Source organism: Solanum verrucosum, unplaced genomic scaffold (genome assembly GCF_900185275.1).
Source record: "Solanum verrucosum unplaced genomic scaffold, falcon-dt-bn FXZP01000253.1, whole genome shotgun sequence".
Lineage (NCBI taxonomy): Eukaryota > Viridiplantae > Streptophyta > Magnoliopsida > Solanales > Solanaceae > Solanum > Solanum verrucosum.
In genome coordinates, this window is record NW_026019984.1 from 3,803,355 (window position 1) to 3,947,533 (window position 144,179).

The 144,179-nt window shown below is 34.3% G+C and overlaps 7 protein-coding genes and 2 pseudogenes across 9 annotated transcripts; 5 read left to right on the forward strand and 4 right to left on the reverse strand.

Annotated features, from left to right (window-relative positions):
• The first annotated feature begins 28,317 nt into the window (after window positions 1–28,317).
• On the forward strand, window positions 28,318–48,793 carry LOC125818182 (xanthine dehydrogenase 1-like). The gene is given in 15 exon segments (XM_049497722.1): window positions 28,318–28,463; window positions 38,298–38,397; window positions 39,235–39,343; window positions 39,629–41,137; window positions 41,719–41,961; window positions 42,092–42,406; window positions 43,187–43,426; window positions 43,948–44,232; window positions 44,363–44,561; window positions 44,564–44,583; window positions 44,848–45,009; window positions 45,502–45,636; window positions 47,149–47,385; window positions 47,898–48,071; window positions 48,300–48,793. Coding segments are annotated over 15 exon segments (4,065 nt in total). The 5' UTR covers window positions 28,318–28,369; the 3' UTR covers window positions 48,543–48,793.
• A 2,824-nt stretch (window positions 48,794–51,617) lies between these two features.
• Window positions 51,618–70,659, forward strand: LOC125818181 (xanthine dehydrogenase 1-like). Its single transcript, XM_049497721.1, has 14 exons — window positions 51,618–51,810; window positions 53,568–53,667; window positions 55,674–55,782; window positions 55,922–57,430; window positions 58,209–58,451; window positions 58,649–58,963; window positions 59,704–59,943; window positions 60,589–60,873; window positions 61,017–61,238; window positions 61,785–61,946; window positions 62,809–62,943; window positions 69,235–69,471; window positions 70,003–70,176; window positions 70,368–70,659. Exons 1-14 carry the CDS (start codon window positions 51,684–51,686, stop codon window positions 70,608–70,610), a joined length of 4,101 nt encoding a protein of 1,366 aa, XP_049353678.1. The 5' UTR covers window positions 51,618–51,683; the 3' UTR covers window positions 70,611–70,659.
• A 3,478-nt stretch (window positions 70,660–74,137) lies between these two features.
• LOC125818374 (uncharacterized) lies at window positions 74,138–74,951 on the forward strand. The gene is made up of 5 exons (XM_049497904.1): window positions 74,138–74,277; window positions 74,359–74,434; window positions 74,478–74,597; window positions 74,677–74,835; window positions 74,946–74,951. Exons 1-5 carry the CDS (start codon window positions 74,138–74,140, stop codon window positions 74,949–74,951), a joined length of 501 nt encoding a protein of 166 aa, XP_049353861.1.
• A 10,452-nt stretch (window positions 74,952–85,403) lies between these two features.
• Window positions 85,404–89,062, reverse strand: LOC125818375 (uncharacterized; annotated as a pseudogene).
• Window positions 89,063–96,995: 7,933 nt separating this feature from the next.
• LOC125818377 (uncharacterized) lies at window positions 96,996–99,223 on the reverse strand (annotated as a pseudogene).
• Window positions 99,224–110,647: 11,424 nt separating this feature from the next.
• On the forward strand, window positions 110,648–111,847 carry LOC125818378 (extensin-2-like). Its single transcript, XM_049497905.1, has one exon. It carries the CDS (start codon window positions 110,648–110,650, stop codon window positions 111,845–111,847), a length of 1,200 nt encoding a protein of 399 aa, XP_049353862.1.
• A 1,473-nt stretch (window positions 111,848–113,320) lies between these two features.
• On the reverse strand, window positions 113,321–117,696 carry LOC125818221 (uncharacterized). Of its 2 annotated transcripts, none has more exons than XM_049497769.1 (7): window positions 117,642–117,696; window positions 115,762–116,029; window positions 114,749–114,871; window positions 114,469–114,551; window positions 114,285–114,394; window positions 113,830–113,905; window positions 113,321–113,739 (listed from the first exon to the last, which is right to left on the reverse strand). In XM_049497769.1, exons 2-7 carry the CDS (start codon window positions 115,939–115,941, stop codon window positions 113,640–113,642), a joined length of 672 nt encoding a protein of 223 aa, XP_049353726.1. In that variant the 5' UTR covers window positions 115,942–116,029; window positions 117,642–117,696; the 3' UTR covers window positions 113,321–113,639. The 2 variants fall into 2 exon arrangements, with proteins under 2 accessions (XP_049353726.1, XP_049353725.1); XM_049497768.1 differs by lacking the exon at window positions 117,642–117,696 and adding an exon at window positions 116,934–117,285.
• A 2,643-nt stretch (window positions 117,697–120,339) lies between these two features.
• LOC125818379 (polyol transporter 5-like) lies at window positions 120,340–122,595 on the forward strand. The gene is made up of 3 exons (XM_049497906.1): window positions 120,340–120,490; window positions 121,068–121,430; window positions 121,520–122,595. The coding sequence occupies exons 1-3, from the start codon at window positions 120,340–120,342 to the stop codon at window positions 122,593–122,595; spliced, it is 1,590 nt and encodes a 529-aa protein (XP_049353863.1).
• A 2,860-nt stretch (window positions 122,596–125,455) lies between these two features.
• On the reverse strand, window positions 125,456–137,502 carry LOC125818206 (1-acyl-sn-glycerol-3-phosphate acyltransferase PLS1-like). Of its 2 annotated transcripts, XM_049497751.1 has the most exons (11): window positions 137,352–137,502; window positions 136,195–136,317; window positions 132,404–132,443; window positions 132,218–132,291; window positions 131,744–131,803; window positions 129,439–129,516; window positions 129,194–129,352; window positions 128,861–128,986; window positions 126,802–126,894; window positions 126,098–126,184; window positions 125,456–126,000 (listed from the first exon to the last, which is right to left on the reverse strand). In XM_049497751.1, the coding sequence occupies exons 1-11, from the start codon at window positions 137,427–137,429 to the stop codon at window positions 125,785–125,787; spliced, it is 1,134 nt and encodes a 377-aa protein (XP_049353708.1). In that variant the 5' UTR covers window positions 137,430–137,502; the 3' UTR covers window positions 125,456–125,784. The 2 variants fall into 2 exon arrangements, with proteins under 2 accessions (XP_049353708.1, XP_049353709.1); XM_049497752.1 differs by lacking the exon at window positions 126,802–126,894 and having other exon boundaries at window positions 137,352–137,498.
• Window positions 137,503–144,179: the final 6,677 nt, after the last annotated feature.

Sequence of the window (144,179 nt, forward strand, 5' to 3'; positions counted from 1 at the left end):
TATTTTGTTGGACAATTGTGCTAAACATGAGATTGCATCTTTTGTGGATTGCTATGCGGGTTATCATCAGATTATTATGGATGATGAAGACGCAGAAAAAACGTCTTTTATCACACCATGGGGTACATATTGTTATCGAGTCATGCCATTTGGGTTAAAAAATGCGGGAGCAACTTATATAAGGGCAATGACAACCATGTTTCATGATATGATGCATAAAGAAATCGAAGTTTATGTGGATGATGTGATCATTAAATCAAAAAAATAGTCAAATCATGTGCAAGACTTAAGAAGATTCTTCGAAAGGCTTCGTAGGTATAATCTCAAGCTTAATTCTGCAAAATATGTATTTAGAGTACCGTCAGGAAAGCTTTTGGGGTTTATAGTCAGTCGACGAGGTATCGAGTTAGATCCTTAAAAAATAAAAGTCATTCAGGAACTGCCACCTCCAAAGAATAAAACTGAGGTTATGAGCCTTCTAGGAAGGTTAAACTACATCAGTAGATTCATTGCTCAACTCACAACAACTTGCGAGCCCATTTTTAAGTTGTTAAAAAAGAATGCCACAGTCGAGTGGACTGAAGAATGTCGAGAGGCTTTTGAAAGGATTAAGAATTACTTATCGAATCCCCCTGTGTTCGTTCCTTCCGAGCTGGGCAGACCATTGATATTATATATGTCAGTACTGGATAATTCTTTTGGATGTGTATTGGGTCAGCATGATGGCACTGGGAAAGAAAGAGCAGGCCATTTATTACCTCAGCAAGAAATTTACCGTTTATGAATCGAAGTACACCCTTCTCGAAAGAACGTGTTGTGCCCTAACTTGGGTAGCACAGAAGTTGAAGCACTATCTTTCATCTTATACTACTTATCTCATTTCTCGTATGGATCCGTTAAAATATATTTTTCAAAAGCCCATGCCTACGGGCAGGCTTACGAAATGGCAAATATTACTCACAGAGTTTGACATTATCTATGTGACGCGGACCGCAATGAAGGCTCAAGCCTTGGCAGATCATTTGGCAGAGAACCCTATTGATGATGAATATGAACCACTTAAGACCTACTTTCCAGACGAAGAGGTATCATGTATCGATGAAGTTATTCATAGTAAGGATCAATGATGGAAGTTGTTCTTTGACGGTGCTGCTAACAAGAAGGGAGTTGGGATAAGAACAGTTCTTATGTCTAAATCGGGGGAATATTTCCCTATAACAGCCCAACTTAGATTCTATTGTACCAATAATATGTCAGAGTATGAGGCTTGCATCTTGGGTTTGAGGTTAGCTGCTGACATGGGCATCCAAGAGTTGCTAGTGCTAGGATAGTCAGACTTACTGGTCCATCAAATCCAAGGAGAATGGGAGACTCGTGACCTAAAGCTCATACCATATCAACATTGTTTACAAGATCTTGTCGACGGTTTGTGTCAATAAAGTTTAGACACATTCCTAGAGTTCATAATGAGATTGTTGATGTATTGGCAACTTTATCTTCGATGCTCCAACATCCTGACGAAACTCATATCGACCCTTTGTACATACAGATTCGTGATCAGCATGCTTATTGCAACATGGTGGAGGAAGAATTTGACGGTAAACCTTGGTTCCATGATATTAAAACATATCTTCAGTCCGGAGAATGTCCTACTAATGCCACTAGTAATCAAAAAAGGATTATTCGGCGACTAGCTAGCGGTTTTTTCTTAAGCGGAGGCATATTATACAAGAAAACACCTGATTTGGATATTCTAAGATGTGTAAATGCTAAAGAGGCTTCAACAATCATGATTGAAGTACACTCAGGAGTTTGTGGACCTCATATGAATGGATATGTTCTGGCAAAGAAGATACTTCGAGCAGGTTATTATTGGCTCACCATGGAGCGGGATTCTATACGATTTGTTCGTAAGTGTCATGAATGTCAAATACACGGTGATTTGATACATTCTCCTCCCTCCGAGTTGCATGCGATGTCTGCTCCATGGCCTTTCGTGGCATGGGGAATGGATGTGATTGGACCAATAGAACAAAAAGCATCGAATGGTCATAGGTTCATCCTGGTGGCCATTGATTACTTTACAAAATTGGTGGAAGCAGTAACTTTCAAGTCAGTGACCAAGAAGGTTGTGGTGAATTTCATTCATTTCAACATTATCTGTCGATTTGGTATTCCAAAGGCAATTGTTACCGATAATGCTGCAAATCTCAACAGTCACTTAATGCAAGAGGTATGCCGTCAATTTAAGATTGAACATCGAAATTCGACTCCTTATCGCCCAAAAGCAAATGGGGTTGTAGAAGCCGCCAACAAAAATATAAAAAGATACTTCGTAAAATGGTGCAAAGTTCTCGACAATGGCATGAAAAGTTGCCTTTTGCTTTGTTGGGTTATCGCACTACAGTTCGTACGTCAGTGGGTGCCACCCCTATTCGTTGGTATATGGGACTGAGGCAGTTATACCTGCAGAGGTTGAGATTCCATCCCTGCGAAATATTGTAGAGGCTGAAATTGATGATGATGAGTGGATCAGAACACGCTTGGAGCAATTAAGTTTGATTGATGAGAAACGATTGACATCAGTATGCCATGGAAAATTGTACCAGAAAAGAATGGCACGAGCATACAACAAAAAGGTGCGTCCCAGACGTTTCGAAGAGGGTCAATTAGTGCTGAGACGTATTCTGCCACACTAGGCTGAAGTCAAAGGCAAATTTTCTCCGAATTGGAAAGGACCATTCATTGTAAATAAGGTATTATCCAATGGTGCTCTTTACTTAGCAGATATAGAAGGCAAGATAACATAAATGGTCATCAATGCTGATGCTGTGAAGAGATATTATATATGATGTGATTTTTCGGTATTAGAAACCCTTATGTTTGGATTTGACATTTCAAAGGTTGATGTAATGGAAATTCTTGGTTCTGCGTCTAAGTATTAATTCATATGTTGTCACCCTTGTTGAGAGTTAATTTACTTCCTTGTTTCTTCTGCTTCATTGGCTCTTCCATAAATAAAAAAAAATTCAAAAAAAAAAAAAAAAAAAAAATGAAAAAAAAATTCAATCAATATGAACTACGTTTGACCTGATTCTTGTTTCGATAAGATACGTAGGCAACCTTAGTATGAGGTTCGGTCTAACCAAATAAAAAATCCAAAATTCCATATTTGTAAAAAACTGGAGCAAAAGTCATTTTTTTTTTCCTATCCCAAAGCTAAAGTCAATCCCATCATTTAAAGTCGTATTTGAGCCTTCATCTTGTCATTTCTTTCTAACCTTGTATAAAAGTTGTGTTTCAATCAAAGAAAGACCTTTGGATCAACCTTTGAAATGTCAAGAGTAAGTATGTTAAGGGTACAAATGATGAAACCATGAGAGAGTCTTATTGGTGAAAACCCTAACTCGGCATCATAAGGCGAAAGTGAGCTGTGAAAAAAAAAAAAAAAAAAAAAAAGAGTCTTATTGGTGAAAATCCTAGCTGGGCATCATAAGACGAATGTGAGTTGAGAGAAACAAAAATGAGAGAGTCTTATTGGTGAAAACCTCTAACTCGGCATCATAAGGCGAAAGTGAGCTGTGAAAAAAAAAAAAAAAGTCTTATTGGTGAAAATCCTAACTGGGCATCATAAGACGAATGTGAGTTGAGAGAAACAAAAATGAGAGAGTCTTATTGGTGAAAACCTCTAACTCGGCATCATAAGGCGAAAGTGAGCTGTAAAAAAAAAAAAAAAAAAAAAAAAAAGAGAGTCTTATTGGTGAAAACCCTAACTGGGCATCATAAGGCGAATGTGAGTTGAGAGAAATAAAATGAGAGAGTTTTATTAGTGAAAACCCTAACGGGCACCATGAGGCGAATGTGAGTTGAAGGATTCAAAGTGAAAGAGTTTTAGTGGCAAAAACCCTCGTGGACATCATAAGGCGAATAAGAGTTTGAAATTAGTTATGACTTCGTCAAATAATTGGAACTCCACATCAAGATTAGATGATCAATAATGGTTGATAAATAGATTGGATGGACAAATCGGGTAATCAATTCAAATTGCATGTCATGATCAGTAGAGTCGGCTACCACACTCAGATAAGTTTTTCTTTCTTTCTCTTTCTAAAAGAGAGTCTTCATTGAATCATTTTCTGTTATTCTCGTGTAGTATATATTTTTCTTTCACTTTTCATCGCTTTGTTTCATATGTCATTGAGTCGAGTTAATGTCAAGAAAGTAAGAAAGGATTCCAAGACTTGTTACCAACTCTAAAGTTGTTCAATGCAAAGCATCAGGCCAATGAGTTATCATCTGTCGGCAAGTTTTGGATTCAGAAGAAGTCCATGATTTGATGAAGGGTAAACAATGAGTGTTATGACATAAAGGCAAAAATTGGATTTAAGTCCCTCAAAATGAGCAAATTTGGGTGGAAATACAATCAATCAATAACGAGCACTGGGCATTTGGAAAAAGTAAACCACGATGAGTACTGGAGCAATCCTTGTCAAAGGGCAGAACCACAAACCAACCACCACGTTTTTAAACTCACAAATTTTCTTTGTTGAAGCAGGGGCACAAGTTATTTCGAGATCAAAGATCCAAAAACCTGGATGTTCAATTTAGTCTACGAAGAGCTAAATGGCAACATTGCACACGAATTATAGTCCATATTGGGTAAGTGTTTGTTTGTCTTATTAGTCTATGGAACATAGTGTAGCAAGGACCCTCCTGAATAATGGGACGTAGTGTAGCAAGGACCCTCCTGAATAATGGGACGTAGTATAGCAAGGACCCTCCTGAATAATGGGACGTAGTGTAGCAAGGACCCTCCTGAATAATGGGACGTAGTGTAGCAAGGACCCTCCTGAATAATGGGACGTAGTATAGCAAGGACCCTCCTGAATAATGGGACGTAGTGTAGCAAGGACCCTCCTGAATAATGGGATGTAGTATAGCACGGACCCTCCTGAATAATGGGACGTAGTGTAGCAAGGACCCTCCTGAATAATGGGACGTAGTGTAGCAAGGACCCTCCTGAATAATGGGACATAGTATAGCAAGGACCCTCCTGGATAATGGGGCTAGACTAACATAATTTTATCAACCGGTTCATCATGAAGAATGGAGTTGGTGTAAACACGCATAAGCCCTCTAAAGAGTACATCGCGACAAAGCTCGAATTGTTCAAAATCTCGATTCAAAGCTAAGCACCATCTTTTATTTCTCTCACAAAATTTTCTTATATTAAACTGGGGCAAAATTTTGTGTTATTATTTTTGTTTGTTTTTCAGGAATCTAGTGATAGAATGGGGTCAATCCATATTTCAAGTTCAGGATCTTATCTAGGAAGGAGTCGACTCTCAAGCTCATGGTCAATTGAAGTGGCTAGAGCTCATCTTAAGAACAAGGTCGATATCCAAGTCCAAGTAGAAGGAGCCTACCGGAAGAGAGGCATTTACCTTCGAACTCACTCAAAAGGAAAATCAATATCTCACAGCTTGAGAAACATGAAGACCTAAGTCGAGATTCAAGAGAAGTTGCAGAGCTAGAATCTGATACTTGCATTTTCATTTAATTCTTTGTTTCTCATGTTGGTGTAATAATAGGAGCCGCGAACTGAAGCCTCGATAGAACCTCACTCAACTTCTAACTCATTATTTCATCTCCTTGAACTACACGTGACCTGATTCTCTTATAACCCGGGATATGTAGGATGTCCAAAACTAGGACTCGGTCGCATATTTTTCTTTTCGAATAAGAGTCCGATCAAAACTTGTCACGTTGTCTACTTCTTTGTCTGAAAACTCTTTGTGTTTCCAGTCAAAGAGGGGCAAACTGTAGACACGTATTTTTGACCGAGCTTAAAATTTTATACCATTTTTAGAGCTAAAATATTTTTATAAATATAAATTAAATATTTTGACTGTTATCTTATTTTATTAAGCTTATTTTTAAAAGATTTGCAAACAACAAAATAGAATCACTTTTTAAGATAAGTTTTATTGTCAATTGTTTAAAAAGAAATGAAAGATTACAAAAAAAAAACTATATTTGAAATTAAGTTTTTATAAATAAGCTAGTATTATTTAATTGATCTTATCTTATAGCTAGTTGACTTTTTCTTAGATTTTTATTAATTTTAAATAATTAGTTGATATGCTATTCTTTTAAGATTAAAATAAAACTAAAACTAAAAAGTAAATAAAAAATAACCTAATTAATCTAACAAACCTACCCCACTCCTATACCTACCCAAAAACATACTACACGTAAGGAAAAGAAGAGCAAAAACAGTTTGCTGCTTTTTAAAATAAATAAATAAATAAACAACAACAATACCATACACCCCCACACTCCCACTTTCCCACAATTCTCTACACTCCCACTTCACATGACTAAAGGAAGAAAAAGTCAATAACAAAAGGAGACCCACACACACACGTACCAAGAAAATTGGCAAAAAAGCAAAAAACCTATCCTATATATATAAGAACACAAACGTACAAAAGAGGGAGATAGAGATCACCATCATCAGTTATATGGAATAGAGTGCACACAAAAAAAAAGCATATACACTTTAAGTCAGATAGATTTTTGTTCGTGGATTCAAGTTCGTGGCTCCTTAAAGTTAATTATAATTAACTTTGGAAATCAGTAGATTGTAGCGGTTTCTTTTGTTGGAATTAAGTTTTACGAAAAGGTAATTCTAATCCCTTATATAGTTCAATGAAATAATTGTTCTGAATTCGATTATGATGTTATGAAGTCCTTAAAATTACATGTATTGTTATATGCCACTATTTTATGACGCATATCATATTGTTGATTGCATGAATTGTTACTGTTTAAATTTGCTCATCGAATTATTTTTACACCTGACGTTAATTTAATCAACTAATTTGATCCAAAGATGGTTGTTGTTTACTCCTAGTTTTATTTCAACATGTTTATGTACATTTATTTGATGGTACAAATTGACAACTTCGTTTATGACTTTAATTTAATTACGTGTAAATTGGTTAGAGATTCTGTATTAGTTATCATTTAGAGTTTCTGGAGTTTAATAAATAAATAATATTTCCATACTTATGGAGACAATTAATTATTAGAATAATTTTTATCGTATCCGAAATATTAAAAATGGAGGAGATGAACATTAGTTCATTTAAGTGAGTCATTAATTCATCAACGTGAGATAGTTCTTTTATTAGTAATTTCACACTATCATCATTTGGTGAAGAAAAATTATTATATCACTGCGTGTATTATTTTTCTCTCAATTAGTTTAAAGGAAAAAATTAATTAAAAAATAATATACAAAAAATAAAAAAAGAAAACGTGAGCAGAGAAAAGTATAATAATAAAACAAAATAGTGCAGAATGGAAAGATGAAGATAATAAAAAAAGAAGAGGAATAGATCATTAAAAAGAAAGTAAGAATAAAATAAATAAACATTTAAAACAAAAACAGAAGAAACAAAAGATGAAAAGTTATAAAGAGCAAAAAATAAAGAAAAGGTAAAAAATAAAAAAGGGGAAAACAAAACTTAGCCAAAAAATTATTTAAATAAAAAAGAAGAAAAACATTTTTGTTAGATAAAAACAACAAATAAAAATAAAAGTAAGAAGAAGAAGAATGTAAAGAAAAAAAAAAGTAAAAACTACAAAAAAAATAATAACGTGCAAAAAATAAATAGAAGAAAATTAGAAAAAGAAATATTTTGTTAGACAAAAATCAAATAAAAATAAAATAAAAGTAAGAAGAAACAGAATGTTAAAAAAAAATAAAATGAATGAAAGTAAAAACTACAAAAAGTAACGTGCAAAAAAAATAGAAGAAAAATAAGAAAAAGAAAAATTTCAAGAAATTGGTTTCAACCTCTTTAACATTTTCTTTTTCTAAAATTAATCCTAAATCCCGTAGAAGTTTACCTTCTATTATAATTCAAATATCGACTCCCACTAAAACGACAATACTAAAATTCTCCGGACTCTAAAAAATCTAAACAAGATAGTTACAATAAATCAAAGAAGGTGGGACATAAGTAAATGTATAGCTGATAAGTATACTATATCCAAAAACTAAGTCAAGACAAGATATAAGTCAATGAAGCAACTGTGCTAGAAACACGGGACTCGAGGGGTGCCTTACACCTTCCCCTTGGTCAATAGAATTTCTTATCCATATTTCTAGTTCGCAGACCATTAAAAATTAGAGTCAACTTCTTTTTGATTAGGGGTAAAAATTAGGTGACTTGGAACACCAAAACTCGATTCCAAGTGGCGACTCTGAAATAAAAATAATCCCTTTTCAAAATGTCACTTTAATTGGAGAAACTCTATTTTTCAAACACTTCGTTTGGGGAAAAATAGGGGTGTGACAGTCACTCAAGAACATATTCAAATTGTCATTTTGAAGAGTGCCAAAAACTCACTCTAAGCAGCAAGTTAATCCTCAATCCAATTCAAGATCAAGATACTCACCCAAAAATCAAGGTGATATCTGAAGTAAAGACACAAGTGAAGACTCAAGAGAAGCAGTATAGATAGGAGCTTGTACTTTTATTTTCCATTTGACTATTAGCTTTCATTATTTTTATGTAAGGATAGGAACCACAACTTGGAGCCTCGATAAAACCTCACTTAACTTCAAACTCATCACCTCATCTCTTTGAACTACATGTGACCTGATTCCCCTATAACCCGGGATATGTAGGATGTCCAAAACTAGGACTCGGTCGCATATTTTTCTTTTCAAATAAGAGTCCATTCAAAACTTGTCACGTTGTCTACTTCTTTGTCTGAAAACTCTTCGTTTTTCCAGTCAAAGAGAGGCAAACTGTAGACACGTAATTTTTGACCGAATTTAAGGTATTACACCATTTTTAGTACATAAATATTGCTTTTATATATAAATTAAATATTTTATTTTTCATCGTATTTTAGTAAGTTTATTTTAAAAGATTGAAAAACTACAAAAAAATATATGTTTTCATTTAGATTAAATAAATAAGCTAGTGTTTCTTAATTATATTTTTAGACTAGCTATTTGACTTTTCTTATATTTTTTTAATTCAAAATAATTAATTAATATTTTTATTATTATGTTTTATAAATATATATGTAATTAAAATAAAAGAAATAACCTACCACTACCCTCACCCCACTTACTCCTCCACTACCCCCACTAAAACACTCCCCACACACGTACATCACCACTATATACCTACACACTACACCACTACAATAGACCCATATACACAGAGTCACAAAAAGGAAAAAGAGGAGGAAAGATCAGAAAAACAACACACAAAACACAACACACACACGAAGAAAGGGAAAAAACAACAACTCATATTTTATTTATATTTTTTCTTTCACTCACAAACAAAAGTTGAGGTCGAGGTTCACTTTTGTGGTTTCGAGTTCGTGGTTCCTTATTAGGATTGCTTCTTTTTCGTGAATTGAATTTTCGCAAGAGGTACTATTTAATTTTTATTGTATAGTTTGATTTCATGATTATATAATATTTGATTCTAATATGATATGAAGTTGCTCGAATTTTATGTGTGTTTAATTTTTATATTATAATGTTGAAATATCATTATTTAAATCTTACATATCGCTAACAATGAAGATCTTTAGAATGTTGAAATTATTTATTCTAATATTTAAGGAAATATTTTTAATCTAGTATATTGACAACTATTATAAGAATAACTCATTGTATGTTAATTTTTTATTTATTTGTTAGTTCATTGTGACGGCATACTATATCTTTGACGTATGCTTTAATTTTTGTTTTATTTTTGTGTTGAATTTGTTCATTAAAAAATATTACAAATCTAGTTAGGATATTATCATTTACTGATTTAGTGTGTATAGTATATGTACATTTTATTAAGAATATGCGGATGTCTCTTACCTAATAAATGTTCATAGTGTTAATGTTAGGCAAATTTAGACCATAAAAATAGTTTCAATTAAGAATGTGGTTACACATTTTTTTGAAATACTTTAAAGAAATTTAAGGATGTAGTGATACACCTTTACCAAATTATTCTAACAAATATTTTATTTAATTAAAATCAAGATGTGAGACAGAACTAATATTTTCTTATAACGTTATATGAGTTTTATGACTCGTTTCAACAGTCTATTTCGATTAAGAATGTGGTTACACATCTTTCTTGAGACATTAAAAAATAAACTCAAGGATGCGATGACGCACCTTGTCCACTAATGTAACTAACTTCATTAATTTAAAGTAGAGACTCAAAGACAACATTATTAAGTGTGATGGGAGGAAGGCAGCTATGCATCTAAATATCAAGACCAAGAATGCGGTTACGCATCTAGGTTGAGACCAAGTAAAAGTTCAACAGATAAAAAATGCGAGCAAATCATGGCCTATAAAAATATATCCGAAAGATAGTTAAAATAAGTATAAGTCAATAAAAGCAACCGTGCTAGAACCACGGGACTCGAGGGATGCCTAATACCTTCCCCTCGGTCAACATAATTCCTTACCCGAATTTCTAGTTCGCAAACCATATAAAGAGTCATTTCTTTTTAATTAGGGATTAAATAAAAAGGTGACTTGGAACACCATAACTCAATTTCAAGTGGCGACTCTGAAAAATAAAATAATCCCTTTTCGAAACGTCACTTTAATTGGAGAAACTCTATTTTTCAAACACTTCGTTTGGGGAAAAATAGGGGTGTGACACTCTTTATTTATTCAATACTAGTGAACTTGTCCGCGCTTCGTGCGATTATAAAAAATGATAAGCTATGAATAATTTTATTAAGTATCATATAGATGAAGATGTGTTTGCAATATAATCGTTAGACCTTAATTTTTTGAAACAAAGAATAAAATATAAATTCAATGCATAATTAATCTTTGGAGTTTTTATTGACATCCACTCCCATAAGTTGATCATAATTCAATAGTTTGCATCTTATTTTTTTGAGTTAAACTAAAATATCCAAATAATAAACATAAAGAATATAACAACAACAAAAAAATGGAAAAATTACAGAAATCTCACCTTTTAGTTTACTTATTATCATTATCCCCTATAAGTTTTACAAATCTCCAAAATCCCTCATTTTCGCACATCAGATTAGTGTATCAACGCTTATATTATTGTATCTCGCGCATCAGATTAATGTATCAGCAATTATATTATTGTATCTCACGCATCATATTAATGTATTAGCGCTTATATTAATGTATTAGCGCTTATATTATTGTATCTTGCGCATCAAATTAATGTATCAACGCTTCTATTATTGTATCTTGTGCATGTATCAACCCTTATATTATTATATCTCGCGCATCAGATTAATGTATCAACGCTTATATTATTGTATCCGTTTGAGGGATTTCTGTAATTATAAACTTTTAAGGGATATATTGTAATTTTGCCTTAAAAGTATGTGATTTTTGTATTTTGCAATCAATGTGATGATTTCTACAAAGTCTGACAATATCTCTCGAAAATATAACAATAAAAAAATTAATAAGATGATTTCTATAAAATCTGACAATATCTTTATTTATACGACTATAATATAAAATATCAATATGATTATTAATTACTTTAGAAATTAGAAAAATAAAAAGTTGTTAGTGTAATGAAAATAAATATCATTAAAGCTTATTAAAGAAATGACTTTTTAGTTTCTTAACATTGTATTTAATATAATTAATAGAATTAAAGAAGTGGGTTTTAAAGATTTTTAATATAACACATAAATGAGGAAAAAATAAAAACAAAATCCCAAAAAAAAAAAGATTAATTATTAATTAATGATCAGTTATACCTTCCCAAAAATAAGGAATTCAAAAGCTACCGTTTTGAAACATAAAAATATATTTCTTAAATATTTCTCTTCCTTATATTCATCTTTTTACCTTTTATTTTTGTAGTTATATATATATAAAACTAAAATTTGTTTTCACAAGAAAATCTAAGCTCCTGCAACTCAAAAAAAGATGAAGTGTAAAAACTAAAACGAATAAGTTATAAATAAATTTCTGACAAAAATGACAAACTACAAAAATATAAAAATCTTTGAAAATGATTGTGAAGAGATTTATCAGAATTTAAGAAGTGTTTTATTTTTTAATAAATGAAAGAAATTTAGGAGAAGCAAAGGAAAAGTTTTAGGAAAATTAACTAATAGTATTTTATTAATGATGAAAAATAAGATATTTTAGTTTTCTTCAACATTTTACAACAAATTAAATGAGATTGATTGAGAGAAAAATTAATGGGGAGAAACATAATTATGGTAATAAAAAGGAGATATAAATAAAATAATAAAAAAAATAATAATAATAAAAAATTATATATATATATTATTATTATTTTTTTTTAAAAAAATAATAGAAATAGAAGGTATAATATTAAATTATGGTAATAAGTATTAGAGTTAAATACATTTTTTCTTTTTAGAAAATTATAAAAATAGAAGGTAGAAAAAAGAATGTAAGGAAAAGTAATAAATTGTAGTAATAATAATAAAAAAAAGATGAAAAGTAATAAATTATAGTAATGACGAGAAGAGATAAATAAAGTATTTTAATTTTTTTTCAGATTTCATAGATTAGATAAAATAAAAAATTAAAATATGTAACAAAATAAATGAATCATTAATTACAAATTAAACTTAAATTTTAATTATATTACATGAAATCTTTTCTTTCCTTTTCCTTTTTCGTATCCCTCTTTATTATTTTTTTCATTTTCCATATTCTCCCATCACTCTAGTCTTTATATATTGCTTACTCCAATCTATCATTTATTTTTAATATATCTCCTTCTAATTTTATGAAAAATCTCTCAGGTTCAATTTTCTTTCTAAAATACTTCAACATTTTCTGCTACAATGAAAAATGATAAAGAACATAGAAAAAAGTTACAAAATATATCAAATTATTTTGTGACCTCAGTATACAATATTTACAAGTGTTTTGATTTTCGTGAGAACCCATTGATTACTTAGTCTTGCTCAACCGCATTTAACTCTTCCGATTGTCATCACAATAGAAAACCTCTCCGATCAACCTTCTTACCATGGTATAAATGTAACATTCAGCAAATGTTCGGTAATTTCATGCCCATATTGCTAGTGTTTTTACGTCTTGAATGATAAATGAGTGTGTTGATGATCTAATAGGATCAAATGAGTATCAAATAATAGCTATAATTGAAATTGTTCTTGGAAGTATATTTCAGAACTAGAGAAAGAAGGGGAGAAGACGAGAGAAGAAAGAACCACTTTATGTGTCTTATTAGTAAATGAACCCAATTGAAAAAACTTACATTCAATAACAACAAAGTCTCCCTTATATAAGGAGATTTGTGACTGTTATGATATAACTAACTAATAGTTAGTTATAACTAACTTTTATTAAGAAATACTAACAACCTTCTCTTTCCTTATCTCAACACTCCCCCTCAAGCTAGGAAGGGGAGAATATATCACATAGTCCTAGCTTGGAATTAAGATAGTTGTGCTGAACTCTAGTAGCCTCTTAGTCAGCATATCTGCTGGCTGTTCTTATGTTGAAATGTAGCTTGTAGTAATAATTCCTTGAAGTATTTTTTCTCTGATGAAATAACAATCAACATCAATGTGTTTTGTTCTTTCGTGATAAACAGGATTTGCTGCTATTTGCATTGCAGACTTGCTATCACTGAAGACACAAACTGGGAGTGTTACCTCACTTCCAATTTCCTTCATTAAACCTAGTATCCACACTAGTTCTGCTACAACAGCTGCAAGACTCTTGAACTCTGCTTCTGCAGAGCTTCTGGAAACTGTAGTCTGTTTCTTTGACTTCCAAGATACTATTAAATCTCCAGCTTCACAAAATAACCAGTTACAGACCTTCTAGTTTGTGGACAAGATGCCCAATCAGCATCACAATAAGCACTGACCTTCTCTTCTGAACTACTAGACAAAAGAACTCCTAACCGTGGCTGATTTTTGACATACCTTACCACTCTAACTACAGCTTTCATGTGTGATTTTTTAGGATCTTGTAGAAACTGACTTAAAGTTTGTACACTAAATGCTATATCAGGTCTGGTCATTATTAAATAAAGCAGTTTCCCAACCAACCTTTGATATGCCCTTTGATCAGCAGGAGGATCATTACTTGGTTTCATGTGCTTGACATGATCATCAAATTGTCTTGAGGTGAGTTTTAGATTATAGTCTATGGGAGCCCCAGCTGGCTTAGCTGCTCCTAACCCTAATTCAGCCAATAGTTCTAACGCATACCTTCTTTGATGCATTAGTATTCCTTTGTCAGACCTTGCAAATTCAATACCAAGGAAAATTTTTAACTCTCCCAAATCTTTCATCTTGAAAGTCTGTGACAAAGTAGTTTTGGTTTCCTCTATCAACTTCAGACTATCACCAGTAACCAACATATTGTTTTATTTAAAAGTATATTATTAAACTGATTTAGAGTCGCCACTTAATTTTTAAAGAAAAATCAAGAAAAAATATTTTTTCAATAGATTAAAACAGGGAATCAATTGAAAACATAAGGGGGTTCGGGGGTTCATATTAGTGTTCTAGGAAGGGTTTGAAAGCACCTAGCACACCCGCTAATGCGGTTATCCGATGATTAATTATTTGGCTAAAAGTAGATTAACTTGAGTTGAATCGAGCGAAAATTTTTATAATAAGAACCACTTTATAGGGGAAAGGAGAAAAATGGGAATACTTACATCTAAGTGAAGTATTTTTGTAAAATTATTTATTTATTTATTTAGTCGAATAAAAACGAATAACTTCGTTAAGTGATTAATTCAAAATAGATGTCTTTCGGGGATTTGAATTTTTTCTACCTTAAGATTAGTGACAAATATTGGTAAGTAAATAAACATGATAAAAGCAAATAGGAAAAGACTTGGGACCAAATCTGGTCTTTCTGTCCGCCTGTGCCAGTATTTGGGTCAAATTTCATTTGGGCCTTAGGCCCACCTTGCACCTGTCCTAGACTAACAATATTGGGCTTGTTGCCCGACTTCTCTTGGTACCTGTCCTAAAGTTCTAACAAAAATACAAATTTCTTTTATAAAGATTAGGCATTTGGCCCAATCTTTTCAATCTTCCGATCTGCAGCACTTCATGGTGTATACTTAGTGTGTACAATCTCTCGCAACCTGTACGCCCCTTTTCGGGACTTGTTCTTCAATTTTTTTAAAGGAGTGGATTGACTCGAAATAAAGAATTGGGCCTTCATGGCCCAGTAGGAGAATGCAAGAATGGGAGATGGAGTCCGTGAGGACTCGGGACATATTCACATGCAACAAAAGAAGGGAACATCAGTAAATAATTTGTTATAAGGAACAGTACAACATAGTATATCATAATAGACCACTGTTGACATCAATTTGTCATCACATAATCCATCTATTCTAATAAATCAAGCGAAACATCCCAATCATACATGATAAATAAACTTCGGAGCCAAGCCAATTTAATTATTTAACAGAACCTAATCTACACCCTTAGTTAAATACTACTACAACAATTCCTATGATAAATGGATAAGGATTAATTAATTCTATATGACAAAAAGAAAGAGCCAACATCCAAACACATAAAAGAAAATCACCATTTTTGAATCTTTAGTACTAAGTAGGCATGAATAAACAAAGGTTCACACATATAGTCTGGGACATAATGGTCGGGGGAAATACATTAATCTTCAATTGGACTCCCAGGTTAGGATATAAACATACTTAATCAAAGGGTGAAAATCATGGTAATAACAATAATCCACATACAAGAAAACATATAAAGTAAAGCACCAAATCAATATTACTTGCATACTAACATTATAATTGGGTTTTAGAAAAAAAAAAAAAAGAAGGAGAAAAGCAAGTGAACTTGAAGCTTTAAAATCCAAAACAGTGATGCTATGAATGAGTATGAATTAGACACGGGAATGAATAAATTTTATTCAAAACTATTACTTGTTAAAACCTACTAGGTGCAAGATTTTTTTTTTCTTTGAACAACACATAATGGGAAACATGTAAAAGAAAATTTCTTTCCAAAAAATGGACGTGAACAATTTTCAGACATGCTTTAAACATACACTCCCAATAATTCAAATAATAACCACAGGGAGTTAAATGGGCTACTTCATAATTCATTGATACTTTAGATCATAACACATCATACTCGCTCAATCGTTAAGACCAATAAATCACAATTTACAATATATGAAGGCATGCCATGGAGCAACAAATGGAAAATAACATCAAGAGAGCCGACAAGATTACGAGTTCGAATCCATTTCAAACCAAAATTTTGAACAGACACCTATGCGAATATCCAAGCGACGAATAATGAATCGAAATTAGTACCAGCAACTGGATTTGAAACTAAACAGCCTATCCTATATGCGATTTACACAATAAACAAGTAAAATAAATGTTGCTATCTAAATGGATAAGTTATGAACTGATTTCATACTCAAGCTATGAAGACATTACTTTGAAAATCAAGCTAAGACATAGGGGAAATACAAGCAGCGAACAAGAGAGGAATGATCGGCCCTCTGGCGTCCATACACATACATTCGAGTAATTTTAAAACACAAACAGAAGAAAAGAATGTATATCTATCGAAAACTCACACAACCATATTAAAACTAGAAACAGAAGCAACGAGCCAAATCAACAGCTAGACAACGAACTTGAGACCAAAGCACAAATTATTGTTCGAGAACGGAACAAGGAAATATACCTCTTTTGGAGCAGCGACTTGGGACAGATACGAATTTGATTCCGACCCTTCCACCACGCAAATTCGAGACTCGAAAAGTATACCAAGGGAGTCCCAATGAGACCCGAATAATGATCCTTTTCGAAACTTTTGAGCTAGAATGCTCTCTAAGGACTTTTCAAGTGTAAAACTGAATATTTTCAATCCTCTGTAAGCTGTATTTCGTGAGTAAACTCCAGTTAAACCTATATCTCTTCTAACTTTACTCTCAACTTTCTTCCAATATTTTCCTTCCTGTTTTTGCCAAATTTTCTCTAAGTAAAGAAATTTCAACTCCAAAAAAAAAATCCCCCTCCACCATGAATAAGAAGAGAGTATATATAGGCAAAGTTAGGGTTCGGATTTTTTTGGGGGAAAAATGGATGAAAATTCGGATAGAAAGGGCCCTAATCCGAAATTCAAACTCAAGAATCCTTTCACCAATATGGAGAGACACCTTTTTTTGCAATTTTCGCCCCATTCCGAAAGAGGAAAGGGCGAGATGGAGGGCTATGATCGACTCCCTCGTCCTTGGAAGCCGATGTGTCTTCATCTCGGGGTTGCAAGGACAGAGGACGCGGCTGCTTTTGCTGCTTCTTTCTGCTGCGACTGAGAAGTTGAGAGGGACGTGAGGAAGAAGACAACGGAATCGTACTGCTCCCGCGCAGGGGCGGCTGGCAAGGCTTGTAAAAAAGTCTTTGGCCTTAGGCCCTCAATTTTAGGGGGCCCCATTTTTTAGTTAATTAGGTAGGATTAAATTAAAAATATATATATTAGAACTAAGACAATAAATGCAAAGGCCCCATTTTTTAGTAAATTAGGGAAGATTAATTTTTTAAAAAAAAAAATTGTTAGAGCTAAGTCAATAAGTGTAAACGGCTAAATGAAGTGATAGTCATAGATATGACTATGACTTTTTAACTTTCCCATAAAAAGTTGGTACTTTTTTTTGACTTACAAGTTATCTTCTTTTTTTTACCTTATTTTCTTTTCTAATTTTATTTTTATATATTCTATCCTCCTCCCTTCTATTTCTTCTCACTTTCTCTTTTCTAATCTTACATCTCTCTCTTATTCAAAGCTAAAAAATTTACTTGTTCTATTGATAATTTATATTTTAAATTTGGAGAAAACTATATTGCAGCAGCCCGATTCATTTTCGGAAATCAAGTCTTCATAGCTTTTGAATTCGGTAATATCATTCTAATTTCTAATATTATTTTTGGTTTGTGTCTTATGTTTATTATATTTTTTATTTGATATTGTAAATAGTGTTTAAAATATTTGTTAGATTTTAATATGTCAACTAGAAAATATGAATCCGGTCATTCAAAACTTAAAAGAAAAAGAAAAGTCAATAACTTGATAAAATCTCAAAAAGGTGCTCTTGATAATTTTTTGGAAAACAATGATAAAATTAAATCAAAAAAGGTAGGGGAATGCTCTTTAGAAGAACAAGTTACAAACTTAGTTGAAGTTGAGTTAGATAATGATATAAACCAAAAATAAGAAGAAGGAGAGGAAATTAGTGAAAAGTCGGATGTAGATTCCCAAGAAAATCAAGAATTTATAAATGAATTAAATAATCATACTACTAAAAATATCTATGATCCTAGTCAATGGAATATTGTTGATACAAAGTTAAGAGACTTATTAGTAGAAAAGGGACCAATTAGAATTACCGACACATGTTTTCCAAAGGATAAATTTTTCAGGCACTTTTCTACTACATATTATTTTCAAAAGTTGGTAAATGGAAAAAGACATGAAAGAAGATGGTTAGTTTATTCCAAAGATTTGAATAAGGTATTTTGTTTTTGTTGTAAGTTATTTAATACGACCTTTAATGCAAAGAATAATAAGTTAGCTAATGAAGGTAGTGGAGATTGGAAAATCTTACTACTAAGCTTAGAACCCATGAAACAACTAGCCAACATATTATTAATATGAGTTCATGGATTGATTTAGAATTTAGATTGCGTAATAATAAAACAATCGATAAAAACATTCAAGACCAAATTAATAGAGATAGAGAACATTGGAAAAATGTATTGTCAAGAATTATTTCCGTCATAAAAACTCTTGGACGAAATAATTTGGCATTTAGGGGGAAAAATGAAAAAAATTATCAAGAAAATAACGAAAATTTCTTGAGTCTTATTGAAATGATTGCAGAATTTGATCCAATTGTGCAAGAACATATTTGACGAATCAAACATGATGAAATTCATAATCATTATCTTGGACATAATATACAAAATGAATTAATAAATTTATTGGCAAGTGAAATTAAGAACAAGATTTGACGGTTTAGACTTATTTTCTGACTTAAAAGTGTTAAGGGAAATCATAAAAGTAGAAGACAATACTCTAATTGAGATACTCAATCAAATAAAAAGACTTGATTCTTTTCCAAATGCTTACATTGCTTATAGAATAATGTTAACAATTCTCGTAACAGTAGCCTCAGCCGAAAGAAGTTTTTCAAAATTAAAAATAATAAAATTTTATTCAAGATCGACATGTCTCAAGAAAGATTAAGTGGTTTGGCTATATTATCGATTGAAAAGGAATTATTAGAAGAGATTGACTACACAAAAATTATTAACAACTTTGCATCTCAAAAAGCTAGAAAAGTAGATTTTAAAATAAAAACATTTATAAAATTTTTTTAAGGCCTCTAGTTTGATATTGGCCTTAGGCCACCAATGGGTTTGAGCTGCCCTTGATCCCGCGATTTCCCTGTATTGACTCCGTGATCTGCTGGAAATAGCGTCGTTTCTGAATTGAACATTGCTGGGAAACGTTGTGAACGTTGTTTACTGGGTCTTTAGGAGAAACAAAGTTGGGCCGGGTTGAGTAATCTGTTGGTGGGCTGCTGCTGATGTAATGTTAGGGATTGTATGTATAGAATGGGCTAGAAATTGGGAGTGGGTCGGTTAGACTTGGGAAATGGGTATTTGGAATTGGAAAAATACAATGGGTTATGGGAGTTAGCAAGTGGCTTGATTTGGTTTAACATGAAAAAGTTCTATCGGATTTAAAAATTAGCCAAATTTAATAAACTAGCGAATTCGACTGAAATTAAATAAGACGAAATAATATAATTAACTGATGAGCTTCTTAATCTTAACGAAATAAAATAATTAACTTAATTATAAACTAATTAATTTAATAATATAAACGACTAAATAACCAAACATTTAAATAAAGCTAAAACCTTTTTGAGACAATTTTCGAACATTCATAAAATATACTAATTAGACACATAATTATATAATTATTAACTTATTATAAACTAATTAACTCAAAATATAAGCTATTGCTTAATTTAAACTAAATAACCAAATATTTAAATAAACTAAAATCCTTTTGAGACAATTTTCGGACATTCATAAAATATACTAATTAGACACATAATTATATAAAATATATTCATCATTCAAAATACTATAAAAATCGATTGAAATTATTTAAACTAATCTTGAAACTATTTGAATTTTATAAATCTAATTATTCTAAATCGTTTGAAAATTAAGAAGCTCAGAAAATTAATTATGATCGGGGAGGGTCGAAATTGAGTGTCAACACATATCATCTACATATACTAACACAAGTGTAACTCCTTCAGGTGTCTTGTTAACATACAAAAAGGGATCATATTGACTCTGAACAAACCTGAACTTTACCAATGCCTCTGATAACTTTGTATTCCATTGTCTAGGAGCCTGTTTTAAACCATACAGGGATTTGACTAGCCTACATACCTTGTTCTCCCCATGGCTTGCAAACCCCTGAGGCAAGTCCATATATATCTCATCAGTTAGGTCTCCATTGAGAAAAACATTATAAACATCCATATGATGAACATACCATTTTTTCCTTGCTGCTGTTGCCAGTACAGTTCTTACTGTTTTCATTTTTACTACTGGAGAGAATGTCTCTTTAAAATCTATACCTTCTCTTTGATTATACCCTTTTGCAACCAGACTAGCTTTAAACCTTTCTACCTCACCTGAAGCTTTATACTTTACTTTATACACCCATCTACACCCAATAGATTTCTAGCCTTTAGGTAAATCAACCACATCCCAAGTATGGTTGTGATTTAAAGCTTCTACTTCATCTTTCATAGCCTGAACCCACCTAGAATCTCTACTTGCCTCTAAGTAGTTGGTTGGTTCAGAAACTGATGAAGAAGCTGCTACACAAGCCATGTACTCTTTTGACAACCTCTCATAAGACACATACTTTGATAGTGCATAAGGCACTTCTTTGTGAATGTTTAAAGAGACAAAATCAGTCATCCAAATTGGTGTCTTCCTGTCTCTAGTTGACTTCCTCTGACCCTGCACCTTATGAGACATGTCTGTATCAGTAGCCTCTTGTGTCACCTCATGTTGGTTACTCTGAGAGCCTAAGACTGTATCTTGTGAACCTGTAGAACCATGAACTTCATCACCTATTTCAGGAGCAACTTGAATTGTCTCAACACTTGTAGTTGTGTCAGTTGGCCTATACTGCTGATCACCCAGGGGAAACACATACTGAGGCTCTTGAAGGGCCTTATTCTTCTCCTTAAATGGAAATACATCTTCTCTAAAGGAGACATAAAGGAGATATCTCTGCTCACAAAAAAGGACTTAGTTACCATATCATACAAGACATACCCCTTTTGAGTATCAGAAAAACCCATAAGTACAGTGGTTTTTGTTCTAGTTAACAACTTATCATGCTCATTAAGTACCTTAGCATAACACAAACACCCCACTACTCTAAGATGATCACAGTTGGGCTTCTTCCCATACAACCTTTCATATGGAGTTTGATAATGTAACACTGAACTTGGTAGTCTATTTATAATGTATACAACTGCTAACACACAATACCCCCAGAACCTTATTGGAATCTCCCCTTGAAACCTTAGTGCTCTTGTTACTTCTAAAATGTGTCTGTGCTTTCTTTCTGCCACTCCATTTCGCTGAGTAGTGTAAGTACATGATGTCTGATGAACAATCCCAAGACTTTTAAACAGACTATTGCATAATGAATTCACAAATTCAGATCAATTATCTGTTCTTACTATTTTTACTACCTTATTAAACTGAGTCTGTACATACCTAAAATGATGTTTAATCTGAACAAACATATCAGTCTTAAATTTCAGCAAAAACACCCAAGTCACTCTGGAGAAATCATCAACAACTGTCAAGAAATACCTATTGCCATTCATAGTGGGAACTCTATAGGGCCCCCATAAGTCCATGTGTACAAGATCAAAGCAACAAATAGTTTTAATATTGCTAAAAGGAAACGACAACCTAGTTTGTTTCGCACTAGGACACACAATACATTGTTTCATTCTATCATCTATATCCAAAGACTTCTCTACAGATAAAATTCTTTTTAGTACATTAGTAGACACATGTCCAAACTTCTTGTGCAACAGGTCCACCTCTGCTTGCTGCTTCTTTTCTACAGAAGTTGCAACCAATGCTTTTCCCTTGACTGACTTTTTAGTACTCTGATCAGCTAAAAAATATAGTCCACCATTAATCCTTCCAATTGATCTCACCTTCCCAATGTAAAGATCCTGGAATACACAGAAATCAGGGAAAAAACTTACTGAACACTGCCATTCTTTGACTACCTTAGACACTGAGAGCAGATTATAACTAAATTGAGGTATATGGAGAACATTAGAGACAACATTTCCCTTGGTCAAACAACTCCTACCTACATTAGATACTACAACAGTATCACCATTAAGAAGACAAACCTTCTTTACTCCCTCAGGCTGTACTACAGAAGACTCATCAATCATACTTAACTCAGACACTATATGATGTGTAGCACATGTATCTATGATCCACTGTTTTGATTTAGGAGAATTGAAGAAAACACTGTTGCTGAACCAATTTCTTCAGGAGGCGTGTTTGAGTGGATCATCTGCAGAATCTGACTATACTGCTCCTGAGTAAATGCTGCTTTACTTATTTGATTCATCATAGACACCTGTACCTCAGACTTTTCCTGATCACCTGACCTTGACTTGGCATGAGAGTCTTGTTCATCCATCTGACTAGCTAACACATTGTAGGCAGCTCCTCCTTCTAACTTTTGTTTTCTCTTTGTTTTAAAATCAGGAGGATATCCATTCAACTTCCAATAATTCTCTCAACTGTGACCCTTTAGTCTACAAAAATCACATTGAACATTATAGTTTTTCTTGAGCCTTTGCCCCTGACTTCTTAAGTACATATCCATTTCAAAATCCCTTACCTGAGCAATTGGTCTTACTCCCAACACTCCAGCACTTGTAGCTCCAGCTCTATGACTTTCATCACTCACAATCATAGCATAGGCTTGATTTACTGAGGGCAAAGGACTCATGAGCAAGATTTGACTTCTTGCTTGAACGTATGACTTATTCAACCCCATCAAGAACTGAAACAACTTTAGTTTTTGAAGATGCACCACAAATTCTTTCGACTTATCACAATCACACCCTGGTGCTGGCACTAGTGCTTCAAACTCATCCTACAAATCTTTAAGTTTTGAAAAATACACACAAACAGATATATTTTCTTGACTCAAAGAAGCAATATTCTTATGCAGATTAAAAGTTCTCACACCATCCACTTTATGAAATCTTTCATATAGATCATCCCACACTGATTTAGCTACAGAGGCATACATTATACCTCTAAGTAATTCTTTAGCAACATAATTCATTATCCAAGAAAGTACTACTGTATTCACCCTTTCCCAATGATTTCCCAATTCATTTGGAAACTTATCTTTAGCACAAGTCCTATCTACCATATCTAACTCATTTCTTCCTAACAGGGCTACTCGCATGGATCTATACCAAACTGAGTAATTCTCGATACCTGTAAGTTGAAACGATATGATTTGGACACCACTGACATCTGATGGATTGAGAAACATGGAATGGTTATAATTGATCACACTAGGCTGAGACCCGCCATGGATAGTTGATTCTGCGACTTCAGTTTCTGTACTCACCATCGTGAAACTCTTCAGATCTCAGATCTTGATTCACACTTTACACCACAGTTGGAAGCTCTGACTGTAGGATCGAAAGAATTAGCAAGAAGCTCTTGCCTATTGCTCTGATACCATGAAATTGTTCTTGGAAGTATATTCCAGAACTAGAGAAAGAAGGGGAGAAGACGAGAGAAGAAATAACCAGTTTATGTGTCGTATTAGTAAATGAACTCAATTGAAAAAACTTACATTCAATAACAACAAAGTCTCCCTTATATAAGGAGATTTGTGACTGTTATGATATAACTAGTTAGTTAGTAACTAACTTTTATTAAGAAATACTAACAACCTTCTCTTTCCTTATCTCAACAATATTAACACTTGAAATTACAAAATTGGCTTCGATTCATATCTAGGCCTTGGTTGCCTGATTATTTTTACTCTATCTATTTTATGGAAAGAGAGAGATGTAGAACATATGTTATGTTGTATGTGTTTATATAGTATTTAAAAGGTTGTGTTAAAAAACTTTTTTCAAATTCTGTAAATAAGTGTAAGGAATAAATCTTATTAAATTTTACAATTAAGGAAAATGTTTTTAATGTAAAAAATTGATAACTGAAACTTTTATGTGTATGATTTAATGAGGGAAGCATTAAATACTACTCTCTCCATTCCATATTAAGTTAATTTTTGAAGTGTTTCACACCCTTTTAAAAAAAGTAGATTAAGAAATAAATTGAACCTAATTTTCCATTTTTACCCTTATTAATTATTGTCAAATTTATGATTAAAATAACTAAATATTAATTATTCACTAATTTCCAATACTAATTAATGAAGGGTAAAATTGGAAGAACACTCTAAAAATAGTCTTGAAAACTGAACAATTAAGTTAATTTAAAAAATAGAAAATGCTTCAAAAATTAACTTAATATGGAATGGAGGGAGTATGCTTTAATATTCTGCAAAAACATTAAATAATATTTTATGTCTTAAAATGAAACAAAAAACTAAAAAGAAACCCACAAAAAAGATAAATAGAAATCCAGCCCTTAGAGGCATGCCACATCAACAAGTCTAAAATTTTCCTTTATATATATGTGTGTGTGTTTAATATGATAGAAGTTGTTTTCAAAAAATGTTTTTTGAAAACCTATCTTATGGCTTGCACGTCGACATATATTGATTAGATTTGATAGGTATGATGATTATGTATTAGATGCTGCTAAATATGTTAATTGTCCACTCTACAATGGTATACACCGCCAATTTGAGTGTTTCCATGGACCTTTGGCTTCAACTCCAAAGAAGAGACGTCAAAAGCTTTTGTTTGGATATCTCTTTCGAGTTATTCGCTAAACCGTTAAGTAAACCAATTGTGATTAAACAAAAACTAATTTCCTTCTATTCACTTACTCTCTCTTCTTCCTTTGAACCATTTATTCTTCATCTCTGACAACTCAAGTATCAATTGTTAGAAAAATTAGGAAGTATAGTTGAAGAAGAAGATGAGTTTGAGACGTGAATGATCGCTTTCCTTAAAGAGATATTACTCGTATACATATTGGGGAAAATACAAGTCATTCTTTTTATGATACAACAAAACTCTTGTATATACCTGCAGATTTTCTTAGGCTATTTCTGGAGAACTCTTATATTTATAAGACTTAAGAGATGACTTTTCATAACTGTTAGACACCCAATTTTGGCCTAACATTTTCAAAAGCTATAACTTTTAAGTTTATTTATTCAATAGTTTGAAATACAATTTTATAATTTTAAATAAGTTTATCGATATTTATGTTTGTCAAAATTTCAGAATTTTTTATTAGTTAATTTTCATTACATTATTTTTTGTCACTGCTTGTTGACTACGTTCAAATATTGGTTCATTTTGATTAAATCACTATTCCTGTTAAATTGCATTTTTTACATGTCATTGGTTACGGTCATTACAATATTTAATATTAATTTTATTTATTACATTTGTTAATATTCATTTTGATATTTTGCCCAATCTAGAAATTCATTCAATATGGATAAGATTTCGTACACAGATAATTTATTAACCGATGATTTTGGCCCACAATTTTAAAATAATAGTATGACACTATTGGTGGTTTTCAATTTCCTATTTAAGAAATAACTTGGTCATTAAGTTAGAAGGATTTATTAACCGATGATTTTGGCCCACAATTTTAAAATAATAGTATGGCACTATTGGTGGTTTTCAATTTCCTATTTAAGAAATAACTTGGTCATTAAGTTAGAAGGGTGATGGATAATATTTTTGATATTGAGAGAAACAATTTCCAAATAGATAGAAACCTAATCTTTTTCTTCTAAAAAACTTTCCAAATGACAAATTCAAAGAAGACCTATTTAGATGGATTTATTGACCTTTTGTGTGTGTATTATTCAAAGGTCAGATTTCCAAGATGGCTATATAGTGGTTTTTGAATATAATATATATGGATTTGAAGTAACAAAAATGTGTACCTAAATTAAAACATTCAACATCATGGAAGGACATTATTAAATTTATTAGCACCTAATATTTATATTGTCTATATGTGTATCTTTTTATCATTCAATCATGATAAAATTGTTTCTTAATTTAATTATGTTAGGATTAAACATTTATCATCATGTCAAAATTTATAGTTGATAGGAAAGGCATTATTTTACATTTTGACTATATATGTCCATCAAACAAGCATCATGTTCGATCATGACTCTGACTCCTGCCGCCTTAACCCCCATATGGGCCTTAACCCCCTATAGTTGAGATATTGGCATATTACTCAAGTAATTGTTTTCGTTTTTCATTTAACGTCTTATATTAGTATTGAAATTTGATTAATTTAGATTCACATTTAGAATACGAATTGATTTTTCAAATGGTCACCCATCTAATAGTTATTATTTCAAAAAGTTACTTTATTATTGAAGAAAATTAGAATTAAGAAAAAAATGACTTTCTGAGACAATAATTATTAATTGAGTGACCGTGTGAGAAATTAATTTCATAAAATACTTCATGACAACCCTTAAGATGGTGTGAGGTTGGCATTTCAATAACATGTGGATCATGCACTTCTCCAAACTAAAATGTGTAATTTATATTGAAGGATTTGGTAAAATGTCCTATTCAATTAACACATAATAAAAAAAACCCAATTGTCAAAAGAGTAATTCACATAAACTCTACTTTCTGTAAAACATAAAACACCCTAAACTTTTTTTCAAAGTTTAAAATATTTTATAATGATTTGTATTTTTGTTGGATTTTTCCTCAATTTGTTTTGTGTGAATTATATATCAAAAGACATAAATATTGAGGATAGTTCATGTCTAAAATTTAGAACTGTTTAAATGAGATTTTGAGTTGGTCGAGATTGAAAGACTCTATTAGCAATTAAAGTTTTTTAAAGCTTAACTTACATCTTATCCTTTTTATTTTTAATGATTTGCACCCTAATTTTCTTAATTCTTTGCAAAGGCATAAATATCTCGTTTCTAATTATTTACAAGAAATAAAATAGAAAATTACATATAAAGAAAAACAAAAGGTGATTTAATTTTTTTTTATATATATATATATATATATTAAATAAAGGTCATTTGTAACTTCTTTTTCATTAAAATGCAAAACAATCATTTGTTTCTAGTACTTCCTTTATTTTTCTGTCTTTGTACATCTGTTAAAAGAAAGAAAAATTAGAACAATTAATTATCTTATTGGTAGAAAGTAATTTAATAATATAATTATTATGTTTTTAAATACTAACAAATATAATAACTATTTCTATATTATCCTTATAAATAATCGAAAATGCAACCTTTTATAATTTTGCAAAGAACTATGAAGATTAGGCTGGATATTATTAAAATGATAAAATAAGGGGTAGGTTACAACTTACAAAAGAGAGTATACATTAGAATTTAGAGGTGTAAATTGCGATTTACTCCTCAATTAACTAACTAGCCTTTCATCTTAATATGTATCATTTATAACCTCCTACCTAAATTATATCCTCGATCATAATTCTTTTTATAATGAAATAAAATTGCTTTTTCACCCTTAATTACAACTCTTCTATAGAATAGAAATATATATAGCATTATTAAGTGAACACGTTAAAAATATTGTTAAATTACAGTACTTTTTATTCTGCCTTTGTCAATATTATGGGCCCATGGCTGTCGTATATATACATTAATTAAGTAATAAAATAGAAATATAAGCAGCATTATTGAGTAAACAATGAATAACATTTGCTCTTTCCGTTTTAATTGACCTACATATATATTATATTTTTTTCATATACAAATTGTACTTTCTGATGAAGGATATTCAATTGATCACCCTTTATTCTACTAGCTTCGCCAGTAAAAAAATATAAATGATATTATTGCGTGAACAATTTAAATAATACTTTTATAATCGACAAAATTACTTCTTTTCCCTTGTACAATGATTATGGCTCCTCTATAAAATAATAAACCTAGATAGCACTATCCTTTGTCTCCTTCAATCATCATCAAAGCTAAACAAATTTTCATGGAGTCAAAGGAAGCAATTTTGTATGTTAATGGAGTTCGTCAAGTGTTGTTTGATGGATTAGCCCATTTGACACTTCTTGAGTATCTTAGAGGTTAGTTTATGGTATATAGTATGATCTACTCATTTTTATGAAATCATAATGGTTGTGATTGAACTAGTAGTGTCGTCTATTAAAGTCACTCGATTTTGTTTGATCGATCAGAAGTCATTTAATTTTGTTTAGTTAGCAATTAGCATTATGATCAATTTAGAAGGAAATAAATTTTTATATTTAGTTAATGTCGTGACAACTCTAAATTTTTAGAAAAATAAGTATTATTAAAAAATTAAAATCAATATGTGAATTTATTTAGGACTACTTTATGTATCCGATCGATCTAGTTCTTAACCCGCTTAAAATGAAGAGATAAGTTGCCAAAACATACTTAAACTATCCTTTTTTTTTGAGTATCATATCTTAATTATTACTTATTAGTTTGAGAAACATGTCTCTCTTTTTTATTACACTCTCCTCATGGTGTGTACTACACTATCTCTTTTATTTAAAAAGATGGCCACACTATTTCCTCTCACTGTACCTCGTTCAATAATAATTTAGATACTATTTTAATTTTTTTTAAACAAAATTCTATCCCACCTCACTTAACTCTTCGCTTTCATTTTTTTTTCTCGTTTGTGTTAGATATATACATACATTTGTAGAAAAGTATTTTTTACTTGCCGCAAGACTTTTTTAAAACAATTTTTATTTCTATTATATTTAGTACACAAGTAAAAAGAATATTTTCCTAAAAATATATGTACATATCTAACACAAAATGAGAAAAGTATAAAATAAAATAAATTAGAAGCAGAGAGTTAGATAGGGTGAGATAGTTTTTTTTTTTAAAAAAAAACAATTTAATTTTTTATTGATTAATTTGAACTAGATATCAACCTAAACTTTAATAAATTGAACCGAATAATTAAATGAGCGAAAAATAATTACCCCAGATTTAAATAAATTAGGCAAATTATAATTTCTTGCGCTACTTTTATGACATCTAATTCAGCCTTGCCAATTGAATTATATCTCTAGTACATAATTGAGTTATTTAATATTACTAGGCATAGCACTTCAAATATGCAAAATGAGTTATGCACTGCTATTCCTATATTATCATATTTATATGGGTGCATTTGTGAAATTAGTTAATTCATTAGTGTTTGGCTTATTTTTTAATTCACTTTTAAAAGAATAATTTGTTAAGAAAATTAGTTTTAATTTTTATATGACAAAATTTAAGATCACAAATGATTAAAGAATATTTTAGTACATTTGATATATCTGTAATTTAAAATTATAATATTCAAAAGTGTTTCATTATTTTCTTAAACTTTGAGTCAATTCAAAATAAGTCAAATAAATTTAAACGAAGGAAATATTACATATTTGTAAAACGGGACATATAAATAACGCATTTCGGTTACATATTTATCTTTCTACCAACAACTTCATTTTGAGAAGGTGTATCAACACATGAACATGGATGAAAAGTACAATATTGTCTCATCTAGGATTGAAACAACTCTGACAAATATTTTTTAGTATTGTCCCTTCTTATAATATACACACTGATGTATTGAGTTGAGTTTCGACTTCAACACAAAAATTATAAAAATAAGTAAACATTTCAAAGTAACTTTTCATAAAATATATTCAAGTCATTTGAGAGAACTCATCTATAAGTTTAACAAAAAACTTATGTTAAATTTTAAAAAAGACATAACATGATTTCCAAACATCAAAATAAACTAACTTAAAAGTCGATACACCTACTTAATCCTTGGACATATCGAGCTACAATGATATTTATAAATTGACAAGACTCTCAATTTAATAAAGAAACAATTCTAAAAAAAACCGGGACAAAATTTCTTCAACATGTGTAAAGAAAAGAATGTTCCAATTGACATGTACCTCAATAGAGATACAATACTAAAGTAGACAACCAATCGATGCTTCCAATATTAATCATGAATGTAAAAATCATTAGATATATGTCCTTTATCAATAACTATATTAATCTTTAAATTGCTAAATAGACAATAATTAAAAAAAAGAAGAGATATAATAGTCAACGTTTCTTATAAGCTCACTAACATACATCAAATTAAAAATCAATTTTGATAGACGTATTAGAGATGACAAGGTAGTTGATTTGATAATTTCAAAATTCATAATATTATAGATTGAATAATAAGTTATCGCTATAGGAAAATATACTCTATGTGATAAAAAATGTATTAGAATTATCCATCATGTGATATGTGATACTAGAATCAATAACTAATTTAATAAAAAAGGAGATAAAACATGTTTTTCTAAAAACACAAAAAAGAAGTAATTGAAATAGATTTTTTAATTTTTGAATTGTGAAAATTTAGCACACTTTTTTTTTTATCGAAATTAAAATTATTTTATTAGAAGACATAAGAACCACAATTTCAATCATTTTCTCAAATATATATATAATTTTAAACAACACAAAAACTCATCATCAACAAATATAATCAGAATAAAATATAAATTGACTTAAGCAATATGAGAACTAATCTTCAATTCAAAATAAAGAAAATTTAGTATCTAATTCTAATTAGTAAAAATGAGAGAAAGCACCGAACAATCATATATATAAATTAGTACTTTTTCTATTTTAATTTATTCATTTGATTTTAATTTTATATAACAATTTAAAAAATATAGCTTTTTTTTTGAATTTGTTTGTTTGATTTTATTTTATATAACAATTAAAAAGTAGCCTTTTTATTTTGAATATAAATAATTTATCACCTGAAAAGTTAAAAATAAAAAGTTAATACATTAATTTTCAAATAAAAAAAAAAATAATATATATGCGCCGGAATGACGAGCACACGCCGGGAATGAAGGCCTAAATAATTTAGTTGGAACACGTGCCGGCTTTTGATGGACACGTGAACTGGATGGGTGGCGCGCCTAAGAAAACTGGTTCTGCCGAAAAAGTTACTCCGTCTCCTCCTACGGTTGCGGTGACACAGAATGACCTCTTTCGTAACAGATCCAAAACAAGATGAAGCCATTTTCTGATACCATGTAATCAACCAATAAATTGGAAGATCTTAGGTGAGCAATTCATAAATACAATACATTATGTTACTATTCAGGCATTCAACTCTTGTGGAGCTGATGCATACCGATAAATTGGGAAAGAAATCGAACTAAGCCTAAAGAGCAAGTTAACTAATTGCTCTTGAACAACTGGTTCAGTAGAACAGAGGAATTGAGAAGAGAAAGAGAGAGAACTGATCTTTTACAATTGGATACCTTTACAATTGGGTTTGATCTCCTATTTATACACGTGAACTAAAAACAGACTCCCATAGTTAGTTATAACTAACTAGGCTACAGCGTTAACCGACTAACAACTAGCACGTGCAACTCACATGACCACTAACCGAACTAATGATTTATTTATTAATTGGCACATATCAATACTTCCCCCTTGAGACCATCATTGTCCTCAAGGATGAAAAGAAGGAAATTGTTGAATGAATGATTGGTAATCCTCCCAGGTACTGTCTTCTTCAGCCGTGTCAAACCCCTTGATCAACAATTTAGTAAGTAGTTTGCCATGTTGGTTGATCAGTCGCCTGTCAAGAATAGCTTCTGGTGCTAGCAACACATGTCCATCATCTGAGCAAACCAAAGGCAGAACAACAGAAGCAGTGTGGTCGCCCAACTTCCTCTTGAGCTGAGAGTTGTGGAAAGTAGGATGGACTTTAGCATTAGGGGGTAATTCGAGAGTATAAGCAATAGAACCCACTTTTGCTATGATTTGAAAAGGTCCAAAAAACTTTGCAGCCAACTTCTGGAAGGTGTGAGCTTTCAATGATACTTGTCTGTATGGTTGTAACTTCACATATACCTAATCTCCTACTGCATACTCCCTTTTAGTCCTTCTTTTATCAGCTTGTGTTTTCATTCTGTTCTGAGCTCTTACCAAATGAGACTTGAGACTCCTTAAAGTAGACTCCCTAGCTTGTAGACTTCTATCCACTAGATCCAACTTAGATTCAAATGCCATGTACGGGAGAAGGGGTGGTGGTTTCTGTCCATAAACCACCTCATAGGGGGTTAAGTTTATAGAGGTGTGAAATGTGGTGTTGTACCACCATTCAACCAGTGAGAACCATTGAGGCCACTTTTTAGGCTTATCAAAAGTCATACATCTCAGATACCCTTCTAAACACTTGTTAACCACTTCAGTTTGGCCATCAGTTTGTGGGTGGTAGGCAGTCGAAGTGAGAAGAGACACATTCTGCAGTCGAAACAACTCCTTCCAAAATTTGCTAGTGAACACAACATCTCTTGTCAGATACAATTGTTTTGGGCATGCCATGAAGTTTGAACACCCCATCCATAAACAACTGAGCTACCTCTAAAGCTATGTAAGGATGTTTTAGGGCCATGAAGTGGGCAGCTTTACTCAGTCTATCAACCACCACAAAAATAGCTTCCTTGCATGCAACATTAGAAAGACCCTGAATGAAGTCCATGGAAATATCTTGCCACACCTTATCAGGAATATGCAAAGGTTGTAGTAGGCCAGAGTATGCAACATTTTCACCTTTACACTGTTGACAAACCTCACAGTGCCTAACGAATGAATAAACATTAGGTTTCATTCCCTTCCAGTAGAAATCCTACTTTAATCTTTGTAGAGTCGCCCTCATGCCTGAATGACCACCTCTAGAACTGGTGTGATAGAAATCCATCATGTCTTTCTTCAGAGTAGGGACATAGTCTACTATTATCTTGCCATTCCTACTTAACAGCCCAACATGAAACTTAAAATAGGGCTTATGACCTCCTGCTCGCTGAATTTGATTGATCAACTTCTGTAAGGAAGGGTCCTGTGACCAATAAGCCTTGACTGCTTCTAATAGTTGAGACTCCACTCCAGAGATACTGTTGAGCTGAACTAGATCATCCTTCCTTGAAAGGGCATCGGCTACCACATTATCTTTCCCTTTCTTATAAGCAATTGAATAGTCATAGCCAAGAAGCTTAATCAACCACTTCTGCTGACTTGGTGTAGTAATTCTTTGTTCTAACAAGTACTTTAGGCTATGGTGATCAGTCTTAATCACAAATTGTCTGCCCAAGAAGTATGGTCTCCATTTCTGTACTGCAGATACCAATGCAAGTAACTCTCTCTCATAGACTGATAATGCTTGATTATTTGCACATAACCCTTGACTAAAAAAAGCAATTGGTCTATTGTCTTGAAGTAACACAACTCCAATCCCTCCTCCAGATGCATTCGTTTCTACCACAAAGCTCTTGGAAAATTTGGGAGGGCCAACACATGTGCTAAGGTGATGGCAACTTTCAGTTCTTCAAAGGTTGTAGAAGCTGTAGGATTCCAATGAAAAGTGCGCTTCTTAAGGAGATCATAAAGAGGTCTAGCAGTGATCCCAAAACCCTGTATAAATTTTCTATAGTAACCAGCAAGGCCAAGGAACCCCCTCAAGGCCTTAAGAGTAATTGGTTGAGGCCAATTCAACACTGCTTCCACCTTATGGATATCCGTAATTGCTCCTGATTCAAAAATAATATGGCCTAGGTAGTCAATCTGCTTAGCACCAAAGGCATATTTGCTCTTCTTCACAAACAACACATGGGATCTCAATATCCTGAAAGTTTCCCTTAAGTGAGACATGTGAGCATTCCAGCTTTGGCTATAGACTAGAATATCATCAAAAAATACAAGTATGAATTTTCTGAGATGTGGTTGAAAAATCTAGTTCATGAGGCTCTGAAATATGGAAGGGGCATTGGTTAAGCCAAAAGGCATGACCATAAATTCATAATGTCCTTGATGTGTTCTAAATGCAGTTTTTGGGATATCAGATTCAAACATCCTAATCTGATGGTAGCCAGATCTTGAATCCAATTTAGAAAAATACTTAGCACCATGAAGTTCATCCAATAACTCTTCAATCACTGGAATAGGGAATTTATCTTTCACAATATGGCTATTCAGTTCTCTATAGTCTACACACATTCTCCAAGTACTATTTTTTTTCTTCACCATGACAATAGGTAAGGAGTAAGGACTGGTACTATGCCTAATTACCTCCGAGTGAAGCATGTCCTCCACCATCTTCTCAATTTCATCATTTTGTACTGTAGAATATCTGTATGGTCTAATGTTTATAGGAGATGTCCTATCTTGCAATATAATCTTGTGATCATGGAGTCTAGATGGTGGTAGGTTTTTGGGAACCTCGAACAAATCACTATATTCCTCTAAGATGCACTCCAGATCATTAACCCATTCTATATCACTGTTTGGAACTGCCTCAATTGATAACATGCTGCCATTTTCCTCCTCTTTATAAACCCCAAACGAAATCATACAAAGCTCTGCTGGTTTTGCTAGCAACTTGTCCATGTTGTCCTGATGAACCATCTTTACTGCAGCAGGTTGTATTCCTCTTAAGGAAATTTTGCGGCCGATAATAATGAACTCCATTTTTAGCCTTCTGAAATTCCACATTATGTCTCCTAATGTTATCAACCACTGAATTCCCAAAACCATGTTGCATCTACCAATAGGCAAAACTAACATATTAGAATCAAATGAAACCCCTTGCATTTTCCAAGCTAGTTTCTTGCACACATAATTGCTCAGGATTTTCTTGCCATCAGCAACCGATACAAAAAAATGTGAGATAGCTGTCATCACACACCCCAACTTCTTTGTTGTATTCAAGTCAAGGAAATTGTGTGTGCTGCCCGTATCAATCAACATATGCACTGCCTTGCCCTTCACCGACACAGTAACTTGCATGGTTCTAAATCATGGGATCCATTCATAGCATGTACATATACATGAGGTAAAATGGCCCCTTCATTATCAGTCTCTAGGCCTTGACTAATCATGGTAAAAAATTCAGCAGGGTCTACCATTATATCATCCTCAATTTCTTTGGGTTGTCCTTCTCCTTCTTCTACTTCCATGTAGAATAGTTCTCTTTTTCTTACAAACATGACCATAACTGTATTTTTCATCACAGTTAAACCACAGACCCTTACTCCTTCTTTCCTCCATTTCAGCTGGTGACAACAATTTGACATGTTTAAGTTGAGGCTTTGGGTTGTTGGCCAAGGTGGGGTTTTGAAATTTAGAAGTAGTTGGGGTATGCTTCGTTGGTTGGTTGGATCCATAGGAAAAATAAGAGTTAGTAGCAGCAAATCTATGTATATTTCTGGGATTGGAAAGTATTAATGGTTCAGAAAACACTTGCTTTTGGACAACTGGTGTTTGTTCCTGTATTCTAGCTAGGTTAACTGCTTTAGCTAGTGACCTTGGTGCGAGCATCTTAACAAGTAAACCAATTTCTGGTTTCAATCCCCTAACAAAGCAACTAGCAATCTGGTCTTCTGATAATTCAACCCTAGTGAGCAGTTCATCAAAAAGATCAACATAGTCTTGAACAGAGGTTACCTGTCTCAAATCCTTGAAATCACCCATTGGATCGTCAAATAATTCAGCTCCTAACCTGGCAAAGAGGCTTCCGACATACTCAGTTCATCGTGGCCATTCCCTGGAAATTCTGTGCTTCATATAAGATTGGTGCCATTGGAGTGCCTTACCCTCGAAATTGCAAGATGCCAACTTAACCCTTGAGTCATCTGGAGTTTCGTCTACATCGAAGAACTGTTCACATCGGTAAATCCATTCCCTCAACCCATGTCCATCAAATTTAGGGAAATCCATCTGATAGTTACGAGTTGGCAACTGATAATTTCCCGATCTATTTCCATCTCTAGGAACTCCTTCAGCTGCTGGTCTGGTACCTCCATTGTTGTTCATAGACGTCGCGAACAACCTTCGAAATTCGTCCATGGCTTGAGCCACACTAGCATCCACTGATTGTCGAATCTCTGCAACAGAGCTGGTTACACCTTCCATGGAGTGTTTGAGACTGTCAACTTCCTTGTGCAACTCCTGCATCCGAGTATTGTGATCTCCCATTGTTACAGATCAGAGAATCACTTGCTCTGATACCAATGATGCGTACCGATAAATTGGGAAAGAAATCGAACTATGCCTAAAGAGCAAGTTAACTAATTGCTCTTGAACATCTGGTTCAGTAGAACAAAGGAATTGAGAAGAGAAAGAGAGAGAACTGTTATTGATCTTTTACAATTGGATACCTTTACAATTGAGTTTGATCTCCTATTTATACACGTGAATTAAAACAGACTCCCATAGTTAGTTATAACTAACTGGGCTACAGTGTTAACCGACTAACAACTAGCACGTGCAACTCACATGACCACTAACCGAACTAATGATTTATTTATTAATTGGCACATATCAGGAGCTGAGTAGCAGCGGAGCCAAACACTCTTTTTTAATAGTATAATTTTTTTTTGTCAAAGGATTTACCTGGCTTATGTCAAGTTCAAGTGGGTAGCTGTGAGTTCCTGTATTTATTTGACTCTAATGAACATGTTCATTTGGGAGATTTATGTTAAAGTGTAAATCTAACTCCTTAAAGGATTCATCTATCTTTAATCTGCAACTATTCATATAGTATATTTTCAGGTTTCTGGATATTCTGTAACTTCACTGGCCTAGAAGGGATTTTAAGTTTGCTTGACAGAACTAAAGACATAGTTTAATGCTGCAAAAAGAGAAATAATTTAATGAAAAAAAATCATTATAGATAGGAAATATTCATGAACTGAGTGGAAATCACTCTCTTCTGTACAATCTAACCTTTGGAGAGAATTCGTTTTGGAACTGCAATCCTCTGCATCACTGTAATGCAGCTTTTGTAATCTAGCTTTCTGCAGTTGGTTCTTAAAATATGCATGGTTAGGGCTGCAAAGTTCCACTCACGCATAGCTATGGAATATAAGGAAAAAAGAAGTTAAGTGGCAGGCCTATTCTGAGTTTCGAACTGTGTGCCGCAGACCCTCGGGGATTTCTCGGTTTAAAAAAACAAAGGAAACAAAAACATGCTGTTTTGTTTTCCAATTAAATCTTCATCTTTACCGAAAAGCATGAGGTTATGTTTCAGATCAATAGTGTACATATATTATCTGATCTGTGTTTAAATGTCCAAACCACTTTCTAACAAAGAAGTCCTTGTAGCTTCTTGATTTGAGCATAGTTGAATGTCCCATTACATGCATCTATAGATGTCAATAATATCTGATATGTGGATGCTGCTTTAGTAAATCTTCATGGTTCTAGTGTTTATAATTTCTTTTGATGCTCATTTCTTTGCCGCAGTGTCCTCTCTTGTCCAAATGTTCAGTCTTTTATTCTTCTCTCATCTCTCTCACTCTCTTTATAATTTCATAAAAATTGACGCATTCATCTCAGTGCATGTGTAAGTAATTAAATTTTCTGTAGTTTTACTTTTGACTACATAAATTGCTTATGCTCTAATCTTATGACCTTCTTTATCGTTTAATACATATATTTCAAAATTTGAATAACCAGTTTCTTCCTTTTCCTACTTTTCTATCTATTAGAATCAAATATTATCTATATAATTCTATCTCCATGTTCTTTAGTGTTTGTGGCTTGCTGGTTTAGTTATCAATGTATTTGTATTTTCCCTTTAGTAATAGTAAGTTAAACAACCCGCACTTATACACTGTGTGTCCATTTTCGAGTTGTTGGATCCATAATTTTGAATGGATATGTTTTTTCCTTGTCGTCGGAACTCACTACACCTCTTAGCCTATATTTTCTGCCAGCCTCTTCAGGAATTTGTAGTTTCTATTTCTGTTCAGATAATTGATCTGGATTTCTATGATCTCTCTCTGTTCCATTCTGGTGGTTTCTCTGAAGTTGCTCTTTCTTTGGCCGTACAGAGATAGGCCTGACAGGAACCAAGCTAGGCTGTGGTCAAGGTGGCTGTGGGGCATGCACTGTCATGGTTTCTTATTTTGATCCGAATTCGAAGAAATGCGTGTGAGTTTCTTTCTATCTATGTCTCTTTTAAGTCTCTGTTGTCCCTTTTGTGCTTGGGCGTGGGTGTATGCATGACTAAATGGGTAGCAATGATTTCTGCAACTGCTTTCTTGAAAAATGAATACACTTTCTTGTTTCTCATTAATACTATTGAAGGTTTGGGGCTGGTATATAAACCCCCTTCCCTTAAGAAAACACCCACCACCAATAAAAAGAGACCTACTACCAAAACTTGAAATGACAAATTATGTGCAAGATGTCTTCATTCTTGTATCCAGGAACACGAGCTTGTTGTAATATTGTTAGTACATTGGACTTTAATACCATTTTCGTATATCCTTGGTGTCATGGCCAATTTGCGTGTGCATCAACTAATTTAACGGGGTACCCGCTACCTTCCACCAACACAGGTATCGGGTAACTTTGTCTACCAAGACTTGAATAGATGAGAAGAAATCATCTAGCTTTTTTTTTGGTCAACATTGGGATTTCAAACTTTAGATCTCATGGTTTTTAACCCACTTTATTGACCACTAGGCCACATCCTTAGGTGCTAATTTTAATACCTTTGCTTACTTTGCAAGAAGTTCTCTTAGGACGTGGAATATGAGTCTGCGGCGGATGCAGTTAGACGTAGTAAGAGAAACTAATGGTGAACATGGATAGTGAAGAGATAAAAAGCATAATGTAATACTCATATTGGCAATAATTTGGTAAACATAAAGTCTACTTGATTTGGTTAGCCTGGGGTACATCTCTTCAATTGAGTTAGTATATGACCAACACTAAATTTTACATAAATCATATTTGGTTTCTCATGTTATAATTTCTCTATAGGCACCATGCAATAAATGCATGCTTGGCTCCTCTATATTCTGTGGAAGGGATGCATGTCATCACAGTGGAGGGAATCGGGAGCAACAAAGTTGGATTGCATCCAATTCAGGTAACATAGTTGGTTTCATATGTCCCCTGTTTTTCTTCACATGGTTTTTCTACATAATTTATTGATGGAAATAGGGTTGATTTCTCATATGGTCACTCAATTAATAGTTGTTATTATCTCATAAAACCACTTTTCTTCTTGATTACAATTTTTTCAACAAAGAAAGTGACTTTCTGAAATAATAACTATTACTTGAGTGACCATGTGAGAAATCTAACTCGATGGAAATATTTCCTTATGCAACATTTATTCTGACTCTCCTGCTATGTCCACTACATCCTAAAGGAATCATTTGCCCGCTTGCATGGCTCACAATGTGGATTCTGTACTCCTGGTTTCGTGATGTCCATGTATGCATTGCTACGATCATCTAAAGAACCGCCTACAGAAGAGCAAATTGAAGAAAACCTTGCAGGAAATTTATGTCGATGTACTGGTTATAGGCCAATTATTGATGCATTTCGAGTATTCGCAAAAACTAACAATGCATTGTACACCAAAACATCTTTACAAGGCATTAGCACTGGTGAGTTTATCTGTCCTTCAACGGGTAAGCCTTGTTCATGTGGGCCGCAGGCTGGAAGTAGTGAGGAAGAAAGGATCGAGAAAAATTTAAGCAATTGCTGTGGCTGGAAGCCATTTCACAATGAGACTGATGGAACCACATACACCAGCAAAGAACTTATTTTCCCTCCTGAACTTTTATTAAGGAAATTGACTTATTTAAGTTTGACTGGATCAGATGGACTAAAGTGGCACAGGCCTTTAAAACTTCAACATGTGTTGGATCTAAAAGCAAGATTTCCAGATGCCAAGTTAGTTGTTGGAAATACAGAGGTGGGAATTGAAGTCAGGCTTAAAAGAATTCACTGTCCTGTATTAATATCTGTTGCACATGTTCCTGAACTTAACCATATACGAGTTGAGGATTGCAGCTTAGAAATAGGTGCTGCAGTGAAATTGTCACTGCTCGTGGATGTATTAAAGAAGGTAAGAGACGAGCGTCCTGAGTATGAAACATCATCATGTCGAGCTCTCATTGACCAGATAAAGTGGTTTGGTGGAACACAAATACGGAACGTTGCATCGGTTGGCGGGAATATCTGCACTGCAAGCCCAATATCGGATTTGAACCCTCTTTGGATAGCAGCAGGAGCAAAGTTTTGTATAATGGACTGTGAAGGAAATGTCAGAACATGTTTGGCTAAAAATTTCTTCAAGGGCGATTCTAAAGTGGATCTCAGAAGTAGTGAAATTTTACTGTCAGTATCATTGCCTTGGAACAGGCCATTTGAATTTGTGAAAGAATTTAAGCAATCTCATAGGAGAGATGATGATTTTGCCATCGTGAATGCTGGGATGCGTGTCTGCCTTGAAGAAAAGCACCGGAAATGGGTAGTTTCAGATGCTTTGATTGTGTATGGTGGGGTCGCTCCATTTTCATTTGCTGCATCAAAAACTAGTCATTTTTTAGTGGGGAAAAATTGGAACAAGGAGCTGTTGCATGGTGCTTTGAAAATTTTAGGGGAGGAAATTGTGCTGAAGGAAGATGCACCGGGTGGGATGGTTGAATTCCGAAAATCATTAACGTTTAGTTTCTTCTTCAAATTTTTCTTGTGGGTTTGTCATCAAATGGATGGACAACCATCATTTATTGAGAAAGTTCCAGCTTCACATATTTCAGCTGTAGATTCATCTCTTCGACCATACGTTGGTTCAGTTCAGGATTTTGAGATTAAGAAGCAGGGTAATTCTGTGGGTTCCCCTGAGGCTCATCTTTCATCAAGGCTTCAGGTAACAATGTTCATAACTTGATAAAAGAACTTATAACCTATTTTTAACTCATTTTTCACTATTGAAGTTGAATTTAAGTACATCTAGCCTGAACATTAGACTAACTATTCTTTACAAAAAGTATAATCAAACACAACTCCATAAATTCCAAAAAAATGAAATATTTGGAATCTATGGCAAAATGCCTACTAAGACATTTAGCGTTTGGGGTAGTGGTTTCACGTTTTAGCTTTTTCCCATTTTATTTGTTTTCTGGCTTGTGTAGGAGCATATTTCTATCGATAAACACCATTGGTGCACTTTAATATTCGTGGATCCAATAAGTAAATGGATTTTTGTATTACTTTATTAATAATTACCAACAACTTTGGGTCCGTTTGTTGCTTCTAACTTTGCTTTGGTATAACTCTTCCTTCTGGGAAGGAAACTTTTACTATAATCGTGATGTCTATAGTGTACGAACTTTGAAATTGTTTGTCTATTCTGGAACTGACATTCTGATAAAATAGTTGTCCTTCATCTGCTATGTTTGTCCCAAATCACCACTTAATATTTTTGCTGGAAAACGTGACCATTTTCAGGTATCTGGAGAAGCAGAATATCTTGATGATGGGCCAACGCCACCCAATTGTTTGCATGCTTCTTTGGTATTGAGCGAAAAACCTCATGCTCGTATACTTTCAATAGACGATTCGGGTGCCAAGTCCTCTCCTGGATTTGCTGGAATATTTTTGGCTAAAGATGTACCTAGTAACAACAAAATTGGAGCAATTGTTGCTGATGAAGAAGTTTTTGCCACGGAGTTTGTCACTTGTGTGGGTCAGGTATGACACCATGCTTTGAGATGTTATTTCCATGATTAAATATATCTATACCCTAATATAGATTAATATTCATGTTAAAGAAATGGACCTTGGGCCTATTATTTTCTGGGTGAATACTAATATTTTGTAGGTTATCGGAGTTGTTGTAGCTGACACACATGAAAATGCAAAACTTGCTGCTAGAAAAGTTCAAGTTGAGTATGAAGAGCTACCTGCAGTTTTATCAATAGAGGATGCTATACAGGCTAACAGTTATCATCCTAACGCGGAAAGGCGTCTGAATATGGGTGATGTTGAACAGTGTTTTCAATCAGGTCAATGTGACCATATTATAGAAGGAGAAGTTAGGGTAGGTGGTCAGGAACATTTTTATTTGGAGCCTCAGGGCACTTTAATATGGACAGTGGATAGTGGGAATGAGGTGCACATGCTCTCATCTACCCAGGTACTTCAACAGAAATCTAGTTATTTTCTCATGGTTTGTCAAGTATATTTTGGTTTATAGGACATCAATTGTGGTGTTGGGTTCTTCGTTTATTTTTTTCCCCATAACATCTGTTGTTTGCTTGGTTACATGTAATTTTTAATAATCCCTTTAAAAAGGCGGTAATAAGTGTAATTGCTATCCATCGGCCATTGAATTGACAGCCATTTCTTCTCCATAAAGCTTCAATCCTGTCATGGAAGTCAATTTCAGTTAATAAATTGCTATTATTTCCAAAGAGCACTAGATGTTAATGTATGTTAGAAAACACAAGAATATACACTGCATATTTTTGTATTCTTGAAAGTCCCAAATGGCACACATTTTACCATGATATGCATCTTAAAATGCTTATTCTGTACTGCTAGTCTTTACCTTTTTACGCAAAGTAAAAAATCATGCAAAACCTATCTTTAACTATAAATAGCATAGCTCCTTGCTAAAGTTCATCATTTTGCTCTGCATAATTTTGCTTCTCACACTCGCATGATATATATGTGTGATCGATTATAATTATCTAAGTTTGGCATTGTCAGATTAGAAATAGTCATGAGTGTGCTCTTTGACTTCAATCTTAGTTAGTTCCTTAAGTTTGTTTAGAATTCTACAGATCATTATTATGCTGTAAGCCTGGTTTGGTTCGACATATGAATTAGGTTGAAACCAGCTTAAAATGCTACATCCCTGTAATTTAATATCTCTGCTGAAAATTTGGTGACAGATTCATTGTCTATTTTGCAGGCTCCTCAGAAGCACCAGGAGTATGTTTCTCACGTTCTTGGTCTTCCGATGTCAAAAGTGGTTTGCAAGACTAAAAGGATAGGTGGTGGATTTGGAGGCAAGGAGAGTAGATCTGCTTTCCTTGCTGCTGCAGTTGCTGTTCCATCATACCTGTTGGATCGTCCAGTGAAACTCATTCTGGATAGGGATATAGACATGAAGATAACTGGGCAGCGGCATAGCTTTTTCGGAAAGTACAAGGTAAGTAGATGAGTTTGTGATCATGTTATACACAGCTAGACCCATTCCATGCAACATTTGTATGGCATGGGAAAGCTTGTTCAACTCATTCACATCTGCGGTATTTATTCTCAAGAGTTTCTGGGAAACACATGATATTGTAGTTTAAATTTGAATTTGTGTACTAGTATCTGGTGAACAATTTTTTGTTATTTGAGTGTGTCATATATGTTGTGATGGACGAATATGTATTCCTTCCAATTTACCGAAAGACATTGAACTGCTGAGCAACATAAACAGATGAGAGTTCTTTAGGCATTTTTTGGAAATAATTTAACTTTAAACTTCTCATTTTACCCTCAATGACATGATTTTATAGCCATGCATATGTCATGGCGTGTTTCAGTCCACTAGTTTCAAAAGTTTGTCTTTCTTAAACTGCGTGCACAGTCAAACTGGCTCACATAAAATGAAATGGAGGAAGTAGCATTTTTTTTTTTTGGATTGGAGGAATAATTTGACTACTCTTTTCTTATTTTTAGGTTGGTTTTACAAATGAGGGGAAGGTGCTTGCCTTTGATCTTAGTATCTACAATAATGGTGGAAATTCTCTAGATCTATCACTTACTGTACTTGAAGGTGCTATGCTCCAAGGGAACAATGCGTATGACATACCAAATATGAGGGTTTATGGAAATGTCTGCCTCACTAATCTTCCTAGTAATACAGCTTTTAGAGGATTCGGGGCCCCACAGGTTATGTTAATGGTTGAGAATTGGATAGAGAGGATTGGCATGGAAGTTAACAAAATCCCTGAAGAAATAAGGGTATGCATGTGCTTCGGATGATTTTCTAACTAGTCTTTCTTCCTATGAGATGCATGTCAGCTGCTTCATTGTCCCTTGCTTTCTTTAGTCTCACAGGTCATATATATAAATTGTTTCTCTTTTTCACCAGGAAATGAATTTTGTCAGTAAAGGATCAATCTTATATTATGGTCAGAAAGTTGAAGACTGCACCTTGGGGAGAGTCTGGAATGAATTGAAATCTTCTTGTGACTTCATTAATGCTCAAAAAGAAGTTGAAAATTTCAATCGACATAATCGATGGAAAAAGCGAGGTATTGCCATGGTGCCAACCAACCTTGGGATATCTTTCACACGAAGTTTGTTAACCAGGTAAGTTGGTGTCTTTGCTGTACAACCTAGAATTCCCACATAGGTCCCTGTTCCTTTGTGTAAATGAGGATATCAATTATATTGCCTTTATTTTATCTGGACACTGCTTTCAGCAAAGGTTTGCTGACCAACCCAAGCTATTGTCTCCGGTTCTTCGTAAACACTACTTTGCTCGATGCTGAGTTTTTCATATATTTATTTTATGATAAAGTATAATCCCAAATATCTATGTTGGTTGGTTATTCACTGACTGATTCACTACAGGCAGGTGCTCTTGTTCAAGTTTACACAGATGGAACTGTGTTAGTCACTCATGGGGGTGTGGAGATGGGCCAAGGTTTGCATACAAAGCTTGCCCAGATTGCTGCATCTTCCTTTAATATCCCTCTAAATGCAGTGTTCATTTCAGAGACAAGTACTGACAAGGTATTGGGTGTGAGACAAATAACAGTATAGCATCGTTTGAAGCTTCTAATTTTCTATTGGTGAAGAAACTGGGAATCATGTGACTTAACACTTATTTTGATTCTAAAATTATGCTGTGATGAGAGAAAGAGCTAGGAATGTGCTAGATGGCGATGAGAGATAATGAACTAAACAAGAAGTTGAATAACCGATATTAAGAACTTGAACATATTCTAAATTTTATTCAGTTTCTGTAGATATTGAGCTTTGCCACTGCCTTTACTGGCAACCTGAAAATTTTAAAGTATATATATAATAACTATCTTCAGAGAAGGTAAAATTGATCTTCCTTGGATCAAAGATGATTTGTTCCTTGGATAGGGAGAGGGGCGGGAAATTCTTCATAGCACATCAAATTTTATTCAAAATCCTTGTGTTGCATCATGCATGCCATTTTTGTTATTCACTTTATGAAAATTATTGCTTGTCTCATCGGCTTTTTCGCCAATCCAGGTTCCAAATGCCTCGGCAACAGCTGCTTCTGTAAGTTCTGACCTGTATGGAGCTGCAGTACTGGATGCATGTGAGCAACTAAAAGCACGGATGGAACCTATTGCATCCAAGAATAACTTCAGCTCTTTTGCAGAGGTTCTCCTTTTGTCCTGGATTTTAAATGATCTTTTCAATTTTGAGTTTATGTTATTTCATTTCTATTCCGGTTTATTTCTCTGTCTGTCATTGAAAATATGTTGATGACTTATTCTTGGACAAGGATGAGAGGAAATTATAAATAAGAATTTCTTGCAAATCTCTTTAATTTAATGGCCTAATAGGTACAATAAATAATATTAAATTAAAGAGAAAACATGGAGGCTGTTGTCAAATCAGTTGTGGCTTGTGATCAACCTTATTGTATTGTCTGTTTAGTTTCTGTTTCCTAGTCTTCTTTTTCTCCATTTTGCTTGATCTTCCTATGTTTAAGACGTACTCTGACATCATCTTTCAGATAGAGAGCGATATATGCATATGCCCTAACACACCTTCCTTCCACCTTCAAATTATTTAATTGTCCCTACCCTACAATGTCTCCTCCTGGTTTCTTGACACAGATACAGTAACCTCCTTATCGGCAGTTCACAGCGTAACACTTCTTAAGCAGTGGATGCAAAGATGTGACATCCCCCTTCTGACTTGCAAAAACTCAAAAAGGTTAAGATGTGCCTTTGCCAACTGTTAAATAAATGGACCTTGGGCCTAGCTTATCTCAAGAGTTGAGGATTGCCCAAGACCATGCAAGAGTCTAAATTCCCTTCCCATTATCGATATGGGACTCTTCACACCTCCGCATGCCCAGGGCTAGACATCTGGAGCGCGAGCAATTTAATTAGCTTTAGTAATGCCAGCAGTCTTGTTGTTTAGTTGCTTAAAGTTTTAGTTTAGTAGGCAGTAAAGAATTAAAAAGATAGAGTATATCCCATTATTTTCTTGGGAACTGTTGAGTTCCACTTTGGTGGGATGAGGAAAAATTGGTCTCTTTGTATGGTCTTGGACAATCCTCATCTCATGAGCTAACTTTTGGGATTGAGTTAGGCCCAAAATCCATTGCTCTATACTACAACAACATACCCAGTGTAGTCCCATAGTGGGGTCTGGGGAGGGGTAGAGTGTACTACCTTGAGGTAGAGAGTCCGAAATCCGATAGACCCTCAGCTCAAGGATGAACAGTCCAAAGTAGTCCAGAAAAAGAAGTACAAAAATCCATTTCTCTATCAGGAACTCAAATTGAAATTTCTTGAAAAAGAGGACAAACTAGGAATTCACAATTCTATACCATGAAAGATTTTTGGTAATGGAGCATAAGGATTTTCTGGTATATTTCATTTTCCAATAAAGCTTCTGGCGCAAATAGTAAAATTTCTTTATATGCCATGTTCTTGTGTATTATTACCAAGCCCCGATGGATTATTATGCATGTTTTTTATATCTCCCCTTCATCATCAGAACATAATTCTTTATTTATCTGGACTTAAATTGTGTTTCTACCTCAAAAGTTGACTCTGAAATTCGCACTGCCTTCTTCTACAGCTCTGTCATGAATCATGATGATAAAAAAGGAACATTGACCACTAACCACATGTCTTGTCTTTGATTAACTATCAGCTTGTCAATGCGTGCTACATGGAGAGAGTAGACCTTTCTGCTCATGGGTTCTTCGTTACACCTGATATTGGCTTTGATTGGAAATCTGGAAAAGGCAATGTATTTAGGTACTACACCAGTGGTGCTTCATTTTCCGAAGTTGAAATCGACACATTGACAGGCAATTTCCATACTAGGCGAGCAGATCTTCTCGTAGATGTTGGGTTCTCCCTCAATCCAGCGATTGATGTTGGACAGGTCATTGTTCTTCTCTCTGTACAGTTTATGTATACATTTTGATTTTTGTCATTTGTTTAACTGGTCTGCTTGATGAAATAATTTAACTATATGAATTTAAAAGTATACCATCGATTAGTAAATGCTGAAGTGATTGATGATAGAAGCTGCAAGTTGTGGCTTTTTTCAGATCTATCAACGTGTGGGTAATGTAGGAGTAATCTCCATTTTGAATGGTAAACAAGAAAAAAGAACAGAGATCCGATTTCTAAAGCCTACCTCCCTTTCCTGGAATTAGAGAAGGTCTCCATTTGTTTGTACTGAGCTTGACAGGGATTATCAGATCTGCATTTTATTCTGATAGCTACAAAGATGACTTGGATACATTTTGTAGAACGCCATTACCTCCCTCTTTGCAGTTTTGTCTATATTTAGATAGAACTAGAACCACTATCTCACAGGATCTTTGCATCTTTCAATCTGAAATGGAGTTTTGCTAACATTCGTGCATACTCCTTATACACTTGATGCAGGTAGAAGGAGGTTTTCTACAGGGTCTGGGATGGTTTGCATTAGAAGAGCTGAAATGGGGCGATAAAGCACACAAGTGGATTTCACCTGGATACTTATTCACATCTGGACCTGGAAGTTACAAGATTCCAACTTTGAATGATGTGCCTTCCAAATTTAATGTCTCTCTTTTGAAAGTAAGTTTCACTGCTATCTCCAATCAATGAGCTGCTATGCACCATTTCTTTAACTGCTTATAATCCTAGTACAGTTGTACTTGAACTACTATATTGTTGTTTCTTTATTCTTGAATAAATTTTCGGCTTATCAATAATATAATTCCTATTTTTATTTGCAAGTCCATATGCATCTGCACACCATATCTTGACTTCGCCTTTAACAATCTGCTTGACATTTACCAACAGAATGCCCCAAACGCCAAGGCTATCCATTTTTCTAAAGCAGTAGGGGAACCACCCTTCTTTCTTGCATCATCTGTCTTTTTCGCCATCAAGAATGCCATAAAATCTGCAAGGATGGAATCTGGTTACAACGACTGGTTCCCTCTTGATAATCCAGCCACTCCAGAGCGTATTCGAATGGCTTGCACCGATGAATTTACAAGACTAGTTGTGGATTCTGATTTTTGCCCAAAGCTAAGTGTTTGATGGTTGAACTGTACTGAATAAGTGAAGTTCTTAGAGCTTCATATGATGTCTTCTTTACATTTTCCCGTGACATTATGCAACACTTTATAATAACGTGTAATAAAGATGCTTCATTACTGTTTCGAACACTTGTAATATATGAATGGAAGAAATGACCCTACAAAAATGTTGTACATTTCAAGAACTTTTACGTGAAAAACTTACTTTCGAAGAGTTAATTATCATTATCTTGGGTAGTGTGTTTTTATATATGCAAAATGACCTGGGAGAGCCATGTACTTGGCTACGTTTGTAAGTTGGACCTTCCTACTTATCAATTTGTCAACTAAATCCCTAAACTCATTAGAACACAATATTTTAAATCTCTCTGACCATTGACCGAACTTATGTGACATTTGATAATGTTGAGTTGGAAAAACACGCGTCGCAACGTATATATCGACTTGTATAATATAGTATGCATTAAATAATAATCATGAAAGAATAATATGCAAAATGGATATGAATTACTATAGAATGAGTTGTTTTTGCAGTAAAAATGCATGGATATCGTATTTATTATTAAGATAAAAAAATAGTAATTTTTTACTAGGAACATGCGGTTTTTTTTTAAAATGAGGTAAGAACATGTAATTAAATATATCTCACCTAATATATTATAGAGATGATATCATTGATACATGTTCTTAAGTCATTTCGATTGCTAGATTGAGTAATTCCTTTATTGTAATTGGAGACTGGCTATGTTAAGTAATTTCATTATCGTAAATATACATCACAAAATCAAATATTGATTACATTAATTCAAAATTTTACCTTTACACAATTCTTTACACAATTTTCAGCAGAATCTTCATATACAAAATTACATGTGTATGATTCATACCTATATTTTGAAATTATAAATTAATTATGGCTCCCATCCCATAACTATCTGTCTAAAAATATATTTAAAAAAAACAAAAGAAATAACATGGAAAATATATTTTAATTAGTTTCATATACTAAATGCTTATACAAAGTATATTAAGGAAATTTTTTTAAAAGGAATGAACTTACGGTCAACACCAGAAATTATGACGTTTTAAAATCCCTATTAGTAACCCATATATCTAATGTATTAAATTTCAATAATAAATAAATGTTTCCAAAACAATCAAAAACCTTCTATGGACCTTTTTTTATTTTTGTTAGAATTGAAAGAATCATTTTTTGTCTTCTATTTTGATTGACAAATGAATTATCTAAATATGATATAAGCAGAGGCGTATCCAGGATCTCGGCTAGATGGGTGCACGATTACGAAAAAATGTATCTCTAATATAAATTTGATCGATTTGACTTTTAGTTTGTAATATGAATCATTAAAGTATAAAAATTATAGATCCAAAATATATAATACTACTAGTTTTAAATTTTAATATACACATTTGATTTAATTATATAAAAATTTTACAATGCTAAATTTTTTAAGAATTCTCAATGTAATACACTTGAAATTTTTGAAAGAATAAAGGAAAAAACAAAAGAAAAATTAGTTGAAACGACAAAAGTGTAACTGATAACCACTTGGAAAAGTGTTACTCAAAGAAACAAGATAGATATAAGATTTAAATTTCTATCTCTCACTTAGAGAAGTCCACCCAATCATCATCGCATTTTTATATGATACTTTGAACATGGGTTCACACATCTATATTTAAATATTTTTTTAAAAATATAACACTACTATATATGATCTAGAGAGGAGAGCATGGGTTCACGTGAACCCACGGCACCCCCTCTAGATACGCCTCTGGATATAAGTACTATTTAATATTTCATTTCTTAGATATTTTATAATATTTTAATTTATAGTATGGATAAAATCGTAATTCAACTTTTGATTCGAAAGCTTTCCACTTTTCATATGAATTTCTAGTTGATTTTGGCTAAGTTTTCAAATTTGAAGATAGTATTTTAAAAATTGACTGTTATTTTAGTTGAAGTGTTTTATTTTTTTATGTACTTTCTTATAACTTTATGTGTCTTACCTTTTTTAATTTGTTTAAATTAATACTTATTTATATACTTATTAATAATTCTGAAAATTTAACATTTAAAATAATACGCTTAACATCACGAGGTAAAGAGTTATCCTATTTTTTTTTTAATAATAAGATCCAATCAAATTACTTTTTAATTCAGATAATCTCACCTAACATGTTCTCACAAGATTAAAAAATAAAATACCATACTTTTCTCCCTTATTTTTATTTGCCAACTATATTGAATAAAAATATGTTGTAAAATTTAAGAACAAAAGAATAATAAAGATTAGACAAAAAAATATAAGATAAGAGGAATAATATAAGATAACTTTCTTTCTTTCGAGTGTATTCAACATTATTCTTAACACCACTATTTATAGGATTACGTTGAGAAATACCAAAGGGTGTCATAAACATTACATTAAACCTTGAGAATTATTCTCCATAACGGAAAAAATAAACCTAGGAGTTATGGTCATCCATTTGACCATATTATTAACAACATTACTACCAATCAAGGAGAAAATTAACCTATATTATTTTTATCTGTTATTTTTAGAACAAGAGAACCTTTTCCTTGTATTTTATCTCTTAATATTAAATAATTATACTTGTCGTAATCATTGGTCCAACTCTATATATAGTATGTAGCTTGTGTCTATCATCTTACCCCTTGTTTTGGATGATTGTTATCAGACGTATTATATTGTATTATTAAATTAAATATAATATTTATTTTGATTGTTGTTATTTAAATTTTATTATATCGCATCGTTTAAATTCAATCAAATAATGATGAAAAAATCCAATTTATGTAACAATGTTTATGTCGTTATCTCAATATATTTTTTCTCATTATATCTTTTATTTATTATATTTAATAATCATATTTTATTTTATCTTACCTTTTCATAGTAGTTCCTCTATATCCTTCTTTTTTTGGCAGATCTACCATTCATATTACAAATGTGTAATATTATGTGATAATGAAAAACGATACGTAACCGCCATCCAAACAATCAAAGTTTTAGTAGAAACTTTGGATCTTTTTTTAGCCGAATCAAACCCCAACACTTTTTCATCGCTGATTTTTTTTCCTTTTCTGGAAAAAATGGGTTCTATGATGAAGGAGGAAAGGATAGACGAGGAATCAAAGGAAGCAATTTTGTATGTTAATGGAGTTCGTCGAGTGTTGCCTGATGGATTTGCCCATTTGACTCTACTTGAATATCTTAGAGGTTAGTTTTTAAGTTTAGTTTGTGGGTTTTTTCTTGTCAGAAACAGTTTTAGATGAACAATGAACTAAGTTGGCATTTGACTATAGATTTTGGATCAAGATATTGACCATAAAATTTGGTTAGATATTAATAATTTGATATTTAAGCCAGTTTTTGGGGAGAAATTTCACTTTTGTCCATAAAACTTTAATATGCATGTCCAGACAACATCAGGTTTTTGAAAATCATAACTTTAAAAACTCAAATTTTCAAGTTTGGGATTTGATTAAGCTTGGACATACTTGTGCTAAGCTGTGTTCCTGTTTTGTTTCTATGGTAAATGTTCAATTTGGGTAATTTTTATTAGTGTAAATCTAAATACTGAAAGGACTATGCTTTCTCTAGCTAGGTTTAATCTGTGGATTTCATATGTTTAGTATATTTTCGGGTTTCTTAACGTTCTCTCTGGTACTCTGTGCTTTATCCACTTCCGTGGCCCGGAAGAATTTCCAAGTTAAAATCTGACAAACAAATCAACATGGAGGTAGTATATAGAGATAAGTTGAAGGAATAGTAGCTTTTAAAAAAAGTAGAGCACTGACTTTTGATTGAGTGATAGTAGTTGTACACTATTAAAGACAACTTGATATGTCCGCAGTAGAAAATGACAAGGAAGATTGAAAACGTGTTTGGCTAAGTTCCAAGAATTAAAAGTGCTTATTGTAGAGAGTTTAGGTGATTTATCTAGCTTATAGGAGCAAAATAAGCGTTTTTGAATAGTAACAGAAGATATTTTCCAAAAGTTTAAAAATTCCCAGAAGCATTTTCGGAAACTTGATCAAGCATAAATTACTGTTTTAATATTGGTAAAAGTAAATTTGATTTGCCGAATACAAATTATTACTTTAAAAAAAATAGAAAATATTTTTCAAAGTTAACAGATTTTTACAAAATTGATCAAACATGCTGTAAGCAGGAGATTGAGGAGTTCGCGTGCTTTTGAAAAAGTTGACCATTACCAAGGATGATGGGTAAAGTAACTTTAAAAGATTGGATCAAGAGGAGGAAGAATTATTCGAAAACCTGAACGATAAATATATATATATATAAAGATGTAGATAGTAGATATGTGTTATTGAGAGTATGACAGAAGTTTGTGATAGTCCCTTATATTAAATAGTAATATTAGTGGGTTAGCTAATGTTGACGTACCGGGATGACTTCCAACTGTTCAGTGACATACAGTTAATTATATTTTCTGTATTCTTAACTTCTGCTGGTGTTTGATCTTGTAAATTGGTGCAGGTTGGATCTTAAGACCTTTATTGTTTAATACATATATTTCGTATATTTCAACATTGAATAACCAATTACTTCCTTCTGTCACTTTTCTATTAGTTAGACTTGGGCATCATCTGTTTAATTCAATCTCCATTTTCATACAGTTTGTGGCTTGCTGGCTGAGCAATTGATGTGTTTGTACTTACCCTTTAGTTATGCAGTTGTATACATATAGTGATAAAAGTTTGTTGAGTCCATTTTCGAGTTGCTGCCAGTCTGTAGCTTTTATGCAGTTGGTGGTACTTTTTAATGAATATGTTTTATACATTGTCTTGAGAACTCACTACACCTCTTACGAGTTTATGTTGCCCAATACTTCAGGAATTTGTAGTTTTTATTTCTGTTCAGATGATTGATCTGGATTTTATCCTCTCAGTCTCTCTCTGATTCTGTTTTGGTGGTTTATCTGAAGTTGCTCTTTCTCTGTGGCTATGCAGAAATAGGCCTGACAGGCACCAAGCTAGGCTGTGGTGAAGGTGGGTGTGGGGCATGCACTGTAATGGTTTCTTTTTTTGATCAGAATTTGAAGAAATGTGTGTGAGTCTCTTTCCATCTCTATCCATCTACGTCTCCAAGTCTCTCTTATATCTTCTTTTGGGGTGTGCAGGTTTATGCATGATTTAGTGGATAGCTATGAGTTCTGCACTTGTTTGCATTTGCATGGGTTATAATTTGTGCTGGATAGGTGTGATCCATGTCTTGATCTGTGGGATGTTTTCTTCTGATCAGTTGTGTGATTACTCTGAGAGCTGAGATCTTTCTCGTTAGTTTTTGAATCCCCAAATTGTTACTCATTTTCATTTTGGGTGGTAGGGAATGAGGTTATTGATTGTATCAGGCAGTAAAGCTTTCGCCTTTGTCATCCTTTTACTTCTGTCGCTCTTAGTACTATTTGTTTGTCTGTTATTCAGCCATACATGAGCGGAGGAAGTCAGTTAGGTGGGTCTTGGGTAATTGTAGGAGATACGTTTTCATTCCTGTAAACTGATGTCTGTTTAACATCTAAAGAAGTATGATAGCTGTCAAGATGGATAGCAGATAGCTCTCCGCATAGTTCTAGAAGATGGCGGCTGATTGGATAAATGTTCTTTATCCTCAATTGATTTTGTATCCTTCAACGAACGAAACAATCTTTCTTTAGAATCGGGGAGGTGGAAAGTTCAGAGACCTTATCACTCTGTATCTGTTCTAGCAGACTAGTTACAGGTTGTGAACCCTTTGGCGTTGGCCTGACCTAATACTAGGTTAACCTAGAAGTCAGTTGGGAAGGTTACTTAAAAAATGAATAAAGCATCCATGTTTCTTATGATTACTATGTGAATCCTTGACAAGTACGTAAACCCCATGCCCAAAAGAAAGCACCACCACGAGAAAAAATATGAGACCACTACTACTGAAACCTGAAATGAACAATTATCGTGCTAGATATATAGTCTTCATTCTAGTATCCATTGAGCATGAGCTTTCTGTAACACTGCTAATCCTGGCTTTGAGATGATATCTTATTCTGCTATAAGTTCTCTGGTTGGGGTGGTTGGAGTGGTGGTGATGCGAGTCTTTGGCGAATGTATTTGACTAAGAGAGTACAGAGAAACTAGTTGAAAAATGTTGAGAATATAATTAACTAATATAAAGTGTGTTCTCTCTAATAGCTTATGAGATCGAAACACACTTCAACATGGTATTAGAGCAGACAAAAGCTTTTAAATGAGATGGTCACACACTTCAACAAAAAATATGATTAGTTAAGAGTAGGACTGGCAAACGAGCTGGTCGAGTAGAATATGAGTTGATCGAAAACGAGTTAAATAAAAATGGGTAAAATACTCGACTTGACTCATATTTGAAATGGGTAAAAATGAGTTACCCAATGGATAATATGGGTATCCATATAGGGATCATGTTAAAAGCTTTAAAAGCAAAATCTCTTACCTCACTCTTTACTCCTCCCCCCCAAAACAAAAATACTCAAAACTTTTTAAATTTAACCTGCCCATCCCCACCCCCAACTCCAACGCCTCAAAAATGAATTTTTTGTTTCTACTCCGATCCCCCTCCCCCAACCCCTTCCAAAGAAAAATTTGTTTAAAAAAACGATTTTTTCCTTATCCCACCCATCCCTACCCCGACCACCTACACCTTAAAAAAATATTAATGTCACTTTTCTTTCTTTTATAAATGAGTCTCCTTTACCTGTTTAACTACCCACTTTTAAATGGGTAAAATGAGTTTGACTCGTTTTTTACTCATTTTAAATGAGTTGGGTACCCAACTCATTAAAGATGGGTAATTTGTATGGGCACCCAACTCATTTAAGATGGGTAATTTGAATGGGTGCCCATATAAATTGCCCATTTTTCCATCCCTAGTTAAGAGATAAAAGAACATAATCATAATAATTTATTAGCAAGCAATAAATTGGTAAACTTGAAGTCTGCTTGATTTGATTGGCCCCTGGTGCATCACTCCCATTCAGTTAGTATATGACTATTAAAAATTTCCATAAATCATATTCAGTTTATAAAGGTGTATTTTCTCTATAGGCACCGTGCAGTAAATGCATGCTTGGCTCCTCTATATTCTGTGGAAGGGATGCATGTCATCACAGTGGAGGGAATAGGGAACCGCAAAGCTGGATTGCACCCAATTCAGGTACATTAGTTGGTTTCACATGTCCCATGATTTTCACATGTTTTTTCAACGTCATTTGTTAATTCAAATAGTACCTTTTATGGATCATGATGTATGCAACATTCTTGTAACTCCTCTGCTTTTCAACGACATTCTAAAGGAATCGTTGGCTCGCTCGCATGGTTCACAATGTGGATTCTGTACCCCTGGTTTCGTCATGTCCATGTATGCATTACTACGATCATCTAAAGAACAGCCTACAGAAGAACAAATTGAAGAAAGCCTTGCCGGAAATTTATGTCGATGTACTGGTTATAGGCCAATTGTTGACGCATTTCGGGTATTTGCAAAAACAAATAATGCTTTATACACCAACACATCTTTACAAGACATTAATACTGGTGAATTTATCTGTCCTTCAACGGGTAAGCCTTGTTCATGTGGGCCGAAGGCCGAAAATAGTGAAGAAACCATCAAACAAAATTTAAGCAATGATTGTGGCTGGAAGCCGTTTTCTTACAATGAAACCGATGGAACCACATACACCAGCAAAGAACTTATTTTTCCTCCTGAACTTTTATTAAGGAAATTGACTTATTTAAGTTTGAGTGGATCAAATGGACGAAAGTGGTATAGGCCCATAAAACTTCAACATCTGTTGGATTTAAAAGCAAGATTTCCAGATGCCCGGTTAGTTGTTGGAAATACAGAGGTGGGAATTGAAGTCAGGCTTAAAGGTATTCACTATCCTATATTAATATCTGTTGCAGATGTTCCAGAACTTAACCATATAAGTGTTGAGGATGATGGCTTAGAAATAGGTGCTGGAGTTAAGTTGTCACAGCTTGTGGATGTATTAAAGAAGGTAAGAAATAACCGCCCCGAGTACGAAACATCATCATGTCGAGCTCTCATCGAACAGATAAAGTGGTTTGCTGGAACACAAATACGAAATGTTGCATCAGTTGGTGGGAATATCTGCACTGCGAGCCCAATATCAGATTTGAACCCTCTTTGGATGGCAACAGGAGCGAAGTTTCGAATAATTGACTGCAAAGGAAATGTCAGAACATGTCTGGCTAAAAATTTCTTCCGGGGCTATCGTAAAGTGGATCTGACAAGTAGTGAAATTTTACTGTCAGTATCATTGCCTTGGAATAAACCATTCGAGTTTGTGAAAGAATTTAAACAATCTCATAGGAGAGATGATGATATTGCCATCGTCAATGCTGGGATGCGTGTCTGCCTTGAAGAGAAGGACAAGAAATGGGTAGTTTCAGATGCTTTGATTGTATATGGTGGGGTTGCTCCACTTTCATTTGCTGCATCAAAAACTAGTGACTTCTTAATCGGGAAAAGTTGGAACAAAGAGCTGCTACAGGATTCTTTGAAAATTCTGGAGAAGGAAATTGTGCTGAAAGAAGATGCACCTGGTGGGATGGTTGAATTTCGAAAATCATTAACATTTAGCTTCTTCTTCAAATTTTTCTTGTGGGTTTGTCATCAAATGGATGGACAACCATTATTTCTTGAGAAAGTTCCAGCGTCGCATATTTCTGCTGTAGATTCATCTCTTCGACCATCCGTTAGTTCAGTTCAGGATTTTGAGATCAGGAGGCATGGTACTTCTGTGGGTTCCCCTGAAGTTCATATTTCATCAAGACTTCAGGTAACAACATTCATAGCTTGATAATTATGCAATATTTATTGATGTCTATTCCTGAACTGTTCAGATTGGAAGATGATAATTCCACAAAATCCTAGATTGCATGTGGACAGACAAGAAGCAACTGCTAAATGCTTAAAGACTTCTTGACCTCCTAGCATGGCACTAATTCTTACGCCATAATTGACGTAAGGGCTGGAATTGCCTTTGTGCTAATGGAGTTCATGAATGTAGCTAATCTTTGACTTCCGCAGTTCTGATGAAGAACAAGCACATAAAAGATACATTTGTTGTTGGTTCATGAAAAAGTGAATTTTGGGTTTTTAGTTCCTTGCTGCTCCTCCTTCTTGTTGTATGTATTAGGATTGAATCTGTACTAACAGCATAGGGGGACATGGTGTCACTTTCTACTTTCTCCAGTTTATATATTTTCTGGCTTGTGCAGGAGCGTATTTCTAGAGATGAACAACATTGGTTCCCTTTAAAATTCTTGGATCTAGTAACTAAATGGATTACTGTATTATTATTAATTTCCAATCAACAACATTGGGTCCCTTTAATGCTTCTATTTTGCTCTGGTACTCTCTCTTTTGAGAAGGGAGGTATTTCTATGATTGCAAAATCTATAGTGTACAGCTCTGTCTATGCATAGGAAATTGGAACTTTTGGAAAGTGTTTTATTATTTTGAGCTGGCATTCTGATGAAATAGCTGTCCTTTTATTGGCTCCGTTTGGCCAAATTGCCACTTATATCTTGGCTGATAAACTTGACCATTTTCAGGTTTCTGGAGAGGCCGAATATACAGATGATGCGCCAATGCCACCCAATAGTTTGCATGCTGCTCTGATATTGAGTAAAAAACCTCATGCTCGTATACTTTCAATAGATGATTTGGGAGCCAGGTCCTCTCCTGGATTTGCAGGTATCTTTTTGGCCAAAGATGTACCTGGTAACAATATGATTGGACCAGTTATTCATGATGAAGAACTTTTTGCCACAGAGTTTGTCACTTCTGTGGGTCAGGTAGGATGGTATACTCTGAGATGTTCTCTCCATGCACAAAATCTGTACACTATATTAGGTTAATATTCAGAATAAACTGGCTTCTCTTGTGATGTTAAGTGAGGTAGACTTGTAATAAGGTTTTGATTTGGGAATGACTTTATAATTTCAACTGTTTTTTCATAGCTACCTATTATTGTCTGGGTGAATATTTGTAGGTTATTGGAGTGGTTGTAGCTGACACACATGAAAATGCAAAACTTGCTGCTAGAAAGGTTCATGTTGAGTATGAGGAGTTACCTGCAGTTTTATCGATAGAGGATGCTATACAGGCCAACAGTTATCATCCTAATACGGAAAGGTGTATGACAAAGGGTGATGTTGAACTGTGTTTCCAGTCAGGTCAATGTGACAGTATTATAGAAGGAGAAGTTAGAGTAGGTGGTCAAGAACATTTCTATTTGGAGCCTCATGGCACTTTTATATGGACAGTGGATAGTGGGAATGAGGTGCACATGATCTCATCTACCCAGGTACTTCAAACATAAATCTAGCAATTCTCTCTTAGTTCCTCAAGTATATGTAGGTTTATAGGGCATTAATTCTGGTGTCGTATCTTTTTCTTCTTCTCGTGGTTTGCTTGTTTAGATGTAAGTGTTAATATAATCATTAAAAGAAGTGGTAATAAGGGGAAGTGCCATCTGCCATTGAGTTGCCAAAGCCTTGATCATATCATGGAACTCAATTTCTGTTTATAAGTTGCTCTTGCGCCCAAATTTATAATAGAGCTTGTTTAGAAAAAACATGTATCCTGCATGTGTTTTCAGTATTTGAAACTCTCAGATTACACATATTAGAACATCGATTGCTTTTTTATATGCTTATTTTGTGACTGCTGTTTTAAATTTTTGACACAAAATCGAAAAGGTTTGCAAAACTTAGTTTTAACTAGAAATAGCAAAGCTAACCTCCTAAAGTTAAGCTTTTCTCTACTTACTCTTTCTTCTCAGACTCACATGATATATATGTGATCAAACATAGTCATCTAAGTTTGGTGTCAGTTTGAAATAATCATGAGTTGTTTTTATGATTTCGGTTCTAGATAACTATTGGTATTTTAGAGATCAATATTATGCTGTTAGATGGGTTTAGTTCGACATGTGGATTAGGTCAATATCCAGTTTAAGATGCTACATCTCTGTAATTTACTTGTTTGGAAAGGAAGAATATCTGTGCTTCTAATTTGGTGTCCCAATCATTGTCTATCTTGCAGGCTCCTCAGAAGCACCAGAAGTATGTCGCTCACGTTCTTGGTCTTCCGATGTCAAAAGTGGTTTGCAAGACCAAAAGGATAGGTGGTGGATTTGGAGGCAAGGAGACTAGGTCTGCTATGCTTGCTTCTGCTGCGGCTGTTCCATCATACCTGTTGGATCGTCCAGTGAAAATTATTCTGGATAGGGATATAGACATGATGATAATGGGGCAGCGACATAGCTTTCTTGGGAAGTACAAGGTAAATAGATGAGTTTATGATCACGTTACACAGCTAAACTCATTCTATGCAACATTTGGATGGCATGGGAAAGCTTGTTTAACTCACTCACTTCTGCGGTGTTTATTGCTCAAGCATTTGTGGGAAACACATGATATTGTAGTTTAAATTTGAATTAGTGTAACTAGTATCTGTGAACAGATTTTTTTATTCGAGTGTGCCAAATGTTTTGGAATGTGTCGAAATGGTAGATGTTTCATATATATTGTGATGAACAGATATGTACACTTTCTGATTTACTGAACACATTGAATTGTTAGGCTGCATAGACAGATAAACTCTTTAGGAATTATTTGCATTGGATTTTGTAGTGTAGTAATAACAACTGGAGAAGAGTCAAGGCTATGAACTCGACAAGTTCTTTCCCAGCCTGTTGTGCTGTTATTTGTTACATGGACCAAATCAGTATAATACTTAGTAGATATAGATTATTGGACTATATAAGCCTCCTCAAGTGGAGGGATGATAGGAAGGGAAACATTTGGTTTTATTCGTTTTACTAATGTGTTTGGTAGGCATTGGTTTGCGTCATTTTCTGTTCTGATTTCTATTAGCATTTTCTTTTGAATATGGAGAAACAATGTTAACATTCTCTATTATTGTTAGGTTGGTTTTACAAATGCCGGGAAAGTGCTTGCCTTGGATCTTCATATCTACAATAATGCTGGAAATTCGTTAGACCTATCAGCCGCTGTACTTGAACGTTCTATGTTCCATTCACACAATGTCTATGAAATACCAAATGTGAGGGTTAATGGAAAAGCATGTTTCACTAATTTTCCTAGTAATACAGCTTTTAGAGGATTTGGAGGCCCACAGGGTATGCTAATTGCTGAGAATTGGATAGAGAGGATTGCAGTGGAAGTTAACAAAAGCCCAGAAGAAATAAAGGTATGCCTGGTGTTTCTGCTGATTGTCTGAATAGTCTATTTTCATATGTGATGCATATCAGCAGCTTCACCATTTTCACTTCCTTTAGCACTGTAGATGATGATGTATATGGATTGTTTTCTCATTTTTCATTTTTCCACCAGGAAATGAATTTCATCAGTGAAGGATCAGTCTTGCACTATGGTCAAAAAGTTGAAGACTGTACCTTGGGGCGTCTCTGGGATGAGTTGAAATCTTCTTGTGACTTCATTAATGCTCAAAATGAAGTTGAAACTTTCAATTGCCATAATCGATGGAAGAAGCGAGGTATTGCCATGGTGCCAACCAAATTTGGAATAGCTTTCACTTTTAAGTCTATGAACCAGGTACATTCTTGTCTTTGTTGTACACCCTAAAGTTCCTAGCTAGGTCCATGTTCCTTTGAGTAGTGAATAGTTTAAGTATTGCCTTCATTCTTCTCTGCTTTCAGCAATGATTTGCTAACCAGCCCAGGTGGCTGGATATATGTAATAAGCTATTTCTTTGGTACCTATGAGCATGATAACAGCCGTTGACTGACTTCTGTAATTGGTTAAGTTTTCCACTTCCTTTTGAGATAAGGTTAAAAAGCATTCCATTTACTGTGTAGGACCACAGACTATTGCCCCTTTTCAAGATGTGATTAAAAAAATAAAACTCCTATTGATCACACATTTCTCATTCTTTCAAGCAATTTACAAAATGCAAGTGGTAGAGGTGAAGAGCACCTGAATAAGTTAGGATGTAGATGTGAATAGTTCTACAGGAGATATAGGTTCATGTTCTTCAGAAACAACACCTTTTTCGATGCTGATTGTTTCATAATTTTAGCTCTATGAAAAGTTGTAATCCCAAAAGCTTAAGTTGGTTATTCACTGACTGATTGACTACAGGCAGGTGCTCTTGTTCAAGTTTACACAGATGGAACAGTGTTGGTCACTCATGGGGGTGTGGAGATGGGCCAAGGTTTACATACAAAAGTTGCTCAGATTGCTGCATCTTCCTTTAACATCCCTCTAAGTGCAGTATTCATTTCAGACACAAGTACTGACAAGGTATTGAGTGTGAGACGAATATCATTATATCATTGTTTGAAGCTTCTATTCTTCTATTGGTGAACAAACTGAAAGGATGCATCATTCTTGATTGATTGAGACAAAACGATTCCCTCAATACAGCTTCACTCCGTCAAGCCTGTACGAGTAGTGAAGAAGTATAGATTTCGTTGGTTGTTGACCGACGGAAAGCATGGGATCAAAAAAGGCAATCAATCATAATTGAGAAAATAATTAAAAAAAATCTTGGTAAACACTGGAATCTCGGAATCACATGGCATAATTCTTGTTTTATTCTAATATTAGCTGGGACGAGTTATCAAAAAATATCAGCTGCGACGACAGAAAGGGTTAGGCATGTACTAGATGGCGATGAGAGAAAATGAGCTAAACCAGAAACTTAATAGACAATAAAGGGAAGCCCGGTTCACTAAGCCCCTGCTATGTGCGGGTTCGGGGAAGGGCCGGAGCACAAAGGTCTATTGTACACAACCTTACCTTGCATTTCTGCAAGAGGCTGTTTCCACAGCTCGAACCCGTGACCTACTGGTCACATGGCAATAACTTTACCACTTGTGCCAAGGCTCCTCTTCCATAATAACCAATATAAAACTTGAATTTACTCGGTCTGTAAATGTTGAACTTAGATACTGCCTTCACTTGCTACCTAAAATAATTGAAACTGATCTTCCTCGGCCAAGCGGTGGTTTGCTTGGTTTGGGGTGTGTGTGTGTGTGTGTGTGGATATTTCTTCTAGCACATCTTATTGTTTTATTCAATTTCCTTGTGTTGCATGTCAATTTTGTTTGCAGATTATGAAAAATATTATTACCTGCCTCATCTAGTTTTCTTGCCAATCTAGGTACCTAATGCTTCACCAACAGCTGCTTCTGCAAGTTCTGACATGTATGGAGCTGCAGTATTGGATGCATGCGAGCAAATAAAAGCACGGATGGAGCCTATTGCATCCAAGTCTAACTTCAGCTCTTTTGAGGAGGTCTTTCTTTTTGTGCTGGCTTTTAAGTAATTTTTTGATTTGATATCTGTTTTATTTTATTTTTATGCCTGACTTGCTTGTCTATCATTTGAAATATGTTTATGACTTATGTTTTGAGGAGGAAATGATAAAATACTCTACTCGTGAATTTCTCTAATTCAATGGGCTAATAGGTACAGTAAGTGATAATTAAATTAAAGAGCAAACATGGTGGGCTGTTCAAATCAGTTGTGGCTTGTGATCATCCCTATCATATTGTCTGTTTCGTTTTCCTTTACTTGTCTTTCCTTTCTCCATTTTGCTTGATCCGTATCATACTCTCTTTTTCTCCTTATGGAATACTACCTCTAATCTGACCTCATTTTTCAGATAAAAAGGGATATATGCATATTCCCTGATACACCTTCTTTTCCCACCTTCAAATTATTTTGATTGTAACCACCAAATGATGGTTTCTTCCTACAGTAACTCCTTGTGTGAAATTCACACTTCTTCAGGGTTAGGCACCAATTGTGAAGAAGATGATACGGCGTATATCATTTGGAAGAAGATAATTTATCTTTGAAGTTCATTAGAGTATTGGAGATCTTATGTTTCTGTTATCTTTTTTCTTTTACCTGACTAAGTTGAGTTTGAGAAGTTCAAGGAACAGAAACTAGCGATTAGTAGATATGCACTTTAATGAAAAGAAGGGATGCAAATGTCACATGCTCTGTGAGGAGGTACTAAGCTCTAGGCATTATTAGTCTACAGTGCATGCATCTGGCATCTCTTCAAGCATAGCCTTGCATGGGCTAGTGTTTGACCAGGCTTATTGCCTATTTCCATATAATTAAAGGAATTAAAGGACAAGGAAAAAGAGTCTAAGGCCCAGCAATACATTTTACCAGTATGGTGTGAAGCCCCGGCGAGGTTCAGGCGCAGCAGTGACAAAGTCCTCGAACACCGAGAAGCAAGGAAACAACTCCTTCGAGGTGAATCAAGCTTGATGGGGACCTCTCAGTCTAATTATCCATTGGATAATGGAAAGTACAATGCGGACAAAGGCTTGCAGGAAACTTTTATTTCAAAAAGAAAAGAGGACCACACGGCTTTGACTGAAGGGCACGTGGTTGCCCTAATTCAAAAGATGGGGCCTGATTTAATTAAAGAGCAGTTGGGCCTTTTGGGCCATTTAAAAAATAATAAAGAGTCTGGAATGAAGGAAGTATAATGTCTCCACACTTCAAAAATTCCTGAAGCAGAGCCTTTCATCGATAATATTCTCGGACAAGAGGCTACGTCTTCACCGAGACCCTGTCTCTCTAAGGAAGAACTTGGAATGCTGGAAAGCCTCTGCCTCTCTCTTGGAACCATGGAATGTGTTAAAGAGAGAGTGGATTGTTCAGTGGAGGGGGAGAACAGACCTGTGGCTATTATTGAGGAATATGGGGGAGGGGAAAGTTTTATTTATTCTGATAGGGAAGCGGGACCTCGAGGTGATGAAAGAGCTGGGCAATTGATGAACTTCGAAGAACCATTACCTCTCCAAATTAATGATTCCCTCTCGGAGCAAGAAATTGAAGATAAAGCTTCTCTTTGGGTCCAGTCAAATGTCCTAAAGCTTAGTCAATTGTTTGAGGCTGCCTTCGAAGGCTGCGATAAGGTGGCCTTTGATCTTTTTTTAAGAATTGATCAAAAAGGGGTGAACTAACACAAAAGACAGCATCTATTGCATCCACCAGTGGTAAGAAACTCATTCCAAAAGAGATTAAGAACCTGGAATTCCATGTTAAATTTAAAGAAGGTGAGCCAAGGAGTAGAGGGAGGATAACATCAGCCAATTATCAATGAAGCTGAAAATTTTCAGCTGGAATGTGAGGGGGGTAAATTGTGAATATAAGAGGAGGTTAGTGAGGAAAGTTATACAACAATGGGGGGCAAATATATATGTGTTAGTAGAGACCAAACTGACAGTAAAGGAAACTCATGTTTTTAGGCAACTGTGGCAGAATAGGTGGATGGGGGAGTGTCATCTGAATGCAACGGGTAGAAGTGGGGGGATAGTTGTAATGTGGGATAAGAGATACTGGAGAGGGGAAGTCGTGGCAACTGCCAACCAGAGTCTAACAATAAAATTTGATGGCATCAACCAAGTTCTTACTTGGTTCCTTAGTGCAGTGTATGCTTCCTGTGATACTGTGACTAGAAGAGAGTTGTGGCAAGAGTTGAGCAACATCAAGGAGGTATGCAGTGGCCCGTGGGTATCTTGTGGTGACTACAATATCACAAAGTACCCAAATGAAAGATCAGAAGGGCACAGAATAACAGGTGACATGCAGGAGTTCACGGAATGGATAAATGCGATGGAATTCGTGGATCCCCCTCTTTTGGGGGATTCTTTCACTTGGAGAAGAGGAGATGGCCATAGCTCAGCTTCCAGAATTGATAGGTTTTTGTATTCATCTCAATGGGATGAGTCCTTCACTCAGATCAAACAGAATTTGCTGCCCAGAATAGGTTCTGATCATAACCCCATCATGCTTGATTGCGGGGAACTGAATTCGAATAAGTCCTATTTCAAATTTGAACAATGGTGGCTGGGGGTGGATGGTTTTGCTGACAAGATTAAGGAATGGTGGTTGTCTTTCAATATAAATGGCACAGGTTCTTACATCTTAGCTACTAAACTAAAGATGCTGAAGCAAAAATTGAAAGAATGGAGACTGACACATAGAAATGATTGGAAACATAAGAAGGAGGAAATCCTTCACCAGTTAGCAGAGATGGAAAAGACTCAGGAGCTGAGATTACTCTCAGAGGATGAACTACTCCAAAAGGTTCATCTAGCCATGGAATTTGAGGAGGTTGCCAAACAAGAGGAAATAGCTTGGAGACAAAGATCTAGAATACAATGGCTTAAAAAAGGTGATAAAAACACAATTTTTCCAGAGGGTTGCAACATCTCACAAAAGGTTTAATTCTATTGACACTTTGGTGGTGGAAGGAAACTCTATCTCAGATCCAGAAGATACTAAAGGAGAAATCATCAACTTTTATCAAAAGTTGTACACAGAGACTGAACAGTGGAGACCGAAGTTTAAGTTGCTAGGCTTGGAAACTATTAGTGAGGAAGAAAGAGATTGGTTGCAAACTCACTTTGAGGAGGCTGAAGTTTTGAAGTGCATCAAGTCATGTGCTAGTGACAAGGCACTTGGCCCTGATGGCTTCCCCATGTGTTTTTTTCAGAATTTCTGGGAGGTGCTTAAGTTTGATTTTATGAATGCAGTAAACCAATTTCATGAAAGACACGAGTTTGAGAGGAGCTTCAATGCCACCTATGTGGCCCTTATTCCAAAGAAGCCAGGGGTGACTGAACTTAGAGACTTTAGACCAATAAGTCTAATTGGTGGAGTTTATAAAATTTTTGCCAAGCTTCTGGCAGAAAGGGTGAAAAAAGTAATCAACAATCTAGTCAACAAACATCAAATGGCCTTCATACAGGGCAGACAGATCCTAGATGCAGCTCTAATAGCTAGTGAATGTGTAGATTCAAGGATTAAAAGTGAAACCCCAGGAATCACGTGTAAGCTTGATATTGAGAAAGCCTATGATCATGTGAACTGGGATTTCCTTATTAACATTTTGAGACAAATGGGATTTGGAGAGAAATGGCTTAAGTGGATAGGATTTTGCATTAAAACTGTCAAGTTCTCTATATTGATTAATGGAGAACCTGCTGGTTTTTTTCCCTCACAAAGGGGGTTGAGGCAGGGTGATCCTCTTTCTCCTTTCCTCTTTATTCTAGCTATGGAAGGACTTAATAGTATGATAAGGGTGGCCACTCAGAAGAAATGGTTAAAAGGGTTCAAAGTGGGCAACCAAGCTGGGGAAGATCTACAAATTTGCCAATTACTGTATGCAGATGATACTGTGATCTTTTGTGAGGCCAAGGTTGAGCAGGTGTGTTTCATCAGAACAATATTAGTAATCTTTGAGGCAGTGTCAGGGCTTTCTGTGAACTGGAGAAAAAGCAGCATGTTTCAAGTCAAGGAAGTAGCTAACATCCAGTGTTTAGGAAATATTTTGAGTTGTAAGATAGAAAATCTCTCAACTAAATATCTAGGGATGCCATTGGGTAACAACCACAAAGAATTAGAAATATGGGATGGAATTGTGGAGAAGACTGAGAAAAAGTTAGCCACCTGGAAGACACAATACCTATCTTTGGGAGGAAGAATAACAATGATCAGTTCTGTCTTAGATGCTCTCCCTACTTATGTTATGTCTCTCTTCCCCTTACCTGCTAAAGTGGAAGACAAGTGGAAGACAGATTAGATAAACTAAGGAGAGATTTTCTTTGGTTGGGCAACAAGGAAGGAAAGGGCATTCACTTGGTCAAATGGCAAACTGCCCAACTAAGCAAGAAATCAGGAGGTCTTGGCATTAAGAATCTAGGTCTGCAAAATAGGTGTTTGCTGTCAAAATGGCTATGGAGGTTTGGTAAAGAGGGGCAGGCTCTGTGGAAGGATGCTATCGTTAGCAAGTATGGACAAATTGATTCATGGGCCTCCAACACTGTGACCAGCACCTATGGGGTCTCAGTTTGGAGGTCTATCAGAAATTTGTGGCCAAAACTTGCGAGGAACATATGCTACAAGGTGGGTGAGGGGACTAGGATCCTTTTTTGGAAAGACAAGTGGATAGGACAGAACTCCCTCATGGAGGACTTTGCAGATTTGTACTCTTTTTGTGACGACCTTGGAGCATCTATTGCTGAGATGTGGTCTCAACAAGGGTGGAATATAACCCTTAGGAGGCTCTTAAATGACTGGGAGGTGGATAGAGTGGCCAACTTATTGCAAAGGTTGGAAGATTTTCCGGGACTCAACACTAATCCTGATGCAATCAGATGGAAACATGATAGGGATGGGGAGTTTTCTGCTGGAAGAATGTACAAAAGAGACCTGGCAACACATCCGGGGGGCATTTTTGGACCTTGGAAACAAATCTGGAAGTCCAACACTCCAACCAAAAGTGTTTCACATGGTCAGTGTGCAGAAGAGCATGTCTGACTCAGGAGAGACTGAAAAAAAGAGGATTTCAGATTGTTTCTAGGTGCTTCTTCTGCCATGAGAAGGAGGAAACAAACAATCATTTGTTCCTTCACTGTAGAGTGACTGCCCAGATATGGTATATGTTTCAAAGCATTATCCAAGACCCTTGGGTGGTGCCTGAGCATACTGCTGGCCTACTAAACTGTTGAATGAGAAGAGAGGGAGGAGGGGGGGGGGGGGAGCAAAACACAGAAAAAATGGTGGAGTCTAGTTCCATCTTGCATATGGTGGTCAATTTGGAAGGAAAGAAACAATAGGTGTTTTAAGAATATTACTAACCCAATGCAGAAAGTAAAAGAAAACTGCATTAATACTCTATATTTTTGGTGTAAAGAAGAGGGTATATATGAAGTAGATCAGTTAGTAGATTTCCTAGGCTCTTTGTAATCTTGACTACTTTGCCTTGGAATTTTTTGTTTGGTTGCCAGCATACCCTCATTGCTGATGAATACAACTTTACCTTTCTCAAAAAAAAAAAACCCATGAAAATGGAGGTACTTAGTAACATACGAAGAAGGGACTTGTCCATCTCGGAGGATACAGAGTGTTTTGCATAAGATGCAGCAATTATGGCAGCAGATGAAACACTTAGCAACATGGGCATGTAGCAAGAGAGTGGGACATGAATCATGACATTCCTAGTTACAAGATTATTGGAAGGCTGGATCAATGAGTGACTTTCTCAAAGCTCAATTTTTAAAGAAAAAAGTATTTTCACCTCACCCATCTGCTTTATTCCTTCGATTATGTATACACCACTGCCTGTAGCAAGACCACATGTTCAGTATATTCATAATTCATCGTAATCTTGGGAATTGAAACATTAAATTAGAAAAAACTCAGAAAAGACTTGAGTATCTGCAAAAGAGAATTTGTGAAAGATTTTTTGCAATGGAGCAGTAAGGTTTTCTTCATGGTTTATTTCATTTCCCGAGCAAGCTCATTACCTTTCTGTGGCATATTGTTCCATAATTGCATTGTATATAATACCTTGTTCAGATTGATAACGCCGCAAGCATTTTGTATCTTCCCTCATGGTCCAATGTAAACCTTTATTATATGTCTTATATTTTACTTGTACCTCAAAACTGACTCTGAAATATTGCACTTTGTCTTTTTCTATAGCACTTTCATGATGATAATAGAAAAACAATTAACTGCTGACTTGATGTCTTGTTTTTTGATTAAATATCAGCTTGTCAGTGCGTGCTTCTTCGAGAGAATAGACCTTTCTGCTCATGGGTTCTACATTACACCTGATATTGGCTTTGACTGGAAATCTGGAAAAGGCAGTCCATTTAGGTACTTCACCTATGGTGCTGCATTTTCCGAAGTTGAAATTGACACATTGACAGGCGATTTCCATACTAGGAGAGCAGACGTTATCCTAGACCTTGGATTCTCCCTCAACCCAGCGATTGATATTGGACAGGTCATTGCTACCCTCTCTGTACTATTTACGTATAGATTTTGAATTTTTCAATTGTTTAGCTGGCATGCTTAATGGCATATTTTGAATAAATGAAATTTACAAGTAGACTATCAATTAGTAAATACTGAAGTAATTGATGATTGAAGGTCTGGTAAGTTGTCTTTTGACAGATCTTTCTACATGTAGATAATGTTTGCATTTCATTGTTTTGAATGGGGAGCAAGAAGGACGAATAGAATTCAGATTTATAAACTCCATCTCCATTTCCTTGAATTGAAGTTAGCTAATTGTTTTGTATTGAACTCAATAGGGCACACTCCAAATGTTCTTCTTTTTGTTTATTTTTCTTATTCTAAATATTCACATATTTACAAGGATGACCTGCATGCATATATTATGTCTATTGCCATTACTTCTAATTGTCTAAATTCTGGAAGAGATAGAAACACTACCACATTTGGAGATGGGCTGGATCTCGCATCTTTCGATCTGAAATGAACCTTTGCTAACATTCATGCATACTCTATGCAGATAGAAGGAGCATTTCTACAGGGTCTTGGATGGGTAGCATTGGAAGAGCTGAAGTGGGGCGATAAAGCACACAAGTGGATTCCACCTGGGTGCTTACTCACATGTGGACCTGGAAATTACAAGCTTCCGTCTTTGAATGATATGCCGTTCAAATTTAATGTCTCTCTTCTGAAAGTAAGTCTCACCACTATCTCCTCCTTGATATTTAGGTGTCTCTAGATATTCATTGTTTGCTGAGTACTTGTAAGCCATTTTCTTATTTGTTAGTAAATTGTATTCCATAAAATTTGGTTCAGCATACAGCTGATAGGTACCATGTCTTGAACTGCTTATATCTTGACAATCTGCTTGACATTTGACAACAGAATGCTCCAAACACCAAGGCTATCCATTCATCTAAAGCAGTTGGGGAACCACCCTTCTTTCTTGCCTCAGCTGTCTTTTTCGCCATCAAGAACGCCATAAAATCTGCAAGGATGGAAGCTGGTTACAACGACTGGTTCCCTCTTGATAATCCAGCCACTCCAGAGCGTATTCGAATGGCTTGCACTGATGAATTTACAAAATTACTTGTGAATTCTGATTTTCGGCCAAAGCTAAGTGTTTGATGGTTGTACTATATACTGAATAGGTTAAGCGTTAGAGCTTCATATGATACCTTCTCTACATTTTTCATGTAACATGTTAAATGAGAATGTATTCTTGAAATATAATACCTATTTAAACTCTATTAATTCAAATAAATAAAACTTGTTTTTTCTTTTAATACTTGTTTGTTTTTCCTTATTTAAAACCTTTACAAAACTGATAGGGAAAATACATAAAAATCCCCCTGAATTTGGCACAAAAACTTACTTTAGTACTTAAACTACACGGGTGTTTATATACCCCCCTTAACATCTTTTATGTGAATTATTTTCAACCCTCCGAACATCAGCCCAGTTGAAGGCTGGGCATTGTTACACACACGCGTTTTCATTGGTCCACGTCGCAAAGGGTTTTAAAAATATCTTACCCGTTTTTATAACCCACCCGTTTCCAAAATACAACCCGACCCATTTTTAAACAAATATCCCTAAATCTCTCTCAAGTCTAAAGACCTAATATGAGAATAACAAGTCATTAGCGTGAAGGATTTGCTGAGTTTAGGATTTTCGTGAAGAAACAAAGGATTTGCGTGAAGAAACAAAGTTACCAGGTTAGTAATCTTCGTTTAGATGATTGTAACATTTGACCGAGTTTAGGATTTTCATAAAGCTTAGTTTTTTTTTATCTTTTCAGTTTGACGATGGATGTGTACATTACCTTAAGGTTTCACCATGGTGGAAAACTACAACAAAAACCTCATATTAAGTATGAAGGAGGTATTGTCATTGATTGTTTTGATGTAGATGTTGATAAATTGTCCTAATTTGAATTTGTTGATATAGTTAAAGATATTGGCTATAATTGTTCTGCTTGTGTTGTTTATATTAAACCACATAAATGTCGATGTGTTGTTGAAGTTAAAAGTGATAGGGATATTATGGGTATTGTACATGAATTAAAAAATGGAGATATTGTTGAACTTTATGTGACTCATTTAGTTGAAGAAGTTGTTGTCCCCCCCCCGAAATCGGATATCTAAATGATGTGGGTGGGGAATCTAATACTACTTTTGATAAGGAATCTAGTCAAACTTTTGAGGGTAGTGAAGGTTTAGGATTTGAAGAGACTGCACAACCTGCATAACCTGAAGAACCTATTGTGGGTGAAAAGTTGGGTGAAGTGTTGGGTAGGACTTTTACTAGTGTTGGAGAGGACTTGGGTAGGGCTTCTGCTGGTGTTGGAGAGGACTTGGGTAGGGCTTCTATTAGTGTTGTAGAAGACTTGGGTGGTACTTCTTCTGCTGCTGCTGTATCTGATATTCCAGAAGTTGGGTCTGATTGAGAAAGTGAAACGAAGCAAGTGATGATTCAGACAATGCAGATTTGTCTGATGAAGGAGAAGATGAGTATGGTAGTGATGTTCATGAGGAGGTTATAAATCTTAGGAAAGAGAAAAGGGCTGCTACAATAAAAAAAAGAGAAAAGAAAAGGGCCCTAGATCTGAAGGAGTTGATTAAGGAAAAAAAGGAGTTGATTTGGGATATGATGAATATTTATCCAAGAAACAAACTACTTTTGAGGATAAGATAGCTGGAGATGAGCCTTACTTTGATTCAGATGAAGCTGTTAGTTTTGAAATAGATACTGATGAAGATGTTAATGAGGAAGATGAGGTTGAACAACCTATAAGAAGACAAAGAAAAGCAAGAAGAGCAAAACAAAATAAAAAGACCGTCAGTTAATAGTTTGGGAGACTGGTCTTACTTTTGAAAGTGTTAAGCAGTTTAGAGAAGCTATTACTAGATATGCAGTTCAAGAACATGTTGAATTAGATAAATATGTTAATGATGCAACTAGGGTAAGGGTAAAGTGTACAACTGGTTGTCCATGGTTGTTGTTTGGAAGTATTGATTCAATAACATGAGATTTTGTGGTGAAGAATTATAATCCAGTACATAAATGCAATGGCACAACCAAAAATAAATTGGTGAATTCAAAGTACTTATCAGAAAGGTACAAGGACATAATTATTTCTGAGCCTGGCATTAGAGTTTTTCAGTTTCAAATTTTAGTGAAGAAAGAGTTGAATGTGTATGTAGGGAGGACTGTAGCAAGGAAAGCTAGAAACATTGTCTTGAAACAAATTATGGATGATCATGTGGAGGAGTTTAAAATTTAGATTATAGAGATGAGCTCTTAAAGACTAATCCAGGCAGCACATGTATGGTGAGACTTAGTGAAGAAACTTTTGAAGGTGGCAGAAAAATGTTTCAATCATTTTACATATGCTTTGATGCTTTAAATAAGGCATTCAAAGCTGGAGCTAGAAGATATATAGGATTTGATGGTTGCTTCTTGAAAGGTGTTTCTAGAGGTCAATTACTTGTGGTTGTTTGTAAGGATGAGAACAACCAAATGCTACCACTAGCATGGGCAGTTGTTGAGGTTGAAAACACATTCACTTGGAAATGGTTTATCAAGCTTGTAAGACATCATCTTGAGCTAGGAGATGGAACATAATTGACAACCATTACTGATATGCAGAAGGTATTTTTGTTTTCTTTTTCATTTATTCATTTATTTTCTTTTTAATTTATTCATTAAGTTAGATCTCATGTTATTCTAAATGTTGTTGTTTAAAGGGTCTTGACAAAGCTATTCAAGATCTTCTGCCAAATGCAGAACAAAAAATGTGTGCAAGACATGTTCCAGCCAACTGGTCTAAGAATTGAAAAGGCATTGAAAGAAGAAATTGTTTTTGGAGATGTGCCAAATCTACATATGAACAAGAATTGAAAAGAAATTTGGATCATATGGAGAAGTTAGGCACTGGAATATGTGATGACTTATTGTGGTACAATATAGAGAGGTGGTCTAAATTATACTTTAAGTTTTTCAGCTGTTGTGATAGTGTTGACAACAACATGGCTGAAAGCTTTAATTCATGGATTTTGGTGCCAAGACACAAAACTATCATCACAATGCTTGAAGAAATAAGGATCAAAGTGATGAGAAGAATAGGACAATTGAGGGAGTTCTGTGATACTTGAATAACAAACATATCTCCAATGACCCTAAAGGTATTGACAGAGAACACAACAAAGTCAATGAAGTGTAACCTTGAATGGAATGGCGAATATGATTTTGAGGTTAAAGACAGCTGGGATAACACATTTGTTGTGAATCTAGGCAATTAAACATGTACTTGTAGATCTTGGATGCTAAGAGGTATTATAGCTGCACTTTATTTTAGAAAATTGGAGCCTATTAACTATGTTGCACATTGGTATAGCAAGGAGACTTATCTCAAGGTCTATAGTCATTACATTTAACCAGTTACTAACATGAAAATGTGGCCACAGTCGGCCAACTCTTCTGTTATACCACATGTTATAAAAACACTACCAGGAAGGCCTAGAAATGTAGGAGAAAGGAGCAGAATGAAAACAAAACAGGAAAATTATCCAAGAGAGGTGTTTAGATGACCTGCAGTCTTTGTCATGCAAATGGTCATAATAAGAGGGGTTGTCATTTGAATAATCAAGCTAATGCAAGCAAAGGAAGAGGAATGGAGAGAGGATGTGAGCCTAGTTCAACAAGGTCAAGTGTTGGTTCTTCTAGAGCACCAACTGAATCACAATCAAGCACAAAGAGAGGAAGAGGTCGACCAAGAGGTTCTACAAAACAGGTAATGTTTATAGTAATTCATTTAGTTGTTAATTTACATCTTAATCAGTCTAATATTTTTGTTGATCAACTTATGTTATAGGCTAGTGCTACTGGAAGGGGAAGAGGAACTGCAACTGGTAATGGAACAGGGATTGGTGTTGCTGCTGATAGTTCTGGTGCCACTGGAAGGGGAAAAAGAACTGGAACTGGTTTAGCTAGAAGGGAACTGGTGTAGCTGTTATTGCTACTGATGTTCCTGGTGCTACTGGAGGAGGGAAGAGGCCAAGAATGGTTGGAATGGGGATACTACATACACAGAGTGGTTTTACAATCCACAATGTAAGTTGTCTTAATTATTTACACAGTTTTTAATTTTAACTTATGAAGCATCTAAGATAACATATTTTTATGAATCTAGCCTGGAATGCCTATGAACTCTTCAATAGTGACTGGAAATCTTGGGCATCATAAACCAAGATCAGGCTTAAAATGGAAAGGAAAGGCTGCTGTAACTCAACAAGGTCTTCAAGAGATGAGAGAAAACAAAAGAATGAGAACAAGGTCCAATGCTGCTGAAGTTTGATATGAAGACTACTTTAGTTTGATATTTTAGTTGTTTTTGGAATAATTATGCAGCTGTGACTGCATTAGTTTGATCTGTTTGTTTTTGAAACAATTATGTTGCAGCTGTGACTACATTAGTTTGATCTATGTTTGTTTTTGAAACAATTATGCAGTTGTGACTGCATTAGTTTGATATTTTAGTTGTCTCTTTTTGAAACAATTATGCAGCCAGTTTTGCATTACTTTTATGTGTACAATTATGCAATTGTGACTGCAATTTAGCGAATGCAGTTATAAATAAAACACAAACAAATACACAAACCACCAAATTACATTAAGAGAATAAGAAGAACTCATTACAAAAGAGTCTTGCACCTAATTGGTTACAACATAAACAATGCTACACTACACCAACATTGATCTCACTACATCAACAACTTAAGGTAACTTCATTGAACCTTTCTTCATATATATCACCCAGAACCAATAGCTTATAGCTATAACCACAACATAACAACAAGCTACAACAAAAAAGAGCACATTCTGCCATGTACTTCTCCATTTATTCTGCATCACTTTCATCTTCTCAACCTCTTCTTGCAACATTTTCAATTCCATACCTAGACAATCATCTTGTTTGAAATCTCCCGGCTTGTCAACTTCTTCAGTAACCTCAACCAATTCAAATGCAGTGGCTGAGGTTTGAGAGGATTCTACTATATTCTCAAGCTCACCCAATTTCTGTATTAGTTTAGGAATCACAAATTTCGACCTTGGATCAATATTTTCTTTATCCTTCCAACACCAAAAGTTGCAAGATCTAGGGCCCTTCAATACTGAAAATGGATGAAGGAATTAATGGTTAATCAAATTCTTAATCGGCTAAAAAAATTTAAACAAAAATGATCTTTACCCCATAATAAGGACATGACCAATATCTTCTTCCGGGGTTATTTGAAGTCCAAGATGTTTTCAAACGCACCACAAGTCCATGATTACAATAAACTTTTTTCTTCGTAGTATAATCATCTTCTTCCATACAAAGATTTGTCAAATTAATTGATCGCATTGTGTGCTACAATTTTGTGCAAGAATTAACGAGAATTTGAAAAAAACAGAAAATAAGAAAAAGGGAGGAAAGAAAAATCAAAATAATAGATGAAGAAGAATAGGTTTGAATCTTACATTTTGAGGAACAGTTCCTTCAAAGATTCAACTTTTAGGTTTGAATCTTACATTTTGAAGAACAATTCCTTTAAACATTCAACTTTTAGGTTTGAAGAGCTAACATTTGAGAAAAATAATGAATTAGGTCACTATTTTTTGGATGATTGGGTTGGTGAGGGAGAAGAGGTATTTAGGGTTCTTCAAAAGTGAAGATTGTTCTTCAAATGGGTAATGGGTCGGATATTACCGTTGGAGAGGCAAATTTAATTTTAAAAAAATGTTAAAAGATGACTAATGCGCCGTTCTAAGTTGTAACAACATGCGCACAAGGTTGGTGTTCGGAGGGTTGAAAATAATTCACATAAAAGATGTTAAGGGGAGTATATAAACACCCGTGTAGTTTAAGTACTAAAGTAAATTTCCGTACCAAGTTCAGGGATTATTTTTTTTTAATGGTAATTGTGGTAGTCATTGAAAAAGGACAGGAAATATAATACCTATTTAAACTCTATTAATTCAAATAAATAAAACTTGTTTTTTCTTTTAATACTTATTTGTTTTTCCTTATTTAAAACCTTTACAAAACTGATATGGTAATTGTGGCAGTCATTGAAAAAGGACAGGAAAAGTCAAATTACTTTTAAATACCGAATTATTAATTTAAATTTCATGGGATTGTTAACCGACTCAATATAATTCCTATAAATAGGGATTTGGGGTTTTATTTTTCTTAGAGAAAGGCCAAACACAATTCATCAATTTTCATCATGGATGCAAAACGTCAAAAGTGTATGTTCTCACCTTTTTTTTTTAGGAAAAATTACAGAAATCCCACCTTTTAGTTTACTTATTACTATTATCACCTATAAGTTTTACAAATATTCAAAATCCCTCATTTTCGCGCATCAGATTAGTGTATCTCGCGCATCAATTAGTGTATCCCGCGCATCAGATTAATGTATCATATATAAAATGTACATCAGATTAGTGTATCATGTATAAAATGTTATGTATCTTACTTAACGATTAATGTATCTCGTGCATCAGATTAATGTATTAGCGCTTATATTATTGTATCCGTTTGAGGGATTTCTGTAATTATAAACTTTTAAGGGATAAACTATAATTTTACCTTAAAAATATGTGATTTCTGTAATTTGCCCTTTTTTTTACTAACAGATTAAAACGTCTATTTTTTATTTTTTTTGGATACACATGTTTATTTAGTGTTTGGTTTTGATAAATCTATGGGCATCGAATCGAACAAAGCAAATTATTATTCAAGATGAGACTTGACGTTTATTAGTGAAATTCTTTTTTTCCAGATCGTATTATCCTAATGGTTAATTGGAACGATACAATTGGTACGATTAAAACATACATTCAGGAGGAAAGGGGAATTGCTTTTAAGAAACAGAGAATTTTGAGCCAGGATGGTGAAGAAACATAGTGATTCTTTGTTAATTCTTCGATATGCACCGGTAATATCAGTGTTAAAGATCCATGGTTACTGATCAGTCGAACAATGTAAATTGTTATTCATGATGACACTTACAAAGATGTGATTGAATTTCTTTCAGTATCAAAATCGAAATTAATTACCAGTATTAAGGATGAATGTATACAAAGTACCTTTCATTCGTAAGCGTACATGTTGTATGAGGATCAAGCCTGGTGATACAGTTGGAGAAAAAAGGCTGGTATTTCTTTGAGGTTAACTTGCCGTGGACGAAGATTAGCACATCATGAACTCATGTTTGATATTTAGTATCTGTTTTTATTTCATTTAATTTAATATTTTGTTTTTATTTCATTTAATATAGTATTTTGGTATTCATATATATATATATATATATATATATATGACCTATTATTATGATTTAAGATTAATCTGTACATGGTTAGCTAATTGGTTGTATTCATATTCATATGTTCGATTGAATTAATAAGAGACGAGATGATCATCACCATATGTTTGACAATTGACAAGCACTGCATATATGTGTCCTCTTCAGTTTCTTAGTATGAAATGGAAAGTTGTTATGAACTGGTCTTTTTGTTCTTTTTAAGTGTGGAGTTTTGAAGATATTCACTATGAATTATAAAAACAATAGAATTGGAAAAGACGAAAGTATTTGTTATTTTATTCTTGAAGAAGTAGGTATACAATGACTAAATCCTATGTATTTATATTCTCCTTGACTAACTAACTTACCTAACTTTTGGGGTAACTACCTTCTAACTAACTTCTTGAAGTAGTCCTAACTAACTCTAAACACTCTCCTTCTTTTTAACTATCTCAGTACTCCCCTCAAGCTAGGTGGTGTAAAAATATTTAATACCCCTAGCTTGGACAGTAGATAGTCATGTTGTGGCCTGTTGAGACCCTTGGTTAGCAAATCAGCTTCTTGAAATAATGGTTTGCTTCTTAGCTTTCCAAGACACCACAGACTCTCCAAGTTTAATCACATAGCCAATCACAGACTTCCTTGTAAGAGGGCATGCTGCCCAGTCTGCATCACAATAAGCTGTAATTTCATTACTACACTTGCTAGATAGTAGTATACCTTGACCTAACTGTCTTTTAATGTATTTGACAACTCTAAGTGTTGCATCCATATGAGACTTCTTTGGTTGATGTAGGAACTGACTTAAAGTTTGAACACTAAAAGAAATGTCTGGTCTGGTCATGTTTAAATACAGCAGCTTCCCAATCAGTTTTTGATAGGCACTTTGATCTGTTAAAGGCTCATCTTGATTCTGTCCAGTTTTGATCATCATATTGCTTTGATATCAACTTTACATTTACATCTATAGGTGTTCCTGTAGTCTTTTCTCCTGATAAACCAACTTCAGAAATAAGTTGAAGTGCATACTTCCTTTGATGCATGACAACTCCACTGTTTGACCTTACAAACTCTATCCCAAGAAAGTATTTCAACTCTCCTAGATCTTTCATTTTAAAACTTTGTTGTAAGGACCTTTTTGTTTCCTTCACCAGCTTTAAACTACTTCCTGTTATTAAAATATCATCCACATAAACCAAGATTATCGTAGTTCCTTCAGTTGTCCTCCTTGTAAACAAATAGTGATCATACTGACTTTGCTTGAAATGCAGCTTCTGTAGACTTTCTGCAAACTTATGGTTCCATTGTCTTGGTGCTTGTTTAAGCCCATACAATGACTTTTCCAATCTGCATACCTTATTCATATTCTCCCCCTGATTGGAAAACCCTTGTGGCATAGATATATATATCTCATCCTCTAAATCACCTTTTAGAAATGCATTATATACATCGATTTGATGTTTATGCCAACTCTTGGACACAGCTAAGGCTAGAATGGTTCTTACTGTGACCATTTTTATTATAGGGGAAGAAGTTTCTTTACAATATATGCCCTCTTGCTGACTATATCCCTTAGCTACCAGCCTTGCTTTATACCTTTCTACTTCTCCAGTTGACTTGTACTTAATCTTATAGATCCATCTACATCCAATAGCAACCTTCCCTTTAGGCAACTCAACTAGTTTTCAAGTGTTGTTATCTTGTAATGCTTGTATTTCAGCTTGCATTGCTTCAATCCACTTAGGATCTTTACTAGCATCAGCAAAGGAAGTAAGTTCAGTTAGCACAGAAGTTGCAGCAACAAACTCTTGGTAAGACTTAGATAAGTGACTATATGAAACACACTCATCTATAGGATACTTCACCTGTTTTCCCATATTTAAGGACACAAAATTTTCATCCAAACTGGTGGATGAACTCCTCTAGTAGACCTTCTATTCACCACCGTCTAAGGATCATTAGACATACAATCCTGTCCTTGAACTGTTTCCTCCACTGTATCTTGTTCAATATTATCAGTCAAGTTTCTGTCTAATTCTGTATCACATTGAGTTTCTTGTACATACCTATGATTAACTCTGTTCTTGTCACTCATGTTATCATAACCTAACTTCTATTCTACATTCAACATATCATTATCCAAATGATTTACAAAAGGACCTTTTTCACTTTTATCTAAAAAAGTTAAGAAAGGAAAGACTGACTCTCTGAATATCACATCTCTACTCACAAAGAAGCTGTTGGAAGTCAAATCTAACAAAATATAACCCTTTTGAGTTTAAGTTTCCTGTTTGTATGGACTCTATACATCCAAATGAATCAAATAAAAAATTTGACTACTTTTAATACTACTAACAGGAAACATATTTCTGGTTTGTTTTGCATAAGGACATACAATACACTCATTTGGCACTTTATTCACTACTTCTGAATTAACAGGAAAAACTTTACTCAACATTTGTGCAGATCCATGTCCTAGCCTCTTGTGCCATACATTCAATTCCTTTTCTGATAACTGTTGTATCTCTAGCTTCTTTTCAGGTACAACAAATGACTGGTGCTTTAATTGATCTTTTGACAAATTCCTTAGCAGTAGATACAAACCATCCTCCTCTTTACCAACTTTCCTCACCTTGCCAGTGTAAAGCTCCTGAAACACACAAAAATGAGGGAAGAAAGTGACTGAGCAATTTAACTCTTTAGTCACCTTACTCACTGATAGTAAGTTGTACTTGAACTCTAGTATGTGATAAACATTTGTAATCACACTTCTTGGAGATATGTTACGTAATCATGTATGAGACACTTATGACACTTCCCCAGTAGGTAAATATACATGTTTTGGCTCTTTAACCTTGATAACAGACTCACTAGTAAGCATATCCAAGTTTGACACCATATGATTAGATGCCCCAGTATCTACAATCCAGACCTGACTATTTTCATAAACAAACAAGACTTTACCTGCAGTATTAGCCTGAGTTTCATGCACATGTCTTGAATCTTCTGATTTTTGTCCACTTCTTTGATTCTGCTCCAGTATTTGAAGAATTTGACTATACTGATCTTTGGTGAAATTACATCCTTGTAACTGGTTTGAACATTCCTCTATATTACTCATATGATTTTTCACAGGTACATTAGTGTTACCTCCATAGTTGAAAGAAACTCTACCCGACACATCCTCATAATCATCCTTTCTTGTGATGTTAACATCATTTCCAACCATGTAAGCTCCAGTTCCTGTACTAGTATTCACTTTCCTTTTTGACTTGAAATTAGATAGATACCCAATTATCTTATAACAACTGATCCTTAGTGTGTCCCTTGCATCTGCAAAAATCACACACCACTGGAAAGTTCCTCTTGAACTTGTTAACCCCTTGGAAACTAGAGCCTCCACCAGTTCTTGAGTACATTGCAAGAGGATCCATTCCAGTACTACCCATAGAACTTAGGCCTATACTTGACCTACTAGAGGTCATTTTTTGACATTCATTATTTACTACCATATCATAGGCTTGATTTACTGTAAGAATAAGATTCATCAACAAGATCTGACTTCTTGCTTGTCCAAATGACTCATTCAATCCCATCAAGAACTGATACAATTTCTGGCGATTTAGATGATCCACAAAACCTCTTGCCTTTTCACAATTACATCCGGGAGGTGGTACCAAAGTCTCAAATTCAGCCCATAATATTTTGAGCTTTGTAAAGTATACAGACACAGAATCTGTACCCTGTTGCAAGGTTGCAATTTCTTTGTGTAGACTGAAGGTTCTTGATCCATTTAATTGATCAAACCTTTCTTTTAAGTCATTCCACACAGCTTGAGCTAATGATGCAAAAGCTACTCCTCCTAGCAAACTCTTTGACACAAAATTTAGAAGTCATGACAGAACAATGGCATTCACCCTTTCCCACTGACCTCTTAATTCTGCACTTACATCTTCTTGTTTACACGATCCATCTACCAAATCAATCTTGTTTCTTCGAAGTAATGCCAATCTAATCGACCTACTCCACAAAGCATAGTTCTCAATTCTAATAAGCTCGAATGAAATCAGATTAACCCCACTGATACCAGCAGGACTCAAGAATAGATGATGACTATAGTCAACCCCTTGACTCATCAACATAGCTGAAATGGAGCTTGGATTTCCAGAAACTCCACCAACACTACTGGTTCCAGTTGTCTGCTCACCATTTACCCCTTGAGTCATGTTTGTAATCTTTCTTCTTCTTCAAATTGATTTTCGGAAGCTAAACTGAATAATCAAGATGAACATAATTCTTTATACTCTGATCTTCAGACGTAATACACAGAGACGAACAGAATTCTCCAGATTCTGATCTTCAGATGTAATACACATATGACTTCTTTAAAGTTTTATCACCTACTCTGATACCATAAAGATATTCACTATGAATTATAAAAACAATAGAATTGGAAAAGACGAAAGTATTTGTTATTTTATTCTTGAAGAAGTAGGTATACAATGACTAAATCCTATGTATTTATATTCTCCTTGACTAACTAACTTACCTAACTTTTTGGTAACTACCTTCTAACTAACTTCTTGAAGTAGTCCTAACTAACTCTAAACACTCTCCTTCTTTTTAACTATCTCATTAAGCTTGCTGATCAATATCACTATGGTTCTTAATATATATCAAGAATAAGGCTGACATAAAATAATTAAATAAATTCAAGAACCCCCCAACTAAATGAGCACGGGGTCGTTTGGTACAAAGATTAATAATGCAAGGATTAGTAATGTTGGGATTAGTAATGCGGGGATTAATAGTGCAGGGTGTTTGGTTCATTATTTCCAACCTCATCTTGTGTTTGGATTAAAACTTTATAAAATCTTTCTTTCCAATTATACCCTTGAATTATTATGTAATTGGGTTATGGTAAATAATTGTTGGACAAATATTATTTTTTATGGCCTTCTAACTAGCTATGAGAAAAATAATTTTGTCGTCATGTTTACCTTTTTTTTCCACTTAAATTATTTGAGGATGAATAATTATATCTTACTAAATTGATCACTTACAAAATGTCAATTTTCAATTTATAAAGATAAACTATCAACTTTTAAAATTGAAAAGACGGTAAACAATAGTAAAATTGAATAAATCATCTACATTTACACATAAAAATTGCAAGTTGTAGTTTTAATATGTATGCAATTTTATAAATTGTTCAAAACACAAATAATTAGAATAAACAATTAGTTAATGTTTAACAACTCACATTTCAAATATTGTATTAATTTGTGTTGGATTTATCTAGTAACTAACAACTCTCTCTAAATATTTGTAAGCTAATTTATTTAAATAAAATTATTAGTACAAATATAAAACATAAATCAAGAAAATAAATAAAATAATTAAAATGATTAATTGAGGGATATTTTTGTCTTTACATAGACTTATCCCATGGTATTATATCCTATGTATTACTAATACCTCCAAATGGAATGTATTAGGAATACATCCTATAATACAATGTAGGAGGTATAACTAATCCATGGATTAGTTATACATATGCTCAAATTCTTACCAAACATAGTACTAAATAATACCATACATAGTACATGGACTATTTATTTTAATGTGGCCTATCAAACGACCCTTAGATTTATCTTATACTAATGTATGATCTTAACACAAGTTCACCATCAAAGAGATATCTTTCTTTATTTTACATTAGGGGTTGTTCGGTATGAAAGAAAATATTTTCTAATGTTTTTCAATTCTCCTATGTTCAGTTGGTCAAATATTTTCTCTAGGAAAACAAGTTCTATAAAAATAAGGTTTATGAGCTTCCAAATGAAAGTAGGGAAAACAAGCTCTACAAAGAATCATTAGTTAAGAATATAAAACTACATTTATTCATTTGTAAATGATAACTAGTTAAAGAATGTATTTTGAGAAAATTTCCAGTAAAGCTCTAAAGTTTTGTAGATGATCTCACGTGGGTTAAAATTAACAAATTAAGCATCTTTTTAGCTACCACAGATATTTCTTCTACTAAAAAAATCATTTAAAAATAAAATAGTTCGAAATAAACAAGAGAATATTGCTCATACCACAATAAGGAAAACCAATCTTGAGCAGTTAAAAGGATTGTAAAAGAGTTCTAGTCCTATGCTGCATGCATTTGTTACATGATATAATTTTCGATTTGTGGCATATCGTTGGTTTCCTATCAACATAAAACAAAGGGGCAATGTTTCCCAATGTTTTCCGAATTTTTCAAAAATGTTCAAGGGTGTGTCAGATCCTCCAAAAGTAGTGCATTTTTGGAGGATCAAATATGGGTACAACATCATACTTTAAGAGTCCATACAACATAGGACTGCTACGTTTCCTATACTCTCATACCAGATCAATCTGCCCACTCTCCACAAGTGGCTTTATAGACTTGTAAGGTGGATCATACAGATCATTGGCTTCAATGTTCACTGGTTCTTACCCACTATCATAAAAGAAAATTAATTGAAGTCAAGAATAGAAAATAACCAGGCAGGATTCCTAAGAAAAATGAAAATGAAGTAAACAAGATTGCCTGTCAAAAAATGTCTTGCTTCCGCAATGAACATATTGATCTAGCTACGGGTCAAGAACTAAAACGCATACAAGAAGAGAAACTGTTGTTTCGGTACAAACGTAAACCCTGAAAGTCTTTATATTTGAGATGTCTAAAATGCGAAGAGAGAAACAAACAACTACCATAAGTGCAAGAGACTGCAATATGCCTTAAAATCAACTCACAAACAGGTTGTAGGGTTGGCAATAGATTAGAATTTAAATTTCTACACTGTGTTTGAAGACAATTTAAATTACTTAATTAACAGTAAACCTTTATTAATTTAGGATGATTTTCAATTACAACATAACCATTAATCTCGGATTCCAGAAACTCTTTTTAGCTCTACAACGACAGATAAAGTGAAACACACACAAAAATGGATATACAAGCAGAAGGAGGAAGGGACTTGAACAAATTTCAACACAATCAACTTGTACAGAGTATAACAAGCTTACCCATGTCATCTGCCAAACTTAGTGAAGATTGCTTCAAGTGGGACTTGACGCCATGAGTCAACTCTGAGAGAACAGATTGAGCCAGATGTTCCTCCATGTCATCAATACACCTAATCATCCAGGTAATTAACATTATAAACTTGGTAACCATTGAACACTTAGAATTAAGACAAACAACTTTACCTTTCAACAAATTTCTGCTCTTGTTTAGATATTCCATAAGTCAGTATTTTTTTTATGTGAAATGCATAACTTTCGATCTACAGTAATGAAGATGGGATAAGCTGCTGGGACACACAAAGAGACGAAATCCTATGACACTCAAACAGATCATGCTTTAAAGACACTACCAGTAACTTAAAGAACGGTAACTCTTTTTCATATATGAATCACCTAAATAAAAGACATAATAAGATACTATAATTCTCAAACATCTATAATTTAATTCCCCATAGGATAAGGCATATATAGATTGTTATATTTCTTAAAACATTACAAACATATATTTTGAGAGTCCGCACAATATAGGACTGCTCCGTTTCCTATACTCTCATACTAGATCAATCTGCCCACTCTCCACAAGTGGCTTTATAGACTTGTAAGGTAGAGCATCCAGATTATTGACTTCAATGTTCACTGGTTCTTCCCCACTGTCATAAAAGAAAATTAATGGAAGTCAAGAATAAAAAATAACCAGGCAGGATTTCTAAGAAAAATGACAATAAAGTAAAGAAGATTACCTGTCATAAAGCTGAAAAGATTTAAAAATGTGCTTATGCAGAGAACATATTGATCTAGCTGCGGCTCAGGAACTAAAACACATACAAGAAGAGAAACTGTTGCATCGGTACAAACGTAAATCCTGAAAATCTTTATATTTGAGATGTCTAAAATGCGAAGAGAAAAACAAACAGATACTGAGTGCAAGAGACTGAAATATGTCTTAAACCAATTCACAAACAAGTTATAGAGTTGGCAATTGATTAGAATTTAAATTGCTACACTGTGTTTGAAGACAATTTAAATCACTTAATTTGAAGCAAACCATTATTATTTTAAAATGCTTTTCGATTACAGCATAACCATTAATCTCATATTTTAGCAACTCTTTTTAGCTTTACAATGGCATAAATAAAGCGAAACACACACATAAATGGATAAACAAGCAGAAGGAGGAAGGGAATTGAAGAAATTTCAACACAATCAACTTGTACAGAGTTTTACAAGCTTACCCATGTCATCTGCCAAACTTAGTGAAGATTGCTTCAAGTGGGACTTGACGCCATGAGTCTACTCTATGAGAACAGATTGAGCCAGATGTTACTCTGTGTCATCAGTACACCTAATCATCCAGGTATTTAACATTATAAACTTGGTCACCATTGAGCACTTACAATTAAGACAAACAACTTTACCTTTCAACAAATTTTTGTTCTTGTTTAGATAGACAATCCCATAAGTCGGAAATTTTTTGTATGTTGATGTGAGGCCAAAAATACATATTTTAAATCATTATTTGCCTCTCATTTAGTATTTATATTTGTCCTTTTTGAGCATGAATTTTATGGATTGTGCTAAATACTCCTTCCGTCCCATTTTATGTGAGGTACTTTGAGTCGACAAAAAATTTAAGAAAGAAAGAAAGACTTTTAAAACTTGTGGTCCAAAATGAATGATAGAAATTTGTGTGGCTGTAAATAATTTAATTAAGGATAAAATAGACATTTTATAGTTAAATTGTTACTTAATATATAAATGTGTCATTCTTTTTGGGACTAACTGAAAAGGAAAGTAAGTCACATAAATTGGGACAGAGGGAATACTATATTTTATTTGTAGGATTAAATTGATGTAAAGATGAAGAAATTTGGAGTTAAAACAAATTAAAGATGGAAGGCTGAAAAGGGAAACCAAGCAGACAACTTAATAAATTAACTATAATATAATAACATTATATTACTGGGCAAATTACAGAATCACATACTTTTAAGGTAAAATTACAATTTATCCCTTAAAAGTTTATAATTATAGAAATCCCTCAAATGGATACAATAATATAAGCGCTAATACATTAATCTGATGCGCGAGATACATTAATCGTTAAGTAAGACATTACATTTTATACATGATACACTAATCTGTATACATGATACACTAATCTGATACGCGAAAATAATGGATTTTGGACATTTATAAAACTTATAGGAGATAATGGTAATAAGTAAACTAAAAGGTGGAATTTCTGTAATTTTTCCTATATTATATATGCAGCAGAATATGAATTAGATAAAAATAAGTATATGCCATGTAGTAGAAGAGGCACAAATCGTAAGCTTAGGCGGTTACCAACTGGAATTCGCTTGGGTTTTGATTTTCTAGCTTGTTTTGGACTCAGTTATTTTATTTAGGGTTTTTGACATCTATAAATATTTCATAAGAATAATTATTAAGGGAGGAGGATACAATGTAGAAAATAACTTTTGATTTAGGGTTTCAACTTTTCTTCTCTTTTATTTTTTTTATATCTTTAATTTGAATGATTCGTTGTAATTGCTCTATGTCTATGTGGAGTTAAACTTCTTATTCTTAGATTATATTTACCTACAAAATGATTGTGTAGTGATTTTGATTCAGGATAATTGTTTATCATATTGGTTGTTCTTATATTCTTGTGATTACTATTTTAATGATTGGACACCATTAGAATAAATTTATTGTCTTCTTTTGAACTCAGAAGATGAATACAGTGATAAAACATGGAATATAAGGAGCATGATCTTTTCTTGCATATCACTTGAATTGATTTGTATCTTGAATATAGATATACATGGGTGTCTTGCTTGGCTCATATACGAAAAGACAACGTAATGCTTCATAGTTGGTTCAATTTATCTCCGCTCAACGATGTAGTTAGGATGTCAATTGTGGTAGACGGTTAGAGGTCGAGAGATCATGACTATATTATTAACCCCGTGAATCAACAACTAGATAATCAAATAAGTTGATGAAATTGATGCTAAACATGATTGTTAGTTAAATCATAATCCTATATCAATTCATTCATTGATTATGTGAAAAATCTATATTTTCTTAGTTAGTTGTTTTTTTGTTATTTATCTTTACTTTTAGTTTAGATAGCATTTATCTTTGAAATCCTTCCCTTAAATAAATAATCAGAATTAGTATAATTTAGTAAATAGTTAATTGACATGTCCTTTGGGTTCGATAATAAGGTTCTTTTAAGAGACACATATTACTAGCCTGACCGCGTACACTTGCGTGTGCAATTGGGAGCAACAAGTTTTTGGCGCCGCTGCTGGGGACTTAGAAATTAATTGTTTTTCAAGATTAAACTTTTTCTTTTTATTTATTTAAGTTTTTTATTAAAATTTTAAAAAAATAAATAAAAGACAAACAACTTTACCTTTGAACAAATTTCTACTCTTTTTTAGATCGACAATTTCATATGTCAGTATTTTTTTGTATGTGAAATACGTAATTTTCGATTTGCAGTAATGAAGATGGGATAAGCTGCTGGGACAAACAAAGAGATGAAATCCTATAACACTCAAACATATCATGTTTTAAAGACACTACCAGTAACTTAAAGAATTATAACTCTTTCCATAGATGAATCACCTAAATCAAATACATAATAAGATACTATAATTTCCCAACATCTATAATTTAATGCCCCATAGGATAAGACATAGATTGTTATATTTCTCAAAACATTACAAACACATATTTTGAGAGTCCGCACAAGATAGGACTGCTTTGTTTCTTATACTCTCATACCAAATCAATCTGCCCACTCTCCACAAGTGACTTTATAGACTTGTAAGGTAGAGCATCCAGATCATTGGCTTCAATGTTCATTGGTTTTTCCCCACTGTCATAAAAGAAAATTAATGGAAGTCAAGAACAGAAAATAAACAGACATGATTCCTAAGAAAAATGACAATGAAGTAAAGAAGATTACCTGTCATTAAGCTGAAAAGATTCAAAAAACGTCTTGCTTCTGCAGAGAACATATTGATTTAGCTGCGGCCCAGGAACTAAAACACATACAAGAAAAGAAACGGTTGCTTCAGTACAAACGTAAACCCTAAAAGTCTTTATATTTTAAATATCTAAAATACGAAGAGAGAAACAAGCAGATACCATGAGTGCAAGAGACTGCAATATGCCTTAAACCAACTCACAAACAAGTTGTAGGGTTGATAATTGATTAGAAATTAAATTTCTACATTATGTTTGAAGACAATTTAAATCACTTAATTAGAAGCAAACCTTTATTATATTATGATGCTTTTCGATTATAACATAACCATTAATCTCCGATTCCAGAAACTCTTTTTAGCTCTACAAAGACATAAATAAAGCGAGACACACACATAAATGGATAAACAAGCAGAAGTAGGAAGGGACTTGAACAAATTTCAACACAATCAACTTGCACAGACTAAATGGAAAATTACGTATGTCATCGGCCAAACATAGTGAAGATTGCTTTAAGTGGGACTTGATGCGATGAGTCAACAGATTGAGCCAGATGTTACTCCATGTCATTTATGTACCTAATCATCCAGGTAATTAACATAATAAACGTGATCACCTTTGAACACTTAGACTTTAGACAAACAATTTTACCTTTCAAAACATTTATGCTCTCGTATAGATAGAAAATTTCATAAGTCAGTATTTTTTAGTATGTTGATGTGAGGCCAAATATACATATTTTAAATTATTATTTTCCTTAAATATAATATATATATATATATATATATATATATATATATATATATATATATATATATATATATACTTGTCCTTTTTGAGCATGGATTTTATGGATTTTTCTAAATAGAATATTTTATTTGTAGGATTAAATTGGTGTAAAGACGAAGAAATTTAGAGCTAAAACAAATTAAAGATAAAAAGTTAAAGAAGAAAATCAAGTAGACAACTTAATAGATTAACTATAATATAATAATATTTTTTTATATATGTAGCGTAATGTGAATTAGAGGAAAATAAGTATGTGCCACGTGGCAGAAGAGGCACAAATTGTAAGCTTAGGTGGTTACCAACTGGAATCCGTTTGGATTTTGATTTTCTAGTTTGTATTGGACTCAGTTACTTTATTTAGGGTTTTCTACATCTATAAATAGTCCATAAGAATAATTATTAAGGGAGTAGGATACAATGTAGAAAATAACTTTTGATTTAGGGTTTCATCTTTTCTTCTCTTTAATTTATTTTACATCTTTTATTTGAATGATTCATTATAATTGCTCAATGTCTATGTAGAGTTAAACTTCTCGTTCTTGGATTTACTTACACAATGATTGTGTAGTGATTTTGATTGAACATAATTGTTTATCATATTGGTTGTTCTTATATTCTTGTGATTACTATTTTGATGATTGGCCACCATTAAAATAAATTTATTGTGTCTAGGATAGGGATATACCTAGGTGCCTTGCTTGACTCAAATATGTTGAGTTTGAGTTCTTGAATTCATATTTCTTTTAAAAGTTCTATTCCTAATTATCGAATAGATATATTGTTATTGAGATCCTTCATATCATGAATCATAACTCATGAATCATAACTCTTGAATTCATAATTCAAATTCAAGAGAGAGTTAAGAGTAGAGGTCAAGAAAGCCTTTGAGTTCAATTGTGAATCCTTTGAGATCAACTATCGATTTGAACTAAGTTTTGAGGAAGTAAGTCAGAGAATGAGAAGATTCACATACATGCGTTTCATAATGTTATGTAGACCTACGAGTCAAGTCGTTCATGCCCATAAATTCCTCATGAACTCCAGAAGTTAAGTATCTTTGAGAGGAGTAGTATCTTCAAGTTCTAAGTCTTGAGTATTGAGTTCCTAATCCCCTTTGAGATTATATTTCTAAGCATGGGACTATTACATGTTACCCACAAAGTCTTTGAGTTGAATTGTTCATGTCCATAATTCCGCATGAATCCTATAAGTCGAGCAGTCTTTAGAAGAGAAGTATCTTTGAGTCCTTAAGTTGAGTCGTTCATGTTCATAATTCCGCACGAACCCTCTGAGTTGAACATTCTTGAAATTAGTAGTATCATTGAAGTTCTTGAGTTCCAAGTATTTGAGTTCTATCTATGGTTATTGAAAACCTTGCATTGAGTAGTTCATGTCCATAATTCGGTATGAACCATATTTTAAGAAGTCTTTTACAAACGTTTTAACTTTGTTTTAAGACTTAAGTTTTGAGTTCAGTAAAGAGTAAAGAGTAAAGTTTGAAGTCCTTTTCTTCAAAAGTATATGGGGACTAAGTATTCCCAAAGAGTTTATAAATGTTTTCACATTTAAATAAGAACGGAAACTGAGATTTCCAAAGGGCCTTCGGGCTAGTTTTCAGAAAAGAGTAATAGCTTTCTAAATGAAGCAAGCAGGGAAACTGAGATTTCCAAGATAGCCTTTGAGCTAAGTTTTTGAGCAATTATCTCAAATCAGCAGAAAGAAGTATGCTTTTAAAACATAAGAGCTAGTATATTTTTGGGAGTAGTATTGAGCACCGATATGGGGGAGAGTTCAGACAACTCACAACCCCCATAAACCATGTAGCCATCATGGGTAGAAAAGGGTCATACTTTTTAGATGAACCCTTTTCACATAGACTAGTGGATCCATTAGTAGTTCAGGTCCTATACCTTTGGCCGGGTATAGGATGCGCTGGCAGCGTGAGGTAGATCGCTGTATTATCACTATAGCTCTTATGTGATGGTTGTCGGTTAGAGAAACTCCCACAGAAGTTATTGTATTTTTATATACATCAGTTTATTGTATTTTTATATACATTTCAGAGTTATGGTGTATCCTTGCATACACACAGATTTGACAGCATGTTTTTAAACAGTTTGTTTCTTTATATTGCACTTGTTTTAAATTGCTTTATATTGAAATGAGTTCAGTCATATTTAGTTGAGTATTCAAAGTTGAGTATCCAGAGTTGAGTATCCAGAGTCGAATATCATATCTTTGAGTCGAATATCATATCCTTGAGTTGAGTATCTAATCTCGGAGTTGAGTATCTTATCCTTGAGTACTTCTGAGTTAAGTAAGTTTGAGTAGTTTTGAGTACCCTTGAGTATTCCTTGAGTTGAGTAAGTTTGAGAAGAGGTAAGTATGTTTCATTTCTATCAAGTTTCAAGCTTATGTTTATGTTTTAGAATTCCTCTTACATGCTCGTACATTCCACGTACTGAGCCATTTGGCCTGCATCTTTTCATGATGCAGACACAGGTATTCAGGATCATCAACAGGAGCTTCGTTGATACATCTGAGAGTTCGAGTTAGCTATGGTGTGCCTCCTTGCTTTCGGAGGATTTCATTTACTTTTCAGTTATATCAATTGTTAGGATGTCGTGGGTCTTGTCCCGACTTCCATCTTTATCAGTTAGAGGCTTCATAGATAGTCAGTATAATTGAGAAGTCTGTATCATTTATTTTATTAAATGTTTTAAAGACTAAAGTTGCCTTTTTATGGCGAGTTGTATATATTTTATTATACAGAGTTTTCTTTGGACTTAAAGTTTGTATTTATGTTTTATGAACTTTTATTTCAGTTTTTAAGCTTTGTATGCTTGAATCAGTTTTTCGCTTGTAGTCAGCCAGGATGAGGGTTCGCTTGGGGACCAGCAATGGTCTTCGAGTGCCGGCCACGTCCAGGGTGTAGGCTCGGGTCGTGACAGTAATGCTCCATAGTTGGTTTAGTTTAACCTGCTAAACGATGTAGTTAGGCTGTTAATTATGGTAGACGGTTAGAGGTCGGGAAATCAAGACTATATTATCAACCCTGTTAATCATCAACTAGATAATCAAATAAGTTGATGAAATTGATACTAAACATGATTGTTAGTTAAATCATAATCCTAGATCGATTCATTCATTGATTATGTGAAAAATCTATATTTTCTTAGTTAATTGTTTTTTTTGTTATTTATCTTTAGTTTTAGTTTAGATAGTATATAATCATCTAAGACTGGGAGCCGGACCAGAACAGAACCACAGGACCAAAACGAGATTAGTTGATCGGTACCAGGATGAACCGGACCGAACATACCAGGACAGATACACGATTTCGTCTCGTCCCACTATATATCGGGATGGAACCAGAACGGACCAGAATGGAACGAGATGGGATAAACAGGACAACACGTGTAGATATTTCAAAAAATGATTAAAAAAATTCATTTATTTTAATTTTTTGAAATACGAAAATATGAATGGTTTTTTATTTTTCTAAGTTTAAATCAATAGTTTTCAAATTTATAATGTAATTGTACTTGAGTTTATTTTAAAGATATTTTTTTTAATTTTTACTTATTAAGTTTAATAAAGTTTTTTTTTAAAAAAATGTTTTTGACCTTAAGTTTTCAAGATTTGAATCTTTTGAAGTTTATTAAGTTTGCAAGTTACGTTTAATAAAAAAAAAAAAAATTAAAAAAATATTTTTGAGCTTAAGTTTTCAAGATTTGAATCTTTTGAAGTTTATAAGTTATTAGTTATTAATATGTTATAACTTATAAGTTATATTTACAACTTGTAATTTAAATAACTTAAGTTTGTAATTTTAAAAAATTAAATAAAAATAAGGATAAAACAATGACACAAAGTCACAAATTAAAAAATATCAATCCAATTTATTTAAATTTGTATTACAAATTACAATTTACAACTATTAGTAGAGTGCATAGTTTACGCAGCCACCTTCTAGGAAGGGTTCTGTTTCAACTAAGCCTCGAATGCAATACTAATAGTTGTATTGTCCCGTAAATCCCTTCTCTAACTCAGCTATAGATTGACCGTAATCAGCTACTGGTCTTGGTAAAGTTTATTGACGATCTTGAAGTTCCATGTCATCGTCACTACCACATCCAATGGCTGAATCTATGAAAAGTTCAAATTGACTATCTAACTTTGAAAGTCCTTGATTTCTCCGCTCAACATTTATCCAATCTCTAAACAACACCGATATCTCCAAACTGTCTTCTGCTAACGAATATCTGTGGTCTCCAATTTGAAATCTTGTCGCGCTGAAAGCTGCCTCCAAAGCTACTGATGATCCTTGAATTGCAAGCATGTCCTTCACCATCCTACTAAGTTTTGGAAATTGAGATCCACGAGCCCTCCACCAGTTCAATAGTTGTGGTATACCTTCATCGTTTGTAATATTATCTAAACCCTGTTCAAGATATTTAATAAATTCACATTTATTAGAAGAGTCAAGACCAAGTTTATGTTTCACTCTACCACTGGCACCTATTCGAGGCATAGACATTTGAGGATTTTCAACATTATCTAAGGAACAATATTTATAATACATTTCTTTAGCAAGTTATTTTATATTATTTTGACATGATACCAAATCAGGTTTTTCTTCTGATTTAATAGCTAAATTTTGATAAATGCATTCAACTAAAGCTTTTGCACCATATTCTTTATATTCGGGGTTGAAAAGAATTGCAGTTAAATACTAATGACTTTATCACAAAGACCAAAAAAATCTAAAATTTCCAACACAGTAGTAGCAATATACATTCCAATTTTTTTTCTTTTGACAAATTTTATAACCAATAATTCTTTTTTGTAAATTCCAATTATAATCAGTCCAATGTGCAGTAACAGTTAAATAATCAAAACCATTAGGACTACGACCCATATCAGTGGTAGTAGCAACTCTACAATCCATTATTTCAAAATAGGCACGCAAATATTGACAATATTTTTCTTGAAATTCAAAAATATCTCTTTTTACCATGCTTCTTGATAAACCTTTAAAACTAGGATTATATGTATCATGAATATATGCAATAAAACCCGGATGTTCTCCAAAACTAAAAGGTAAACCACAAACAACAATCATTTTAGCAAAATTTTTACGGTCACGATCCTTATTATAGGTTCGATGTGTAAGACGACCACTTGGGTTCAAATTAATTAATTCACCTTGAGCCATATTTGACTATCTAGCCAATGTCTCAACGTTAGAATCTTCACTCTTTACTATGTTTATTAATCAAATGTTTTTTTAATCCCCCCGTTGAACCTCCACTCCCACCAGATGTTTATTTAAAATGTTGTTTACAAATATTACATATATTAAAAGTTTTTTCTTCATTCAAATAACAAAATTTCCACACATTTGATTTTAAAGTACGTTGTACCTTGGTCTTACCTCTAGTTGGAACAATAGGGGGACGACTAGTTCCAACCAGAGGATTGTCCTCCTGAGGTGGAACTTCAGTACTATTGAGGTCGGGACTAGTCGGTGTATCATCTAAATCTTCTTCATCAATTTCAATTTCTTCATTTTCTTGATAATTACCATAATGTCTTTCATAAACCTCTTCGAGATTTATAGGAGTATCCGAATTAATTTCTCTAGGATCAGGATGAGAAAAACTAGTTTCATTCACATGATTAAATTCATCAATATTCATTCTAACAAGAGGAAAATTAGATTTAGAAGAACTAGAACAGTTCTTATTTTTTGTAAACATATTTTTTACTCCGTGTACAATACCTTTTTTACCTCCATTTTTTTTAGAAGATCCATGACATAAAATTATAAATTATGAAATACGAAATTTAACAAGAACAAATAAAATATAACAAGAACAACTTACAAATTATAAATACAAAAAATAAATACAAGATTAGAGAGTGGAACGAAGTTACCAAATGTTTGTGTAAAGAACAAATGATTATAACCGAAAATTGAAAAATTGATGTCGAAACTTGAAGTTTGAAGAAGATTCCTACTCCAAAATTCACCACATGATTATTGAAATCTTCACAATTACAAAATAATATGATTGAAATTTGAAACTTGAATATTGAAAGTATGAAACTTTGAGAAAGATTGAGAATTGAGAGAAATTGATGATTCTTAATTGTTAAATATTGTAAATACGTAAATTGTAATTAAAAATATAAAGAGAGCAAGTACATATAGTCTTTAGAATTTGTGATTATGTGTTGGAATTGGAAAATAGTCGTTGAAAATATTTTCGTTGGGAGAATGGGGGCTGGGGTAGTCAGCCTTGCCATTGGCTAGTGCGGATTTGGGATGGAACAGGTCGGCAGGGGAAAGGGGCAGGAGCAGGGGAAGGCGGGCTGCAGGCTTTTCAGCCTTTGTTGAAAAGCTGCCCTTGGTAAGACCTTTTTTTTTTAATATATAGATTATAATATAAAATATAAATTAATTAATAAAAAATAATTAATCAGAACCGGAATAAATCGGGATAAATCGATACCGGTACACCGGTATCAAATCGTGATACCGTTTCGTCCCATGTATTGATTCACGGTGTCCCGTTCCGTCCCGAAGACTACCGAATCGAAACGAACCAGAATGGTACCGGTACAACCCGGTCAGGTGCCCAGCCTTATATTCATCTTTGAAATCTTTTCTTTAAATAAATAATCAGAATTAGTGTAGTTTAAGTAAATAGTTAATTAATAAGTTTTTTGGGTTTAATAATCCGGTTCTATTAAGATCCACTATATTACTTGCGCGACTGTGTACACATGCGTGTGATATTTGGAGCAACAAGTTTTTAGCGACGCTGATGGGGACTTAGAAATTAATTATTTTTCTAGATTAAACTTCTTCTTTTTTTTTATTTAAGTTTTTATAAAAATTAAAAAAAATATATAAGACAAACAACTTTACCAGTCAACAAATTTCTGCTCTTATTTAGATAGACAATTTCATAAGTCAGTATTTTTTTGTATGTGAAATGCATAATTTTCGATCTACAGTAATGAAGATGGGATAAGTTGCTAGGACACACAAAAAAATAAAATCTTGTGACACTCAGACATATCATGCTTTAAAGACATTACCAGTAACTTAAAGAACTATAGCTCTTTCCATATATGAATCACCTAAATCAAAGACATAATAAGATATTATAATTTCCCAACATCTATAATTTTATGCACCATAGGATAAGACATATATAGATTGTTATATTTCTCAAAACAATACAAACACATATTTTGAGAGTCCACACAACATAGGATTGCTCTGTATCTTATACTCTCATACCAAATCAATCTATTCACTCTCCACAAGTGGCTTTATAGACTTGTAAAATAAAGTATCCAGATCATTGGCTTCAATGTTCACTTTTTCTTCCCCACTGTCATAAAAGAAAATTAATGGAAGTCAAGAATAGAAAATAACAAGGTAGGATTCTTATGCAAAATGACGATGCAGTAAAGAAGACTACATGACATTAAGCTGAAAAGATTCAAAAAACATCTAGCTTCTGCAGCTAACACATTGATCTAGCTGCGGCTCAGGAACTAAAATGCATACAAGAAGAGAAACTATTGTTTCGATACAAACGTAAACCCTGAAAGTCTTTATATTTGAGATGAGTGCAAGAGACGCATACATTAGTGCAAGAGACTGCAAGGGACTTGAACAAATTTCAACACAATTATCTTGTACAGAGTATGGCAAGCTTACCCATGTCATCTGCCAAACTTAGTGAAGATTGCTTCAAGTGAGACTTGATGCCATAAGTCAACTCGGAGAGAACAGATTGAACCAAATGTTCCTTCGTATCATCAATACACCTAATCATCCTGAGTTATATAACATTATAAACTTGGTACCATTGAACACTTGGAATTAAGAGAAACAACTTTACCTTTCAGCAAATTTTTGCTCCTCTTTAGATAGACGATTCTATAAATCACTATTTTTTATGTGAAATGCATGATTTTCGATCTGTAGTCAAACATTAATTATGAAATGAATGAAGATGGGATAAGCTGCAGGGAAACAGTCAGAGATGACATCTGATGACACTCAAATAGATCATGATTTAAAGACACCACTAATAGCTTAAAAAACTATAGCTTTTTCCATATATGAATTTCACCTAAATCAAATACATAGTAAGATAATATAATTCAAAGCTACATTTTGGAGACGGGTTCTTAAGTATCATCTTAATAGAAACAGAGTTCTATCGAGGTTTTTCTTGTTAAGAGATAAAATGAGTGAATTAACATCATTTTTTGAAAATTCCTCTACTATTTCTTTCTGAAGAGGAAAGACTAAATAACATTAGCATGCAATACATTGTAAGCCATGAAACTGCAGAAATGAATAACGAGTAGCATAAGTCAAGAAACAAAAGAAAATATTAGATTCATATAAATGAACAATACACAACAACATAAAATGGAACTTTTGGCATCATAAAATGAAATGTAGATTTGAAGTGTCAGAGGTGTTTTATATTGCACTTCGTTAAATATGACAACTAATAGATGTTGTACACCAACAATGAAACTATGGATTATAATCTATTATGTAGCAGTAACAACACACGTTATATTAATCATTGTTTGGATGAGAGCATAACAACTTTTCCATTCAGATAACACATAATTTTAGCTTTCAACTAATAACCTCATTTGTGATTTATCGAACACAATTGTGTCATTTAACATAAAATCTCATAGAAATCATACTCCTATAAGAATATTCACAGCAAACACATCACCTAATAGCAGATAAAGTGCACACATATGCTAGGATTAAATTTTGTTAGACAATAATTGAATAAATTGTTCAGTGTATTTTTTTTGCCAGAAATAAATTTATCTATCTAAAAAGTTTAATCTCATATTTTTAAACAAAACTTGAAGCTTCAGTTGCATCCTGCTAGAGTCTTGGACAACACAATTTTTTTCGTTTTTCTGTCGTATTGTCCCTTTATAAATGCACTTCTAAATGATGACGTCAACTAGTAATTCTCGACCTACTGGTCCATATATCCACCACATAATGCCAAACAAAGTATAAGTCTTATCACAAAACAAATATTAAAATAAAAAGGAATGCATAGTACATATTACATTTCACAAATTCCGTCTATCATCAGTTTACTAAACACAAATAACAATCATTAAACTCACCTCATCGCCACTCAAACTGAATTTGGCAAGCAATTTCTCCTTCATTGTGCCTGGTTTATTGGGTATACGAAGCATTTCCTTGGTGGAATTATCGCTTTGGCTGATAATCGAAAGGTACAGTGGTTCCTGGACGACAACGTCAATTGTCAGTGACAGAGATACTGGTGATGTGGATGGCGACGATGTATTATCTTCCTCGCTAGAAACAACCTCAACTTCATCGTCTTTTTCTTCCGACCTAAGATCATCATCAACATCATCATGAGGATAATCATCATCTTTACCATTTTTATCCTCATTGTAGCTGAAAATGCCTCGGTGGACTTGATTCATTAATATTTTCAATAGGCTATACATAAGAACTATCAATTTTTTAGTTAATTTCATCAATAATATAGCTAAAAGAGTAATAATATCGATACATTAGATACAATCAGTAAGACGAAATGAATTTGTACTACAATTAGTAGTACAAATCCAAACAATACCATGAATTCACTAAAGGGAAGAGAAGAAGGTTCATAGATGAGATTTGAAAAAGGTAAGAATGTGAAACAAAAACAATTGGAAGAAGAAAAGTTCAAAATTTTTGAAAGTGGAAAAAAATTGTCGCCTAAATCAGTTAGGAAAATAGATTAGTGGAAAGACTCACCATTAGATAGATTTTTTATAAAGATTTGAATGTTCATCGTTAGATAGATTTTTTATGAAAAATAATTAGTTAGATGAATTTTTTTATGAAGAACGATTAGTGGAAGGGGGCAGAATCACCGTTAGATAGATTTTTAATGAAGATACTATTAGTGGAAGAGGGCAAAATCACCATTAGATAAATGTTTGATGAAAAGTTGAATGCCTGTTTGATAAAGATTTAAATGCTCACCGTTAGATAGATTTTTTATGAAGATTAATTAGTTAGATAAATTTTTGATGAAGAACAATTAGTTAGATAGATTTTTTATGAAGAACGATTAGTAAAAGGGGCCAGAATCACGATTTTTTATGAAGAGACGATTAGTGAAAGGGGGAAGAATCACCGTTAGATAGATTTTTGATGAAGAGTTGAATGCCCATTTGATGAAGATTTGAATGCTCACAGTTAGATAGATTTTTTATGAAGAACGATGTAATGACCCTCCTGGTCATTTATGTGTCTTGCCTTCTGTGTGTCATTTAGAGTGTTACTATAGCGACCCCAAGTCATTTATAACTTGCTGGGACTGAAAATTCAGTCACCTGGTCGTTCGTTTGGTTATGGTGCGAGTTTTTGTGTTTTGAAGCTTATGAACCTTTAACGATCATTTTCGATTAAAAGTTTAAAAAGATGACATCGGAATCCATTTCTGAGGATACCATCAGCTCCAAAAAGGTCATTTTAGGCTGATAGCATGGTCGGCATGACTCCCGAGGTTTTCAGTGTTAATCGGTGCGATTGGGCGTTTTAACTTTCAGTTTACGCCTAAGTTTGACTTTGGTCAACATTCTGAGTAAACGCACTCGGATGAGAATTTCGTCAGCGCAGTTAGCTCCGGAATGTCAAGTTTGGTCTAGATTGACCTTTCTTTTGTGTCTCAAAATTTTTGATATTTTTCTAAGTTCTTTTGTGGTTTTTGACTTAAAATGGCATTTGAGTGTGGGACCCACTTTTTGCCAAGATGACCTTGTATGGAAGTTTTGACTGTGTCATTGAGTCTGGTATCGAATTTGGTATGGTTGCATATCTCGTTTGCATGCACGGAATTCCGAACGAGTTCGGAGCACCTCGTCAGAGGTTTTAATTTTGGAAAAAAATTGCAAAAAATCTGCTATATAATGCAGATATATCAGCAAACATTCCCAAACATAAAACCCTCATAACTCTCTCATCTTTCATCTGAATTAGGCGATTCAAAGTGCAGGAGCTTCGTATTTTTGGTGGTTTCGCTGTAGAGTGTTCGAAAGTTGTTCGATGCACGTAGTTTGAGGAAATTTTCGTGATTATCTCTTAGGTAAGGGGTTTATCCGTTCGAGTGTGTCGCCTTGGGGTGCTCTTGTTCTGTTTGTGAAGAAGAAGGACGGGACTATGAGGATGTGCATTGACTACAGACAGCTGAACAAGGTGACGGTGAGGAACCGTTACCCCTTGCCTTGTATTGATGATTTGTTTTATCAGCTTCAGGGTGCCGCCATGTTTTCTAAGATTGATTTGATGTCCGGGTACCATGAGCTGAGGATTAGGGCAGCGGACATCCCTAAGACTGCATTTAGGACCCCTTATGGTCATTATGAGTTCTTGGTGATGTCATTTGGGTTGACTAATGCCCATGCTGCCTTCATGGACTTGATGACATGTGTGTTCAGGCCATACCTTGATTTATGTGTTATTGTCTTCATTGATGACATACTGGTATATTCGCGGAGCCGGAGTGAGCATGAACAACATTTGAAGGTTGTGCTCCAAACTTTGAGAGATCAGCGATTTTATGCCAAGTTCTCAAAGTGCAAGTTTTAGTTAGACTCTGTAGCGTTCTTGGGGCATGTTATGTCCAAGAGGGCATTATGGTAGATCCGGTGAAGATTGAGGCTATTCGTGATTGGGCTAGGCCCACCTCAGTTACTGAGATTCGGAGCTTCGTCAGACTAGCAGGCTACTACAGACGCTTTGTTGAGGGTTTTTCTACTATTGTAGCCCGTTGACTCGATTGACTAGTGTTGATGTTCCCTTTGTTTAGTCAGAGGAGTGTGAGGCGAGCTTTTTGAGGCACAAGGAGTTATTGACCACCGCTCATATATTGACTCTTCCAGTTGAGGGTGAGGGCTTCACAGTTTATTATGGTCGCATCCGGTGTTAGTTTGGGCTGTGTATTGATGCAGTGTGGCCGGGTTATTACTTATGCGTCGAGGCAGCTTAAGATTCATAAGCGCAACTACCCCACCGATGACTTAGAGTTGGCGGCGGTAGTTTTCGCGCTTAAGATTTTGAGGCACTACTTGTATGAAGTTCGATGTGAGATCTATACCGATCATAGGAGTCTTCAGTACATCATGAGCCAGAGGGACCTTAATTTGAGGTTGCGTCACTAGATTGAGCTCCTAGAGGACTACGACCTCTCTATTCTCTATCATCCGGGTAAGGCGAATGTGGTAGCGGACGCCTTAAGCCGGAAAACGGTGAGTATGGGTAGTCTAGCCTTCTTATCTGTTGAGGAGCGACCCTTAGCTTTGGACATTCAGTTCTTAGCTAATAGCATGGTTCAGTTGGATATCTCATATTCTAGACGCGTCTTAGCCTATATGGGAGTTCAATCTTCTTTGCTTGATAGGATCCGTGGCTGCCAGTTTGAGGATGAGGCCTTGGTGGCCCTTAGAGATCGAGTGTTAGCTGGTGATGGTGGTCAGGCTACCTAAGATCCTGATGGAGTGTTGAGATTCGTCGGCCGCATCTGTGTTCCTAGAGTTGGAGATTTGATACAGTTGATACTTTCTGAGGCCCATGAGTCTAGAGACTCTATCCATCTGGGCACAGCGAAGATGTATCATGATTTGAGGCAGCATTACTGGTGGAGTGGCATGAGGAGAGATATTGCTGACTTTGTTTCCCGTTGCTTGTGCTGCCAGCAGGTAAAGGCCGAGCATTTGAGGCCTGGTGGCGAGTTCCAGAGATTACCCATTCCGGAGTGGAAGTGGGAGCGTATCACTATGGACTTCATTGTGGGGTTGCCTCGGACTTCTAGAGGTGTTGACAGCATTTGGGTCATCGTGGATCGATTGACCAAGTCAGCACACTTCCTTCTTGTTCATACTACTTTCAGTGCCGAGAGGTTGGCTCGTATCTACATTAGGGAGGTGGTCCGTTTTCATGGCGTGCCTGTTTCTATCATTTCAGACCAGGGTTCACAAATTACTTCAAGCTTTTAGAGGGTTTTTCAAGAGGAGTTGGGCACCTGTGTCCACCTTAGCACAACTTTTCAGCCACAGACGGATGGCCAGTCGGAGTGTATTATTCAGGTCCTTGAGGATATGTTGCGGGTCTGTGTTATGGATTTTGGAGGTCAGTGGGACCAGTTCTTGCCTTTGGCAAAGTTTGCATACAACAACAACTACCACTCTAGTATTCAGATGGCCCCATTCAAGGCCTTATATGGTAGGCGTTGTCGCTCTCCAGTTGGTTGGTTTGAGTCTACAGAGCCTAAGCCGCGTGGTACAGATTTGTTTTAGGAGGCCCTGGATCAGGTGAGGGTGATTTGGGATAGGCTTAGGACGGCTCAGAGTAGGCACCAGAGTTATGCGGATCAGAGGCGTCAACCTTTGAGATTCTCTGTTGGTGATCGGGTATTCCTCCGTGTGTCGCCCATGAAGGGCGTGATGAGGTTTGGGAGGCGGGGCAAGCTTAGCCCCAGGTACATTGGGCCTTTTGAGATACTTCGGACAGTTGGGGAGGTTGCTTATGGTTGGCCCTACCTCCAGCATTTTCAGCCATCCACCCGATTTTCCATGTCTCGATGTTGCGACGGTATGTTCCTGATGAGTCCCATGTCCTCCAATACAATGCAGTCGAGTTGGATGATCGTTTGATATTTGTAGAGGAGCCAGTCGCCATTCTTGCCAGAGATGTAAGGAAATTGCGCTCGAGAGCCATTCCTGTTGTTAAGGTCCGTTAAAGGCATCGTCCAGTCGAGGAGGCTACCTGGGAGACCGAGCAGGAGATGCGAGAACAGTTTCCCGGCTTGTTTGAGCCTTCAGGTACTTCTTGATCCTTTTTTTCGCGGACAAAAGTCCTTTTTAGTAATGGATATTGTAATGACCCTCCTGGTCATTTCTGTATCTTGCCTTCTGTATGTCATTTAAAGCATTCCTGTAGCGACCTCAAGTCATTTTAATGACTTGCTGGGACTGACAGTTCGGTCACCTGGTCGTTCGTTTGGTTATGGTGCGAGTTTTTGTGTTTTAGAGCTTATGAACCTTGAACGATCATTTTCGATCAAATTTCAAGAAGATGACATCGGAATCCATTTCTGACAATTCCATCAGCTCCGGAAGGGTCATTTTAGGTTAGTAGCATGGTCGGCATGACTCTCAAGATTTTCAGTATGAGTCGGTGCGATTAGGCGTTTTAACTTTAAGTTTAAGCCTAAGTTTGACTTTGGTCAACATTCTGAGTAAACGCGCTTGGATGAGAATTCCATCAGCGCGGTTAGCTCCGAAATGTCAAGTTTGGTCTAGATTGACCTTTTTTTTGTGTCTTGAGGTTTTCGATATTTTTCTGAGCTCTTTTGTGATTTTTGACTTAAAATGACATTTGAGTGTGGGACCCACTTTTTGTCAAGATGACCTTGTATGGAAATTTTGACCGTGTCATTGAGTCTGGAATATCGAATTTGGTATGGTTGCATATCTCGTTTGCGTGCACGGGGTTCCGAACGAGTTCAGAGCACCCTGTCGGAGGTTTTAATTTTGGAAAAAAATTGCAGAAAATCTGCTATATAATGTAGATATATCAGCAAACATTCCCAAACATAAAACCCTCGTAACTCTCTCATCTTTCATCTGAATTAGACGATTCAAAGTGCGGGAGCTTCGTATTTTTGGTGGCTTCGCTGTAGAGTGTTCGAAAGTTGTCGGGTGCGCATAGTTCGAGGTAAATTTCGCAATTAACTTGACTGTTGTACCCTTTTTGAGCCTTTGTTTTTGGCATTCTTGTTTTGGTCATATCTCACTCATTTTAGCTCGGTTTTGGGTGATTCGATGTCCCACGTGTTGAGAATTGTCATGGCTTCGTCGTAGAGTGCTCAAGGAGTGTTGGGCACCATTATATCCTTGCATATTTCAAGTTTAGACTGCTGCAATGTTTTCTTTTAAGTGATTAAAGTGTGGTTTTCTTGCTTGTTGGGTTTTGCTGCGTTTTGAGCCCCGAATTGTGTTCCATTTTGGAACACAAGTTTGGGGTATTGTTTAGGGTATCTTGACGGAGTCAAATTTGGCCAATTCGGTGCGGGTCCCACGATTCCCGTTTTGACTCAAAAATTGACTCACCTCCGTTTGTTGTGATTTTGGTGTCTAAACCACCGTAATAACGTTGTGACTCTATTTTTGATAGCGGGTCAGCGTTTCGAGGCCGTTCGGATAGGGAAAGCTCTGGAGAAGTGATTTTGGAACGCGTGTGATCAGCTACAGGTAGGCTACGGTTTCCCTCTTAGATTGAGCTCGAGAATGTGAATGCATGTTGATTAATTAGGATTTGGGTTGGGTAGTTATTGAATCACATATAGGTGTTTAAAAATCATGTATTCGGCCTATTTCGAGAATTATTGGGTAACTGTGAGCATGTTATGTGTTACTAATTGACCCTCCTTGCTATGTGGAGTACTTGTATGTTTGAATATTGTTTATCTGAAGCATGTTAGGCCTTAGTTTAGGTTTGACTAGGGTTTGCCTTAGAAATACATGATTCGGATTCGATAGGCCTTAGTTTTACCCCGACGTCGCTCGGCCGGCTTAGATCCCTCTAGACTGGAGTAGCAGATTTGAGTCTGATAGTTTGGGCCTTAGCTAGGCGATACGCTTTCTCCGACGATAGTTATCCTTATTTCCCCGATGTTACGGCTTCACGAGTTAAGTCGGCGACGCTAGTTCTGGTTCGCGATTTAAATTTGATTTTCGATTTGGTTCCAAGGACTTACATTGATTGGCTAAGTGTGGACGGCGTTCCACATACATTTATGACCATGGATCAATTGGGACTCTTTCAGCAGCTACATTGGCACTTTTATGGAGCATCTGGTTTAAAGTCCGGCCTCTATTGCCCAAATACTTATATGGAGCATTCGATTTAAGGTCCGGCCTCTATTGCCCAGATACTTATATGGAGCATCCGGCTTAAGGTCCGGCCTCTATTGCTCAGATACCTATATAGAGCATCCGATTAGAGTTCCGGCCTCAGATACTTGATACTTGTGATTGGTTACTTGGGTACTTTTGGTGAGCATCCGGTTCGAGGTCCGGCCTCCGTACTATCAGATTCTACTAATTAGGGTTGAGGTTCTAGTTCGTGTTCTCCATTCTTGGGTTCTCATATGCGATTCTCTTTAGTTATAGTTATTCTGTGTACTCGTCGGGCTTATAGGGGTCCGTTCGGGTTTTTAATTAAACTTGCGCACGAGTGTACCTTTTGGGCTTATGGGGGCCCAGTTAGGTGTAGTTAGCTTATAGATTACTTTAGTTAGTTCTTTCTACACTCGTGTGCATTCCATTGTTAGTTAGATTTCCGTTCTTGACCTTTGTTTGTGTTATTCCTTTTTTTCTTATTGCCTTTACTTTTCTAGTTCAATCGGCCTATAATGCCTACTGGGTACCTATTGTTTTGGTACTCATACTACGCTCTGCATCTGTTTTCGTGATGCAGGTCCGAGCACCAGTAGTCAGCGTTGATCAAGTTTGGAGCAGTCTGATCCGGAGACGGGGGTGAGCATACGACGTTTTGTACTATTTCAATCTTCATCTGTATATATGAACTTGTCTTTTACCTTTCGAGACAGTCTAGTCTTTGTGGTCCACTTTTGGGACTTGTACTCATTTTGTTAGTATCTTTGTACTAGTAACTTCCAGAATCTGGGAGGGATCTTTATTTGTATATATGTTTTTGGGTTGCTTCTACCTGTTTATATTGTTATCTTAAATTTTGCCTATTCTTGTTTAGTTTCTGCCCTCAAACCCAGTACTTGTTGTTCTGGGTTACGGGTTAGCTTACCTACTGGTGGATTATAGTAGGTGTCATCATGACTCGAGATATCGGGTCGTGACAAACGATTAGTTAGATAGATTTTTGATGAAGAGCGATTAGTGGAAGAGGGCAGAATCAATGTTAGATCAATAGATTTTTTATGAAGAGACCATTAGTGGAAGGGAGCAGAATCACCGTTAGATAAATTTTTGATGAAGAGTTGAATGCTCGTTAGATAGATTTTGATGAAGAACGATTAGTGGAAGGGGGCAGAATCACCATTAGATAGATTTTTTATGAAGAGACGATTAGTGGAAGGGGGCAGAATCACCGTTAGACAGATTTTTTATGAAGAGTTGAATGCCCGTTTGATGAAGATTTGAATGCTCGCCGTTAGATAGATTTTTTATGAAGAACGATTAATGGAAGGGGGCAGAATTACCGTTAGATAGATTTTTTATGAAAAGATGATTAGTGGAAGGGAGCAGAATCACAGTTAGATAGATTTTTGATGAAGAGTTGAATGTCCATTAGATAGATTTTGATGAAGAACGATTAGTTAGATAGATTTTGATGAAGAACGATTAGTGGAAGGGGGCAGAATCACCGTTAGATAGTTTTTTTATAAAGAGACGATTAGTGGAAGGGGGCAAAATCACTGTTAGATAGATTTTTGATGAAGAGACGATTAGTGGAAGGAGGCAGAATCACCGAGACCGTTAGATTGATTTTTGATGAAGGGTTGAATGTCCATTAGATAGATTTTTTATGGCAGAAAAAAAGAAGCATTAACAGCAGTATTCGAACCTGCGCAGGCAACACCCAACACATTTCGAGTCTGTCTCCTTCACCACTCGGACATATTGACTACTTTTTTCTCTTTTTGAAATTAATTTTATTTAATACATAAAAGAGTTTTGCAATTTTGGAAAATATTGTAAGATGTTTCTCTCATATTACAATTTTTTCCTATATTTGTGTGAAACATAAGTGCATAAATTGCTCCATAAATTATGGTAATATGGTAAAGAGTAATCACATACCATATAAGTATACAATTCAAGGGGTGTATAAGAAAAAAAGTTTAAAAAATGATTAAAAAAAAAAAAACATAAGCACCAATGATGATAGTTTTAAAAAATAATATTTTAAAAACATAACATATTAATACTATAATATTTAAAAAATGTGGTAGAATTTTGGAAAAGCTAAAAAAATAAAATTGATTTACTTTCAAATATATAAGTATACAATTCAATCTAAAAGCATTTCGCTTGCAAAAATGTTATTATTCATAAATGAAGCAAAAATCATGTCATGAAAAAATTAATTGAATTCATTTCTTTTTCTTTTTATATTTAGACACTTCAAAAATTGTTATTTTTACTTGAATAATTAAATCAAATTTTGCTTCACTTTTTACTAATCATATATTGTTTTTTTGACTTATCATACGAAACGTTCTAAAAATTACTTTCTATTTTGACCAATTCCTCTTCATTGCATTTCTTTTTTCTTTTCTTTTTTGAATTTCTACAATGTCATGTTTTAAATCAAGATGTCATGTTTTAACCAAGAAAGAAACATGACAAAAAAAAACATATTTCCTTGGAAATAAATGATGAATTAGGGTCCACAAAGGAATAACAATTACTCTCTCGGTAAAAAAAGTTAAAAGAGACACAAACATCTTTTTGAATTTTTCAAATAGTAAATTTTAAGAGTTTACATCCAACATAGTACACTTTTAGTAACGATCTTTGAAAAATTCTAACAATAACAAAAAATTAAAAAATTAAAAATTGCAAATTTACATATTAATAAACAAGTTTAAAAAAAGAAATCAACTGTGTTTTAAAAGTTATAAATTAATTAGCTTTACATTTTCATATTCTATCATTGTAGTTATTAAAAGTTGGTCCATAAGACTATAGAAGTATATGCACATACTTTCTGAAGTAGCATGGCCATATCATGACTCCTTTCCTGCTTCTATTTTTAAAAATATTTTGACCTACAAACATAATAAATTAACCTTACCAACAAAAAAGAGTGAGATAAATTTACCTAAACAAATAAAAACTTTGAAGAGCAAATTCTCCAAGAATTACATAGAGGAGCAAAGAGAAAAATGAAATAATTTTTTTTAAAAATAAAATAATCATGATTTTTATCTTCACGAATACAAACTAATAATATTAAATATATGATTTCAACATAGAAAGAATTGTAATAATATCAAACATATCAAATTATTTTACCTTGTAAAATTGAATTATGCAAGGATATCTAACAATTTTCATTATAAATATTTCTTCTATAATCTGCAAAATATGATCGAATAAGTTAAAAAGTTATTCATCAAAGAAAATACAAAATGACGAATAAGGAGAAAATTACATTTAATCATAAGTCCTTCTGCATATATGATCATTTTTGACAAAACATAAATAGCCAAAAAGAATATAATATAACAAAAACTTTACTTCTTAAACACCTAAAAAAATAGAGAATAACCAACCCATATAATTCAAAATCCATTAATTTTCGTTTGAGTACTTTCACTCCTAAATAGAAAGGTCAAGAAACGTAATAAACAAATATTAATCCTAAAGTGAATCTCCATTATTATGGTTATAGTAAAGAGAATCATAAGGATAATACACCAAAAAATTTATCCAAATAATTATCCACAAAAAAAAATATACTTCAAAAAATTAGGCTTCCTAATTAAAAATAATATATGAAATCATAATTGCAAAGGATAAGGTACCTCAAAGCAAAAAAAAAAAAGATATTCTAACATATCTCCCACTAATTCTTCAACCGATGCAATGACACCAAAATAAAAATAAAAACTTTTAGTGTGATCTTATAGGTTATGAATATGATATGTTTGAGAGTTATGGATATTATTATTACTAATTAAGAATTTAATTTATGTAATTGAAGAGATATGAGTTAAGAAGATGATTTTGCAAGAAAAAATAATTGAAAGAAGTGAAAAAAAGAAGAAAAATAAGATAAATATGAATGGAGGCCATATAGAGGATATTATTTATACTAACTATTTTCTAAATGAATCAGAGCCAATCTGATCTTGTTAAAGATCTGATACAGAATGAAATTTTCAAATGATTCATATCGTCACGTGCACTTATTCCAAATTTCAATTCAATCAAATGATCGGTTGCTGGCAATATATCTCGTGATAACAAAAATGTTTTGTTCTGGGGTATATCAAAGTTTAGTCTTCGGTTCATATTTCGTCAACCAATCCTTTCTAATTCATCACTAGCAATTTATTTATTTTTTTGGTCGAAAAACTCTATTTATTTTGGTGTGGATGAAAGGCAACTCATTTTAATTTGTTTGTCTTATTTTAACTTGAAAGAGAATTTAAGAAAGTAATGAAGATTTTTGAATCTGATCATCTTAAACTAAAGATACATGAATGTAAACGATTTTTAATCTTGTGATACTTGTCATTTCCAAACATGTCAAATGAAAAATTAGAACTAAAAAATTATATTAAAAAAATACTATTTTTTAAAACGAACTAAAAAAAAGTAAGATCAACAAATTAAAACGAAAGAAATATATCTTTTAACACAAAGCAAGGGGGAGTCCATAGATTCATCCTTCTCTAAGTTTCATGCTTCTGTTGGCTAAAAATTATTTATTAAAAAACAAAAACAAAGGACATAAGTAACTTTCCACTACTCACAAATTTTAAACATAAATTTTTTTACTTAGTGAGGGATAAATATTAATGAACCTTTTTTTTTTCAACTTTTAAAGCCGTCCTTGGAAGTTCTTCATGGATATTATGTACTATATAGTAAACAAGAAGGAATCAAATAAATTTACAAAATGTTAGCTCCATTTGCCCTCAAGTTTTATGTTTGACTTCATCTCATATTATTCTTTGTCACTATTGAAGAACAAGTCTACTTACCAACTAGCTAGGGGACGAAAAAATAACTAAACAAATTTACCAAAATTTCATGATAAAACTATATAAAGGGACTTTCTTCATCTTTATGTTCATCAATTTCATGGCTTCTTTTTTGCCACATCTTGTATGGTTTGTGGCTATACTTTTGATATCCAATAGTGTAGAAGCAAGTCATAAACCTTATTCATGGAGAAAATATTATAGTTACAAGCCAGCACCAACGTCTACGCTTAACCCTGACGAGTTACCAGGTCAACCATCTCCATCACCACAACCATCATCCTCGGATTATTACATTTCTAGTCCACCATCACCTTTAGGGTGGTTCTCTCCTCAACCCTCCCTAGTGCCTTCACCTACACCAACCTCATCACCACTATCGCCGTCTCCAAATGATCTTAGTTCCCCTCCCTCACCTTCAAGATGGGCATGGGAACTATCTCCTAGTTATATGACATCTCCTCAATCATCGCATGTACTTGCACCTTCTTCCCCTAACCAGTCCCCACCATCACCTATAGAATGGTTCTCTCCTCGACCTTCCCCAGTGCCTTCACCAGCTACATCACCACTATCACCATCACCCTCACCTTCAAGATGGGCTCCATCCCCATATTTCTATTCATGGGAACTATCTCCTAGTTATACGACATCTCCTCAATCATCGCCTGTACTTGCACCGTCTAATCCTGACCAGTCCCCACCATCACCTATAGAATGGTTCTCTCCTCGACCTTCCCCAGCGCCTTCACCAGCTACATCACCACTATCACCATCATCTTATGATAACAGTTCACCACCCTCGCCTTCAGAGTGGGCACCATCTCCTGAGTCATCGGTTGTACCTGTACCTGCACCTTCGTATTCTGATAAGTCTTCACAATCACCTTCTCCATCACCACTTCCAAATTACTATTATAATTCACCACCTCCTCCATATGTTTACAACTCTCCACCACCTCCACCTTATTACTACAAGTCCCCACCACCGCCATCACCGTCTCCTCCACCACCATATTACTATAAATCTCCACCTCCTCCATCACCATCACCTCCTCCTCCTTATTACTATAACTCTCCTCCCCCACCATCACCTTCTCCTCCTCCTCCATACATTTACAAGTCACCACCACCACCACCATCTTCACCTCCACCTCCTCCATATTACTACAATTCACCACCGCCACCATCACCATCCCCTCCTCCTCCATATTACTACAATTCACCACCACCGCCATCTCCTCCGCCTCCACCTGCTTACTACTACTACAACTACCCGCCGCCACCTCCATCTTACTAAAAATTTCACATTATTTTTTCATATCTCTACTCCTAAACCATATCTGTACCATTGCACCTTCTTACGTGAAGTTTTTATTCTATCCATCTTTTATGACTTTTATCACAAGCCATATGGAAAATATATCTATCTGCAGGGTAAGAGTAATTAGCTCGAGAAATTAGAGATCAACTTCAACAATTTACTTTTATTTGTCCAATAGATCATGTGTTAATTTAATATGTATCCTCTTCAGTTTGTTAGTATGAAATGGAAAGTTGTTATGAAATGGTCTTTTTGTTCTTTGATTTGGAGTCTGCTCAATATCACTATGGTTCGTAATACAAGAATAAGGCTGACATAAAATAATTAAATAAATTCAAGAACCCCTAACTAAATGAGCACATTTAAAATTTTATATTTATCTTATACTAATGTATGTGCCTAACACAAGTCCAACAATGTATGTCCATCAAAGAGAGTTTTGTTATCTTTCTTTATTTTACATTAAGGGTGTGTACGGTTGGTCAAATAATTTGAAAAATATTTTCTCTAGGACAAGCTTTCAAACGGAAGTAGGGAAAACAAACTCTCTAGTGATATTCCACATTAATTGTGTCTTCCCCGCCCTTCAGGCTTCAACACACCTCATCTTCACCTTCACTCCCATAACGCTCATCCCCACCATCCGACACCCCTACCTCCCCACCCCCACCTATAGTCCTATAGTATTTGTTTAAGTTATACACAAATACTTTTAGAATAATACTTTTTGCTTACCTACCGAACACAAGAAAATAAGATAAGTCCTATAAAATATTTTCCTTCATACCAAACACATCCTAGATAGATCAACTTTTTCCTTTTTGTGGTCCTTGAATCCCTTCTTCTTCTTCTTTGTGAACACATACATAGTAATATCATATTATTAATGAAATTCTATAAGAAATTAAAGCAAGAACTATAGATCTTATTTTTTTTTAGGACATGTACAAAAGGATTCTTTCTATAATATAAGGTAACATTAGTGTTGCTTTTGAAAGAAAGACCAATTCCTTCATATTTCGACAAGGAAGATGAAACGAATACACCCTTTTATTAAAGAATATATCCTTTCATTTCAACTTTTGAATATTAATTAATATTTAAACAGTTTCTAATAGTAACGTATATTTTCATGGAGAGAAGGTATAAAGCAATAAAATATTTTTATCAGATTTCAGGTAAAATTTTACCTTAGATTTGCTGAACTTATGTAAGTATTGTCTCAATTATTGGAGAATCATTATTTAAGAACATAAAAGTACATTCAGTCATTTGAAAATGAGAACTAGTTAAAAAAATTATTTTGTTAAAATTTCCAGTAAAGCTCTAAAATTTTATAGATGATGTCATGTGGGTGGTGAAAATTAACAAATTAAGCATCTTTTTAGCTACCACATATATTTCTTCTAACAAAATCATTTAAAATCAAAATAGTTTGAAACAAACAAGAGAACACTACTCATACCACAATAAGGGAAACCATTCTTGAGAAGTTAACAAGATTGTAAAAGAGTTCTAGTCCAATGCTGCATTTGTTACAAACTACAACATTGTTGGATAATATAATTTTCGATTTGTGGCATATCGTCAGTTTCCTATCAGCAGAAAACAAAGGGGCAATGTTTCCCAATGTTGCTCGAACTTTTCAAAAATGTTCATGGGTGTGCTGGATCCTCCAAACGTAGTGCATTTTTGGAGGATCTGATACGGGTACAGCAACATATTTTGAGAGTCTGCACAACATAGGACTGCTCCATTTCCTATACTCTCATACCAGATCAATCTGCCCACTCTCCACAAGTGGCTTTATAGACTTGTAAGGTAGAGCATACAAATCATTGGCTTCAATGTTCACTGGTTCTTCCCCACTATCATCAAAGAAAATTAATGGAAGTCGAGAGTACAAAATAATCAGGCAGGATTCCCAAGAAAAATGACAATAAAGTAAAGAAGATTACCTGTCATCAAGTTGAAAAGATCCTAAAAACTTCTTGCTTCTGCAGATAACATATTGATCTAGTTGCGGCTCAAGAACTAAAATGCATACAAGAAGAGAAACTGTTGTTTCAGTACAAATGTAAATCTTGAAAATCTTTATATTTGAGATGTCTAAAATGTGAAAAAAGAAACAAACAGATACCAGGAGTGCAAGAGATTGCCTCATGCCTTAAACCAACTCACAATCAGGTTGCAGGTTTCGCAATTGATTAGAGAATTTAAATTGCTACACCATGTTCGAAGACGATTTAAATCACTTAGCAGCAAAACTTTATTATTATAAGATGCTTTTGATTAAGGCATAACCATTAATCTCGGATTCCAGAAACTCTTTTTAGCTCCACAATGACATAGATAAAGAGAAACACACAGAAATGGATAAACGAGCAGACAGAGGAAAGGATAAACAGCTTACCCATGTCATCTGCCAAACTTAGTGAAGATTGCTTCAAGTGGGACTTGAAGCCATGAGGCAACTTTGAGAGAACGGATTGATCTAGATGTTGCTCCGTATCATCAATACACCTAATCATCCCAGGTAATTAGCACTATAAACTTGGTAAGCATTGAACACTTAGAATTAAGAGAAACAGCTGTACCTTTCAGCAAATTTTTGTTCTTGTTTAGACAGACGATTCCATAAGTCGGTATTTTTTTGTATGTGAAATGCATAATTTTCAATCTGCAGTCAAACATTAATATGAATGAATGAATGAAGATGGGATAAGGTGTAGGGACACAGCAAGAGATGAGACCCGATGACACTCAAACAGATCATGCTTTAAAGACACTACTGGTAACTTGAAGAACTATAGCTCTTTCCAGATATGAATTTCACCTAAATCAAATACATAATAAGATACTATAATTCAACGCTACCTTTTGGAGACGGGTTCTTAAGTATGATCTTAATAGAAACAGAGTTCTATCAAGGTCCATCTGGTAAAGAGATAAAGTGAGCGGATCAACACCATTTTTTGAAAATTCCTCTACTGTTTCTTCCTGAAGAGCAAAGACTAAGTAGCATTAGCATGCAATACATTGTAAACCATGAAACTGCATAAATGAATAACGAGTAGCATAAGTCGAGGAACAAAAGCAAATATTACATTCATATAAATGAACAATACACCACAACATAAAATGGAACTTTTGGCATCATCAAATGAAATGTAGATTTGGAGTGTCGGAGGAGTTTTACATTCCACTTCGTTAAATATGACAATTAACAGATGTTGTACACCAAAAATGAAGATATGGATTACAATCCATTACATAGCAGTAACAACACACGTTATGATAATCTTTGTTTGGATGAGAGCACAACAACTTTTCCATTCAGATAGCACACAGTTTTAGCTTTTAACGAATAACTTCATTTGTGATTTACCAAACACAGCTGTGTCCTTTAACTTAGAATCTCATGGAAGTCATACTCCTATAAGAATATTCACAGCAAACACATCACCTAATAGCAGACAAAGTGCACACAGATGCTAGAATTAAATTATGTTAGGCAATAATTGAATAAATTGTTCAGTGTATTTTTTTCCCAGAAATAAGTTTGTCTATCTAAAAAGTTTAATCTCATCCTTTTAAACAGAACTGGAAGCTTCAGTTGCATCCTGCTAGAGTCTTGGACAACACAATTTTTTTCATTTTTCTATAGTATAGTCCCTTTATAAATACACTTCTAAAATGATGACATCAACTAGTAATTCTCAACCTGCTGAGCCATATATCCACCACATAATGCCAAACAAAGCATAAGTCTTAACACAAAAAAATATTAAAATAGAAAGGAATTCTAATAGAACATAAGGTGAAAGCCGATGTTAAAAAAATAAACCAGGTACAAATTTAAGAGGCCTAAATATATGAAATGTGCATACCATCAATTGAATTTGTTCTCTGGATCTTTGAACCAAAGCAGTCTCATGTTGAAGAATTTCAGGAGCAGCCTTTTCATTCCGCCATGCTCGTTTTAAGAGCTCCGCATCAGTCGTTGAAAGTAAAGACTCATAATCATCATCCACCCCAGCTGAATATCCAGATGCATCACCTGAATCCATTGTCAACCCGATACTCTCTCTCTCTACTTTTTTTCCTCGCCAAAGATTGAAGCTTTTTCTCGAGTAGAACAAATCTTGAGAGCTCAAACTACGATCAGGAAACAACAAAAATTTAGATATCAGAAATAGTAACTGGGCAATCAATGTATTTTTGTTCTCTCCATCACATTAAGGTTCAACACAAGAAAGTCAGAAAAACATTGGCTAGAAATATCAATATAAGATGAGCATTTTCACAGTAAAAATCATGATGAAACAAAGAGACGTCAAAAATAGGACTTTTGTCCAGAATACACCATAACTGAAACATAGAATGTTCGCCATTTCAGAAACTTACAGTTGAAACATGAAGCTACCTACACATCCAAACATTGTTCCAGAAAACCCATATCAGAAAAGAAAAACACTCATCTCAAAGGTTTCCCCCCAAAAGGGGAAAGATACTAGCAATATGCAATATCAAAAAGTTGTAAAACAAAACCATAAACTACAATATAAGATTCTAAATGAAGATTTGAAACACCTAAAATATAGCGCAATATTTCGAAAAAGGTTAGAAATTTAAAACAATTTATGTTTTTACGCTTGCCCTTCTTGTAATTCTCCACTAATGTAGGTCACTTGGCCTAGGATCAAAATACGGGTCAATAAAGCCCAATTTCTTTTCTTTCTTTCTTTTCAAGCGTACTTTTCTTTTTCTTCCTTTCTTCAACTTGCTCTTCTCTTTTTTTAATAGCACAAATACCTCTTCTTGTCAAGCTTTTGATTTTTCTCATGCCTCAACTCAATCACTTCACCACAACTCAAAAGACCTCCAAACTTAGAATTATGTGCATTCATCCAAGTTTTAAAGTGCTCAAGAGTCGAGGGAATAGGGTATAAATGATAAAAACAAAATAAATGCAGGATTAAGGAAGGAAAAAAAATTCCAGAAAGCCATAGAAACAAATAGCAACAAAACTAAATCCCCCATCCCACACATAAATAAATACCAGGCAAGGTGAAAAGGAAGTCCCCTCAACAGTACACGGGTCACCACCACAGCAGGTGGAGCATCAGATTGATTCCATATATTAACTCTGTCATTCTCTCTGCAACATTCTATTCCACATTGTTGTCTTGGAAAGGGAAATTAACAAACAATTGACATGTCCCACTTTGTATTTTCAAAATAACACTAACACAATGTATTCATCCTCCATGCAGCTCTTCAGAAACACACTTAGAACACCAAAGATAGTCACTTATCCTGGCCATTATCGTAATCCTACTTAATTCAGCAATGCATTTTTTTAATTCACAACCCTAGCCTAGTTATAAGTCAATGCCAAAGGATTGTTTGCCTCAGTTACCAGAAACTTTCATCTCGACTGCACAGACACAATACTCTACAAACCTGCCTAGACCACCCCACAATTGCTCATGTAACTCATTTTTCACTCAGATGATTCATCAAACAGCTTATGTGCATGACATAACAAGTATAGCTAAAACGCTAAAATGGTCATGTAACCTCCCAATTTTGTAGGGAATTATAATTATAGTTCAATAACCACAATTGCAATAACATTCAACAATTCTCAAAGAACAATTTGAACATGACAATCAAAAATCACAACCAAGTAAGATCTACTTTTACAAACGAGCTAGAGAGAGAAAGTAATTCGATAAAGAGAGAGAGAGAGAGAAGAGACACTTACCTAAACACACAGAGCAATGGCGAGAGATGTGAGCTCACTTGAGTGAAAATGACAAATTTGATCTTATACGTGTAGAAGAAGATAATTTTTTTGTGTTATTTCTGATTCGTTTAAGAATATCTTTTTATCTAATAACAAATTTGATTTAATAGATGGATAAGAATATTTTAAAAATATTTTTAATAAAATAAGGATAATTTTTATCCTTTTTCGTTAATAAAATTAAAATTGTTCGCTGTTTTTTGTTAAATCATCAAGCTTATAGTTTAGGCTCTTTAAGTTTGTGGTGCAAAATTAAAGATTGCTATTTTATTTTCTTAGTGTTTAAGAGAAAATGATCAAAATGGTCCTTGATGTATAAGGATTAAAGTATTTTGGTCCTTTTATATATATCATCTCATCCAAATAGTCCTTAATGTATATGAAAAGATGATCATTTTAGTCCCAAGCCCTAAAACTAACCAAAAAAATAAAAAATCTGTTAAATTTAACGGTGGGGCCCACACTTGGTGGAACCCTTCTTCCTCCCTCTTTCTTCCGTAATCTCTTCTCCTCCATCGATTTTCTTAAACCATTTTTTTTACAATTTTCAATTGATCTATTTTTGTTTCCACTGATAAAATCCTCTCATACAGACACAAAGTTTCTTAAGATTTTTATTTTCTAGCTCTGTCCATTCAGTTTTAATCCTTTTATTTGAAAAATGGAATGAATATAGATGCTGGAAAAAAATACTCGTAATTTTGAAAAGGATAAAACAAAAAGAAAATTAGTTACAACTTAAAAGGAATTGATTTATGGTGCTCTCGAGGAGAAATGGAGTCGTTTAACTAATTTACTTGGTTCACATTTGTTTTAGTGATCTTGATTTTCTTCTTCTTCTTATATAAGAAAATAGGAGTTGCTCAAATTTTTGTTCTGACGAAAGATAAGAAATGAATGTAGTGTGTATTATTTTTCTTACAAGGATACGGAGTATGACCTTGTGAAAGAAAGAAGTTGAGGAAGCAGGGTGCCATGGTGATGGTGAAAGAAGACAAATTGAGGAAGAAAGGGTTTTACTAATTTATAAATTTTTTTTAAAAAAAAAGTCTGGCATGTTGTGGGACCCACTATTAAATTTAACAATTTTTTTTATTTTTTTGGCTAATTTTAGGGATAAGTACTAAAATGATCAAAATACTTCAACTCCTATACATCAAGGACCATTTTGATCATTTTCTCTGTTTAAGACTATAGACACGTTATACTTCATTTCTAGACTTCTCAATTGACCAAATGGTTCGATTCTTATATCCTTACCATCCAACAAAACGTCAAAAATTATTTAGAATGAGGTTCAATGCGTTCAACACCAAATTTCCATCACTTCTGACCTCCTCAATTTGGCATAACACTAAAATCTTAAAAAATATACAACTTTTGGGTCTAGTAGTTGGGCTTCCATATATTGACTCTTAATTTTCATGGCGTTGCTCCCTATTAAATTCACAAGAACTATTAGAATCATCAGAAAATAAAAATTGGAAAAAGCGAATAATACTTGGGACAATTATTTCATTTACTACTATACTATTAACAAAATTTTCAATCATAAAGTTTGGAAAAGTCACACAGCCCCATGTATGATCAGAAGATTTGGAATGGAGTTTAAGAAAAGAAAGAAGAATTTTTAATCTTGTGGTTCTAAATTAAAGTTATGTCAAATATACCAAAATGTCTTTAATCTTGTGGTTTTAAACATGTCACGTGGAAAGTTAAAGTCAAAAAAAGAAATGGTTCATTCTTTCTGAAACAAACTAAAAAAGAAACTATATCATTTTTTTAAAAACGGATGGAGTATTAGTTATGACTAATTGCTTACGTGGCGAAAAAAAGTTTCATTATTGCAAATTAAACAATTCTTTAAGGATGAGATTGAAGTCTATCTACCAAAATATGGCAAAAGATCATGAGGTGAGTTTTGAGGATTTTCCTTTTATGAATTTATTTTGATTGTATTAATTGTGAGAAGACAAACTAATTTGGTAATAATATTACAATTTTTAGATAAGAATTGCTGATATCATGTATATTAGATAAGTTATACATCTTATTTTGTATATATAAAGAAAGAAAATCAATATATATCTTACCTAGTTTGAGTTTGACTAATACATTGTGATTAATTGTGTATATTTGATATATTATTGCATGATTTTATGTATTAAATTCAATAAAAACAATGATTTATCTATGTTTTGTACTTTACATTTATTCAATAAAAATAAAAATTTACCTTATCATCACCAGCATTTTAAAGAACTTTACACTATTTTATATATCATTCATGTCATTATTGGGGCATAGTTATTTGTTGTTAATTTTTATTTTACTTAACATGTAATATACTATACAACTGTTTTGTTAAAGATATTGATATATAAAACTTAATTTTAATTAATAAATGATAATTGATGATCAAACGAGTAATATATAACAACAATATACAGTAAAAAATTGATCTTGTTGAAAGTATAAACTTGGAAAGTTAGTCAACACAATAAAAATGATAAAGAAAAATGGATAGACCCCAAATAATTAAGTTATTTTCCTAATTACCAAAATCAGGAGGATCTTTAATCTCTATATAAAGCTAATTACTAACTCAATATATAAGATGAAAAACTCTAACAAAAATCTTATAAATTTTTCTCTCATGGAAGAAGAAAAACAAATTGTTTGTGGCCAATTACCCCAAACATCTCTTAGTGATTTTGATCCTCCCAAATTAAAAACTAGAAAAAGAAACAAGTATGCAATTGCTTGTTCTTTTCTTGCTTCTTTGTCATCCATCTTGCTTGGTTATGGTAAGAATTCTTTTTCCTAGAGTTTTCTCGTCTGATTCACATACTAGTTATCATGTAATTTTAGATGTGTTACGTTTTACTACATAAATTTAATTTATGAGAATATTTGATAAGACCTTTATATATATTTGTATAACGTACGAATTTGATAAACAAACATAAGAAGAAAAAAAAAATAGAATTTGCATTTCAAATTATTGCGGCTCGTTCACATAATATTGGGTTAAACTTGAAATACGAGTATCTATCAAAAGAATATTTGAATGTTAGTATTATGTTTAGACACATAATAAAAATTATTGAATTTTATGAGAAAAAATCATTATTTTATATAATAATAAGTTAATAATTTTGGGACATAAATTGCTTTGCTTTACTTTAGGCATAAACAAAGATCATCAATATAGGATGTGCTCATAGAATTTATTTTCCTTATTATTTTTTAACAGACTTGATATTTTAGAAAATCTTTTTAATTAAAATCGACAATATTAACCCCAAAATCGAGGCATTTGCGTGACTAATCAATCGTTGAATGAGAACTCTTAACAGCTTAATTAATTGACTGTGAATGCAGATATCGGTGTGATGAGTGGAGCCATAATCTACATAAAAAAAGACCTCAACATCAATGATGTACAAGTGGAAATTCTAGTAGGAATCCTCAATCTCTATTCTCTTTTGGGATCCGCCGCCGCTGGCCGGACTTCTGATTTGATAGGCCGCCGGAGCACTATGGTGGTAGCGGCGGTAATCTTCTTAATAGGAGCACTCTTAATGGGCTTCGCTCCTAATTATGCCTTTCTCATGTTTGGCCGTTTCATCGCCGGCATTGGCGTCGGCTACGCTCTCGTGATCGCTCCCGTTTACACTGTCGAGGTGTCGCCGGAATCTTCTCGAGGATTTCTCACTTCTTTCCCTGAAGTTTTTATTAATGGAGGTACGTGCATGAGAGCTAAGAAAATTGAAATTAGTTACAAATTTCATTGCTAAATTGATCGGCTAATCTAAACGGGTTATTGCTAACAGGTATATTGTTGGGATATGTGTCTAATGTCGCATTTTCAAAACTCCCAACACACTTAAGCTGGCGATTCATGTTAGGAATCGGAGCAATTCCATCTGTATTCTTAGCTATAAGTATCATAACCATGCCGGAATCACCCCGTTGGCTTGTCATGAAAGGTAGACTTCATGAGGCACGAATCGTGCTTAACAAAACCTCTGAATCACCTGAAGAAGCGGAGTGTAGACTTCGTGACATCAAAGAAGCTGCTGGTATACCTGAACATTGCAATGACGATGTAGTTCAAGTACCAAAACACCCGAAAGGTGACAATGTATGGAAAGAACTATTCATTTCTCCTACGCAATCCATCAAACACATAGTGCTCACTGGTATTGGTATACATTTTTTCCAACAAGCAAGTGGAATTGACTCTGTTGTTCTGTATAGTCCCACCATTTTCGAAAGAGCTGGGATTAAATCGGACCACGATAGGCTACTAGCTACAGTTGCAATGGGATGTGTGAAGACGTTGTTTATATTAGTTGCCACATTTTTACTTGATCGAGTTGGTAGAAGGCCCTTGTTGTTAACAAGTTTTGGTGGAATGACAATTTCATTAGTTTTACTCTCTATTGGTCTTACGGTTATTGATCGTTCAAATGGTCAAGTGACATGGGCAGTAGCGCTCTGTGTCATGATGGTGTCAGTTTATGTAGCACTTTTCTCAATTGGTGCAGGTCCAATTGCTTGGGTGTATGGTTCAGAGGTTTTTCCGTTAAAACTAAGGGCAACAGGGTTTAGCGTAGGCGTGGCAGTTAATAGAGTAACGAGTGGGGTGATATCGATGACATTTTTATCGTTAGAAAGGGCGATAACAATACAAGGGGCGTTCTTTTTATACGCGGGAATTGCAGGGATTGCTTGGGTTTTCTTTTTTACATTGATGCCTGAAACACAAGGGAAGACATTGGAGGAAACTGTGGCGTTGTTCGGAACGTTTTTCGAGTGGAGATCGACAGCGACAGAGCTCAAGGGAAAGAAGATGAATAATAATGATGAAATTCAGATGGCTACTGGAGATGTTGTTAGTAGTTGAATATCAAAAAGACAAAGGAAAGAATTTGGGATATTGTTGTTTAACATTTGTACTTTTTTTTCTTTAATGTATAGGTCGATATCGATTATGTTACGAGACAGTCAAACTCGTAATAATGCAATTTCAAATTGTTAACTTTTTTTTTAGTCATTTGATTGTTTTAATAGAAACTTTATACATTTTTAGATGTTGATTTATAATTTAAATTCACATTACTTAAATAAGTGGGCTAACCTAGTTGATATTTTGTAAATTTTGAAATGTAAAATATCACTAGTTCAAACCATTTTGATCAAAGCATGCCATTTGATTTTTAAAACTATTGTTTGACCTCTAGTAGAATAGTGATATTGATATACAATAAATTCATTCAACTGATAATCCAAAAAATTTCTACATTAAATCATTACCAACTTTAACTCTTAAGAATATGATATACAAGATTGGAATGTGAAGACTTGGACAATTGAATCATGATTTCTATTAGAAGGACTAAAATACGTGTTGTACACTTTTTTTTTTACTTAACTAAGATTTTTAACGAGACAACTAGCAATGTGTATTACTAGGTACGTGTACTCTTTTTTCTCACTAATTTATTTTTTTCGATTGAATTTTTTGTAGGAAGATTTTAATGAAAACAATATCTATGAATGAGCATTCAGGTATATTATAAGTATACATTGTATTGTGGAAGTTCATTACACAATTAATTTTCTGAATAAACTTGAAATCAAGCAAATAAGTGAATAACTTGTAAGTAACTTGAGTATGCAACTTATAGGTAGCTCAAGTAGTCCGTTCGTAAGCAGAAAAACCCGGCATTAGCTTTCTCGGGCTTGCCATCAAATATCGATCTTGCAATAGCTCAGGTAATTGCAAGTGTATCAAGTCAATTCATTTTATTTGTATATCAGTTGAAAATTAAATAATATACTATCAATCTTCATATACTTAACACTATGTTGTATTTTATTTTTTATTTTGTAATAGAACTTTTGTTTTATTTTAAACAATTTTAGGGCATTTTTCCACTTAAATTTTCACTAACTAGTACCTAACTTTTTGTATATTTCATTCGGATTTACACATGAGATGTCCATCTTTTTTCATATTCACGCTAAAAAAAACACACATGTGACTAGAACATGAGATGTAACATTCTTTTTTAAAAAACAAAAAAAACAAATTAAAGCGGTAATTAAAAGAAAAATAGTAGTATAGAGAAATATGATAGCAAAGTAGTGCAAAACATATACGCAAGGAACTATAACAACAACAACAAGATGTAATCACCTAAACATAATAAATTCAGATAAAATCAAATAATCAAAACTCAAAGATTACATGAATATTAGACTAATACTACAACTGACACGGTACTCTATACCACTATCAAGCCAAATACATGAAAAGGCTAATATAATCAACTTATATTTTCCTTTTTTTGTGAAGTACCTTATGTTATCAATATAAATAACCTTTTTTTTTTAATAAAAAGTAAATACTTCGAGTTATTTTGATCTCATGGGCTTCTAATTTCTTGAGAGGATGACTATATAAATAGGAATAACATCTTTATTCTCACAATTACTTGTAAAACTAATCAACTTTCATTCACAAAATATGGTCACATATTGCTTCCAACTAGTATTATTTTCAATAATAGCAAATCTCATATTTGTTGTAGCAGCTCGAAATCATCCAACTAACATGTCTCCATCATTTCCCCTACCACCAAATGTTTGTACATTATTACGATACCATCTTCATCTATTATTCAATACACCACCTCTGTCATCATTACCATCAATACTACCTCATGTTCGTAAGTTATTTCCCTTAACAACGCCACTACCTTCATACGTGCTCGAATCTTCACATTTGCAACCATTGATTCAACTACCTTCATCGCGTATCGTGCAACAAGTACCTTCTTATGATTTGGAAATTTCTTTGTTGCTATACTTGATGGTAAAGTTGTTTCTTTTGAAAATTTTGTTGCTTTTTGTAGCCATCATTGATGTATGTGAATGATTTGAGTTAGGACTATTTTCTTTTCTCTTCATCAAATAGTTGTAGGATTTTTTTTCTTTGATGTTCCTAAATTCTAAAGAAGTGAAGTGCAAGTTTTAATTTACAGGATCAAATATGGTATTCGATCTTCTACGATTTCCAAGTTCCAATAGACTAGAATTACATAGTTTTAGCTATACGTGTAGAATTACTAAAACAACAAGCATTAGTGCATTACCCATTGGCCAATGAAAATTGTAGAACTTTATAACTAACAATAGTATTATTCCACCTCCAGATTAAAAAAAAAATTGTGTGTCAAATAAATGATACAATTGTAGTATGTATGAAGAGCACTTGTTGCAATAATCTTAAGAAGCTGCGAGGAAGAACAACTTCTGGAAAGAGTTGCAACAATGTAACTGGAATTATTTAGAATTATTTATCAAAAAAAAAATCGAAAGATTATTTCTTATGTTTGGTTTGGTGTATTAAAAATAACATGCATTGCGTAATTTCTAAAAAATATAATTTATTTTACAAATATACCCTCCACAAATATGATGGAAAAGATGTAGAAAAAGCTTTTAGGGGCAATTGTGACTTTGACCATGCTAATGCATGCTTTAAAAGTCCTTGCATTAATAATACCATGGTATCATTAATTAGTTATGCATAGGTTGAAAACGTGTACCAAGCAAGGTACTACTGATACATAAAGCTAATGCATACATTATTTATTTCGTATCAACATAAACCAATTACAAGGATCCCTTACAGTAAGTACACTGGAATGGTTGTTAGTCAAGCTAATTGAATCATAACTAACTTTCCCTCCAAATGCTAACCTTACGAAATGACTATTACAACCCTATCCTTACTTTGACATATAACATAGCAACTTTTTACATACAATGGAACAAAAATAAAGAATACATTTGGATAATTTATATACTAAAGTTTACCTAAACATATTGCTGATAGTTTCATAAGAGGCCAATCATGAATAACAAGCCAAAAGACAATAAATGAGAAAGTTAGAGCCACCAAAGTATCATGAATGAATCTTGATCTTCAAACATTTCTTGTAAAAACCAGCCCTTCTTAGTCTTCTCCTCTGATTTGGATGCTCAACTTACCCCTATATAAACCATCTTAAACTGCATTATATCATCATGCAGGAAGTAGGTTTTCTTTCAATGTATTTGGAGGAGGTACTTTAGGAGCAGTAGATTTTTCTGACTTGGAAGAGACAATGAGAATCTGCATCAAGACTAGAACCAAGACCAAGAAAACTGCACAAAATACAACTCCTCCCCAAGAGAATGGACACCATTCAAAAAACTTTATAGCACTGAAGAAAAGGAAACATGACCAACAGATAACAACCTGCATATCAAAAAATAATCTAGTTGTTAAACAGGCGAACAAATGGAAGTGATGCAACTGTGGAACTAGCTATTTTATGAATTTGCTCCCTCCTCACCATTAAGGATTTTTTTGGTCTTCCAATATCTTGACATTCTTGGTCACCAAATGTACCCGTAGCAAGATGCCGGTCCAATAAAGCATCCTAACATCAGTGTCAGAAGGATAGAAGCATCAAGAGATGTATAATAATTAACCAGAATAGGTCGAAGCATTACAATATTAAAAGGTGAACTTTGTTAGATGTCCCACATTAGACCAGAGGATTGACTGTTATCTCCTTATATGGTCTTGGAAAATCCTTACCTCAAGAACTAGTTTTTGAGTTTTAGTTAGGCTCAAGATTCATTTCCTTCGCATAGTATCAGGTCAAACCCATCCCTACTCTTCGTTTACTAGTGTTGGGTCCATGTTGTATTGTCCATGCACCAGATGTGTAGTCTTTGGTCGGTCAAGGTGTGTTAGATATCCCACATTAGTTAAGCATACAGGTTATTGTCTCCTTATATGGTATTGAGTAATCCTCACATCATGAGCCAACTTTAGAGATTGAGGTAGTCCCCAAATTCCTGTTCTTCCCAAACTTCACGAGTGTTCACACACTCCCTAGTTTCGTTGTTTCCACTATGGAGCACCTAGCCCCCACCACCCCCAAAATCTTCTCAGAGAGTCTTAGAGAAATAAATGATCTAGACATGGTATTCTTGACAAAGTTTCAAATTCCACAATAAATCAACTAAGCCTCAGTGTATCGAATTCTACCTTTACAACAAAAACATCTCTGCACCATTGTGCAATACCACTCTCATCTTCTGGTAATTCCTGCATCAAACGGCGCTCAACACGCACATGGACCTACAAAGAGACAAGACAGATAAAATGTAAAATTATCATGAGCAGGAACTCAGACATATGCCCACGAACTGCAATGTATGGAGCCATCCCTAATACTTGATGCCATGCTTACTTTGCAAAACATAGAAGACATTCAAAGAACCCCACTTTTACTAAGAATCAACATAAAACAATAATTATACGTGAACACTGCAACAAATCAAATTAAATAAAGAATTGATCCATTCATCTATCACTCAAGCCAGAAATTTGAACTCAGAAAATAGATACTATTAAGGAACAGAACTATAGAAACTTGATAACTATGTATTATAATTGATTGTCCTTCCTTAATCAGAGTTAGGATCACTTGAATAAATAGTTAAATACCCCTTGTCGTGGGATGTAAAGACATACTGAAATACAAAGAAGTCTTTTCTTCTTTCTCAAATCATACACATAATTGAATTGTTTTATAAAAGAGAGAAGAAAATAGATAGGGAGAGAGGACAGAATGGAGAATGTAGTGTGAATTAAGGAGATGAAAAAGAGGAGATCCTTTGCTTCAACAACTTTAGCCCATTTTTTGAACACTAGTGCCACATTTTGTTTGGTTCCTGTTTATTCTATACTAAGAACCAGTAATCCCTAGGTCAGATTCTTCATAAATCAAGAACTGCTCAATCCAATTTATAATTAAAGCAGCAAATTGAACTTCTTTTTTAGGAGACGGTGCATATATTGAGTTTTTTCAGCTGAAAGTACAGATTTCGGTTTCGTTTGCTTGTGAGATAGAGGTTTGTTAGTGGAGCTCTAGAATAGATACTGCTCCACCCTTGTGAGCATGTTGTATTACATATTACATAGTTTCTTGTATCTATTCAACTGACATTCACAGTTCAAAACAAACAAGTACAGAAAGTTTATTTATTTGTCAGAAACAGCAGCATATCTGCAGCCTCAGTTTTACGCAAGCACCAGTTGACTCAAGTGGGAACAAGGGACATCGAACAACAAAAAATGTAATTGTTGAAGTGTGTGTGACCATCTCATCTAAAGGCTTAAGTTGTTAGAGAGAAAACACTTAGATTTATTTAATTATGCCTTTTAACACTCCCCCTCACATGCAGCCTGATTCTTTTACACTGGCCAAGCACGTGGATTTTTTTTTTTATAACAGGCTCTATCTGTTCTAATATCATGGTGAAGTATGTGATCATCTCATCTAAAATCTTAAACTCTTAGAAAGAGAACACTTTCATTTATTTAATTATGTCTTTCAACAGTAACGTTATCCAGATCTTAAGCAGTGAATAGTGACACAACAACAAGCTTTGTGGACAATATCACAATATAAATCATAGCATTTTGATACCCTGTTGTGAGAGAACTGTCGCAAATTCTCAGATCAATGCACATATGGTGCATCTTTACTATCTCAAGAATAAGTGTAGAAACCCTTTTTATTAGAGTCTTGTGTAGAGGGCAAAATTCTCATGAAATCATAACCCGCCCAACACAGTTTGGGCTGATTTTTGGCCCGCCCATTTATTAGTTCAGCCCATTTCAGCCCAACCCATAGTAGTCCATCAAAGTTTGGGCTGATATCTAGCCCAAATTTATTTATGAGAAATTTTGTCAAAATACTTTCAAAAAGATAAAGTTTTATTTGATATGTTATATATAGTAGTACTAATAAAGAAAAATAATACTTTTATAAGGTATTAACGAATTATAAAACAATAAATAAAACAATAAAAAATAGTAAGAATTGAGCAGATTAGGTTTTGACTCGCATTTTAACCCATTTCAGCCCAAGTAAGTTCTGAGTGGGTCAATAACCCGTTCATTTATTAACTCAACTCATTTTGACCTGCCCAAATACAGGCCAACCTGCCCATTTGTCACCTCTAGTTTTGTGTATACTGACATATATACTAACAACATCAGTTTCGGAAAGTGAACAAGTACGTAGGTATGAGCTTACCACAGAAGAACATCCCCTAAGCATTCTTAGCAATGTCGGTCGAGGCTTATCTTTAGGAATTGCAAGTGTTATATCATAAATTGCCGGAATAATGGAACGCAAATGGCTTACTGATGCAACAAAACCCTGAGGAGAAGAGAACACTATCAGATATTTGTTGACGGAAATTTTTTCTTTAATCATATGAAGAACAATAGATACCATAGATAACTAGGCTACATTTAAACAATGTTGTGACTTTTAAGAATCATTCCTCTGAATGTTAAATCCAGGATGAGAAACTGTTATTGTCACCACATTTAAATCACATATAAGTTAGATAGACTACGCCACCTTGGTTCGAGGAATCAAAACATTCCTTGGGATAGGTTTTCCTACAGAAACAGCATATTCTTGAGCTGCTAAAAGCTTTGTATGTGTGAAGCGAGTTCCTTCTACAAAAACAGCCAACCAAAAAGGTTGGTGGAAATCATTTAGCTCTTGGAATCCTGACTGCATTAAAGACCGAAAGAAGAAATAAATGCAACAAACATAAGTAGAAGATCACAGACAAAACAGATAAAGGTAGAGAATGGTACCTTTAAGATGTTTTCATCCTTGTTCCAGCTTCTCTCAAGACTGATACAACAAGAAAACCACATTGACCATCCTAAAACCTGCAAATCAATATTTCCTTTTCTGTTGAGCTAAGGAAGATGGATTAACGCATTCCTCAGTCAAAAAACAGTATTTTTTCCCAAATGCTGTAGCAAATTATGAGTTGCATAGCATTGAAGTCATTTTATTAGATTTGTTAAGTGTATTGAGCATCATAGGCGAATTTTGACCCAGCCTCTTCTGGTATCATACACTTCAAAGTTAAGATTTGCAATATTTTATGCATTTTGTTGGTTTTATTATGGGCAACAACAACAACAATTACTATGCTGATTACTTGCCTCTTGTTGGGTTTTTATCTAAATGCAGTAATTTCTTTAGTTAAAGTTACACGAACGGATGAACCCATCACTCCTTTGGTTCAATAATTGGCTCTTGACTGATTAAGTTGTTTTTACTTATAATATATGTTATACTAAATGCTTTTCAAAAATCTTTACATTATTAGGTGTCGAACTCAAACAGAGATGTAATGTATCTATAACCAATTCATTGAATAGAATATAATCCCAAGTATAGATAAGCCCTATCAATATCTAGGCCAACTACAATGTACATCATAATTGAAATAGGCTTAACCGATTTCGGAATCCCTGAAAAGATAAATTGTCTTCGAGAGGCTCAACCGTGATAGATTCATAGAATCTAATGCATTCGTAATTGCATTTAAGTATAAAACTAGATTGGTTTATGGAACCTCCACCTAAGGATAGATAAGACGCAATTATAAATTGGTGCAAGGAACACTGTAGATTAAAGTAGGAATCCCACCATATTATTAGAACCAAAACTTGAGTAATTGTGAGTTGAATTATGACCAAAAGACTGTAGGTGAGGTTGACACCCTATCATTACATTATTAGTTTGTGCTAATCAACCAATCACTCATTCAATCTCTTAAATGGTGCCATAGGAAAGCACAACCATGACTATTATAGTCTTCATGGGATCGACAACTCTACCCACTGCTCTACACAAGGCTTTTGCTAGTGCCGTGCAGCACACATCACTCACGAAGCTGATTCTAGATAGTAGAGGAATATAAGATGCTGGCTTGATACTTGGATAAGTCACACCTCTCTAAAAGAAGAATTTTATGACTTCTTTAGTTTTGGTAACAATACTGCAGCCACTATCACAACGCACAGCAAGCTATGGCTGTGAGATTAGATTTAGAAAGAATTGATAAGATTGGATATGTTAAAGAATGACCCAATTGCTTGGCAAAATGGAAAATATAAAAGACTTTTTGATATGGTGATTCATTGAGATGGGCACCAACTAGAGCAGCTTACAGTAGCTATCTACATAGGGGACAGTATCAGCTTCTTTGCAAAAGAAGAGCACCTCTCACAGTGGCTTGATGGAGATTGTAGAATATGAAGCTTTTTTCAGTTAAACAGGCGAAACACAAACATATTATTACCGTTCTCAGCATCACACTTTCAGAAGAAGGGTTTGGCTACCTGTAACAGGTGTTGAAAGTGTGATGCTGAGAACGGTAATAATATGTTTGTGTTTCACCTGGTTGCTACTCGGCTTTAAAGCGTATTCCTTAATCTGTGTGGGCATTCAGTGGGTAATGCCTGAGCCACAAAAGAACTCTCTTGAGCTGGACAAGAACGCAAGCACAATAGACAGATTAGAAGGATATATCACATTGGCTTTTTTGTGGTATATCCCTAGAGGATATGAAAACCGATATTGGTTTCAACTTTTACATTTGCATCATTTCCTTGGTGATTTTCTGTTGAATAAAATCCAACTTACTTCAATCAATCGATCAATAACGCCTTAATCACAAAGTCCAACTTACTTAACAAAATAAAAAGAACATTATCCTTAGGAAAGCTAACAAAAACCTTCAGAAAACTGAGGAAACCATTACCCTACATAGAAATTATATAGTAATTGCCTTAAATGTATTAAAAAAAGAAAAGGAAGCCGTAATTATGGCAAAACCTAGATTAAGGTGATAAGTTATAAACACAAGGTAGCAGAAACCGTGCATGTCCTCTTTACACTGTTCACTGTTGATTGATTTTATTCAAAATGGTGGAGAATATCTTTGTAAAGCAATTTAATTCTGTACTCTTTAACCGAAGACTATAAGCCTCAGCAATATATAAAATGAAAGTTGCATTCATCTGCAAATCCGACTTAGCAACAACTGGTACCGGAGAGCATATAACAAAGTGAAGAATTCTGAAGGTGTCAAGAACTTACTGGAAGATATGATAGAGACTTCTTTGCCAAAGCAATTGTGTTTCCGAGACAACCTACTCGCTGTTAATAACCATAGAGGAAAATATCAAAAGGTAGATCCTTCTGCTTCAATGGGGAATCAGAGTAAGTTTTCTTCCCAAAAGATAACATGAGAACAAAAGGAAGAGATTATAATGCTACTATTTTATATAAGAAAAGCATAGAAGTCATAAGTTCTACACAAAGAAAAAAGAGACCATTCTAAACACACAATTGAGTTCTCATTCTAACAATGTAGACTAAAATGGAGGAACTGACATTTTGGGTTACTGGACCACTAGAGGTGACAAATGGCGTATCAAAGATTTGATATCCAAGGTTTTCTCAACTTAAGAAATGGATGCTTCTAGAAAGAGGGGATTTTGATGCATCAAGAAAAAGCAACAATTTGATGCTGCAAGAAAGAGAGAAACTAAAGTTGAAGTAGACAATCACCTGAGCTAGAACCCATCCAACAAGCCAGTCAATGTCACTTCTATGGTTGGAGATTATTAGGGCAGGCTCTTTTCCTGAAATCAGTTATTATCAAAGAATTCATAAAGCTTACACAGGAAAAATGAAGATACAGACAGCTTATCTGGCAAAATAATTCAGGTATGAAAGCTGATGAAATTTTCTTACCCATTATCCCATAAGTTTCTTGATCTGTGTATAGCTCAACCTGGTAGTAAGCACAAAATGCTACAGAGTTAGTCTTAAAACACAACAGAAATCAATATGGTGAATGTTTTTAATGCAACCCTTTCCTTACATAGTCAGGGACTTTTTCTACCAGAAAACAAATTTTATTTTGTATTCCACATGCATAACTAAAAGGCAACTCTGCTGCCACATAGATGGCCCAACTCATAAAATAGTACTTAAGAGAAATAGGATGAACTTCCTTTTTCTTCCTACTATGGATAATTCATTTTATCAGATTATCAATTAAAACTCATTCTGGACTGCTTCTCAGTGCCAAAATATAACTATACAAAAAGTGGAATAAATTTCTTAGTTACTTTCATCGGCTGGAGCCATTTCCAACAAAACTTGTTCAACAAACACCTGAAAATAGTATCATAACAAGTTTTAGGACACTTCTTTCAGTTCAGTTTCACTCCCCCTCTTTCTGTACCATCTCCTTACAGCTTTCATTTAAAATTTTCCCTGTAGGTATGCTTATTATTTTGGACTCTGAACAAGTTTCATAAGTTAAACTGGTATTGCTGCTGGGTATAGATGACAACAAGATTTGCTAGGGTAAATTATAATTATGAGTTTGGTAAAGGAGGTGGCTGAGGCAACGCAGCTCAGTTTGTGGGCGGGGAGGAGGATTATCAACCAAATCTATGAGTACTCTTCCTGCTGGTTTTGATATTGGCTTTTTATATGGATGTAATATGCTGGCAGGTCTAGACTATATTCATATTGGTGATCTCTACTTTCATTGAATAATTGGCTCCAATAGCTCCAATGATAAATATTTCAGAAAACATCAGATATACAATTTTCTCGACCTTCTTACAGCACTTGATACTTTTCTATGGATAGATTCATTTATTAAGCAAAAATATTATTTCATTGATAACAACTAATGGAAATATTTCGGAGAAGAACTCCCCTGCAGTGAAACAAAATGATTTTATTTTTTTTTATTTTTTTTTGAGACAAAGTAACTTTGTATTCACACCAAAAAATTCATCATCCAAAAAATGATTAATTGGAAACTTACATCCCACCCATGGGTATACTTTACAAGTTTCCTTTAAAATCAACTAAGTCTACTATATCCCCTACAAGATTCTGTTTACACCAAAAAAACAAAAGGCTTATACAATTCATTCTAATCTTCTGTAAGTTAGTCTTTTGTCCCTCAAAACTTCTTAAATTTCTTTCTTTCCAGAGAGTCCACCATATGCAAGCAGGAATAGTTCTCCACCAGTGTTCATTTCTCCCTCTGTTCCCAATACCTTTCCAGCTATTTAGTAGTTCCTTTGTTGTGCTAGGCATCACCCATTTAACTCCCAACAGAGCCAAAAACATGTTCCATAGGCTCAATGCTGCCTTACAATGAAGGAACAGATGGTCATTGACTTCTGCTTCCTGTTCACACATGACACATCTTGAACAAAATTGCCATCCCCTTTTCTGTAAAGCCTCATGTGTTTTTTTTTTTTTTTTGGAACATTGGTAAAGTAAAAAGCCTCATGTGTTAAACAAGCCTTTCTACAAACCAACCAACAAAAACAAGCTACCTTTGGGGGGCATTTGGTCTTCCAGATTAACTTCCAAGGCCAAATGTCCACCATTGACTGCCTTGTGTTAAGATTCCAGTAACATGATTTCACTGTGAACACACCCTTGTTATGTAATTTCCATCTAGGTTTGTCAGGCCTCATAGATAAAGCAGGGTGTGAGTTTAGTACTCCCAATAGGCTAGCAATTTCCCCAATTTCCCAGTCATTTAGTGCTCTTCTAAAAACAAGGTCCCATCCCTGTTGACTCCAAGCTTGGGATACAGAGACATTCCTTTGCGTACTCAAAGTGTAAAGATGTGAAAAGGAGTTTCTAAGACTGTCTTCTCCAATCCACACCTCATTCCAGAAATCAGTTTTCAAACCATTTCAACAAAATGATTTTATATGTGATAAATATGTGACGCCTTTTAAAAGTATAGAAGTAAATATATTTATAACCAATTTAAGGATATCAAAACAAATTGACAAACAACTAGAGAAATGTATTGCAGAAACAAATAACTCCCCCCCCCCACCCTACTTGAGCAACATTCTGCTACAGCTAAAAAGGAAAATGCTTTCCCCATGTCATAGATAAGTGATTTTCTTAGAAAGAGAATTTTTTGTTATTCAACTAAAGAAGCACAATGTTGTGGGGAAAAAAATCCCTATAATGAACAGTCCTGTTATAGTTAAAAGCAAAATTGCCTTTCTATGTAATGTACATGATTTTTCTTTTGGATAGCATTATTAATTTGTTGAAATTTTCTGTTATAGTGTAAAATAAAACCAAGAGGAAGTGTCAGGATTTTGAAGCTCCCAAGATTTATTCTTGTCTAGCCACCCAATATTTCTTTCTTTTTTTCTTTTAACAACAAACTAATTGAACTCCTCTAAGGGTAGCAACCATCTGTTCCGTAAGTTTTCTTAGTATTGGCTTTCGACTTGAGGGTATTTATATAAAAAAAATCATTTGCTAATACAACCATGTTTTCTGAGCAGCAATTACTTCCCATCCTTATGGATTTTTCCTTGTTTTACTGTTTATGTTTACCTCTTTCATTATTCTTCTTCCTCTCTTAAAACACCAATACTTTGTCCTAAAGCATATATTCAATATCAAAGAGGTCAGACAAGATTGGTCTGCCATCTAGAGGTGGAAAAATCGATGACTTCTGAAAGTAATATTTACAACCATTTGCTAAAGATCAGACAAAGTAAAAAACTTCTACATCATATGTTTTCCCACAGCCAAAGTGACGTCTGGTGACATTTTATCACTCCCTAAGAATCTGGAAGGATCTCAGGCAAAGTGCATTTGGGACATCAGATATAAGACTTTTTCCTCGCACTATGTCTTCGGGACGTGGAGTATAAGAGCAACAGAGCGACATCTATCAAACAGAAGGAAAATACAGAACAAAAGAAGCTATACAAAGTCCATTGCCAGAGATGTTCCCTGCTTTGCTACTAGAAGTGTCTAACTAGAAGTCCAAAGATAGAGCTATATCTCTATTTGGAACCAAATTGGTTAACGAGTGGATTAACTACTCTTGCTTTTTTGAGAAGCCTGAATACTACCAATGGATAACTTTATAGGAGTATGGACAAGCCTACCAAAGCCAAAGAATAGATTACCCTGATACAACTCCCCACCAAAACAGTCTTGTCAAAGAAAGGGGGAAAAGGTTATAAGCATTTGATAGCTGAAATGCACATTTGTTGCACTAACATGTTCGATATAATTACTCCAGGGTTTACAGTTGCTTGACTAAACAGCACCCTCCAACATTTTTGGGATGAAGTAGAACACTCGCACCAACTCTACAGGGACAACTGGACTGCCATCACTCTTTACAAAAATTGTAAATAAGACCACTAGCTTGTTTACAAAAATGATTTTTTGTTTGTTTTTATGGAACTTTTGCCCACTTATGTACTTCTAATTGTATTTGAGATGAACATTAGTTGAACTGCAAGAAAAGAAGAGAAGTACTTGAAAAAAAAAACGTGTGCTCCTTTTCTTCAGGAGTTTAGAATTCTCAAAATCAACAAGAGCATTATGGTTCTAAATTTCAGTAGACATATTTGGAAAAAAGAAAAATAGCAACTTAAATAATGATTAGCACAAAATGCAAGTAGCTATAAATGCATAAATGTAAACAATCAAATTTAACAATAGTCCTCAAGCACCTTAACATTTGCCCACCAGTCGAAAAGCCATACGATTTCCAACCATAACAATTCTGCGACTTCTTTGTTTATCCTTCTGAATATGTTTTTTGAAAAGGGTCGAACTAGAATGAAGAGAAGTGCCTGAAAGTAATAGCATCTGAGAAAATCATTTGAGTGCATTTATATATCAAATGTAATCATGTAAGAAAAGGAAGACAAAGATTGCAATCGAACAGCAAAATAAGCTAAAATCAAACACAATGGTTCTACAATTGTTATTGTGCATTCAATAGACTTAGATAATACTCATGAATATTAGAGTGGAAAAATAGGCAACAAATAAATTGGAAGTGGTTTAGGCATGTATCTTAAGAACAAAACAAAATGAAACAACAAGTAAAAGATTGTGGCGGATCAATGACATATCATCAAACATATTATACTCACTTCACATAGCCATCAAGATATCAAAGGATTCTCTTCATCCCAAACACTGTTCCAAGTACATTGTCTAAGATTTTTTTAGTTAATCCCATACATTGGTACACTGATTTTCTGGAAACTACATAAACACCAGCAAATCCACTTCGCAAAACTAAATATTACTCCCTCCATTTCAATTTATTTGTTTTACTTTCCCTTTTTAGCCCATATAAAAAAGAACGTCTCTTCCCTTTTTTGGCGACTCTTTAATTTTAACTTTCCAAATAACATGCTTAATTCCACAAAATTAAACGACATTTTGGAACATTCTACTTATCTTCAGTTTAAGCCCACAAAATTCGAAAGTCTTTCTTTACTTTCTTAAAACTTTGTGTCAAGTCAAAATTAGACAAACAAATTGAAGCAGAGCGCCTACAGTTTTCAACAACAACAACATGCCCAGTATGGACAAAAACTTACACATACAGACAAGTAGAATAATCAAAAATAAAAATAAAAACAACATTCAAATAGACCAATGTGGGCATAAAAGGAACAATTCAAATAAATGCTGAAGCCATAACATTGCATGAAACAACCCCAAAAAAAAACGCAAAAATAGACAAACCCAAGAACAACAAAATACATAACAGATATTCCACGAATAACAAAAGCAACGTGAGATCTAATCCAAAAGAAAAAACTTATTATATCAAAAAAAAATTGTTAGAACAAGGATGAAATGGACATACCTGAATAAAGTTGATAATGAGGCCGGATAGAAGGAAGAGTAGACCAATGGGAAGAATAATGGCAGCGGCGATTGCCATATTGCTAAGAAATTAGCCACATCCAAAAATGATGGATTCAAGAGACATATTGAGGGATGTATAGTTGGCAATCTGCCGTTTGTACAAATCAACCATGTGAAGCCCCAACTAAAATTTAAATAAATAAATAAAATAAGAAAATAAAAATGTTAAATTAGTTGAATCAATACATTTTGAATATAAAATGGTTATATATTAAAAAGAAAAGTCAATGGCAAAAAAATAACTACATCTTTTTCGAAAGTTTTGACACTTCAAGTATAAGTTGTTTTTTTCTACATAAACTTTGGTTGAGGACAAGATGCGAGAAGGGAGGTTGAGATAATTTAGGCATATGAAGAGGAAATGTTTGAATGTCCTGTTGGTGTGACATTTTAATATTAAACAAAATATATTATATGTCACATTATATATCATGTTATGTCTATTGGTGGACATTACATTTGTGCATCTTTACTCTCATCAATTGTGAAAGAAAATGGTCGTTAATTGTTAGTAACTTATGTAACCACCAACTCTTTATGTCTTGTAACTTATGTAACATTTGAGCCATTCATTTGGCAAATTTACTACCCACTATCTTCCTATTCATTGCAAGGAAGAATTTATCACCTATAAATAGTGTGGTCTTCCTTTGTGTTGGAAAGAAAAAGTAGAAACAACAAGAGATGTACAAGAAAATATAGAGTGAAAAAAATGAGTAGTATTATATTGAGATTAGTGTAGTGAAAGAGAGAGTTGAGACATAGAAAAAAGGGTAATTATATGTTGAATAAGGTTTTCTTTTTGTGGAGTTTTGGACTCTTCAACTAATCCAGACTTGCTTGAGTTGTACGACGTTGTTGGGCTGTTGTATCCTGGAGGGGACAAGTTAAGAGTGATACTGCTGGATTGGTGATTATGCCACAGTGGACTTGAATCTCCTTAAAGAAAGCGAGATATCCGCGCCTCAGCCTAAAGATTTGTTTATAATTTTTTGTTCATTTTATTCCAACTATAATTTATTGTATATGTGATATATTACACCTACATGTCCCACTGCGGAGGTGTAAGAGGTTGACTGTGAATGATTTAAGGAGAGATAGACGTAAATCAGAGAAGTATTAAGGAGAGGCTATTAGATAGGACATTGCGTAGTTTCAACTTATCGAGGACGTGACCTTTGATATGAGGGTGTGGAGAGTACGAATTAGGATAGAAGGTTAGTAGGTAGTAGGATAGATGCAAACGAAAGAAGTATTGAGGAGAGACTATTAGATAGGACATTGCATAGTTTCAGCTTATCGAGGACGTGACCTTAGATAAGAGGGTGTGGAGAGCATGAATTAGAGTAGAAGATTAGTAGGTACGTGTGTTGTTTTGATGTTCGTTCATATTAGTAGTAGTATTGCACTTTTAGTTTCTTATTTTTTCATACCCACAATTATCATATTATTTTGTTGTAGTTTTTGAAATTTTACTATAAATTGTTTTTGTTATTTTATGCTACTTTTTGTACTTCAGATACTCTTTTTTGGATTGCTTTGGACTATTTTCCCTTACGTCGAAGGTCTACCAAAAATAGTCTCTCTACTTCTGAGGTATAGGTAAGATCTGGTTGTCACGCCCCGAGCCTACACACCGGACGTGGCTGACACTCGAGAACCATTACTGGCCCCAAGCGAACTCTTGGTCTGACTTACTTACTTAGCGGAAGAAGACTCTATGCATATTTATAATGATCAATAGCATTGAACTCACTTGAACAATAAAATACTGAGAATGCTTAAAAAGTCAAACATTCAACTTGGCCAAAATGGCAACTCAAGTTTTAACATATGAAATGGTAATGTGAAGACAACAGAACTACTAACTGTCTATAAAACCTCTAAAACAAAGAGGGATGTCGGGAAAGGACCCCCGATCATCCTAACAACTGAAAACTAGAAAGCAAATGATAAAAATGAGCCTTCTAGAAAGCAAGGAGGCTCACCAACTGACTCTGAATGCTGAACTTGATCAACGAGGCGCTGGATGCTGATCCTGGTTACTTGCATTTGCATCATAAGACAATGCAGGCAAACTGACATCAGTACATTGAATGTACGAGTATGCGAGTTGGAATGCTAAACACAACTTAAGCTTAAAAAGGATCTGAAAGGAACACTTACCTTGGCTTTACTCAACTCCTGAATAACTGAACTCAATATAAAGCAATCAACATATGCAATATAAGAAAGCTTGTAAAAAAGTGGAAAACAACTTAGTTCGTTAAATAAAAATGCAATAACAAACTCAACTTTACACACATAATAATGTAATATAGTTTCTGTGGGAGTTTCTCTAACCGACAACCACCACTATGAGTCTAAGTGGTGATACAACGTCTTTCCCACACTGCCAGAATTGTCCTATACTTTGTCGTCATATAGAACGATTAACTAAGTGGATCCACTAGTTTATGCTAAAAGCATCTTAAGGAGTCATCTAAAAAATATGATCATTTACTACCCACGATGGCTACATGGTTTATGGAGACTTGAGTTAATATGAACTCGCATCCCCATATCGGTGCTCAATACTACTCCCAAAATATACTTAGCTTATATGTTTTTTAAAACAAACTTCTTTCTTTGGTTTGAGATAATTACTCAAAATTTAGCTTTAAAGCTCTCTTGGAATCGATGTTCCCTTTCTTGTTCAAATGTGAAAACATTTTAAACTCTTGGGAATACTTAGTTCCCTTATAGCTTTTTGAGAAATGAACTAAACTCTTAACTCTGTTCTTAATTCGAAACTTAAGTCTTAAAACAAAATTAAAACGTTTGTGAAAGACTTTTGAAAACCTTTAATGAACTACTCTTGACTTACTTCTTAACTTCTAGACTTGACTCTTAGCTTTCCTTGAATTGAATTATAGATTCAAGGATTGTGATTTGTGATAGGAAAGATCTCATGATGTTTAGGAGTGTTTTTAGATAGCTAAACATGAGAAAAGATCAAAATATCATTGTCTGAGGGTAGGTCCGCGATGCGGAGATGTATTTAAATTTTGATCACAAAAATATTTTTTGAGGTAGAACGGTCTATGACCACTCCACGACGCAGTGTGACTTTTCCCAAATTTGGGGAGCAGGTCCGCGATGCGGAGCCAGTCCCCAGATTTGCCCGACTAAATTTCTTCTTCGTTTTCAAGCCCCAATTCGCCTAAACTCGATTCGTTTTCCCAAATTAGTATTAGATACAGATACCCAACAAATGTACCTAAGAACCTAACTCCAACCAACTCAATAATTTGACGTAACGATCTCAGAAACGTCTCAATTTCATCCCAACTCAAGAACAATATCAAATTCAAGAATACATATCAAGAACATCAACTTTCAAACTCTTTTAGTACGAATTCACGCTAAAATAAACATGTTTAGCACGTGGGTGAACAAACCCAACGTTATGAAAGCCTCACATACCTTGTAGGATTAATTCCTTGGTGAAATTCACAACCAAATCGCACGATCTTGGCGAATCTTGAGCTTTTCTTCTCCTTTCTCTTCTTTTCACTTTTCTCCAAGCCCTAGCGTGAATTTCCAATTTTCTAAACTGACCAAATTCTGATTTGACCCTTAATTAATTCATTAAAATGAATTAAATTAATTGGGTAAGGAAAAGACCAAACTACCCTTCCAAAATCCGAATTTGACATTTTCTTATTCAAACAACCTAACTTCAAATAGGTATATCTCACTCATACAAACTTGGAATCGCACAAACTCCGGCGGCGTTGGAAATGTTAATCCAAGATATTTCCTACGATATCTGGAACCACAACTAACTCATCTTGAGGTAGGAGTTATGGTCGTTTGAAGTTGACCAAAAACTTAACTTAACATACTTAACAAATTTCCAGATTTTTATATTCTTTCCAAAAATGGTTATTTCCAATTCCTAACTTCTTCCTAGTTATTTCAAATTGGCGAGATGTTACAATATCTCCCCCTTGGGAACATTCATCCTCGAATGAGATTACTCTTACTAGGCTAATCGTGTAACATCTAACATTCAGCTTAAACACCCAACAAGCAATGCAATTATAACATGCTAACTTATAACTGAAAGAATACTAAGAAGAGAATTAGTACCTTGATCTGGAATGTCTCCAGTTTCAAAGAGATGTGGATATCTCTTTTTCATATCTTCCTCAGCTTCCCAAGTAGCTTCCTCAACAAATTGGTTCCTCCAAAGTACTTTAACTGATGCTACTTCCTTAGTCCTCAACTTGCGAACTTGACGATTTAAAATCTGAACCGGAATCTCTTCATAAGATAAGCTATCCTTGATCCCAATATCTTCAGTTGGTATGATAAGTGAAGGATCTCTCATGCACTTCTTCAACATGGAGACATGAAATACCGGATGAACTGCTACTAACTCTTATGGTAGCTATAACTCATAAGCTACTTTTCCAATCCTCTTGGATATTCTGTAAGGGACAATATACCGGGGACTAAGCTTCCCCTTCTTACCAAATCTCACAACACCATTCATGGGTGAAACTTTCAAGTAGATCCAATCATCCACTTCGAACTCTAACTCCCTTCTCCTAACATCAGTATAGGATTTCTGACGACTCTGAGCTGTTTTCAACCTCTCTTGAATCACTTTCACTTTCTCCATAGCTTGATGAACTAGATCTGGTCCTATCAACCCTGCTTCACCAACTTCAAACCATCCAATAGGAGATCTGCACCTTCTCTCATAAAGAGCTTCATAAGGAGCCATTTGGATGCTCGAGTGGTAATTATTGTTGTAAGCAAACTCAATAAGAGGCAGGTGATCATCCCAATTACCTTTGAAATCAATCACACAAGCCCTCAACATATCCTTTAAGGTCTGAATAGTGCACTCTGCTTGACTATCTGTCTGAGGATGAAAAACAGTACTCAAGTTCACCTTTGAACCCAAGCCTTTCTAGAATGACTTCCAAAACTGTGTAGTAAATTGTGCACCCCTATCTGATATAATCAAAACAAGGACTCCATGAAGTCTTACCACCTCCTGAATATATAACCTGGTATAATCTTCTGCTGAATGGGTAGTCTTAACCGGTAAAAAGTGGGCTGATTTGGTCATTCAATCCATAATCACCCATATAAAATCATGCTGCATGCGAGACCTTGGAAACTCTGTGATGAAATCCATGTTTATCATCACTCCCACTTCCATTCTGGGAGTTCTATAGTCTGAGCCAAACCACCGGGCCTTTGGTGCTCTACTTTAATTTGTTGGCAATTCGGACACTTAACAACAAATTCTGCAATGCCCTTCTTCATGCTACTCCACCAATAAACTCATTTCAAATCACGATACATCTTTGTGGAACCCGGATGAATGGAATATCTGGAGCTATGAGCTTCATCTATGATCCTCTCTTGGAGTCCATCCATCATTAGTACATACAATCTACATTGATATCTCAATACACCATCTCCCCCTTGTTCAAAAGCTAATACTTTTTGCTTATGAACATTTGCCTTCAATTCAAGCAAAATAGGATCTTGACCTTGCTTTTCTTTCACTTCTGACACTAGTGAAGATTCTGCCCCATTCATCACCACTACTCTTCATTTTGTGGAATCCATCAGTCGAACTCCTAAGCGTGCAAGTCTATGCACATCTTTCACTAACTCCTTTTTTTCTTCCTTAACATGGGCGGTTCTACCCATAGACAACCTGCTTAAAGCATCAGCAACAATATTAGTCTTACCTGGGTGGTAAAGAATACTCATGTCATAATCCTTGAGTAATTCTAACCACCTCATTTGTCTGAGATTAAGCTCTTTTTGAGTAAACACATACTGAAGAATCTTGTGATCAGTGAATACATCAACATGAACACCATACAAATAATGGCGCCATATCTTCAAAGAAAATACTATAACAACCAACTCTAAGTCATGAGTTGGGTAATTCTTCTCATGAACTTTCAACTATCTGGAGGCATAAGCTATAACTTTGTCATTCTACATTAACACTCAACCCAAACCAACTCTAGATGCATCGCAGTACACCTCAAAACCTTGAGTACTCTCTGGTAAAGTTAACACTGGGGCAGTAGTCAACCTCTTTTTCAATTCCTGAAAGTTTTTCTCACAAGTTTCAAACCATTGAAACTTCACTGTTTTCTGAGTCAACTTGGTCAAAGAAGATGAAATAGATGAGAACCTCTTTACAAACCTTCTATAATAGCCAGTCAAACCCAAAAAACTCCTAGTATCAGTTGGAGATGTGGGTCTAGGCCAATTCTGCACTGCCTCTATCTTTTGGGTATCAACTATAATTCCATCACTGAAAACTATGTGGCCCTAAAACGTCACCGACTCAAGCCAAAACTCACATTTAGAGAACTTAGCATATAACTCCTTATATTTCAAAGTCTAAAGAACTATTCTGAGATGGCTAGCATGATCTTCTTCATTCCTTGAATAGATTAGTATGTCATCAATGAAGACGATAACAAGCATATCTAAATAAGGTTTCAAAACTCTATTCATAAGGTCCATGAAAGCTGCTGTAACGACCCGATTTCTCGAGTCATGATGGCACCTACTATACCCTACCAGTAGGTAAGCTAACCCGCAACCCAGAACATCAAGCAATGAGTGAAAGGGCACAAAACTAGCGAAAACAATAATCTAAACAAGAATAACAAGGCGGAAACAACCCAAAATAAATATATACAGAAATCCCTCCCAGAACCTGGAAGTCACTAGT

Coding starts and splice junctions, on each gene's coding strand:
- LOC125818378 (XM_049497905.1), top strand. CDS start 110,648: ATGGCTTCTTTTTTGCCACATCTTGTATGGTTTGTGGCTATACTTTTG.
- LOC125818221 (XM_049497769.1), bottom strand. CDS start 115,941: ATGGATTCAGGTGATGCATCTGGATATTCAGCTGGGGTGGATGATGAT. Junction 114,872..115,761: donor GAGAACAAATTCAATTGATG/GTATGCACATTT, acceptor TTTGCTCTTCAG/GAAGAAACAGTAGAGGAATT. Junction 113,740..113,829: donor TCTTTTCAACTTGATGACAG/GTAATCTTCTTT, acceptor CTTTGATGATAG/TGGGGAAGAACCAGTGAACA.
- LOC125818374 (XM_049497904.1), top strand. CDS start 74,138: ATGCAAGCAAAGGAAGAGGAATGGAGAGAGGATGTGAGCCTAGTTCAA. Junction 74,278..74,358: donor CAAGAGGTTCTACAAAACAG/GTAATGTTTATA, acceptor CTTATGTTATAG/GCTAGTGCTACTGGAAGGGG. Junction 74,435..74,477: donor TGTTGCTGCTGATAGTTCTG/GTGCCACTGGAA, acceptor TGGTTTAGCTAG/AAGGGAACTGGTGTAGCTGT.
- LOC125818206 (XM_049497751.1), bottom strand. CDS start 137,429: ATGGCAATCGCCGCTGCCATTATTCTTCCCATTGGTCTACTCTTCCTT. Junction 132,444..136,194: donor ACTGGTGGGCAAATGTTAAG/GTGCTTGAGGAC, acceptor GCTTACTACCAG/GTTGAGCTATACACAGATCA. Junction 126,185..126,801: donor GAGATGTTTTTGTTGTAAAG/GTAGAATTCGAT, acceptor CACTGATGTTAG/GATGCTTTATTGGACCGGCA.
- LOC125818379 (XM_049497906.1), top strand. CDS start 120,340: ATGGAAGAAGAAAAACAAATTGTTTGTGGCCAATTACCCCAAACATCT. Junction 120,491..121,067: donor ATCCATCTTGCTTGGTTATG/GTAAGAATTCTT, acceptor CTGTGAATGCAG/ATATCGGTGTGATGAGTGGA. Junction 121,431..121,519: donor TGAAGTTTTTATTAATGGAG/GTACGTGCATGA, acceptor TATTGCTAACAG/GTATATTGTTGGGATATGTG.
- LOC125818181 (XM_049497721.1), top strand. CDS start 51,684: ATGGGTTCTATGATGAAGGAGGAAAGGATAGACGAGGAATCAAAGGAA. Junction 58,964..59,703: donor ACATGATCTCATCTACCCAG/GTACTTCAAACA, acceptor TCTATCTTGCAG/GCTCCTCAGAAGCACCAGAA. Junction 69,472..70,002: donor CAGCGATTGATATTGGACAG/GTCATTGCTACC, acceptor TACTCTATGCAG/ATAGAAGGAGCATTTCTACA.